The sequence below is a fragment of the Conger conger genome, chromosome 17, assembly GCF_963514075.1.
Source record: "Conger conger chromosome 17, fConCon1.1, whole genome shotgun sequence".
Classification (NCBI taxonomy): Eukaryota; Metazoa; Chordata; class Actinopteri; order Anguilliformes; family Congridae; genus Conger; species Conger conger.
In genome coordinates, this window is record NC_083776.1 from 11,291,715 (window position 1) to 11,434,203 (window position 142,489).

Sequence of the window (142,489 nt, forward strand, 5' to 3'; positions counted from 1 at the left end):
TGACCAACACTGCAGTGCAGCGGTCAACCTCTGGAGGCTATACCTATACACAAACATACACTAGGCTAATTATAAAATGACACAAAAAAAATCAGGATGAAGAGATCAGCATCATCATGATTTTTCATCTTCAAACCAATTGGAGCATCACTTTAATGCCACCGCATACCAAAGCATTGTTGTGGACCATGTACTGTACATATTGGCATGGCCAGTCTATCCTGGTTCAAATAGAGGTCGAGCAGCACATATACAAAGTCACAAAGCATGCATCAGTTCCAGCTGGTTCCACAACCACGATGCTGCCTTCAGCTTACTGTAATGGGCTGCACAGTCCCCAGATGTTACCCCTTGAGAAGAAGTTGAACAGGAGGCTTGCTGCATGAATGTGACTGAAAAAATCAGCAGGAACAGTGGGATGCTATGGAGTCCCTCAGGAATGTGTTGCATCCATGCCATGAAGAATTCAGAAAGGTCTAGAAGAGAAAGGGGGTACGACCTGGTACATGATAGGTGTACTTAATGAAGGGGGCATTGAGTATAAAAACATTTCGAAATTGTTTATTCAACCTTCATTCAAACTCTGCTCAGTAACATGCTATTTTGCCTTTATATATAAACGGCCATCAAAATATTGTTTTTCAAAAACTCCCATCAGTGGTAGAATTAATTACCTTTATCTTCCAGAACTATTCCTAAACACCATGCTGACGTCAACCAGAAACCTACCTGCAGACTTCAATACAGACTCCCAGAAAATGGCTTAATCCATGATCTCAAATATAATCAATCTTCAATTAAATTCTGACATATTTTGGGATCCATCAGTCAGTGGGAGATCCTTGCTGAACGCTGTTGTTTAGCATGTTTTACTGAGAACAGAAACAGTGTTGCATGTACCTTTTAAATACATGCACTAAACACAGTCTGCAAGTATGTGCGATATTACATGTATTCAGGGTAATTCCACACTCTAAATAAATAAGGTAAAAGATCAAATTGACAGCACATTCTGTTCAAATCATTCACAGAAAGAAACATTGGTGAAGAAAGGGCCAATAGGCGTTTTAAACCCATAATTACAGGAATAACACCATACCTGAGCGCAGTTACTGTGAGGGAAGAAAAATCCGTCCAGCTACTGAGAAAACGGTTTGCCCGATAGGTCTTCTCAAATGGCAGGATAATTAGGCCCATCTGTTAATGATCTACAGTCATTTCAATGGACATTTCAGCTTCACCTAATGAAACATAAAATGAAATGGATTTTGAGTCATTATTTGCCCGTTTAAATCTCCCCGAGTCTCAGCGTAAAGCCGGGAGCACGGTGCTTTTCATCACTTCTTTTAAAATATCACTTCAAATAAATCATCGTCAAATGCAATGATCTCCCGGGCCGAAAGGTCTGCGGGGTTAATGTAGCAAAGCCACAGCCTTATAGAAATTTGATATAGTGAAAATGCATCAATTGCGCGAAGAAATAAACTGCACAAAATTATTCAAAAGCCAAATCTTTTTATCTACTTGGTCTTCCATAAAGGTGTCATGTTTTGAGCTGAATCCTGAAGAACGCGGTTGACCAGCGCACGGGGCCTCATCTGCAGCTCTGCCTCTCGATGGGCTGGAAAGAAACCCTCGCTCCTCACAAAGCACTTCATTTGGTGTAAACATTTATTGGTTTCAAACTGAAATAAAAATGACTTGCACCAGCAAACATTGTACAGCTTTTTCAGAATCCACACATTTGGGAGAACAGTAAAAGAAAAAAGAAAAAAGAAAAAGAAAAAAAGTTGTTCAGTTGTATAAATGTGCAAACTGATTTTCCAGTGACCTAAGGACTTAAAAAAAAAAAAAAAGGAAAAAAAAAAAAAAGAATAGTTTTTAAATGACAGATCTGAAACGATTGGGCTTGCGTGAGGACGGGGAGAAGAGAGCAATAGAAGAGGGGAGAGCTGAGACACATGAAGCAGAAGATTGCTAAAATATGCCACCGGTGAGATATGCATGACTGTCTTTTCTTAAATTAAGTTAAAACCAGACCAGAACACTGAACCAGAGACAGTGCGTCATTAGTGCCTGTTACAGCATAACATTCGCTGTGAGGAAAACCGGATCGAATTATATATCTACTGTACTATATAAAGTATTTACAAAGATGTGGATCATTTTACAAGCAACACTGAGGTGCCTTCTAGAATTTTTCAAGGAATAAAACAGTAGAATCCAGGTAGAAGGCACAAAAGAAACCCATTGTGTAGCTGTAGATGTCCACGGTGGGCTAACCCGTCCGGAGCCCGGACAGGCGGTACCCGGGGCGCGTCTCCTCCGCTGAATTCTCTGCTTTAAAAGGGAGTAGAGCTCCAAGAGGCCGGGAGACCGAGTGACGGGGAGGGGGAGAAGAATGCGGCTGTACAACCACGCTTTGGGTCTGACACAAGATTTCACAAATATAAAACTAAAAAAAAAAAAAAAAAAAAAGAAAGAAAAAAAAAAGAAAAAAGTACATGCTGCCGTTTGAAATGTTCCTGCCAATTCTGAACCCACCCCCCTTCTCCCTCCCGAAAAAAAAAAAAAAAATTGGCGATTTTATTATTTATACCGGAATTGCTAGAACATTACAAAGGCAACATATTCCCAAAAGTCTCTACAACTCAAGTGAAAGCCCATTACATCAAGCCAACTTTAGTGAAAAACAGGAAGTGGGGAGGGGCGACGACAGGAAGTGACTGGTAGTGGTGGTGGCAGTGGAGGGGGGGGGAGCTGCAGGGATCCCACTCTTCAGCGCCCCCTACTGGGAGCTGGCCCGCTCCAGGTTGTGGAACTCGTAGTGTCTCTTGCTAGTTCTCAGTTTGAAGGGGGCGAGGGAGCCGCTGTGTTTGAGCAGGGCGCTCTGCGCGGCGTATTTGGTGGGGAACATGGCCAGGATGGTGTAGCCCGAGGCCGGGTCGTGGGAGGGGGGCAGGTGGGGGTCGGAGTTGGTGTCGCCGTCCCCGGCCCCGCGGCTCAGTCTGGGCGGCTGGTGGTCCGGCAGCCACCGGATGGCGGCCCCCGCTTTGCACAGCTCCCCGAGCAGCGAATCGGCTTCCACGCGGCCTATTCCCTCCGGCAAATCAGTCACTTCCAGGACCCTCCCGCTTACTGCGCGAGGGAGAGATGCGTCACACTTAGTGCGAGGAGACACCGCTAGCGTTAGCATTAATACAGACGGCATTCTGCTCCAGTCAATTAGCTTTCCCTCCCCAATACAGCCAGTGCCCTTAGCCATGAAATCCCGGCTGGGGTGTGAGGTCCAGCCTCACTGAAAGCTGTCAGTCATCCATTTTAAAAAGAAGATGACAGAATACACTTATAAAAGATCGCTTCAACTGCCTGGTGCTATGAATTTTTCTTTACTTCAGCATTCCTACAACCTAACTTACAGTTAGGGATTACTTTGTGACAGCATAACATTTTTGCTACTTAACTGCTCTACTCTGAAATGCACACACAGAAACAAACAAACACACACACTCTCTCTCATAAGGCCCTATGAGCCCACAATGAGAGTTTTCTAAAAACGCGTTCAGACGTAAAGCAGAGCATTGTTTCTGGTGGAGGGAAATGCCCTACCATTACCTGCTTCACCTACACTGAGATCTGTAGATAGTGCTTTCCTCGCCGGCTTCCTCCCTCGAACCTGCCGAATTCCCATAGGACCCTGAAAACCACACGGCAACCTTCAGCAGAGAGCTGGGCACTGCGTGTGCGTGTCTCTATGTTTGTATGTGTGGATCTGGGTGGGTATGTGTGTGTCTCTATATTCGTATGTGTGTGGATCAGGGTGTGTGTGCGTGCGCCTCTATGTTTGTATATATGGATCGTGGGGTGTGTGCGTGCGTGTGCGTGTGTTGGAGCACTGTGGGTCCTCACCTGGTGGTTGGGCACGACGTGAGGGCCGTGGATGAGGGAGGGGCGGATGGGAGGGGTGTAATGGAGGGGCTGTCCCAGCAGGGGGTACCGCGCTTCACCTGGGGAGAGGAACAGACTTAGCACACACACGCCAAAAAAAAGCTCATCAAGTAAATACACTCACTACACTGACAAGAGACTCAAAACATTAAGTATGTGGGTTATAGAAAATGTATGTAAAAAATGTACTACGTAACTCAAATTAGCCAGAAAAATTAAAATAAGTAAAATAAAAAAAAAAGTTCACAGTAGATGTCTCACAACCGGCTTGCCTCCAGCTGAAAAACCCTGCGGAGAGGAGCCGGTGCTGACCTTGTCCAGGAAGGAAGGGCCGGGAGAACTGGGGCATGATGGAGATGGGGGTCAGGCCGGGACGGACGTTCTTCATGTTGGCCAGGTGGGCCGGCGCGGGGGACTGGACTGGGGAGGAGCTGGGGCTGCCCAGCTGGGGACTGCTCTGCAGAGGGGGGGGGACAGGGGGAATTTTAGGCCTCTTTACGCTCCAATACCCGTACTGTACAAAATATGGAACTTCACATTTCCGCCACTTCACCAGCACGTACACTAAGAACCGCACACAAACAGGTCATTTGCTGTGACGGGTCAGGTCAAGCTTGTGGATATGATTCAGCTGATTTGATTTAGTTTCTGAATCGATTTTGAATCATGCGCTTGATTCAGTGTAACATGGAAGATGGGTGGCTGGCACTCTGTCAGGCCTGGTTCTGAACATTCCAAGGGTCTCTGATTCCACATCGATTCCTGGCAAACTACTCAATAAATTATTCATCTTCTATGAAAATAAGCTAGGTCTTGAGGGGGTGCAATCTAACACCCTTAAAAATGGACTTTATTATCACTGTGGATTCTAAAGAGGGAGATTTACATGGAGTTTTACAACTGAGGAAAATATCTAGATGTCCTATAGGGGCATGTTTGGCAAGACACCCCATTTTGTATTACAGGACAGGGTTACCACGGCACCACATGCGGTTGTAAAATGGCGGGGTTACCTGTGATGTGTCGAGATTGGGGAGGTCTGTGGACTTCTGGCCCCTCTGGTGGTCCAGGCTGTAGTATTTGTGGTGTTTCCACTGGGGCGGGGAGTGTGCCCGGGGCTGCTGGTTTGGGGGTAATGTCAGCTGCATCATGAGCATGCTGCTGCCATGAGGGGGGGGCACACCTGTACGGGAACACAATGCGTGACATCGCAGGCGTGACGTCATACACGGGAACACAACTCATGACATCACAACCCACTCCCTCAACTGCATGTACACAAGACCCCATAAAATCAGCACTGGAGCAAGTACAGCCACAGAGAGGCCAGTTAATAAGAAAAGTAATGTTCTTCCTCCATTAACATAGCATTTGTCATCCTCTATTAGACAAAAAAAGTACCTGTGTTCATCTTTCTCAATAATTCTGCAGATTTTAATTACACATTCTAACCTATAACTATATCTTAATATGCAATGTGTTACCAGTAATTAAATGTAACATTTGTACAGAGCAGTGATGTTGACTTATGCATTATTCAAAGGTGCTTGGACACCAAGTGTGAGCTCCAAGGATGAAGACATAAATACTTAATCATATTAAAATTTCCATCCGCAAAGCAGCCAATTAAATATGTTTGCTCTACGAAGAAGGTTGTTTTTTCTGGACCTTCTCTTCACCCCGCTGCTGCCAAACTCAAAAGGTCTTCCTCTTAATGATAATTATTTCAGCAGTAGTAAAACTAAATAAAGGCTTAATCCCTTCCTGTGGCAGAGGGACGTGAGGATTGTTTCAAGAGGAACGGAACACGGGCCAAAGGTTTAGACGTTTTCATTCGTGTGGCGGCCTCTAAAAATGAAGTCAACAGAAGACAGTTTCCTTATGATTCAATAACAGTGCAGGCAAATCGTTTGGCCTTCGAAAAGATAAGCGGCCCAGCTAAAATGAACTGAATCCAAGGACAGCATTAAGAACATCCTTTCATTCTGTGGGCATATAGTATCTACTCGACTTTTAATATCATCATTTACGGAAGGGAACATTAACCCCGGGACAATTTATTCTGCTGCTTTTACAAATCCAATCTCTACTTAATCCATGTAATATACTGTATACATATTTATTTCTGTCACGAATATGAGCAAAAAGTTTATTTCACAATCTAAAAAGGCACAGCTTTTTTAAGTTCTAAAAAGACGGAGAGATGGTTGAAAAATCACAGGTCTCGCCATTAGGAGACATTTGCGTCAACGGAAGACACATAAAACAGCAAATGAGATTTTGAAGGCTTGTGTAGGCCTTTTTAAGATGTGATAACAGGGATGCAGACGCGAGAGGAATGACTTTTTAATTACCACCCCGTATCTTCAATAATTAGATTGTAAAGAGAGGAAAGTAGTTTGAATGGGTCCACAGTGCCAGGGGTCTTAAGCCATTGAGATGGCTGCTCTTTATTGTTGTCTGGTAATGCGTCTCGGAGCTGGGAACGGCGTCTACCTAAAGCAATCCACTCCATTTGGATTTGTGCGAGGACTTAGGAAAGAAGTCATTTATTTAACGCCGCTTTCCTTTGTGTGGATTCCGGACAGACTTACTCATATTGTGAAGGCTGGAGAGGTGAGGATTTAGAGTGAAAGATAGAGGAAAATGACAAAGGATGGAGAGAGAGGGAGAGCCATCTCTGTAGACCGTGGCGCGGAAAGCCATGTTTAAATGTCAGGAACGCGAGGTGTGTGGTGTGTGGGAGAGTGGTGGTGTGGGGGAGAGAGGTGGGGTGGGGGAGAGTGGTGGTGTGTAGGAGTGGAGTAGGTGTGGGGGAGAGAGGTGGTGTGGGGGGGAGAGAGGTGGTGTGGGGGGGAGAGAGGTGGTGTGGGGGAGAGAGGTGGTGTGGGGGAGAGAGGTGGTGTGGGGGGGAGAGAGGTGGTGTGTAGGAGTGGAGGTGGTGTGGGGGAGAGAGGTGGTGTGGGGGGGGAGAGGTGGTGTGGGGGAGAGAGGTGGTGTGGGGGAGAGAGGTGGTGTGGGGGAGAGAGGTGGTGTGGGTGGTGTGGGGGAGAGAGGTGGTGTGGGGGAGAGAGGTGGTGTGGGGGAGAGAGGTGGTGTATAGGAGTGGAGGTGTAGGAGTGGAGGTGTGGGGGAGAGATGTGGTGTATAGGAGAGGAGGTGTAGGAGTGGAGGTGTGGGGGGGGGAGAGAGGTGGTGTATAGGAGTGGAGGTGTGGGGGAGAGATGTGGTGTATAGGAGTGGAGGTGTAGGAGTGGAGGCGTGGGGGAGAGTGGTGGTGTATAGGAGTGGAGGTGTAGGAGTGGAGGTGTGGGGGGGGAGAGAGGTGGTGTGGGGGGGAGAGCAGTGGTGTGCGGAAGGGCGGTGGAGTGGAGGAGCGGTGGTGTACCTGCACACTGCTGGCCAGGGAGCTGCTGGGAGCTGCAGGGGGAGGACGTCCGAGGGAACTGCACCTGCTCTGTGCCTGGAGGAGGCAGGAAACTCACAGAGGAGCTGCCAGACACACACACACACACACAAACACACAAACACACAAACACACACACACACACAAAGAAAGAAAGAAAGAAGGTCACGTCAGACCATCTCACACACCCAGGAACACACAGACAGCTAGCCAACTGGACTGAACTGGAAATATACTACATATATTGGGCGGTTCCAAACAATACAATTCTCTTTTTGAAAAACAACAGTAAATGCCATTGTTCATCAGGGGAATCAGAGTAAACATACGGGCAGATACTCTGATATGAGCTGATATAAGCAGTATGGACGTGCAGTATACAGCTGGGAGGAACATCTCCAAAGGGGCCGCTACAGTATATTAATACTGTCCAATTGCTGGCCTTATAAATCATCCTGAGAGCGACCTACTAAAGGAGCGGGAGGAAGAGCTTGAAAGCAACCTCTCCTCGTCGTCCGTGGACCCAGCTCTACCCCCACCTCCCTTCGAGCGAGGGGCCAGGAGAGTTAACGGCGTTGTTCGTTCTCGTTGTCTGGGGCGGTTAGACAGGGCCTGTCACGGAGAGGTTGCCGGGTAAGGGGGGAGGGGCTCACCTCATGGTGCTCTGCTGATTGGGTGGAATAACACTGTAGTACACCTGCACACTGGATGCAGGCATGGGGCCCTGGCTGGACTGGTTGGGGATTATCATTGGCTGCTGATACGTCTGCTGTGGCATGCCCTGGGACCCTTGAGGCATGGATACCTGATGACACAGAGGAGGAGGAGGCTTCACCATACCATCCACCAATTAAAACAGCACAGCTGGACAGGGGCGGAGACAGCGACAGGTCCAAGCACAATGTCGTAAAGAGTCTGAAGAGAATGACCTCATCAATATCGTTTAATCCATTTAACAGTATTATTATTATTATCATTGTTATTTTGTGTATTTATTTCAACTAAGCCAAGAGCTAAATCATTACCGCTCAAAAAGAAGACCAATTCAAAAGTGAGACATATTCATTTAAAGGTTTCAATATAAGAATATTGAGCACTGCTTCCCCAAATTCTTTTTTTTGAATTGCTGTGAATGAATACACTACAGACATACGCAAAAACACACACACAGCATAGAGTATGTACCTGATAAGATGGCACGGTAGGGTACTGGACCATCATGCCTTGCATCTGCCCGCCCATGTTGCTATGCTGGCTGCTGACCAGGCCCTGGTTCTGCGCTTGCTGCACTCCTACCATACCCTGGTAGCTCTGTGGTTGATTTGGCATCACAGTCTGATAACCTGAAAGAACACACACAGCACTGCCATGAGAAACCCAGAGCAAAAACCCACAGAGACACCATCAAATCAGGCTTAAAAGTCATCTATTAGGAATTGAATTTAACAAAACGGAATTCAGCTAAAACAAATGAAATAAATGTATGAAATAAAAGAAAAAATAATACAATGTATAACTCAAATGTTCATTAATGTAACTGCTTTTAGTATAAACAAAGCCGTGTAATTGCTATAAAGGGTAGGCTCACTCCCCTTAGCCACTGTAGCTTGTTAGTAAGTTTCTGAAGAAGACAGGGTCATTTAAGAGCTTATTTTCCTATGGATAGAACTGGAATTGTGCACAGAGCCTCAAAGGGATAGTTTGGGCAAATTATACCAATTTGGTTTTATAATTGTTAGTATTTTAAATGGATTCTAAGCGGAACCAGATGCATTCATTTTGAAATGAGACCTTGCAGCCAGATTCTATTTTGGGGTCAAAAGGCCATTTCTCAATGCAAGAATATTAAACAGTGTAAAATTAGGGTTGGAATGTAATGACTCTTCATACAATTTTATCATTCGTGAACATTTTTTCAAATGTATCCTTTAACCCCCCCTATTACGTTAAGAGTTCATGACTGCTTTTATATTTGGGGTCTACAGTAATTAAGCCCAAAAGTATACATAAACACACAATTATTGTAATAGAAACATTTTGGTTGTCGCCGCCTTATTGTTTCCAAAATGAAAGGCTTTTTATCCATGAATATGAAAAATCTGTGAGAAACATCTCATTTGAGGTACAGGAAGGGAAAGTGCCACCAGAATCATCCGCAAAGGAATCTGAGATAAAAAAAAAAAGAAAAGAATTTCTGACATTTTATACAGTTACAGAGGGTCAAAAGAACCCCACACAGCTAGCACTATGTTTACCATTTAATACCATCAAATTACAAATGAGAAAAATCACACAGTATATGAAGCAAGGTTAACAGATTTTTAAGAGAAGTCAAACACTAAGTCGGGTCAAATTGGCGCCAAACATGGCAGTTGCATTTTTATTCGTTTTTTATATTACAATATTTCAGTTTAGCAAAAAGGCAGTTTCTTTAAAAATATTTACGTACAGTCAGCCAAAAACAAAATAAACAGAGCAAGTATAAATTGGGCAAATGAAAAGGACAGTTGAGAGATGATGGTAAATGGTAAGTGCTTCCTTCAGAGTGTAACGGCAGTAAATATAAAAACACTAATGGAGCCGCGCTGTACAAACCTAAAGCGTCTGTCAGCTGCTCCTTCACAGTGCAGCTCCAAAGGCTTAAAAGACTGTTCATTACCGCTCCATACAGCACGGAGACCGAAAAAGGTCACCGTTTCCTTCTAAGCCATGAAATTTAAAAAATGCATCAGTACTCAATAAGTCAGTCAAGCTCTGCCATCCTCAGTCCCTCAGAGTACGGTATGAAAACAAACAAAAGGAAGAGGGGGGGAAGTGCATTGTGGGCATATAAAAACTCACCATAACGAGCGCTTATTTTACGGGAGTAGCGTCCCTTTCAGTGAAAGAGGCTCTTATCTGGGAGAGAGCATCGGTTTCAAGGTTACCGGGGAGACAGAATGGCCGATGACGGGGAGGTGCTGGGAGACCGCACTGCGGGGCTGGGGGAGGATTTTTCAATTTCTCCTGCTTCTCGCCGGCGCGACCGCAATCAATTCGGCTCAGATGAGAATGGAAGTGGGACAAAAGAAATGGATGACTCCGACAGCTTCCCGCAGGGAAGAGGCGAAGGCTATTTTAAGCCCAATTCTCTCACCTACACTTACACACCCAGCACGGAGTGAATATAATATTAAACACACTATATTCCCGCTGACTGAGCAGGGCGGAGAGGACACGGGCAGGGGAGAGGCTCGGCGAGGTAATGTGCCCGACACAGAATGTTTTCAAAGGCACTTCTAACTGCTCGCTACCCCCCCCCCCCCCCCTCAGCGAGAGGCTTAAAGTCAGCCGCTTTCAGGAGAACAAAAACGTCAACACCACCTTTCTTTCCTCTCCCGGTTAGCATTTGGATGCTGCAACATTTTAGACAGTTTTAAAACCCTTTCTACTCAACTCAGGTTTGCAGTGCATGAAAAAAAATCTTAATTTTGTTAAAGAATTTGAGTCCTCTTCATTAAACTTGAATCGCAGAAACGTTCAGCATTTTTCACGGAATGAGACCGACTCTCGTTCTGCTACGATGAGCATACAAAATGGCTGGCAAAAAGGTGGAAACACCTGTGTAAATAAGAGACACAAAGTAAGCAGCTACTTGCACATAATCCACACAGGTGTGGTTCCTGAATTAATAAGCCAACATCCAAAAACGCTGGGCCGGCCAGGATGCCCATAATAATGGCGAGCAGGACTGAAGATGTAGTTTTAAAAAAAGGTGAATGTTGGGGCGATTTTGCAGGAGCTTCTGTGATGAAGGCAGCTCAACTTTCTGATGTTTCAGAAGGAACTGAGGACCTGCTTTCTTTCCAGAAGGTGAACTGTCCCCTTCAGTTGGACTGAACCTGGCAGTAATGAGGCACACTCCATTTCATGTGCAATGTGCAAATATTTGCAGAACAGAGACTCCACTAATGTGACACATTTGACAGAGCGGATATTCTGTACAGTATCAACACTCTGGGTCAACACTGACAGAGATGACTCATTTCAGGTGATTTAAGGTCAAAACTAGACTGACGACACCTCAAACTGTAATGCGTTTCTGATACAATTTAAATAGGGCACTTAATTGTCATTAAGACAAAACTATTATTACAATTTAAGAAATCATGTTACTTTAATTACAATTTGTCATTTGAAAAAGTACAATATGGATTTAGAGATGTGCCCAGTAAATTCTCCAAGAAATACTGAAAAGGTCCATTTAATGGTCATTCAACTGATCTAATTTGTGGATCAACAGTTACTTTAATTCTTTTCTTTTATCTTTTCTCAGTAATTACGATTCATGCACCATTATGTGTGTACCAACCCCTTAGTTTGTGCATTTGTAAATGAGGTCGTTAGGCTGAGTCAAAGTGAACTATAAGCTGGCATGGTTGCATAGTAGGACTGTGCAATACATGGAACGACGGTTCTTTAAATGATAATAAGGATGACGTTGGAATGACGGACGGTCGTTTTAGAGACCCAACCGGCCCGTGGGTGGGTCGGCTCCCGCTCGGGGCCGAAGGGTGCCGGCTGCTGAAGAGCAGTAAGAAGCTGAAAAAGAGACCGGTTCACTGTGAGAATCATAATCCTCTCAGACAGCACCCCGGTCCCGAATTCTGCCACTCCGATTCGCTCCACGCCCCTCTCAGCCCCACTACAGAGACCACCAATGACACCAGATAACCCCCCCCACCACCAACCGAAATGAAACCGCATTCAGTGACTGAAGCTGAGGCAAGCATGAAACCAATTTCCCTCTAAGTGAGAGCGGGCACTTAAGATTGCAGATGTGCATCACGTTCCCATTTGATGTGACATTTTTAAAACGGCAGGGGTGACGGTGGTGGCGGAAGCTATGCTAATTGCGTCCTTGATTAGAAGCGGTTATTGTTTTCAGACGAAACGGTGGGGCGCAGTGGGTCCCTCTGAAGGAGAGGAGACCCCCGACACCTGCAAGGTCAGGGGAAGGAGGCTTCAAAGGCAGGCTCTCGCTGCTAATGAGCCCAGAGCACCTGGGACTGCAGGTACAAAGATGGGCCCCAGGTAACTACCAACGTTCCAGCGCTGGGGGACGTTCTGGTGAAGATTCCTGTTTGTTTGTTACAAAATGGTCACAAGAATGTCCCTCAACTGTTGTATTATGAACTATGGAAATACCAAATGGCCTATGAGCCCTGGGTTTGGGAGAGTCGAAGAGTCGAAGGGCTGTTCCAACCTTGAGGTTGCTCAAGGCAGCCCTCAAAATCACCACTTGATGAAGGAAATCCAATAGTACATTATACTAACCAGCCAGCTTTAGTGCCGTTTTTCCTTCTGATGAATGAGACGTTAACACGTGTGTCGCTGTTTGTACTGTTCATAAAAGGCTAGTCAGCTACTGTAGCTTTACTGCAGTATTTTTCCTTCTGTTAACCATGACATTAATGTGTGTGTTGCTCTTCATATCGGTGAGAACAGGCTAGCCAGCTAGCATGTGCGATGCTTCCTCTCCTGTTAGACGTGACGTGAATAAGCCTGTCGCCCCAGTGTGTCCCAGCATGCCCCAGGGCGCGGGTTTACCTGACGGCTGGGCGGGCTGGGGCAGCGGCTGGCTCTGAGGGCTGTTGTAGTGCACTGGGGTGACTGGCCGGTACTGCTGGCTGGAGTGTGGGTACTGGCCCGGGGCGCAGTAACACGCGGGCATCTGCAGGGGGAGACAGAGTCACCATCACGCGCTCGACTGTCCTCATTGTTGAATGTAGGCCATTACTACACCATCTATGACTATGTTCACATGCAGTAGATCACACGTACTGACTATCAATGGGGCAGGTAATCCTGTTCAAATGAAGCGGGAAAGTGCATCGGAAGCATACGCACCACATTTTATGCATAGTTTATGGACAAAGCTATTTCAATTTCGCATTAGATACAATTATCACCAAAACATTACTTTCAAGTATTGCTTTTGATCTTGGAAAGGCCAGCTGGACATCAGTTGGGCATGTAAAGCACAGGAGCAAAGTGCAGAAGGAGAAATGTCCAACCGGAGAACCCGGCCGGTGCTGTCCCCCCACAGAACGGGAGACAGGGAGCGGCGTCCTGAAGCGCACAGGAAGTGAGGCGCGGGCGTTACCTGCTGCATGGGCGGCTGCATGTAGCCCTGCTGCATGATGGGCTGGCTGACGGGCGGGGCGGAGGCGCTGTAGGCGGGCGCGGGGACCGGCTGGCCGGGCGGAGGGGCCACCATGTAGCCCCCCTGCTGGGGGGGCTGGAGCACCATGGAGGAGGAGTACATGGCGGCGTGGGAGTCGGGCCCCTCGGCCGAGGGCTGCCGCACCAGGTTCATGTGGCTGAACTGGGCCCCCAGGCTGTCCTGCTGCAGGGGCCACACAGGAAGACGGTCAGTCCCCTGCACAGAGCCCTCAACACGGACCCCAGTGCAACAGCCTCACCCCCTTTCACCACTATCCCAAGCCCGGAGGTCACTCTCGCCTAATCCGTCTTTCTGTCAATTACTTTGCTTTCCTGAGCTAGGGGGTCGGGAACCATTACATTCCTATTCATAGATTAATTTAATATTGGGTGCAAAATGAATCATTTAAAGCAGTCTTCCCGAGATATAATTAGTCATTAAGGGATTTTTCTGGGCAGAAGGAGGTCAGGAGCGAATTTTGAATTCGTCAACGGACAAAGGGAGCGAAAACATGCCGTGTTAAAGTAATGTAAGTAACCGTTGATTCAGTCAGCAGTCAGGAATTAAAGCCTCTCACGCTTCAAGAAGGGGTGTAAGCTGAACACAATGACCGGTCCAGCGTATTGCATATTCTGACTTTTTCACATGCAAAATAGCCATTTTCTGCAATGCGTTACAATATCATTAATTATACATGCATGCAGCCCAGTGCTTCAGACTAGGTTTTGCTTTTTTTAGTTTTCCTGTCAACAACCAACCTTCATCATACACCCCTATCCTAGATTTTGTGGGCTTCATTCCAATGTCAATTACCATTCAACGTTTCGTTGTATTGATTTCAACCAGCACTGTTACATCACTTTATTATCCTAACAAAGAAACTCGAAAACAGCTTGAGTGATATATTTTTTCTCAGTCCAAGTCGTTGACTGCATATATGTAAAGGGCATTGGTAGATAACCTATCCCACTGTACATCTGATCCATCTGCAGGGACAAACCCACATCCAGTAACCCTAGCCCAATGGACAGACCAGGGAAACACACAGAGGGGGAGAGCCCGGCAAACTGAGGGGTAGAGGGAGTGTTAGGGGATGAGTCACTGGGAAACAGAGACCAGACCCCCACACCCACACACACACACACACACACACACACACACACACACACACTGAACACAGACCACACCAGGGGTGCACAACATGCTGGTCCGCTTCAGGATTCTGGCTCTAAATCCTTTCATTAGCTCAATCTGTATCTTGATCTGGTATAGGCAGCAGCTACAGCCACAGACAATCCAGAGTGTATCCAGAAGATTTAACTGCAGAAGTAGAGGAGTGAACCAGCATAGTTTACAGCGCTGCCAGAAACTGTTTAGAATGCACTTCAGACCTCCACACGGCAAAAACAAGTCTCAAGTATTTTAGCCTCGTAAGTTTTTCCTTGCAGGTAGAAAATATGAACTTCTTAATACATCATCTTGAAATGTGGCCAAATTTTTGGTCTTATTTAACAATTAAGTAACAGAAATAAGACCATAAATCTAAATATAAGACGAAAATACTTGTTGAGATTGACTTATTTTTAGGCTGCTGCGGTGCAGGACAGGAGCTGCGGTGCAGGACAGGAGCTGTGCACCCCTGTGGAGGGGAAGGGGCGGAGAGAAGAGAAGATGGTGGTACCACAGTGTACTGCTGGTTAGGGGACACGGGCAGGAGCTGGGGCGGGTAAGAGACCGCTGAGTACTGCACAGGTTGCGTGGAGGGCTGGAGGGGGCGGATCGGCTGAAGAAGCAGGACAGAGACAGAGAGGGGTTAAAACATTCAGTGAGTCAAAATAACATGAAGGACTGGGGGAATAAACGGGACTGCTCATCCCTGCGCTAGGGGAGGGGAGGGGCGGGGGGGGGGAGCGGGAGAGGAGGTTAAATTTCATAGGGTGGAGAGGTAACATGGAAAAACTTGACTGCACTGTGTTAACATTCATTTGAAATATAGAGGCTATTGATTACAACACAAAATGAGGGTCTCCTATGGAGGTTATATGAGGGAGTAAATTGAGAAAATGAAAGGGGAAAGCGTCCTGGCTGCTTCTGCATGGAACTAGGGCTCGATTGGTCCATGCGAGCGAGAGCCAATCATCCACTGCGCAAAGGCAGCTTTGCCCCACCCATTTGTAGTTCTTTGTAGGTGGAGACTGTAGTTTTTCAGGGCTAATTGTGCTGCTCTGAGGAAGGGCTCCATTAAAGCGCAGCGTGCCCTGGGTTGGGAGGCGGACTGACCTGGGAGAGGACGTGGTTGGCTGGCTGGTGCGGGGGCGGAGGAGGAGGCAGAGGCTGCTGGGACCGGCCCTGCTGCTGGCCCACGGCGGGAGTGTACACCACGGCACTGCCGTCCGGGTTCACAAAGGGCTGGCCTGCCGACATACACACACCCCGTCAGAGACAGGTACCCCGCCAGACACACACAACCCCCCCCCAAATATACACAACCCTGTCAGACACACACAACCCCCCCCCAAACACACACAACCCTGTCAGACACACACAACCCTGTCAGACACACACAACCCCGTCAGACACACACACACTGTCAGACACGCACAACCCTGTCAGACACACACAACCCCGCCAGACACACACAACTCCCCCCCCAAACATACACAACCCTGTCAGACACACACAACCCTGTCAGACACACACAACCCCGTCAGACACACACACACTGTCAGACACGCACAACCCTGTCAGACACACACAACCCCGCCAGACACACACAACTCCCCCCCCAAACATACACAACCCTGTCACACTCCGTCAGACACTGGTACCCCGCCAGACACACAGACACACACACACACTGTCAGACACGCACAACCCCGCCAGACACACACAACTCCCCCCCCCCAAACATACACAACCCTGTCAGACACACACACACACTGTCAGACACGCACAACCCCGCCAGACACACACAACTCCCCCCCCAAACATACACAACCCTGTCAGACACACACAACCCTGTCAGACACACACAACCCTGTCAGACATACACTCCGTCAGACACTGGTACCCTGCCAGACACACACAACTCCCCCCCCAAACACACACAACCCTGTCAGACACACACAACCCTGTCAGACATACACTCCGTCAGACACTGGTACCCCACCAGACACACACACACTCTGTCAGACACACACAACCCCGTCAGAGACACACACACATACACACACTGTCAGACACACACAACCCCGTCAGACACACAACCCCGTCAGACACACACACACTGTCAGACACGCACAACCCCGTCAGACACTGGTACCCCGCCAGACACACAAAAAACCCGTCAGACACACAGGCACCCAGTCAGACACACACTCCGTCCGACACAGGTACCCCGCCAGACACACACAACCCTGTCAGACATACACTCCGTCAGACACTGGTACCCCGCCAGACAGACAGACAGACAGACACACACAGTCAGACACAGGTACCCCGCCAGACACACACACTCCATCAGACAAACAGGTACCGCATCACACACACACACACACACACACACACACACACACACACACACACACACACACACACACACACACACACACACACACACACACACACACACACACACACACACACACACACACACACACACACACACAGGAAAACGTGAGGCCTCCTTCTCTACCCACTTCCCGTCCAATACGGTTATCCGTCTTGGAAAAATACCTTCATTTCTTAAAGCATTAAGTATTAATTGAATATTGTGAAAATGGCTGTCTAAGTAGCCAATTAACCCTTTAAGGTGTAAGATCACAAACACAAATTCACAATTTCACAGCAGGACAGCGCTGATGTCAAACATGTAATACGATTGTGTTACTGAAGTATGCCCCTGCTTTTAACCTCTGCTCTGCTCTCTGCTACAGTCTCATTCCCCGTGTGTTCTTTATCGCAAGACGGTCTATGATCGTGTTGGGTAACCTTGTGTTTTAACCTTGTGCTTTATGTCTGGTCACCCTTGCAAAAGAGATTTCAATCTTAATGGGGTATAAAATAAATTGTGAGTCAAAATGGTAAAAAAAAAAAAAAAAAAAATTCCATTCCTGCCATTCAAGAAATAAAGAAATAGTTAATATCACATACTTCATTGAGAAAGAATGTTTACAGAGTTCTCAGCAGGTTGACTGGATTGTGTGAGCCTGTGTATAAATGCTACTGGCGTTCCTGAGGAATAGAATGGCGTGGTGGATGTCTGCTCGCTGGGGCACAGCTAGCGTGCCCGTTAGCTTCTGATCCACAAGCACAGAGCCGCAGTCTTTACCCAACGCATTAAGCACCGTCTCACTCCTGAAAACTGTGTGAGGAGCGGACCTTCTCTAAACAAATTCCTTCCCTAAATGTGCTCCACCATGACAGAAAAATATCTCATTTTCAAACTCCATGAAAAGGTCAATAAGCAATTACACACTCAGGCTGATCCTCAGAATGTATTAGTGCCAACCATACACCCCTCTTATCAGCCTCATGCATAATGTGGCAGAATGTACAAAGTCAAGTGGAATACATTAGAAATCACAGGCTGAACTCCCCCGTTTTTCCGGATTTTTTCCAGACTGCATGGCTTTATTATCAATTTCTCAACTCGACACACTGGAGCTTGTTTTGACTAGGCCCGGATCTACTGAGCCCAGCACAGCGATATTGTGTTTCGGCTGTGTTTCGCTTCTGTCGGGGAAGGAACTAATTCATATGCAGGCGGCATCATTAGACAGCAAATCCTGAAATCCTTCTGTACCAGAACGCACTCCGCCCGTTTGCTTCAGACAGAGCAATCAAAAACAAAACTACTTATAATTGGCAACAAAAATGAGTCAACCGCATTCACACTCGAACGTATTCATATCACAAGCACGGTATCCACACAACTGCGCGGTATCAATGTCCCGTGACGCCAGCCGAAATGATTTAAAAATAAACTTCCTGTAATACTGTTCACAAGAAGCTGAGAAAGTCTGTTTTTGAGTCGCGTTAGTTAAAAAACACGGCAAGCATCAAATGTCAGGGGAAAACACACAGAAACATTAAAAAAAACCCACAAAAGGCATACTGTACACACACTGTAGCACAGCGGGCTGACACATACTGCACGGTACACACACGACCTTAGTCAGTGAGCCTGGTGGAAAAAGGTACCAACCTGTATGCGGGTTGACCAGAACACTGCCCGGTGGTATCCCTGTCACTTCCAACGGAAGCAAATAGTAGCTAGCGTTAGCGGTGGACGCGGCCAGGCCGCCACGGGGCCCCTCGTAGGGGGCGGAGCTACTAGAGCTGATGACGGGATAGGCGGCGGGCGGGCCGAGGCCGGGCTGGGTTAGAGCTGGGATGGGGAGGGGCTGCTGGGAACGAGAGAGCGAACCCGTGGATGACCCTACACTACTAGACGACTCTGAACCTGGGGAGGGAGCAACGAGAAGGTCTTTACCTACAGACACAGACACCATGCTTATTATGCTAAAATGGAGGAGGAGGAGGAGGAGGAGGGGGGGGTAGGTAGGGGACACCCAGCATGCTCGGGGGTGGGGGGAGTTATGGAGTTCTGCCGTCAGGCAGCCAGGCAAAGCCACTTTCATTCTGCGGTGGATGGAGCCAGCGAGGCCTGAATTCATTGGCTACGAGTCGTTGACCGTTGCGGGCGTACCTGCCGCACTTTAGCCATTGGTGCAATCACGATTTCAAAAGTTAAGATGGAACATGGACTCGGTTTGGCTTTTCTGCAACCAAAGCTGTAGTGACCGCTGAATTCAGACGTGCATCGTTCAGAAGATAAATAAAAGGTTACTGCACAAGTTTCTGCTAGTGGTAAAAAAATGAAACCATGCAACACGAAGAGAAGAGGATGGACGGAAAATAATCAGAAACGACACTGGAAATAAACTGCATGGTAAGAGTGTTGTAAAACTGTCAAAAGATGGACGCTGTTTAAAGATATGCAGGGGAGGGGGGCGGTGGGCATAAGCAGGGACGTGACCGACGGAACTAAAGAGCGTCACGCCTCCGAGCACCATTTCACCATGTTGAGCCAAGCAACGGCCATCTTGTGCCATCACAATGGGGGGGAAAGCAAACCTCAAATAATAAAAAAATAAAAACAAGATATCCCCGGAGGGCGGGTGGCACTGGATACGGTTTAAATGAACACAAATACAAATGACAGTGCTCAAACGGAGCCTCTGAACGATGCAGGCAGAGGGAGTAGAGAAGGTTCTGGAAACTTCTCTTCTTCCTCTCAGCTGCGTGCATCTATTCAGGGACGCGGGGCACGTGAGCACACAGTGAAGCCCTGCCTTCTGACTGAGCGAACGCCAGCCGAGGAGCGCTCGGTGGTTGACAGGACGTTCATCGACTCGGGGTAAATTTGACAAGACTTGTGGCAGTTTAAAAAAAAAAAGGCGTCAAAGGGTGAGGTTGAGGTTTGCGGTGAAGTGAATATGATTATGATTTAAAGGCCCCCACTTATTTGTTTGCCATTAGGCTGGTAAAATATGAAATCTGTAAAACCGTGACACAAAATTACCAGACAAAATATGGCAGTTAAGATTTGACTCCAGATCTGATGTAGGTTCTGGATTTCACTCAAAACAGCCTCCCATTTTTATCTACTACTTGCATAAACACTCCCAGCATCATATTGTCATGTTTGGTGGACATTCTTGAACAACTGACACTTAACAGGAACTGATGCACGTTTGACTTAAGATAATCATGTTGATGGGACATTTTTAATCTTTTGAGCTAGTTATACGCTAGTCAATTATAAGAGCTTGGATATAAGCACTTTAGACAAGCTTTAGTTAAGCTAATTAACAGCTCTCTGGCCAAGTAGCCTGGGATGCTATAGGTAAACTACAGTTGGTATTTGGTTTCAACTTCAGGGTCTGAATCTGGCTGGTACATTTAGGGTTGCCCTTATAATACAGAATACAGAATTACCCCCATATTGAAGAATAAAATAGGACTTCCCTCTTCCCTATTGAAAACGGGACAGAATTTGTTCCCTATTTTCCTACACACAGTTTTTCAAAGTAGTGAGAATAGCATATGAAAGGTTCATATGAAATAGCTGAGATGCAGAATCAAGAGTTGTAGCAAGCAACCATGCCAGCACTGCTGTGCTGTGAGTGCGTGTTTGTCAGTTTGTGTTACAGATGCAACTGTTGTCCAACTGTTGCTGTCTATCCATTTACAGTGAGTGCAATGTGGTGTAATGCACACACTTGTTCTACTACAGTTCTGTGGTGTAATCTCTGCAGGCAGCGTTTGGAAGCCATGTTCACTTTTAGAACAGGAGTGGTGAATAAAAAAAAAGAACAGGAGTGGTGTGGGCAGGAGAAGGGAGGAGCATTCCCGGTCAGACAACCGATCAAGGCAGAGAATGTGGGGAAAAATATATATTTATTATGCATGTATATGACACACACAAAAGGGCGTGTTCAGCTCAAAAGTAGAAAGTCGGTAAGTATTTTTTAAAAACCTTATGAACATGTTTTTCCTTGTGGAAAAAATATGAAACTGCAGAAAATAGAATAATTGGGGACCTTTAAAATACAACCCACCACACGGGCTGGCACGGGTGCTGTGACGGCCTGTGAGATGGTGGCAGACCGGAGCACTAAAACAGGCACTTCACTGTGATGTTCGGGTGCGAGGGGTCCCACTTGCCTGTCTTGGACAGCCGGCCTGTGCTCTTGCTGCTGGCCGAGCTGTCTCCCCGGATCAGAACCGAGATCCCGCTGAAGCTGCTGGCCTTGGTCATGGCGGGCTTCAGGTTCCGGTTGGAGCTGTCCGAGTCCGTGCTGCTCCAGGGCCGCGGTTCTGAATACTTGGGTTCGTTCTCCGAGCTGCTCTGGCGGCTGTTTGTGGACCGGCCATCTTTTAACCTGCTGGTACGTTTCAGCACGTTAGCTCAAAATGCTGTTATCCACAACATTCACTGATTTGGGGAATGTGAAAACAGGACATATCCGATTCAAGGCCCTAGTCCGATTCAAGGCCCTAGTGTTGGTATTTCAGGCTGCTAAGGGGACTGCCCTACCTTACAAACAAACCTTGATCACTCCCTACTCCCCAGCTAGACCACTCCGGTCTGCCAGCTCTGGTCGCCTTATGGTTCCCTCTCTACGAGCACCTGGCGGTTGAGCTGCACGTTCACGCCTGTTTTTTCCGTTCTGGTTCCTCAGCGGTGGAATGACTTGCCTACCACTGTCAGGACAGCAGAATCCCTCCCCCTATTTCGACGCAGACTCAAAACACACCTATTCAAACTCTACCTTAGTCCTCCCTCCTGATTTCCCCCGCCCCCCTTTCTGATATCCCTATCCCTCTTATCTAACCCCCCCCCAAAAAAAATGATGACTACATGTTTAGAACAGCATTTCATGTGTATTTTCCTAGTTATGGATGTGATGCTTTGACTTGTGGAAGAACCTATGCACTTTGGATTAAAAGCGTCTGCGTCTTGACTAAAATGTAAATATCCAAAAATATTTAAAAAGTACTGTTAATGGCAAAAAAAAAATGTAGAAAATTACTTAAAAATCTGCCGTCGTTGCTGCGTGCTGTTTGAGGCCTCATCCTCCTGGATCCTTTTATCTAGTGGGTAAATGTCAGGACCCTGCGATAAAGACATGTACAAAATTGTAGGTTAGTTATCCCCTGAAATAAGAGTTAAGCTGCACATTCATTATTTTCAGATTTTTATCTTCATGCTTTTTCTGCTAGGCATCTGCATGGCTGATGCAGTAATAGCAAAGTCTCAGCTCTTCGTCTGAATAATCATTGGTACAGTAACTGCATTAAAGGGAGTCTCACATCTTGTGCGAAGATCCGGTCTCTGGCTCTCTGGTACTCCTCCTCTCTCTCCTCTATCGACTTGCTCCTCCGGTCGTCCTTCAAGCGCATGCGCATCTGAAAGAGCAGGGGCCGAATCGGTGAACACACAGGGGCGCGTTTAGCCCTTCCGTAAGCTTGCAGGGGCCCGTAAAAACACCAGGACCACCCGCTTACTTACTCCACCAACCCTTCTGGGGCGGCTTGTAGCGTAGTGGTTAAGGTACATGACTGGGAGCCACAACGTCAGTGGTTTGAATCCCGGTCGAGCCACAAAAAATGATCCGCACAGCCGTTGGGCCCTTGAGCAAGGCCCTTAACCCCGCATTGCTCCCCGGGCGCTGCACTGTGGCTGCCCACTGCTCCTAGGTAACTAGGATGGGTCAAATGCAGAGGACAAATTAACCCACAGGGTTCAATAAAGTATATCTTATCTTATCTCTTCTCCAACACTTCTCATGACCAATCACTGACTCTCTCTAATTAATCCATGTGACCCTGCAGTAGGCCCGAACACAGGAGTCTGTTTCCAACCGCCGATAAAGACGCACAAATTCGGCCCAGTATCACTGAATTATGACTAATGAGATATTGACTGGAGATAATCATTTATATAATAACTACATGTACATTTATATAAAAGAAACTACAAAAGTAATGTACATTTATAAGTCCTTGCTTTTGTCTGCTAACTGTCCGGTTGCAGTGGCAGGAGCCTACCATGTTGTCGTCTTTGTCCATGCTGGAGTTGTCCCTCTTCAGAATGTACCGCTTCTGGAAATCGTCCGTCTTGTCATCTTTAATGTGCTCTGAAAACTTCTGATCCGGTCTGCGGGTCAGAGAGCCACGTTTCACTCATTTCAACTTTTCCAGATGAAATATTCATAGCATTATAACACTGTGGATAATAAAGCAATTTGGCCCATTTTTTGCCTCAGAAAATGAGGCAACGTTAAATATTGCAATCCCGGGCTTTGAAGCTGGAGACGACTGGGGAGCTGAATTTTGGATGCGGCAGAAAGAGTAGAGGGACTCACATTCTTGTATTGCTAGTTTTGTTGATGATGACAGATTTCCCAGACTGATCAACGTTGTGATCCAACCCAAAGTAGGCAGCAACTCTGTGCAACAGCATCCTGTGGTAGGACGTCATGGGCGGGAACTTTCTTCTCTGGCTTCTGGGACAGTAATTAGCAGGACACACTCATTTAAATTCACCAATCTGCAGTACTTTCTTATAGAGGTCCCAGTTGGGGTCAATTCCATTTTCCATTCACTCAATTATCCTCCATTCAACTCATGAATAGAGAAACCCTCATACAATAAAACCGCCATTTTAAGCTCATTAATTGGATTTACATTTATTTAGTCAATTTATTGAATTTAAAATGGAGCTGACCCTGAGCCCTGAAAGACATGTATAGTAAATTGTAATGACAAGGGAATGAACTTATTTACTTACTCATTATTACTGATAAAATCAAGAATCTCCTGTTCCAGTTTCAGCAGCATCATTCTGTCCCTGAAATGATGAACAGAGCCATTAATGTACAGTCATTAATGTACAGTATCCCCGCAACCAGTCAGCCCGACCCATATTCCCCCTACTTCAGCTGTGATGAATCACTGCTGGTTAGTCCAGATAATATCTGCCAGGGAAGGTAAAGCCAAAAAAATGTTTCCAAAAAAAATAAGAGAAATCGTCTTAGTAATGAAATATATTGAATATAGTAATAAAATAAATGATTATTCACAGCTTCATATTATATAGTACACACCTGGGGTTGTTTTTCAAAGTGTTAACTAGGAACTCATGGAGATCGATGCCAGTAGAGTCTGTGTATTCCTGACTGGAATCTGTAATAAAAATAAATAAATAAATAAATAAAAAAAAACGCTAAAGAAACAGTCATTTCAAAAAATGTCAGTGTAGTAGGAGGTCTCCTAAACTGAGCACACTACATGCACTGGGGAAACAGTTCAGCAGGTTTCTCTGTAAAACAGCGGTGCTCTTCACTGATCTAAGGGTAAACCCCCCCAGTGCCCCTGGTCCTAAAGCCACGGGAGCAGGCCCACCTCTGGACAGCATCTTGCGTGGCGTTTTCTCCGTCTTCTCCAGCCTGTCAGCGCTCTTCTCCTTCTCCTCCTCATTCTTCACAGCCTGGTCTTCTTTGTGGAAGGACTGGGAGAGCTGGATCTGAATTTTGTCCTACAGAGAGGGGGAGGGGGGGAGAAAGAGAGAAAGTGATCATGCTGTATTGCGCATTCTGAAAGGACACGAGATATTTTACACAATGGATGAGACGCCAGTCCGATTTCCATCTATATTAGCCAGCAGTCTCCTTCACTTGGTTGAAAGTTAATTAAAAGATATTAGAGGGGTTTACATGCTATGCAAAACAGGCCTTACTCTGCCCTCATATCCAGCTGTACAATTTATTACCCAAAAGCCTTTCTGCTCTCAAACACAGCTCCAGCAGAACCCCACGCTGCCTATTAAAATGATAAGCCCGTGAGCACAAACACTTTGGCAATTAATCTTGAGGGATTATCACCCAGCCCAATAATCAAACAGGCTGCACAATGGTAAAAATGTATTCCTGAGAAGCGATGAACATGACAAAACACAAATAGCTTTTTTTAAAAGCATTGCTCACCACTGGTAAAAAAAAACAAATAAAACAATGAACAAAAAACCCTCACAATGAGGTGAAACTTTAAACTTATTCTAAACCCATCGAGACCTAAAGGCCACTGTACGGCTCAGGTCCTCACTAGCGTGTTCCCACGCCTCCCACGAAGGTCTAACCTCTGACCACCCCCCTCCCCGTTTATAAAGCGTTGATGACGACATCAGCCTTCAGAAATCGAACGACGCGCGATGGCAATGGAGAAACCGTCGCAGAGAGCTGCTGATAAATCCTGCTCTGGGGTGACGAGGGCTGGCACTGATGGACAAAGCCTGGGCAGGTCAAGGCTGGGCAGCAAATCCCTTTCAATGCTTTTCCTTTAGCACCCCACCATACCTGTTCAGTCTTTCTTTCACACGGTAGGAAATATCTAAACCAGTGTAAGTAATTCACTTTCACTGCAGAAAGCATTTCTGTAGAAAGCGTATTCTCTCTAACTTATATTTTCATGCACTCTATATCCATCGCAGGAAATATAGATTGCTTCACTGAGTCAAAGAAGACAAAAAATAAAAACAGAATTACAAAACGCAGTTCTACACAATAAGCATGTCAGATTCTGCAAAGGTTTGTGTTAGTCTACTTTGACAATCCTTTTCTGTCAAATCCAGGTCTGCCTCAACAAATAAAAAATAAATAAGCCAGCAAATATTCGCCTTTCAACGGAGAGGGCACTACCGTTTCAAAAGCTGCCGCATGCCCGGTCCAAAACATACGCAGAATGCAATTACACCTGTCCGCGGCTTTCTCGAGCCGACGTGTGGAAAAGGCACAATTTGGGTGTGATGGATGCGTTCAATCGCGGACAGCGGTAAAGACACCGTGCTGGGGGAGACGGGCGGCAGAGGGCTGAATGGGTGAATGGAAGCGCTCTGGCGGGTTATTGCGGGCTGAGTGAAATGGGAGGTGCTCTGGCGTTAGTGCGATGGGCCAGGGCAGTGACTCGAGGCCAGGCAGGCTAGAGGATTACCTGGTGTTCTCGTGGCGGGTCAGTAAAAGGGGGAGAGGAGGATTCTTCACAAACTGCCAGGCTCCGAACTAACTTTAACTTTGCGTTAGACTGGGGGAGAGTACTGATGGTTAAAGAGAGTCATGTTCAATTAAAAAAAAAAAAAAAAAAAAAAAAAAAAAAAAGAGCAGGCAGTTTCACGACAAGAGCCACGGACACAGTTCCGCAAAAAAATAAAACAGAACAAAAAACCAAATCACGACTCAAATCCCGTGCACTCAAAAGCAAAGCTGACGGACAATTTTCAGATATCAAGATGGATTCCCATTCCAAGTTTTACTACCATTCTGAGAAGGCCATTTGTCTTCATGAGGCTGCTTAGAGCACTGGTTATCAATCTTTAACCGATTTCATGTTTGATACTGTTCTTGAACATCTGAAAATCATGACTAAACCAAGGCAGAAAACAATAAAAATGTAACTACTGCACATGTACGCATTCCTTTCCCGTTCAAATGAAACACTTTTCAAAATATGAATGTAATTTGAAGTAAGGTGCATTCTATAACAACTCATAACAGACAATATTTTATATTAATAAAACAATGGTTACCATCGTTAAAAGTGAAAAGAATAACAAGGCACCATCAAGCAAAAATATGATTCTAAACATGCTGCTCTACTGTACCTTGGACCTCTTAGGCATTTGTCCGGATGTTTGCCGCTGCACAGTAGCAAGACAGAACAGACCATATGAGACAGGTCTGAGGTACTATAATGCCTGTCACCTTTCAGACAAATTCTAACACAATTCACTACATCACTGACCGTGGTGAAGAACACATACCTGTACACGCACACAGAAATGAAAGCCACACAAATATCGCCTGAAAAGGAGATAACCTAGCAAAAAACTTAACAATCATTTCAAATGTGCATTCGCCCACAAAACTCCAGTGCTTTAAACATATTTCAGAGTGAAAGTACATGTACAGACACCTAGTGCATCTAAACTGAGTGTGGGAGTGTGTAAGCTATAAGAACCTGCGTGATGCTCTGGGAGTTCACCGTATAGACTGAGTAAACTTGCACACGTCTCCACAATGCAGTGCTGAATGTTTCTGTATGACACAATCTACCCTGATGGAGGCTGTTCGCTGGGACGGCAGTGTAGTGCGTTAGACAGCATGGGCTTCAGGCTTCAGGCTCCATCTCTGGGGCTCCTGAAAGGATTCTTCAGAGTGGCCTTCAGGCATCTTCCAGCATTGGATTGAAATAAAGACCGTCTTCAGCAGGCCAGTTCCCAGCCAGGACAGGACATCATTAAAGGGCCAAGACAACGAGGAAAGAGGAAAGTAGGCCTTGAAGGCACCTGAGGGTGAAGACCTTAAATATAATGTGTAGACTGGTCCAGTCAGTCTGCACCATTGGGTTAGGACCCAAGAGTGAAGGTTCTGGATGAAAGCCGGATGGGGCAGCGGGTATGGGGTCTGGCAGGCGGGCCAGGCTCCCCCCCCTCAGCCAGCGTGATTCAGGTGGTTTGCAGATAAACTTTCTCCTCAAGAACGAGATCAGGCTGGGACCAGCTTTTATTACACTTCTGGTCATGACTCCCTTGGGGATGACCCAAAAAAGCAATTTTCAGCAAAAAAATCTCTGAGGATTTAGAGAAAAAGAAAATGGGCAAGCGTCGGTGATCTTTCCAAAGATGTTCTCCAAACGGTGCAGCTATCAAGAAGCCTGCTATTCAAATCCAAATCCCAAAAAAACAAAAACAACGTATGCTAACCATTGGAGAATTGAGACCTTCGCATTCTACAGTAAATCAGAGAAGAGTAACGCTTTCAAAAGGTTTCACGTTCAAGCTTGCCAAGACTTCCATAGCTCACACACACACACACACACACACACACACACACACACACACACACACACACACACACACACACACACACACACACACACACACACACACACACACACACACACACACACACACACACACCGCATTATGTTCTGCCCTTTCCCTAGCTGAAGGCGTCCACCCCACACCTCTATGACAGAAGGCTTTCTGCAGGACTCCAGCTGTGTTAATGGGTTACCCGGGCGACGGTGGCAGAGGGGAGGGCGGGGCAGCTGGTGCCGAACGGCTCGCCGTTTACCTGCGCTTCGCTCTTGCCGTCGCCCTCATCTTTCTCGGGTTCGATTTGTTCCTGGCTTTCTGACTTGGTCAGGCTGTCTCTTGGTGTCGAGTCAGTCTCCTCGGTCTCCAAACCTCTCATTGTCTCAGTCGTTTCCTTTACAGTGACAGTATCAGACATCCTCATTAGAGAAGGTTACTTGGAGCTTCTACCAAAAGCCTGGTACCTAGAAGGAGAGATTAACATGGTGTATTAAATAAAGATCGTGTTTCTCTTGAACAGCTTACAGCAGCAAGACTGAAATTACAAAACTGACCTTGTAGCAAATTTCTAGACTGTACGACTATAATCGGCTAATTGCTGACAGCAGATGTGTTTCATGCAATATACTAAATACAATTTAAAAATATTGTGTTAAACATTTCTGGAGAGTCTTATTTTAAACCTAAAACTCTGGCACTCTACAACACTGCTTCAGCTTAGCAGCCAGCCAGTGTGAATCCTGGAACCCTGGCAAGACGGCCATTTGCCAAACGGGACAAAATGTACAGAGACGTGCTAATTGGATGGCTGCACATGTGACGGGCCTGTTCGCGTGTTGACAGCGTGTTGGAGAAATGAGTGTGAACAGACTCAGGAGGCCACCAGGAGAGGCTGCACTCCGCTCACACACTCCGCTTTCCCCCAGTGCACCATCAACCTCCACAAGCTCCGCCCTTACCGCCACGCGACAGATTTAACCGCCGTATCCCACTCCTGCCCTGCAACACTGCTCTCTTTACCATCAGCACTATGCTAAAGCGTGTGTGATGAAAGGCACTGGATGGGGAGAAAGTACTTTGCATCGCTTGGTGAACTTGTCTCAGGGAAAAGCAGGTCTGAAGACAGGCCTTGGTGTGGAGGAGACATGTTCTGCCTGCATGGGTACTGTGCCCCCCGGGGCCTGAACTGCATTTCCCATTAAGCTCCTGGACTTTCCCAATGCCCCCTTCTCTCTGCTGTAGAGGCTAGCCACAAAGACACTTCCTCCTTCAAGTCCTACCTACGCGATCATGCTAGGACTCGGATCTGTACTTTCCTCTAGGGTCCTCATCGCACCTCATCGATTTGCACTTAATTGTATGTTGCTCTGGATAAGAGTGTCTGCTAAACGCCTGTAATTTAATGTAATGTACAGCAGTGTCTCTCAGAACTCATACAACCCTGTACACCACATGAGCTCACACGCATCCAACACGTAGAGGGAACAAGCTAGCTTGCATGTGGGCTAAAATCAGGAGCCTGTGAGAGGGTAGAGACTGTTATTACCCAAAGTGCTGTGCGGCGCTGGGCCTGTGGCGGCGTCCCGCTGGTGAGGAGGAGGAGCCTCGGGTCCCTTGGGGTGCTGTCGGCCGGGTCGCTGCTTGTGTTAAGCCTGCTGGACGCTCTGAGGAAGAGTCCCATGTCCCTGTCACCAGCACTGGCTCCAGGTCACAACAGCACTGCCCTCCGACAAGCCAATCATGCCCCTCAGTGACCTGCTGGAGGACAGAGGGGTTTGTTAGGACGCGGGAGGGTCCAGTCTGCTCTGAATACCTGAGCGATCGGGCCTGTGTGATGTCCAGTTTCATGGTCTGCAGACAGGTCGAGCACCATTGGTCATATCAAGTCATTCAAATCTTCAAGTCTGACTCCTTTTAAAACCGTTCTTGGAGGGGGGATTAAGTTATGCTACAGGACACTTGGGCAGCCTGTAGCGTAGTGGTTAAGGTAAATGACTGGGACCCACAAGGTCGGTTGTTCGACCCCCGGTGTAGCCACAATAAGATCAGCACAACCATTGGGCCCTTGAGCAAGACCCCTAACCCTGCATTGCTCCAGGGGAGGATTGTCTCCTGCTTAGTCTAATCAACTGTCCGTCGCTCTAGATAAGAGCGTCTGCCAAATGCCGTTAATGTAACGTAATGTAACGTAATGTAATGTTTCCCTGGATCATGTCTTGTGAGACATGACAGTAGGCCAAGTGTGACGGTCAACCAAAAGTCTGGGGTCAGAGTTCACTCCAGCTCAGGCTATGCAGCATGTATAATGAACAACGGGGTCATGAAAAATAAGTTGCCCTTGTCATTATAACATCACACTTTAAATGAAATATCTGTGCAATTGTGATGTATTATCTATTTTGGTGTATTTGCAGTTAACGTTAACGACCTGGACAAGCTAGCAGCAAGTTAGCTCATTAGATAATGAACGATGACTTAAATTTAACTAACCTACATACCTTAGGGTGTAAACTGGGTGTGGTAATTAGTTACCTGTGTAGACACTCCAATTTCAATTTCAATTTCAATCTGACTATATTTCATTAACGGTGTCTAAAAATCATAACAATAGTGGCGTTTAATTATCTAACAGCACAAAACATGCATCATTTGAAGTGCATGCTTGTATGCGGAATAAGAATGTTGGCATTAGAAAATGTTCAGTCAGAACACAACAAATTATGACATTGTACACAGCAAATTACAATGGCGCTCAATTTATTTTTCATGACAACGGCCGTCCTCCCAGGTGCTTCAGGGCCACGCTGCTTTTTTATGACTCTACATGTCTGGGGCGAGCATAATAATGCTGACAAGCAATAACTTTGGGAGATTACGCGTATAAAGCACATCCTCAAGGCATATAGATGTTTTCTACAATATGCAGTGACCAAGAGGCAGCTCCCTTCCACACCAGATCCGCACTGCCTGGCAATAAAACCTGACACCTACACTCCAGGTCCTGACTCCTTCCCCTGCCCCACAAGACATGCTGGCCACAGACCAGAGGATGCGAGCTCATTCATAATCTGAGCTGTGAGGTCTCTGCGGACCTTACAGCCTGGGACAGAGCGAGGCTTTACTCTTTACGCAAAACGCTAACAGAGGCCAGGGCAGATGCTTGGTGCAACAACAACATTCCACTTCTACACAACTTACAGGCAGCGGTCACAGGATTAACTCATACCAACACAGACACAACAGGCAAACACTGCTGGGTTATTAAAACAGGAAGAGCAGCCTTTCCAAAAGCCCTGCGTACAAACAAAGGCATTAAATCCATCCCAGTGATGTCACATCTGCCTAAATTAACACTCGTGCAGTTGTGTTCTGACTGTAGTGTATCCTAAATGAACACTTTTGTGGCAGTACAGACGGTACTGTATCCTAAATGAACACTTTTGTGGCAGTACAGACGGTAGTGTATCCTAAATGAACACATTTGTGGCAGTACAGACGGTACTGTATCCTAAATGAACACTTTTGTGGCAGTACAGACGGTACTGTATCCTAAATGAACACTTTTGTGGCAGTACAGACTGTAGCGTATCCTAAATGAACACTTGTGTAGCGGTGCTCTGACAGTGTAGCATATTTATCGCACGAATGGAGCTAAAGCAGCATGCATTATTAATGCTGCAGAGAGGCCTGGCTGGGATTCATCAGATCCCACATTACTGGCCTGGATGAGGAGAGGTGCGTGTCTGACGAACCCTGCACACACACAGGCAGACACACAGACACAAACAGGCTGGTGTGCACACACACACATGCACAGACACAGACACAGACACAGACACAGACACAGACACAGACACAGACACAGACACAGACACAGACACACAGACACATTCTTGTCTTGTGCCCCGTCTGTGGTGCAGTCTACAGAATCTAATGCCAAGCTAACAGGAACTGCTCATCTCCAGGAAAACCCAGCACAAGATATGTTCTACTAATAAACTTAGAGACAATAAGCGGCATTATATACACATTCCCTTTCATTGTTTCCATTGAAAATAACACAGCTTGGTTCCAAGGACGTTCCAAACCATCACAATCCTTCATTTTCAGATGGATATTGCACACCTGCGCACTGTGAACACAGCCCTGTGCCACAAATGAGGAAGCCAAACACAGGAGTGATCAAAATCACTGGAAAGCAAAGCCGGTGGCAATGGTAGACCAGTATTATGAATGTGTGAATGGAATGGACACTCAACCTTATCCTTGCGTTAAGAGGAAAGGACAGTCCCAGAGGTTTAGAGAAGTCATTAATCTCAGACTATACTATTTCTGTCATTTCTGCAACTCATTTTTCTAATCACACAGTTGCTAGCCACAGACCGCAGTATAATTTGAATCAGTAATATGGCAAATTATTATTTAATTAAAGAGCTAGCTAGTAATCTTCTGTAATTACTTATTGGCTAGGATTCGCTACGCTAGCGGTTTTATTGACACTGCATTGCCCTCTACTGGATGCTTCTGACAAAATATCTTGCAGGTAGAAATCTTATGAACCTTTCTTTTTGTCTGTTGCCCACAAACTCCTGGGAAAACCAGTCGAAATAAGGTATCCATATTTAGACATAAAATTGTCGACATTATAACAATGACTAATTACACGGTTCAGTTGAAGCAGTATGCCAATTTTCATCTATTACACCGTTCTCGAGTGCCTTTCCAATTTCATTCAAATGGAAATCCATACCCGTTCATAAGCGCCAGCCTTAATTAGCAGCACAGCGAGAACCTTCCCTCGCCCAGCAGAAAGCAGAAAAGACCGCTCGTTTGATTTGCCCGAGACAACAAAAAATCAGAGGACATTCGAAAAGCTGATTTCCAAAAAAGTTCAAACGCTTTTCCATCAGCAGCATTTTCTGTGGCACAGAAAATATCTGTGAGAATATGTTAGTTTTGATGTAATCTGCACTAGATCAGGCGGTCCTACAGGAAGCAGGAGAGCTGGAGGAGGGACACTCAGAGAACCCTTCACGTCCGTGCGGCTAACGGCGAAAACCCCCCGGCGGGGTCAGAGGGCTAGCCGCGCACCGCTAATCACACGCCGCTAAACGCAGCACTCACGCGTAATTACGCTCTTTTAAAAGGAGGAGAAAATGGCTCCTCTGGAATGCACAAGAGGCGCTTTTCACATCCAGTCTGGCGAGCGAGACCACCCACGCCAGGCGCCCGCTTCCAGAACCTGCCCTCTCCCGCCCACGCCTCCGCGCGCCGCCGAAAAGCGCGCCCGCCGCCGGGGGACCGGAAACCCGTCTCCTGCGTCGGGCGAGGACGCCGGGAAAGGTCGGTGTCGCCGTGGTGGGGATCGAGTGGAGAAGCGCCTGCTGTCCTGGCCGTCCAGGCCATCGCCGTGTCCGCTATACTGGTCATGATCCAGCACCACTCTGGATTTCACACAACCGACTTTCCTCAAACTGCTAATTCACTTTTTACATCCTTTTGATTCGTCTTCAGAAGAATGCCCCCGTATCCCCTACCGCCACCATTTTGTTACCTCTAGGAAACATCCTGGAAGGAGAACGGATGAGGTGATGACAGCTTTCTGGAGGAAGGATGGAGAGAGTGGCACTCTGCCCGTTACTCTAGGACATAAATCTGAGACCGACATGGTTTCAGAGCCGGAGAGGGAGAGAAAGAGAGAGATAGAGAGAGAGGGCAAGGGAGAGAGAGAGAGAGAGAGAGAGAGGGCAAGGGAGAGTGAGAGAGAGAGAGAGAGAGAGAGAGAGGGCAAGGGAGAGGGAGAGTGAGAGTGAGAGAGTGAGAGAGAGAGAGAGAGAGAGAGAGGGCAAGTGAGTGAGAGAGAGATGGAGATAGTGAGTGAGTGAGTGTGATAGAGAGATAGAGAGATGGAGATAGAGATAGAGATAGAGATAGAGAGATAGAGATCTGAAACCCCTCGCTCTCTCCCAGCCCTGTGACAGTGATGAGGGACCGGAGCGACGCAGCCAGCAGCTGTAGGCACGGCTGAGCGCCCCGGGATCCGTGTTTAGAGTTAATTAGCCGGCGCACGGCAGGGCTGCGGAGAGAAACATCTCGCGTTCCAGCGCCTCCAGTCCCCCTCTCTCTGAAGGAGCGCCGCTCCGTAGAGCCTTAACCGCAGCGTGAGCTGGATCGACCCCGCGCATCGATTACCCATACCCAGCCCAGGAGAAGTTATCGGCCCGCCCCGCCCGCCTTTAAGTGCTACAGTACCGCGGCCGCAAAGTAAATCTCACTGCCCCGCCGGCCGCCGATCCGTCAAGATACAAATAAGATATCTGCGGCCGTGTCCGCCCATGACAATCCACGCATCGCCGCCCGCTCGATCTCGTCAGGCCTAACAAATAATTGGTTTGCGCTCCCTGGCTTCTGCAAATGAAAAGTAAAGATTTATTACTCTACACGTCCATTCATTACGAGAGTTTAACGGGTGACAGAGAGGCACCTGTACGACTGTGACACCGTAATCATTTTCCAGTTTAGCTCGCACCTTGTTATTCTGGGACAATTAACCGAGCAAGCATACTGACAGGAACCATTTTCCCCCTCTCAGAGTATTAAAACAAGCTCACCGAAAGGATTTTACTCCGTGCATTGCGGTGTTATTCAGCCAACGTTCCCGCAACCTTCCTTAAAATATAACACACATTATTAAACCTATCCAAAGTTTAAGTGGGTTTTGCCCGGTAACACATTAGCCATTTTATTTGTTTGCGAAAATTGTCTTTTCTACATAAGGGAAAAAGATTAGTATTCCCGAAATAATTACGACCAAATCTTTCTAGAACAAATGGATATGCGCCATTAGCAGAATTAAAAACATGGCAGAGGAAACATACAACGATGTGGCAAGAGGATACTACTTTAATTAAATTATGATCATAATTCATCTGACGATTTCCCCCAGTGAAGACACGGCATGTCCTGCATTAATTATCTCTGATCTGCGGAGCAGATACAGTGATAAAGAAGCTTAGTCCCCACCAGTGTGGAGCCGGCTGTTATTATTTTTACAGCCAATTATAATTATGAATGACTGGCAGATGGCAGCCGTCAGAACAGAGCAGTGCTTCTAATGCGTTCCGCCCGGTCTTGGTGAGTACACAAAGTGCCGTCAGAGTTCACTTCCAAAGCCATGCTGACGTTCTGAAAAAGACTGCCTGGGGTGTCTGGAGCACAGTCCCCACAGCCCCACACCTAGACAGAGCTGGGGGGGGGAGGGGGGAACGCACACAACCGCGCGCCGGACCGAAAGCGTTTCGAACGCGTCCGCGTCGCGACGCAAGCCGAAACGTGACCGGGAAGGGATCGAATGCTTCGGGCGAGCGCAGCGTCGGGGTTAAACGAAAACGAAAGGAGGGAACCGGAGGGGGGAGGGGAGGGGGGAGGAGGGAGTAAAGGTTGAGGTCAGGATGAAGAATACATTCATGAGCCGCGCCGGTCCCTGCAGGCTGCCCGGGGAGGAGAGCTTCCTGTCGGGGTCATTACCTCCGCTCAGACGCTCCCCGCTGCAGAATGGGAGCCTAATTGCCTTCGCGGGACCGTGCTCCCTGCCTCTCCTCCCATCCGAGCGCCATTAGTCCTGCTCCGCGCCGGCACGGCGGGGCTGATCGTTAGGGATCAGTGCGATGCGCATTACCACGCGGCGCCGAGCGGTCCAGATCCATCACTTCAGCCCGACGGCTCCGTCTGCGTAGCGTTTCGCTTCAGGGCGAACGGTTTAAGAACGGTGTTTTACGGTGCGCTGGAAACGAGCGCGCGAGACCGCGCGCGCACTGTGGGAACAGACAGCAGCTCGTGAGCCCGTTTTTTTATTGGGCGAGAGAGCCGGGTAAAGACCTGCTTTAACCTTGTCCTACTTTCCAGGGCTTGATTGCCCCATTTGCAAAAATCTAATTAATGATTCCGGGAAACAATATTGCCCGAACACGACCAGCAATGCACAACAAATTACTCTACGCTGCGTCCTTAGCGCGGAGATTATTTGCTAATGGTCCCCCAAGGTATATTTCCAGAACAGGAGCCGATGCAATTACGGACAAATTATTATCAAATATATGAAGATGCAGCAGAGCAGGAGTGATCTACGGTCCCATACAGACCATCAGCGAGGACCCATTACAGTTACATTTGCTGAGACACCTGTAAAAGAGGAATAAAACTGCTGACCGGAACAGCAACAGCCAAACACAATTCCAGCTCCTAAATGGATTATTAGCGCTAATTAGCCCATAAACAAGCGAATGAGCTAATGATGCTGTGGCGGGGCGGAGCGGCGAGGCTCGTTGGGCTCGTTTGGCCGCGGAGCCGTGTCCAAACGAACAGGCAAGAGTTCAGCCCTGTGAGCAGGCTGGCCACGGAAGAGCTGGAATGTGTCTCCATAGGGGCTTCACAGGACAGAGGACAGGTTCAAAATGAACATTTCTGCTGCAGTTTACATGACCTCTTTACCAGGGTGCAGGTCCAGCGCCGTTCGATGGAAACATACTTGCATAAAAATTACTGAAATGTATATTAAAAAAATGAATAGATATAAATAAGAATTTGTGCATTTGTTTTTGGGTTTTTTTTTTTTTTTATGTGTGGATAGCTCTGAACCTTTGTACACCATACACATTACATACAAAACACACAAAATAAATAACTGCACAACACTTAGCAGGACGCATTCCTTCCCCACAGACACCCACATGGAGACATCACACGAACCACAGCGTCGGGTACAGCCGCCCCCCTCTGCTTCGGGAGCGGGTGAATTCGGCGAGGTACGGAGTGACTGCGGAGTTATTCCGAGCACATCGCAGAATTTCAGCCTCTCCGCAGGGAGGATGGAGCCCAGCGCGTTCCCCTCTTCTCCTCCTCACCGCCGTCACGAGGGCCTCTTAACCCCGCCACACACAACACACCCGCGAGAAGCAACGGCCTGCAGCCCGGGCGGACGCGCTAAACCGCGCAAATCCCCTCTTAACACGAACGCACAACCGGCCGCGCCCGCGCACACCAGCCTCTACCCTGCCGGCTCCTCGACCCGCGATCCCCGGAAAACAAACGACTTCACCCCCCCCCGAAAGCTCCCCGAACCGCCGCGCTCCCTATAAGCCCCCGTTCAGCCCCGTCGCCCAGCGCGCGTGACGGACAGCGGCGGGAGAGACCGGGGCGGAGAAGGGGGGGGCCCCACGTACCTGGCGCACGGCAGCCTCCGTTACGTCCAGCGGGCGGCGGGTTAGTTTCCATAGCGCCGGAGGCGGCGTGGGCTGGGGAGGCGTCCGGGCGGACGGCAGCCTCGCGGAGGGGCATGCTCGTCTCAGCCGAGCTGCCGGGGCTCCGGCAGGCACTCGCTCCAGCCTCGGAGACAGCGCCAAATCAACAGCTGTGCCGCGTGATGTCAGCGCCGGCTCAGCCACTCACAGCGCGCCGGCTGCCTGCGCCGCATCCACGGCTAAATTGAGCTCTTCATTAGCGATTCAGCAGCCCCGCCGCGCGGAGAGAGGGAGCGAGAGGAGGGCGGGAGGGGGGGGGGGGGGCGTGTTACAGCACACCCTCCCCCCACCCCTCTCTCCTCCCCTCCCACGCAGGAGGGCGGACAGCCGGCACGACCCCCGCGCTCGGGGTAGCGCGGCCCGTGGAAAAGGCAGGGTCGATGGGGGCACGGTCCATGATGTACCGGTGCAGGGGGGGGTCCAAACGCAAGGGCCGAGTACGCAGCCCAGAACTTGTGAGGATTCACAGCACTAAACGCACACTATGCCAGAACACAAATCTGCTGGAAATTATTCGCCACTGCTACCAGTTAACCCTGTTAGCATCTGTTCCACACAGGAATCAGCCTTCAGCTTCATAAGGTGGAAATAATATTCAAAATTAAATGTGACATGACAATGCCGTGCATTCTTTGACATGCAAAGGATTTGAGGGAACACGAAAACAAAAAGTAACGCAGCAGCAATTTACTCTGTCTCTAACAAAGAATACAATTGTTAAATTCACATTAACCTCATATGACCTCTGTAGACTTGAACTCCATTATCTTTTAAACCGATATGAAGATCTGTGGAAGTGACAGATGAGAATGAGAATTTCTACGGCTGACTGCGATTTGTTTCGTGTGGTTAACGGTGGTGAGATTCTCTGCAACACTTCTCTACAAATTAAAAGGAACGGACTAAACAAGCCGTACGGAATGGAGGTTTTAATGTTGCGTGAACTCGTTGTGGAGACTGAATAGGGGAGGGGGTGTGTCTATTGATCTATAAAAAAAAAAAATACTACAGATATTCTTTTAACGACGTTTTAAAGATGAGCCTTAGTGAAGTCATCCTCAAAGCATAATTCTATCAACAGTGAACGATTTGCCACAGAATTGGCTTTTTTACGAGATTAATCTTTTGGAAATATCACATTCGAGAGAAAAACCTGAAAGATGTAATTTGAGCCAAATGGTATATGACTTTGGATTAAAGCGTCTGCCAAATGACTAAAATGTAAAATGTAAATGTAAAAATAAACCAGTCTGCAAGCCATCAGACAGAAAAGGTAAGTTGCTATTTACTCTTTTGTGCTTTTTTGCTTCGCCATTTTAACAGGTCTTCCTGACCGCCCAGCCAAAATCACAGCCAAGTGCTGGAGGACTGGGGGTGGATCTAATGAGCCCGGTGGCCCAGAACACAGGCGGTCCTGTCATTAGACGACAGACCAGTTTCAGCAGCCTGAGGGAGGGACACGTACAGGTTTACACGCTTGTGTCGGGTGTGAAGGTGACAGGAGCCGAGAGAATGTCTTTAACCTGGTGGGGAAAGATCTCCTGTCTCTGTGTGAACACCTGCACCATCATACCTACAGTCCGACGTCCTGATGCTAGGTCGTTACTGAACACACGCCATGGAGACCGCACACCAAACCTATCCATTTATCACATTACTTTTAAAATAAAGATAAAAGAAATCAGACTGAAATCCCAACTGGGGAAAACCATTGGGTTCTGTATGCAGATTAGCCAGGATGTTACGAACTTAGAAAATGGTAATGTATATAAGGGGCAAAGCAGGAAACTAGAAATGACACTCTGCGATAAAAAATACTCGACTCAAGCACAGTTCGGCCATGAAAAAAATATTAGCTGCATTAGAACTAAGTACCACCCCCCAACTATTCCACATCCTCCTCTAATGAAACTCAGTCCCTTTGTCATTCAATTAGCTAAAGAGTGTGTGTCACTGGCAATTCTGCATTCGCAAATTACAACTATAAACTGACCATAAATCAGGTGCAGTGTCAGAGCGCTGCTAATTACAGGCCTTCCGTTCAGAGACGCACCACGTCGTGGAAGCGTATGTCAGGAACATTAATGAAAAGACACAGCTCTGCCGAAACTCTGTTTAATCACGGGTCTGTGTGGGCTGGGGGGGTGAGGCAGGCCTCGATAACGGGAGCCATTTTAAATCTGCGAGCGCGCGTCTGTCTGCGGGCTAATGGCTAATAAAACTGCACTGCACCGTTACGGGCCTATAACCCAGCTACACGAGGGTCTGACAGCCGGGCGCTGTTATTTTAAAGCTGTCCGAACACGTGTCGAGCCGGTGACGGGCCGTGGTTTTTGTGGCGTCTCACAATGTGCGAAAGCCTGCCTTTGTGGAATGGCTGAAATGATGAGGCCGCATTGTATTCCTCCAGTATCCCTCCGCTGAGATTGGACGAGGTGCAGGGGGCAGCGGTCCAGCGGCCCGGCTCGCTGACCTGCCACAAAGGCATTTAGCCATTAATCGCTCACTAGCACCCCGCCTCTCCACAGCAGACTTCCAGGGGCTGCCAGCTCAGAGACTCTGTGCCTGGGACAGAGTGAGCAGCAGCACAGCTCAGAGACTCTGGGACAGACTGAGCAGCAGCACAGCTCAGAGACTCTGGGACAGACTGAACAGCAGCACAGCTCAGAGACTCTGGGACAGACTGAACAGCAGCACAGCTCAGAGACTCTGGGACAGACTGAACAGCAGCACAGCTCAGAGACTCTGGGACAGACTGAACAGCAGCACAGCTCAGAGACTCTGGGACAGACTGAACAGCAGCACAGCTCAGAGACTCTGGGACAGACTGAACAGCAGCACAGCTCAGAGACTCTGTGCCTGGGACAGACTGAGCAGCAGCACAGCTCAGAGACTCTGGGACAGACTGAACAGCAGCACAGCTCAGAGACTCTGGGACAGACTGAACAGCAGCACAGCTCAGAGACTCTGGGACAGACTGAACAGCAGCACAGCTCAGAGACTCTGGGACAGACTGAACAGCAGCACAGCTCAGAGACTCTGGGACAGACTGAGCAGCAGCACAGCTCAGAGACTCTGGGACAGACTGAACAGCAGCACAGCTCAGAGACTCTGGGACAGACTGAACAGCAGCACAGCTCAGAGACTCTGGGACAGACTGAGCAGCAGCACAGCTGAGAGACTCTGGGACAGACTGAACAGCAGCACAGCTCAGAGACTCTGGGACAGACTGAACAGCAGCACAGCTCAGAGACTCTGGGACAGACTGAACAGCAGCACAGCTCAGAGACTCTGGGACAGACTGAACAGCAGCACAGCTCAGAGACTCTGGGACAGACTGAACAGCAGCACAGCTCAGAGACTCTGGGACAGACTGAACAGCAGCACAGCTCAGAGACTCTGGGACAGACTGAACAGCAGCACAGCTCAGAGACTCTGGGACAGACTGAACAGCAGCACAGCTCAGAGACTCTGGGACAGACTGAACAGCAGCACAGCTCAGAGACTCTGGGACAGACTGAACAGCAGCACAGCTCAGAGACTCTGGGACAGACTGAAGACTGGGGGATGAGCAGCAGTAGTGAGAGTGATGCCACCCTCCCCACCACCTCTGAAATAAAAGCTGAACGACAGGGCGGAGAAACGCTTATCTGAAAAACCTGAAAGGGCTTTCAGCTCCGCCTTCTTTCAGCCACACCATCATCCCTTCACCTCAGTCCGCCATTACCGCGCGTTACCAACACCTGCTACACACACACCTCCGATTCATCTGAACCATAAACACACACACACCTCCGATTCATCTGCACCACAGATACACACACACAAACACACCTCCGATTCATCTGCACCATAAAGACACACACCTCCGATTCATCTGCACCATAAACACACACACACACACACACACACACACACCTCCGATTCATCTGCACCATAAACACACACACACCTCCGATTCATCTGAACCATAAACACACACACACCTCCGATTCATCTGCACCATAAAGACACACACCTCCGATTCATCTGCATCATAAACACACACACACACACCTCCGATTCATCTGCACCATAAACACACACACACCTCCGATTCATCTGCACCATAAAGACACACACCTCCGATTCATCTGCACCATAAAGACACACACACACACACACACACACACACACACACACACACACACACACACCTCCTATTCATCTGCACCATAGACACACACACACGCACACACACACACACCTCCGATTCATCTGCACCATAAACACACACACACACACACACACACACACACACACACACACACACCACTGATTCATCTGCACCATGAAGACACACACACACCTCCGATTTATCTGCACCATAAACACACACACACACACACACACACACACACACACACACACACACACACACACACACACACACACACATACACACACCTCCGATTCAACTGCACCATAAACACACACACCCCCCCGATTCATCTGCACCATACAGACACACACACCAGCACATAAAGCAGGCGTACAGCCGGCACTTCATAATTAAGGCCCGCTATGCAATTTGCTCCGTGGAAAGTGACAAATACGATTATTTACACTTTCTCCCCCAAGGACACTGCGGTCCTGCATGATCTCCACCCTGAAAAACGGAGAGGGAAATCCTAATGAGGTCCCTGGGGCTGTGGGAGAAGGAGCCTCTGTCTCTCCACGGCGTCGGGCCTGACAGAGCCCTCACCGCGCGGGCCGGCTCTGTCCTCATTACCGCTGCGGGCCGCCGCGGGGCCCCGAGCCGCGCGCGCTGTCCGTGCGCCCGGCCCCTCGCTGGGCCGGGGGCCCGCATTCCTCTTCAACACGCGCGCCGGCTATTAAAGGCTAATGGCCCGGGTCCAGGGCTAGCGTGTTCCCGCACGGACGCTAGCAGGTCTGCGAGCGTCAACCGCGGCTAGCCCGCTACGAAACAACCTCCCAGCTCTGCCGCTGCAGATATACGAACTGATAACAAGTCGTATGCTGTTGAATATGATAATACAGGCTATGTTGGCAGCCTAGGAACGCTGGTACCTGCAGTGAACCAACACAAAGTCAGCGACCACTTAAATATCAATTTAAGCCAATCCAATCAGACCGTTACGTTCTACAGAAAGCTTTCTTGTTACGCAGCACATTCCAAAACGATTCCATAATGATCCGAGGCAACTTTCTGGCAGAACTTTGGAGAGGAGGTTGTCTGCGCCCAAGCACAATAGTAAACTGACAGCGATTGCCTTGCTCCAGATCCCCAGAATATGTAACGCAGACAGCACCTTGGCATAACTAACACAGTGTTTTCACATATAGGGGGACAGGGCTCTCTGTCAAATCCCAAGACACACAGGACTGTGCGGCGAGTGAACTTCCTTGAAGCGCTGAGGGCAATAAAAATGTGCGAAGTCTTTACTCGGTGTGTGGTGAAAGGGCAATTTTATTTAACAATATCAAAGCCTGTGAGGATTAAGGACTTCATTTTGCCTGGCTGCCATACAATGACCCACGTTTCTCAGAAGCAGAAGAAGCAAAAATATATCTTGCCAACTACAACGTTGCGGGGAACAATTTGCACTTGGCAATAAACCGCGGCGATAATTACAGAATATATTTTTGAATCACTTCATGATACGAATGAATACTCGTAAAATAAATGAAAGAGCACATTCTCAAAGGAAGGTTTATCCGATCGTTCGCATGTGTACAGGCTCTCCTTTAAGAGAGAACTCTTCTTTAAGAGAAAACGCATCGCAAAGTTCCTTTCAGCTGCGGAAGAAGAATGAATAAGCTGCTGTGCCACATGGCACTGATGACTGTTATTGCGCTAAAAGATATTGTGTAATTACCGCTGTGGTTTCCAGCCAGCCCTCAGCGAGATCCACAGCTATTAGTGAAGCGCACCTGCAGCAGACAATGCACACAGCGTTAAATACACACAGCCTCTGCAGGGACTGTACACGGACTGCACACGGAGTGCACACGGACTGCACACGGAGTGCACACGGAGTGCACACGGACTGCACACGGACTGCACACGGACTGCACACGGACTGCACACGGACTGCACACGGACTGCACACGGACCGTCCGCTCACCGAACATTTAGTACTACCGATTGGCCAGACAGTCTTCACACCAGGTAAAAAGAGGGTGGGGAAAAAACTTTTCCAACAAAAATGTTTGGCCCTTGAGGACTGTGATTGGATGAGCTGATCTATGCATTATGAATCTATGCTTTATGACGATGCCTGTTCAGTGATTTTGTCCATTAATTAATCACAAACATTGATACACAGCCTACACTCCGGGCTAATAAAGAATTAAGCATAGGACTGACAAACTGACCACGTCTTTTAATATTGTAGTGAAGCAGTGTAGTTTGTATACTGTATGCACTATGAAATCTGTTCAAGTATGTGGCAGAACCTGACCAAGTAGCAGGTGCAGCAGCAGGACCATATAAGGTAAAAATAATTCATATCTTTTTAATTAAAAAGGGAGGCTTGTGAGTTTTACAGTACTGGGTTTGGGTTTCGGTGTGAAATCTGTGAGGAGAATGCGGAAGGAACCAAACCAGCTTTTTGTTACATCGAGCGCATTGTCTCCCCCGAAACACACCCGCCTGTCGCAGCGCCCATTACCCACGACCAGCCAGAACCAGTTTTATCCAGCCAGAACCCATTTAATCCAGCCAGAACCCGTTTCAGCCCACCAGGAAAACCGTTTCAGCCGGCCAGAACCCGTCTCAGCCGGCCAGAACCCGTCTCAGCTGGCCAGAACCCGTCTCAGCCGGCCAGAACGAACCTGTTTCAGTCGGCCAGAACCCGTCTCATCCGGTCAGAACCTGTTTCTGTGCCTATCACTCTGTGCCTCGCGACCACAGGCTGGGCGACCCTAAATTCTGCTCTATAAACACGAGCACATTACACAAAACAAAGAGCGGCCTGGGGTTTGGAGCGAGCGGCAGTTAACCATGAAAAGCCCTCGCTCTTCTAAGCAAACAACAATAGCCACTGTCTTTAAGTCACAATGAGCCCCTTTTGTTGACTGCTTGGCATGCGTTTGTATTTACATGTCGCTGTCAGATAAGAATTTCTTGCCGTATTGCTTGTAAAGCACTGAAGTGAAACATACCGCTTTCAGTATCATTATTAATGCAGGCCAACTGCATTCAAACGATTGCCAGTATACTTTCAGCACGCACCATTAACTCACAAGAGGGCCCGGGATGCAGAAAATGTTTTTTCAGAGTTAAGACAATCGTTTGTCATTTTATTAAATTCTCTATATTAAATGCTGGTACCTCGCATGGCCACTAGCTATATAATTCCCTGTCACTCAGGAAATTGCTACGTGCCACTTGAGCAAAGCATTTTATAGCTCAAATAAAACATCCTAAAACGCCCACCACAAACAAAGAGCTCAGACTCTTTCACAGACAAAACTGGTTAAAAAATGCTAATATGAACCAAGTGGCAGTATGCTGCCATGCAGCAGAAATAGTTTACTTTAAATAGAAACTATGACGCACAGAAATAAAGAGAAATAGGTTGCAGTAAATTAATGAGAATGTAAAGGTTATGAATACTGCGTTTGCTTCAGTACTTGTTTAGCTGTTACCGAATGAAACTTAAGAGAGTTGTATCATTTTAAAACTTTACCAGTGTAACCTTATGACCATGACAGACTAATGGGATTTGGTAGACTATCAAATAGCAGCACAGTGTCACCAGATTGGTGCCTTTCTTACCGCTTCCAAACACCCATAAAAAAGCACCCAAATTAAACACTGAATAGCACTGCCATTGTACAGAAATGGCAGACCATTCCAAATTAAAACATTACACAAGCTACTCTGAGCCAAGCTGAATGTTATCACATAGGAATGGCATGACTCTGCTCCAGTTAAAAGCAGTACGAGTTATGCGCAGAAACCAAGGTGGAAAGAAGATGCATTTGCAGCAATTGTAGCAATGTTGTGAATACATCTTGGAAATCATAACACTTGCTGGGCCTGCCCACAGAGAGCCCCCTGCTTCTCCACACACCTATTCCATGAAAGCGCATTGATTTCTCGCAATGACTCCTCGGGAGGAGAAGAGGAATAAAATCTCATGACAGAAACTTCCCTAACAATCTTATTGTTATTATTCAATTTATTAGCCTATGAGTAGTACCATATAGAGCCAAAGCTGCCACACCACTGCCCAAGTTTTCCCATTGACTTTTCTCCTGAGGACAGATATAACAAACCATCTTCTCATCCCCAGAACATTATTACCCAACACCCAAACTATGTAATTTGTGTAAGAAACTCAAAATGCATAATAATTTAAGCAAAGGCAAATTATTTTAATTGACCAAGGAGCAACAAACTGTCGCATTTGCAGAGACGATGTCTGATCAGACCGTGCTTAGCATGCGGGAGAAGTCAATTAGAGGCATATGCAATATCGTCGAACGACACGGCCAGTTCTTTTTTTAGCGTAACAGTTAGCGAATATTACATTCCATTTCAATCAATCTGTTTTCAGCCGTTTGCAGGCTACACTCAAGACCTGCGCTGGTTCTGCAAATCGATTTAGACGCATCTCAAATCAAAACTGAAGTGAATGTTACAATGTTGTTCTGCACTATTCTTCTGTGTGGGGAAAAAAAATAATGAAATTCTTGTATTTATGAGTCCTCTGATGGCAATGTTCGAGGATGGTCACAGTAATGAATAAATAATAGCGTCATAATCGAGGTAATAAATACCTCTAATGTGGGAAACCATTTCAGAATTTTGGAAAATGTGTATTCAATGCTGATAAGTTCTACAAGGAAGGCAAAGCTGTTCTCAAATGTTTGGGCAAAAAAAAAAAAACAGCTTTGGCCACTGCCTTACAAAATAGGCTAGATCATTAAAACAAACTGCTTCTGGGAGGGTGGCATGAATTCCAATAGCAAATTCATGATTCAGAAAACATGTCACTGCCATCTTGACAGATTTCAGTTTTACAATCCCAAACGCTTAGCATAAAGTGCCGAACCGGGATTAGATTTCAAAGCGATGCGGGAACGCGAAGGTGTTAAAATGTGCTTCTTTTCGGCGCAGCGATGTGTGCCCCTCTCTCTCCACTGCAGTGCTGCTCCTGCATCGTCACCTGTCATTACAGGAGGTACAGAAACGAGAGGGGGACAAATCACAGGCGGCAGAACGCTTCACGTGCGGGGGAAACGGAAGAGCATCTGTGTGCGCCATGTGAAAGGTGGTGACAGCCAACTGCGAACACGTTTTTTCAATTCGGCATCCCGCGCTAACATTTCCATAGCAAAGAGAGAACGGGGAGAGACGGAAGGGACGGAGAGGGGGGGGGAGAAAGAGAGAAAGCGAGGGAAAGAGAGTGAGAGAGCGAGAGAGAGAGAGACACAGCGAGAGGGAGAGCTCCTTCCAAAAGCGATCGTGGGAGTCTTTCAGGTGATATCCGAGATCACAAACTGGAAGAATGAGCACGACAAAGCGAAAATATCGAAAGACCCAATTTCAGCCAGCTCCGACAGTGATAAAAACATGCGTGTACTTTGGGACTGCTGTGCATTTAGAATGTGCATTCACAAATACAGTGTCGACAATGGGAGTTTTGCCTGCTCAGACTGTGCGGCTGACAAACTTCAGGCAACAAAATGTCATACTGATAAAATCAAGGCCCTCAGAAAGATTTGCCAAAGACTTAGTTTTTATATAATGCATTCCTTGTGAAGAACAGCCTTCAGATGGCACAATATTGTCTTAGAATAATTGACCGATCAATTTTTGCCAGACACAGTAATAGTCTGCGAAGTACGTGAAGAAATGTTTTCCAGCTCAATGGCACCAACAAACGGGAACAAAACTGGCCCCACTCCACCATACCTAAACAAACACTTCCTAAAATAATGGTGCTGGATACTCACCCAAAATGACTGCTCGTGGAAACGACCACCCACTATGGCACTAAAGAACCCTGGATTAATACCATCACCGTTTAATAAAGAAAAGAGCTGATCCAGAGGTGAAGTCCAGCTGGACTACAAAATAAAAAGATTTGGCAAATGCTAGCACTAACCGTAAAACGTTGGCTATTTAGATCCAATGTCAGCTATTTAGGCACAGCAGCTGTATTGAGATGATCAGTGAAAGCTACTTGGATGAGAGACACACTGAACTTGGGAGACTGGTTCTTCACCCCTTAAATAGCGTAAGACATGCATTTGTTAAATGTGTGTACAATGGTTCTCATTTTGTTAATTTTTTTTTCCCAAGAAATAAAAGGGCAGCGGTGATGTCATTTGTCACTTTGAGTAATTAACATATTGTTGTCAACAGAACTGTCTGTTGCATCTATGTAAATAAATATGTACAAAGGTTAAGTTGATGTCATTGTCGCGGTACAGCCTAATGCTCCACAATTATTTTTCCTTCATCTTCACAAAGCAATGGAAACTACAAAATAATTAATCATCAAATGCCAAGCAAGAACAGGTATTGTATACATCTATTCATACATAATCTTTTAATGCAAGAATGTTAAGCCGAAGAAGGAGAGCCTCGCCTAACAATTCATAAGTAGAATTCCTTGATTAATATAGGACTTTTCTCATCCGCAAAGAGCTTTATAGTGACAAGGTGGAAACACACCGCAAATACCAACAATGTGTAGCACCCAATGCATGAAGCACAGCAGCCATTTTGTGCCAGAACACTCACCACACATCAGCCAAGGTGTGGGAGGAGAGCATTCTTTAGCCAATTAAACCGGGGGATGATTGGGTGGCAGGTTGAGAGAGCAAGCCACCTAATCATTTTCAGCCAGGATACCCTATCTTTGCGTGAGTGACATGGGACCTTTAATGACCACAGTGAGTTACAACCTCGGTTTTCTCATCCGAAAGACAGTGGCCGTGTCTCAAATTGCGGACTAGTAACTCAAGTGCGGAAGTCAACGGTCATGTGATCAAGTGCGACCCAAACTCAAGTACACATGAACGTCACCTCAGGTTTGCTGCCGGTTGCTGCCAGGATCAGATTCAAAGTTCTGACTTTGGCCTATGCCGCATCCAACAAGACGGCCCCTGCCTACCTCCCTCCTGACATAATTCAGCCCGACCACTCCGCTCTGCTGCCACAGGCCGACTTGCTCATCCAGCCAGCTGTGAGAATGGCTCTCACTGGTCCCCACTGCGGAGAATCTATATCCCACGTTGCTCCCCAGTGGCGGAATTACCTCCCCATCCCCATAAGAACTGCACACTCCCTGCCCACTTTCCATCGCAGTTTGAAGACTCATCACACTGTACCTTAACTCCTATGCAGGAGTCCCCTAATCTACTGTCACTTGTTTTTCACCTGTCTCTTTACCCCCTTGCATTTTTTACCTTAACCTAGGACTTTTGAATGTGTATTTGTCTCGGCACTGTAGTTCCTGAAGTTGTAGATGTCTTGGTATAGTAGTCCGTCACCGCAGACGTCAGTCACTGCTACTAGTTGGACGCACGTCTTATTTCGGAAGAGTCATCATGACGTCATAGTACAAGTGCATCTCCAATTAACACATTTTATGTTCTTGCATTTTAAGCTTGTTGGTGCGCTTAAAGGTTTTGTTGATAAGAACACAAGTACACTAGTGTGCAATTTGAGACGCAGTCAGTGTGTCGAATGGCAGTGTCCCCCCAATCACTGGTATTTGGGTTTATTTGATCAGAGGGACCATTACACCCTACTGGCCCACCAACACCTCTCCCAGGAGATGTCCCATCCAAGTACTAACCAAGAACCCACTTTCTTAGCTTCAACTGTTCAGCAGAAGCACGGCAAATGGTGGTATGGCTACTGCCGAATGACAAACAACGCAAATTCCCAAGTTTTAGAGGATTTAGTGAACTTGGGAGAGGAAAACAGATTACATTTTCCCCCTGTAAATCTTCTCATTGCACATTATGAAAGCAAAATGCTGCAGAGCTTCTTGTCAGGAGTATGTATTATAAAGCGTTCATTGGGTATTTAATGTATGGATGATAAAAAAAGTTATATCTGTTGTTGAAGGGCTTAGTAAAACAGATTGAACATGTGCATCTAGCATGAAAATATTTCTTACGGGCTAGTTCTGTTTATATTTGAAGCAAAGTATAACAAACTGTTCATTAAAAGATATTTGATCATTCCTTTTACTTCATAGATGTCTGCAGATCTAGGCCTACTGTTGTTGGTTCAATGCAATGATCACTGACTATGAATGACGTGGAGAATGTTAGACTGTCCAAGCTATAGCCCACTTTGTTATTTTGTTAACTTTTCTTAAAACATTTTCCCCCCACTCGTGATACATAACCATCAGGAATAAAAAAATTAACCCTATCAGTTAATATTATGTAAGGGTACTGGACATGCTGCATTTGTAACATCAGTTAGATGTTACAAAGATTCTCCAGGAAGGAAAGCGTAAATAAAACATCCGGATGCAGAAATGCAACACGTAAGCGTGAATTCTTCACAATTCACTTTGAAAGGAAAAAATAAATGAAATAAATAATAATCACAAGTTGCAAAGCAATGAACGTGTTCCAAATCAGAGGCAATACTCCACACCACTTACCGGTCAGCTTTCAGCCACATTTTCTTTCATTACTCCCGTTCTGAAGCCGAGTGGATCAGCAATGAGTGAATCATAAGAAATGGACTGAAGTCATGCTTTTTATATGTTGTGCCCTCCAATATTATTCACACCCAAAGCCAAGAAACGGGCCACAAATATTCATACCGATTATCAGTAAATATCAGGTGAGACTTTTTAACATTGCTTCACTTTATTTTATATAAAACCTGCAGGAGAATGTCATCCACAAGTCTTTTATCAAGTGAAAAGCTTTCCCGTCTGGGCCTGTGCCCTTTCTTAAACCATCACTCTTGCTCTGCAGCTGAAAGGACTTGGAAAAAATATATATTTTTTAAAATAAATAAATAAAACATTTCCACAAAAAGAACAACATGTATACAAGAAGCTATCAGACAAACCCTTGAGAATATGATCTCATTTACTTGAAAAATACTCATTGTCATCATCATGTTTCCTAAATAACAAAAAGCATGTGAATAAACACAGAAACTCTTGCGAAATTAAGGCTCACAAACTCACACTTAAGATTTGGGCGATAAATCACTAATTAATATTTCTTGAGCGCAACAACAATTGCCGCCAACATATGGCGCATCAGCAACCACAGTGTCTTTTTAAAGAATGCTACTTGATGTGCTAATGCGCTAATTAACCGCCAAATTCAGAGGCCACGTGAGTCACTTCAGGGAGAAACCAGCCCGAGTCACCACTCCTGTACGACGGCCAATCAGCAGCAAGGCCAGGCTGCTTCCGTGCGATCATGCGTTTTAGTTCACATGGAAACTCCAAGGCCGTGCATCAGGTACGATTACAAACTAAATATGTAAAGAAAGCTGACAAAGATTCTACTCGTACTCAAACATACTCAACCTGTCATTGTGGCTTATTTTAGGAGACTATCAATACTGCATCTGGCAACACCTGCAAACTCTTTTCCAAATAAGGAGCATTCATTTCCCTGAACATTATCCGTACTCTGAGCTATCCGCGATCCATAAAACAAGTTGCGTTTTCAAACAAAGGGCTTTACGCGGACTGATAAATTGGGAGAAAAGACGGTGCGTACGTCCCGATGAGGGTAAATGTGAGAGGTCGTGTAAGGAGACCGGCAGCGGAGCAGCGGCGATTGGTCGGCCGTTCGGCGGTAAACAGCTGACGGATGCGGGTTTGGGTTTGCGAGGCGCGCGGTTGTCGAGGGAACCGGAGAGAGAGAGGAAGAGAGAGAGAGAGAGAGAGAGAGAGAGAGAGAGGGAGAGAGATAGAAAGGGGGGGGGAGTGCTGAGCAGGCGAACGCTGGGCTCAGGCCGTATTCTCAGGTGAGAACTCCCCTGAGTGATGAACAGGCCCTGCGCGTGTTCCGACTGCGCCCCCAACTCATGCATCATCCCCCCCCTCCCGTGCGGCTGCGTGCGCTATTAATATTCCCCCCTGACAGATACGGGGCACCGAAAAGAGATGATTGCCAAACAATACTGTGGTAAGATTAGCTGTAATACGATTAGACCGGCTGAAAAACCTGCTCTGGCGACCGTTACGGACTGTATCTGGAGGGAGAACAGCGTGTTTCCACCCCCCTCCTGCTTTTTTTTGTCTCTCTCTGCGATAGGGATGTTTTCTCTGATAAGGCATCGTCAGACAGCGAGCGCTTGCTTCCTCCGCCTTCACTGCCACTGTGTGTGGGGCAAAGGAGGGGGGGGTATTACCTGTTCAACACCTCGGGCACTTTCTGCTGTGCAGGATAAACCAGCCAACACCATCTGTGTAACACATTTCAATCACAATAACAATTTTGCTGTGATTCACAAAAGACGTGTCCCAAATCTCGCAGAAACTGAGGAAAGGTGAGCCAGGTAATAAAAAAGAAAAAAAGAAAAATGTTTTTCTAAAAAAACACTTCTCGAAAGTTTCCATCTGCAATGTTCTTTGCCATGGCTTGCATCAGTGCATAATGGATTGGTGTGTTCAGAGTGCTTGTTATCATCCATATTTCAAATGATACAGGTAGAACTTGTTCCAGAATGATCTCCCATTTCATTTTAATATTAAATCTCTTATCAATCGTCAGTGTAATGTAATGCAAAATATCCAAAGCTGAGCTGTACACATTTACTTAAATTCTTACTTAAAAGCTCAGTTTAATTAAAGAAATGTGCTTTCGCCACCAGTGACAAAATGCACAAATTGGTCAGACAATTGACCGAAAGGCTAGTCCCAGCAAGCCGTCTTTGGCTATTTCAGGGGGTTAAGAATGCAAACACCACAGGGAACTGAATGCCGCAGTATCATTGTTATCAAATAATTTAGATGGGTTTTTAATCTGTAGCTGTTAGTTCACTTATGGTGTATTATATGGCATTTCTTGAGGTTCACAGAAGACCTTATTTCCTGACACGCAAATTCAAACTACCGGCAAACCGAATGTAGCTTTCCACTATATAAATATTATAAAATGCATATAAAAATAAACATATCACTGGACAAATGTTGCCCAAAAGTAAACAAGTCGGAAAAATAAAGGCTATAATTACGTGTAACCACTGTTATTAAGTTTATTAAATCCAACAATGTATTAATTAATCAGCCTAATAGTGCACTGTCCCAAGTGTTCTACATATCTAATGTTGGCCAGAGCAAGCTTACCTACATCTTTGTGTAGTTTAATCATTTCTAAAACCAAGTAGAATTGTTGGCATAAAAAAAAAATACTTAGACCAGTAGCCTATCATATCCATTGGATCCAGAAACCAAAGTTTTGTTACATAAAAATATAAGCCAAATTGTATAGAAATCATTGGCATCAAAGTAAACTTTGATCAGTTGACTATGGCATCTGTACAAAAGCCCTTTTTTATATTTACGCCGTTTCCCTGCCTAAAAGACCAGATTTATTGTGTCACCAACACGACACTGCTTTATCATGTTAGAAAAGTATCGGACATTAACGTGACCACGGAATTCTGAGTGCACAACCCTGTCTATAACAAAGCTATCAATAGCAACAGATTGGGAATATTTCATGCCAATCAATCCTGTCAGGCAAAACCCATAGGGAAGAGGGATGAAAAGACAAAGAATTATCATTTTAACAGATGCATTTCAAAAAATTACACGGGATCGACCAGCATGCCTGGACATAGCTTACAAGGATTAACAATGTCAATGTAAATGTACATCCTTAATTTCGCAGTTTGGCCATTAACTGACTTACAATGTTGACATTTAAATGAAACAATTTTAAGATGGTCCAAAATAAATATAGAAAATGCAATTAAATTTTGGTTGGTACTCCAATTTTTTGAAACTGATGCTTTCTCACATCCCTAATTTGAACCTCAATCAGGTTTTCAGGAAATCTTTCATAAGCAAACCTTGAAAATCTGAAAATATTGGTTGCCAAGACCACAATATCGACGGCTTCATCTGTGATAACTTATTTGTTGACACAACTGCAAGGTCAAAAGCATTTAAAATATTGCAGCCTTGGAGGAAGAAAATTGAATATGCGGCCAGCACTTCTGCCACTGTAAAAAAAAAGTGGTCTGAGTGCAGACGAGGCTTTGCTTAAAGGTACACAATAGGTATGATTTTTGTGTTAAAACATTGTAACAAGATTCAATGTTCATTGAAAAAGGTTCACTGACATGTTGACTCACCCTCTGGCTGTGTTTATAATCCTTAAATACAGGTTTCAAAATATGCAACTGATGGGCCTGCACTCTGTACCAAAACATCATATAGCAAAAATCATATAGCAGTACAATAATTCAAGCTCATTGATTGAAAATTGGATCTAATTGCCACAGCCAATGGCGTTTCAATATCAGTGCGTTCACAGAGAAGGGGTGGGATAAACAGTGTTGTTGTTTGAACGCGTTTGTTGCTGCATTTCCTCTCTTGGCCGTTAGAAGTCCGAAATTGCCTATTGTACCTTTAAGGACAACAATCCCATAATAAATAAACACAATCATTTCCTTTGAAAGGTTAGTAATATGCACCTAAGTATACAACAAAAATTATTGACTTTCTGGAACAACCTTTTATCCCCACGTTCATTAATTCCCTTATTTGGAATGGCCAATAGCCATGCATAAGCCTGCCTCATAGGTGCAACAATAGGACTAGCCGACAACAGCATTCCTCAATTGGGGAATGCACACAAGCATGCATCCTGACACGTGCAGCCAGCCAGTTCCCATCCTGCAGCCCTCACACGGAGCCGGAGAGCTATCCCTGTATGGGAGCGCATTTCACGTGCATCAGGCATTGGCAGGCTTCAGTCCCACAGGCCAGAGTCACTGCTGCAGAATGAGGTGGGGAAAAAACTCAACAGCACAAAGCCTTCCTCAATAAGCATACGCTCATGGGTCATCCACACAGAAAGGGTAAACGCAGCTGTGATTTGCCCTTCGTTGTTTTAATTGAAGGAAAATGAACACGGGCACAGAAGCTGTATGTGCAATACAGCACCAAAGAGAAGGGCCACAGGTGAAGTTATAATTATCATAATTTCTTTATAATCATAATTGTTTTCCCCCCAGTTTCATATATATATTTGCTTTATTCTGACAGAAGAGAGAGGAAAAACAGGTAGAGAAGGGCAAGAGATAGTGAAGGGGCGCATCTTGGAACGTGCCGTGGCAGGGATCAAATCCCCGCCCACACAGTGACCCTCTCATAAGACTCAAGGGATGGGTGCCCTGTGCACAGCCATGGTCAAATTACTGTAAACTTTAATTGCGCTTGTTGACAGGGGTGTGAACGAGCAATTAAGTTTAAAACTGAGACGCAATAAATAATATGGCCGCCATTCCAGAAGTAGACATTATGAAGGTTAAATGCGTACTCCTGTTATAATATCTAGCTACTTTTAGGTTTTGTGAAAAAGATGCAATGCACTCAAAAACTATTCACAGACTTGATAATGATTAGCAAAGATAAAAGTACACAGTAATAAGCTACACTATATGCGGAAACTTTTATTTGTTTACACAAATACAATTGCTCTGAGAAACTGTCATAATTAATCACACCCTTCTTTACAATACTACAATACCTGTAAGGGATAACTCAATTAACTTGTCTTATATAGTGTTTTATGAGACAAGCGAACATACTGGGGTCATTGACTATTCCTCCATACAGAATTTTTCAAGATCCCTCAGTCTGTGCTTGCAGATTGCCTTCTTCCATTAAAATCCAGAATTGGCAATTTTGTGATTAGTTCACCTTTTCTTGGCCGATTTAGATATATGCTTGTAATTGCGATCATGATTAAAGACCCATTAGCTGTCAAGTCTATGTTTCCTGGCAGGAATCAGGAATTTCATTTGGATATTTTTGTAAGAAAGAAATACTTATCGAAGCTATATCAAGTAATTACAGGGAACTTAAAGGCCCCATATTGTACACCTTTCCAGTGGTTTACTTTAGGTCATGATATCCATCCAAGAAGATTTGTATGGTTTTAAGAACCAAAAACAATCTCTAACCAGTTTTACATGACCATTCTCCAGCACCTCCCATGAGCTTGACCAAGAACAGGCTGCTTTAGTGACTGTGTCTTTAAGACTCATTGATATCATATGACGTTCTGATTGGCTGGCTAGCTCCAACAAGCTGAAAGCAGTCTGTGCCAATTGCTTGGAATTGTTCCAGCTACAAGGTGGGCTATTCTGAAGCAAATTAGCTTATCTTTCTGATGTCTTCACAGAAGTCCAAACTGCTTGTTTAATTGCAAATTTTCTTCGTACGGACTGTGTGGATAAATTTGGAGACTGTGCATTTTGCTACTTTAACAGCATTTTTATAACACCTTCACCTCCTTTATAATCCACATAGGAAGGGCAATGTCATTTTCCAAAATATGGGACCTTTATGTCTGTTCTATTACAGTTTTAGACACAAGAAACATGCATGACATTTCCTCTGACACAAAGATTCAAATGAGATGAATAACACCAAGCACTAGATTCAAAGCATCTTTCCCCATAGGTTGAGGACACACCATGAAGTGACCAACCATCATAAGTATCTCATAGATTGTATGAAAGTCTGGCTTTTCAATAATATTGATAATGCAAAAGAGATCGGCAATTAAAATGGGAAAATCCAATTAAACCAAAATATATGCATCAAAAAGTGTGTCAAGAAGTCTGAGTGTGGAGTTCAAGTTCATATCCCCAAAGGGAAATTCAGGTAGCACAAACTTGAAAATGACAAAATAACTTCACAGTATACACCTTAAGTAGCACATCTCAGACCCCAAAAAATCCCTATCCCACCCCCTCTCTACCACAGACTTTCACTAATATAAAGTGCCAGGAGGTGCACAAATCTCAGTCGATGGAAAGATTCAACCAATATGAAATGTCTTCTGATGGCAAAAGAAAAGCCATTCATTCAGATTCATTACAGATTACATTACATTAATGGCATTTGGTAGACGCCCTTATCCAGAGCGACGTACAGTTGATTAGAGACAATCCTCCCCTGGAGCAACGCAGGGTTAAGGGCCTTGCTCAAGGGCCCAACAGCCGTGCAGATCTTATTGTGGCTACACCGGGGATTGGACCTAGTCATGTACCTTAACCACTACGCTACAGGCCGCCCCACAGATCAGATCAGATCAGATGCTGGGGCAGCCATCCAGGCCCTCTCCTACTACTATCTACAAAGGCTTCCATGAAGGCTAGGGTCCTCCATCATTTATTGTGCATCAGCTTGAAAAAGTGACTAGAGCTCAGATTTGTATGTGATGGTAATTTCAGTTTATCTTTTCACGCATTGATCCAAAGGTGCACACAAAACTAATGGCAAGTAATGGAAAGTCAACATTAAAATTATTTCATTTTCTAGGAAAAAACCGCAGAAGCAAGAAAGAGGACAGCAACATTTAAATAATTCTTCAATATGAAATATTGAAAAACTGTTCACACTCTCCAACTTGTCATGGTAAAAGGAAAACAGAAATCTGAATTTCTTCTTGCAGACAATAAATGTATAAACATTTCACAACACAAACATATTTTGCAGGGCATGGATTACAATACGTCCCTAAACAAAGTGATTTTTTAGGTGAATCCAAAGGTTTCAATTTCGCTGACGGAGGGGTTTAATAAAGCCATATGACCAGAAGATGCTAGCTAGCTATCAAACATGGAGACAAAATGATCTCAGCCTGACAGTCCATGACATCCCAGTGTCAGAGGCGATATTCAAATTGTGGTTTTTATTTTCACAATAAGGGTAACATCAACTAAAACAAATTTCGATCTGCCCATTGCCAAATCTTCAAAAGTTTACGCAGACTTTCGCAAGTTAACCGTTAGTCTAGGATATTCATGATAAGGCATGTCATGATACAGTTGATGTGAATGTCATTAGCTGAAACTAATTGTAAGGTTTGAAAACTTACAAACCACTTGCTTTGTGCTATATTTGTATGTCGCTAACAGTAACAACTGGATAGCCTAGGAAGTCTGATACCTAACGCTACGCAGCTAGCTACGCAGGATTAGCCTAATAAAACTAGCTAAAGTTAAATAGCTAATTTAAGGTTACCACCTCCACTTTATCGGTGTAACTTAATTAAACTTTACTAGCCCTGCTAGCTACTCCCCGTTACAGTAACTTAGTTCATCGGTCTAGCCAGTACGAACTTAGCATTACGAGACAAACCCAATTGAAAATGCAATAACGTATTTCTACTATATTAACATACAGCTATATATTGACCATCGAGCCATAGATAGCCTAGACTAGCCAAATGGTATAGGTACTGAACAATCAGTTGGCTAGCTAAATTAGCTCGGCCCAGACACAGCTAGCCAAATTTCAGCAGCTAACGGTTGCTAGCTAGCGCTTACAATGTTCTTCGGTTAACGCTGGTTATTCATATGACGTAGACTATACATACACACCGTAAATATAACCAAAATAAACATTAGACTACGCCGGTTACATTCGTCAGAACTGGCATTTTCTTAAGAAAATGCATGGTGGTTAGCTAGCTCGTTAGTCAGCTAGAAGGCTAACTAAAATCTAGCAAGCCTGAGAACGAACACACCAAGCCCACACAATGCCAAATGAGATTATGGCAGGCCTTCACATGTTCAGACATTAGCCATCAAGCTTGCTTGATAGCATTTTCATGTAAAACATTGCCTTAAAATGAACACAACGGAATAGTCACAGTGAGGTAAACGAGTATACTACGGATAAAATGGCAGACCACCGTAGCTTCAAAAGACTGCAATTCAGGAAAATCGCACATGTATTTACAGTATAGTTAGCATCTAGCTAAGCTAGCTATAATTAATGTTAGGCCTTGGTCAACATTGCATTTGGATCTGCTTGTCTTACAGTAGCTAGCTGGCTAGCCTAGCTAGCCAGCTAGCTAGTGTACGCAAATAATTAGATCTTTTCCAACACATCGCAAGAATAACAGCAATATAACGAAAAAAATATCCTTACCGGTGCGTAAGGGTGTCAGTATTCTGTAATTTAAAATAGAAATGATGCTTTATATATTTATTTTGTTATATAGAGCCTATCAGTAACACTGAGCTTCACGATGAGAGGCAGTGAGTCCGGAGGACTTGATCGAGAGGGGAGGAAGGGCATCTGGAAACTTAACTGACAGACTCTGCGACCAATCAAAGCGGACAATCGCAGATAAAGACCCATTCCGAGCTGGCTGTAGGTGTAATTGACGACTGAATACACTGAAAGGGGTGGGATTTAAGCGGCAAGTTTTAGTAGAGTTTATATAGCACTCTGCACGGCAGTCAGAAAAAGACGCATTTACATATACTGTAGCTGTGTTCCATCTCCGTCGTTATGTGGCTTTATCCACTATAACCGTTTCAGTTAATGTGTATGTTTGTATTTAAGCTGCTGGTTTGGACAATTAAATCATATATTTTAAACAGCCAAATGCTTTCTACTCTCATAAACGGAACACAAACGTAGCTAATGAAATCGCTGGCGATGTCTGCAGAACCATGCGGGATTGAGCTGCAACAGTCGACCATGTACATTTGGGAGGGCCTGAAGTATTAATGTTTTCTGAGAAGGTAACCGCTTCATGCAGACTTCGCTAAGCAATGCAAATACCAGAAAATAAAGATGGAGATTTTGGTAGAAACATTCTTAAAGCAAGTTATGCGACGTGTGAAATGTTTAAGCAAATAAACAAATAAATAAATAAATATATATATTTATATTCGTTGGTTATTTATATATATATATAAAGTTCTGGTTATTGTAAAGGAAACACAAAAACATACAAAACAACGTTAAAATAAAACAACATTTTCTCAAGAAACCATTCAGTGGGGAAAGTGAATTATCAAATAATGAATTACTAGACACTAAAAAGGATGATTGCTGAAAGCTGTGTGGCAGCACTGTAACTGAACTTTTAGGCATTTAGTCTCGTTATAATTCTGACAAGCGGACCATTACGGTTTACAAAACATGCGAACCTCATGAGAATCACAATCTAATCTAATCAAAATATCACTTTCTGTCTGTTTGGTCAGCTGACATACGCATTTTGCTGACGTAAAGGCGCAAAGTCCAGTGACGTGGCCGCGGGAAATACGCATGCTTGTTTAGTTACAGAAGCAAAAGTGATTGTCCTGGGCATGGTGGTAAGTGTATCAGTGCTAGACAGCTAGTTTACATTTTCAGTTCTATGTGTGTCAGTATTTTAATGTAGGCATTGCCAGCGAGCTAAAGCCTTTTTTCCACCGTTACATCTGGAATTACAGCAGTTCCCTTCACATTATAACAGAACGTGTTATTTTATATAACTGCAATGTTAGCCACTCAACGAGCGAGCTAATTTTTTGGATGAATTGAAAATATGAAATACAAAAAAAACAGCGTTAGCTTGTTGGCTGTGTTAACTCGCTCACTAATACTGTAGCATGAAGAAGCATCATTTTGAGGGTACAGTGGAATTAAAATGAATAAAGGACAACTCGCTTGTGATCTAGATACAGAAATATCACAAGGAACTTGATTACAACACGCGATGTCAGTTGGTTAGTATTACATTAATGTGTTAGCTAGTAAGCTAGCTCTTGTGTGAATATTAATGCGTACAACCTGTAAGGTAGTGTATGAGGTAATATGAATAGGCCCCACACAATTGGTTGCTAACGAGGTGCAGTAAGTTATTGTTATTGTTAGCTGTTGTTCTTGTATTTCAAAGTTACGCCGTTCTATCCATGGGTACACATGGTCCACATCCCACTAGCAAAAGTCCTAGAGGGTCGTTGGTTAGGTTTTGAGAACCACAGTATGTGCCTTAGAGCGGCGCTTCACCTACAGTTAAGTTACTGTGTATACGTTACCGTGTATGTCTTATTTCTTAGCTAGCAACCGCAACTTTTCCACACAATTACATCTGGTCGTCATAAAGTTAAATTCAACCTTCGTTGTCTATCTCTAACATACACGCACCCATCCAGTAAGGATAACACTTCAAATAAGTCATGGCTCATGAAACCTTCCATTTCAATAAATTGGCAAGAAAAGTCAAATGCATCTTTGTTTTGCCCCGAAGCCCTCCTACAGGAAAGTGCAAGCGTATGCAGCACATGCCAGTACCTTCAGACTGAACGCGGTGATAATTTTGTGCTTCCGTGACTGGCTAGTCAGCTTGTGCCTGGCTTTATTAGCTAAGTGTCATTGTTAGGTGACAAGGGAAGAAGTGAAGCTGCTGGGTGCTGCCAGCGGAGACCAAGGTAGCAACTTTAGTCAGGCAGAGCTGGCTGCTTGCATCGTGCTGGAGCGGTGGCTTGTCACATGTCAGAGTGCAGTTTTTTACCCTTTTTCTTTTTTGTGTTTTTTATTTATTTTTCATTATTTATTTATTCTTTTCTTTTTTTTTGCCGTTCTTGAATCGATTGTATCTGCAGATGCACCCGTCTCTGCGTAGCGTGAGTGAAGGCAAAGCAATGGATTCCAGTTCGGATCTGGGCGATCAAGAGGCCTGCCCAGAACGTGAGCAGGAAAGTCAGCTGCTCGGCCTCCCGCTAAAGCTGCGCCAGCGGCTGATGCCTTTCCAGAGGGAGGGAGTCAAATTTGCACTGGCCAGAGATGGACGGTAGGTCGTCATTTCTGAACTGGAATGGGAAACTGGCGTATAGACAATTTGTCAGGAGTGTGGGATCACATCATGAAGTTTCACTCGCATACCATATTTAAACACCTGCTCATTTCCTCCCCTGAATGTCATAAAACTGCTGACAGGTTTGATTCTTTCACCAGTCCCCCTCCCCTCATCTCCCTGCCTTGTGCCTGGGCTGTCTAAATCCCACAGCCCTTTGGCAGTTGAATGGTGCAGGCATGCTAGACTACAGTAGTTAATGAACCCCACCTATTGGGGTGAAGGCCTTTCGGAGCAGTGAGGTGAGGGGAAGTCTTCGGGAGGATTCTGGGGTGAGGAAGCCAATCAATCCTGGGGGACGCGGGAACTGCTGCCCTGTTTGGACGACGGGGTCAGCCAGACAATTAGTGGGAGAAATTGGCGTGACGGCAGACACCATGGCTGGATTTCCGACAGGCCTGTCCCTGGAGGCCGCTTAGGCACGCTGTTAGCAGACACTGTGCTGTGGGAATCCATCATCGGAGTCTGACGTCATCCGTGCGTTCGGCGTGCTCTTGCCATTGTAAATTTAAGGTGCACAGCCAAAACTCTTGAGAATATATATATATATATATATATATATATATATATATATATATATATATATATATATATATTCCCCACATAGATTACCACAGTTCTGTAAATCTCTAAAGACACTATACAGAAAATGAATATGCTGAGTGAGGATCAGGCAGCATTCGTTGTCTTTCTGAGGCTGCTTGTGGGTAATCTCTCTCTGACGGGCCAATGGAGACGGCCTGTTCCAGAAGGAATCGGCACAAGAATGTCCTAGATCGGTTGAAGCAGTCATTTGATACCTGCAGCGAGAACACCGACCCAGGTCTCTGCGCGTTCGTCAGTAGCAGTGACTGACACCGTTCGTGGGGTAGCGGTCACTGACGTATGCTCTGGTGCGGCGAGAGGGCCAATGTGCCGCACTGCTATTTTTATGTAGCTACTGTGTAGGCCGTCTGCCGCAGTCATGGGTGGTCCAGACAGTTCCTGTGCGACAGACTTTCCCGGCGGCTGAACTGTGTGGGCAGCCGTGCTCTAAAACAAAAACTCTCAATCTAGCAACAATGGAATCACGCAAAGTGATTAAAGAATCTGCAAATGGAAATGGAAATGGACAGGGTCTTTAGTTTTAGTTAAGTACTTTAGTTAAGTACAAACCAGTCCTTTAATTTGCAGATTTATTATGTTTAATTCCAACAATGAATCCCAATTTAGTTCTTGCGTCAAGCAATGTTCTTGAATTAATGTGCCTTATTTTAGTCCATATTGCAGTGATTCTCTAAAGTTCTGTAATGATACATAATTGTACATTGCATGTTCATACTTTAGAGTGGCATGAATAAGGCAAGAGGAGATAGAAAAGAACAAAAACAAAATGGCTGTGCTGAAAAAAATACACAAACAGTAAATGCATAGGGCAGAGGGAGGCTCATCGAAGTCGCCGATTTTTACAGCAGAGCTAGGGACTGACAACGCAACAATTTTCCATGATCTCCTAATGGCAGAAAACATCTGGAGCCACCTGTGCTGAGGTTGTTGTTTCTCCGTGGCACACATCAGAAGCGACTGATTTCTGAGCCGTCTGACCTTAAATATGCCCAGATCTGCGCGTGTGTAAACACAGGCTTTTAAAAGGTTTTTTTTTTTCTGACGCGCTTCCAGTGTGGGCCGCAGAGCTCTCGGCTGCACTCTGCGCCTGTTATTTATTTGCAAATTGATCGGTAACCCTCCTGGGATGGTGTCTGCCTTCACACATCTCCTGGGGAAATTGGGGAGCCGCGTAAGGCCGCTCTTATTTGAAGTGGCTTCAGCCGGCCTAATGGAGCAATCTGTTCCCCATTGAGCGCGCTCTGAAGCTCGACGCCTCTCCTCTGCTTTTCGCTGCATTATTCATTTTTAAAATTTTTGGTGTTATTGGTCCCGAGAAACTATATAATACAGGGCAACACCTCTGGTAATTTTTTTTCTTGGCTCTTCTATCGCCTTCAGGGCAATCTACACCGTCTTTATGGTGCGTATGTGGGAGGGCCTGCGTTCTCAGTGAATCTGCTTCAGTGTGCTTTAAGAGTTAAGGCAGGATAATCAGTTAAGTGCAAGTGTTTTCTCTTTTCTTCGCGAGCGGCGTTCATCTGAATGCCGGCATTATATATTTATTTATTTTCTTTGATGGTGTTAAGTGGCACCCCCCTCCCCTCCCTGCCTCCTCCACATTTGAGAAGTCAGAATCATTATCAGACCTGCCGATGTGATGGAACCTTTCATTTCCCAACGCATTGATGTCGGAGCATGTAAGTGGATTTGTTTTTTTTATTTATAAAAAAACACCCCAGCCCATCGCTGGGGCCTTGCTTGGCCCCCTTGCCAGTCTGGAATTGAATGGCTGCATGCGTCACAAGCTCATAGAGAAGAGAGGAGAAGATGAGCGGCAGAAATAAAAGGGCTTTTGTGCTGCTGGCCCCCGGGCCTGCAGGCAGAGCTGGGGAAGGCGCTTATCTAGCAGTCAGGTGGCTCTGGTGTTGGTGAGTAGGAGTGAACTAGCGCAACGTGCCCCTGCACGCATTCAGCCCCTCACTGACTCACTCTGTTGGTCCAGGGCCCAAAGAACACGGGAACGCCCACGCTCCTCCGCCCACTCTTGCCCCGGCTCTCCGTTATACCACGGGGGGAGGACAAAAACCTTGTTCTCCTGGTGCTGCGTGTGTTATTTAGCCTAAATGCCACGCCCTATTTATGGTCCCCATCCGTCAGCGCCGTCTCCCGCCTGGGAGCAGGGTGGAGCATCGGTGACGAAGGCAGCAAACCGTGATTACTGGCAGCCATTTTGTGGAGACTGCCATTTGAAGTCGATGGGGGTGGGGAGGCCCAGGGAGATGGAGGAGCTCTTTTGCCATCTGACAATGGGGAAACGTCACATGGCTGGTCCATGTAGGACTTGAGACAAAGGACAAAATCAGGGTGTATAATTCGGTATTTTCGGGAACAATAGGAAGTCAGGTTTGATGCTCGTTGATGTTGGCCAGTCTGTGGTGCGTCATTTTTTTAACATAAAAAATCTGTGTCACCGATGCAGTACTCCTTTACTGGAGTAAACGGTCCCACCCCTAGTGACAGCCTGGCAGTTGGCTTCTTATCGCCTGTGAGACTGCACGAGGGATCCCCACGAGGCATCGCCCGTACGGCTGCCATCTCACCATTATTCTACAGTATTCACCGCTGATTGGGCTGGGAGAGGGACAGGAATGGGATATGACATTTGAGGCTGTGCCCTCCCCACCATCCCCACAGAAAACCTTTTGAGGAGCACAACTGCCCCTTACCTTTTCACGCCATTGATTCTACTCAGACATGCTATAATTCCCCCCCTTGAGACCATCTGTAAAGGCCATTACAGAAGGAAGCCTTGTATCCTTTTGTACCGTACCTGTGTATGTGCAATGGGCTTTTCCCCAAATATAAGCAAGCTACCAGTTCTTAACACAGACTACTCATTTCCAATGCATTATTCCACCCCATCTGATTAAATGGTATAAACCCTATTCAGAGTTTATGACCGTAATAAACAGTCCGTGTATGTTCCCTGTTCCCGAGAATCTTTTGATTGGTTCAAACCATTCAGTGATTGACAGTTCATTATAGCTTCATCCATTACAGGGTTAACGAGGCTCAGTCCCCCCCCCCCCCCCCTCCTCCCCCCCTCTCTGGTGCGGGTACATTTTTAAAGGAGCAGGTGGGGAATCTGTGGCAGTATTCGGTGCTAATGCGTTCGTACAGACGGCCCGTGCGGAAGGAGGGGGGGCGCAGCAATTACGGAGAAGCGCCCAAACTCATCCATCATGCAGCCCGGCTACGAAACTCCATATGAATGTAAATCGGTTCGCTGCATGTTGACATAATTACCCGGGTTAATGGAAGATGTCCTAACACCTGATTGGAGTGGTGAGTCTCGCACCTGGGGTCAGTGACAATAAGGGGCAATAATTAGCACAGTGTTACGTGAGGACGTTTTACTGTGGCCTTGTTGGCTGTCTCAATTACACGGTTATTTAACCATTAAGGTTCTCAAAAGTGTGAAGGCATCAAACCAGGTTTATACCTCGCAGATGGATCCGTAATGGGGCTTAGTGTAGGCCGGGCCTTATCATACAGACGTGGCAGGGTTCAGCCTGAGCTCTGGCTCTGGCTGAACGTGACAGGGAGGTGCCTGATGGGGAAGCATGATTCCTGCAAATTGGAAAACAACTCAAACTTGGCTAAACTAAGCAAAACTATACTCTAACTGAAACTGAGCTGTCTGTTTCTCACTGTCTATATTCTGTATGTATTGCTTGGTAATTTCCTGCCGGTAAGTGTAGTCATCATGATATCTAATGACTTGAATGAAAGCCTAGCTTTTCCCTAATAATAATAGTAATAAAAGTAATAATCATAATAATCAAACCGAGATTAAACCATTATTGACTAGCAGCTAACTGCACCAGCTGCTCTTGATAGTTGCAATTAAGCATCATTATCTTGCATCTTCTAATGAAACGGTCATCAACCCGACCCTACTGCAGACCTAATTTTATATGGGTTTGGCTGCTCCAATATTACCCCTTCAGGCCTCTCATGTACAATACAATTATACCTGAAATTTGGCAAGGACAGAAGCAGACATGAATTGATTACTAGTACTGTGTAATAATAATCACCACGAACGTCCTGAGAAGCATTACGTTTGCCAACCTCTAGCCTCCAGGGAGTCAGAAGAAAACATGTTGAAAAAGTTTTCTGCGCCGTTGTTAAGCAACGGCGGAAGAGCATCCGCTGGGAAGCGAGCCGTCTGCCGCGAGTCAGGCCGTATGAAAACGAGTGATTAATGCGCGGAGAAACGGCCAGCACCTGACTGAGCCTCGCCCAGCGTGCTTCTGTAGGACGACAGGAGAACGGATGCCAACGCAATTAAAAAACATCAGTGGCAAGGAGGACATTAATCACATCCATCAAGCTGAGAGAAAAGAAGCACACAGACACACACACGCATACACACACACAGGCCATCAAACCAGCCCAACCTCTGTGCTCAGGACAACTTTAAAGGTGGGGTGAGTGAAGCACTTTTGAGTAAAATGGAACGGGCCAAGGTTGCAACCCAGGCAAAGGGAGCTAATAAAACTGTCAAGTTTGATTTGCCGATCCCTGCGAAGCCAAAAAAGGAGAAAAAGACTAATGTTAATGAAGATCTTCGACAATGTCATTTGTCGGCTGAAGGATTTTGTGAATGACTGAGGCTCGGGTGTTGATTTTAATTGAAAATGAACAACCTGCTGATGATATGCCGAGATCTTCAGGGGAGAGTTTTCACTTAAGGGTCAGGTCAGGTGTTGCAATGCATGCTTGAGTGTTTGTCAGCCTGTAACAACCACCAGCTTTATCGGCCCTTTATCTCAACAGCGCAGTAATTGTACAAATTTGCATCATGGGTCCTCTAGAGAGATGAGTTTCTGTCCAAATTAAAACTACAAAAGAAATTAATGCTTCGAGGATTAGAAGTCATCAAACCTCTAATTTCTAGAACCGAGAATGAGACAATCCACTTGTATAGTTTCTCATCCACTCTAATCTTATCACTGACTATGAATAGATAATAATTACAGTCAACTTTAAATTAATGTAAGGGGAGCAAAAAAGTACTAGGTCTCAAATGATTTTAAAAAGTTTTTACATATTAGTGCATTTTCTATTTAAATGTTCTGTTCTCTCGTGTCTATCACTCAGGACAATACGGTCCGAGACACGTTCCTTAGGTACAGTAGTGTTCACGTCAGATGAAATGGATAGCGGACAGAATGGCCCAGAACATGCCTTAGAGAGAGCAGAGGTTCTATGGCTGCATTAATTGGAGGAGAAGTATGGGTTGAGAGAGAGAGAGAGAGAGAGAGAGAGAGAGCGAGCGAACGAGAGAGAACAAGAGAGAGAGAGTGAGAGAACGAGAGAAGGAGATCTGGCAGGCAGCTGTCATTGGCCTGCGGTCCCATATCTGCCCAGTCTTCCTGCAGTCATTTGAATGTGATTAATTGAGGAGGTGTCAGTCCCCTCACAGGAAAATGCACACGTCTCCGTATTCCCAAATGTGTCATTTTTCCGACTATGGGTAACATGCCATGAAAGAAAGGCTGCCACAGTCAAAATGGCCACATTTCTGATCAACAGGGTTTTATATTTGAGTAATTACCAATATCATCCATTTATACCGTATTACCTACTCTCCCGGTCCCACGAGTGTGTGTCATAAAGGGATTCTTGTCTGTTAATGCACTGTACTCTTTCCTATTAATTATTGGAAATGATAAATTGTTAATGATCAGCGCAGACTGTAAATAAATGTAACAGGAATAACTGGCTTTTCCTTTTCTCACATAATCATGTATTTTTCAAAGGAATATGTTAAAATGTTCTCTCATGTCCTCGGGACTCTTCCTGAAACCAGTGAATATTGTTCAGTTTTGTGCCATGTGTGCCTCTCCCCGAGTGGTTTAAAAGTTTTCTGCTTTCATTTCACCCACTCTCTGTGAGACGCCATCCAACACGCTGCTGACAGGTTCTTCTTCCGGAGGTGTCCTGGGCTTACTTGCCGTGCACATGGAGTGATTTTATTCAGGGGCAAACACAATTCTGTAAATCTTGCTTTATTAAAAATGCCTGCAATAAAGCAGACTTGGAACTGACAAACCTGATGGTTGTTTCAAATAGATTTTTCTCATTAGTATCTGAAATTAAGTTTTATGGGAGAAAAAAAAGCAAATGCACACTCAAATATGAGAACAAGGTGACATTTACCATTCTGTTCTGATTGGATTCAGAAGTTCAGAAAGGAAATCTCACTCAAGATTGCTTTCTTTCTCTGTCATTTAATTAACCTTAACATGGATTACAGTTATTTGGTGTTAGCCTAACTTAACGGGAAGAGGTGAATACGTTATTTCCTTTGTTAAGGTGTTTGTTGGGAAATATTTGACACATTGGGGACAATACTTATTAATATTTAAAGTCACTGTGAATGTTAAGTGAACAGTTTGCCTTTTAATTTGAGCCACAACTTACAACTTTACAGCCTCAAAACAAACTTCCATTACCATTGTCTGGTATTACACTCTGCTCTTTCCCTTTATGGTCTATTAATTATTCCAGGGTTCTAGAATTAATTGATGTGCCATTGGAAAATAATAATATGTCACAATTGACTGTATGAAGGTCATTAAACAAGGCTTAACTGCTATTGTACTACATGTACCTTTGCTTTTAAATAGGCAATTGTACATTTAATTTACAGTATGTACAATATATGCTTAAAATTGTATATACTGTATGCATGGACATGTTTCTATGAGATCATTGCTGTGCAATTGTTGGTATAGCTAGCTAGCTGGCGAGTTGATCGCAGTCTTCGCTCAATGTAGATCTTGATGAGTGTGATGAAAACAGTTATGTTGTTTTTGCTCCAGCGCATTCAATTTGAAATAAAACAATGAATATACATATGGTTAAATTGCTGACGGGTAGCTTTAATTGAGGGTATTTGCATCCATATTATTTAGTTGCAGCCATTTTTATACATAGTCCCCCTTTTAGCAGAAGTAATTGGACAATTAGCTGCTTTGGTGTTTCTTGGCCAGCTGTGTGTCATTGCCTCATTAGTTCATGCAGAAGAAAGCTAGAGAGGTGATTTTAGGTGAGATATTTGCATTTGGAGTCTGTTGCTGTCTCTCCACATGAGGACCAAAGTGTCAATGCAAATAAAGCAGGCCATCGTGAAGCTGACACATAAACATTAGTCCATCAGAGATGTAGCAAAAACATTGGGTGTGTTGAAATAAGCTGGTACATTGTTAAGAAGGAAGAATACACTGGTTAGCTCAGCAATGGCAAATAACCAAGTAGACCACTGACGACCACTGTAGTGGACGACTAAAATAATTATTTTAATTGTGTAGAAGGATGTACTGTAGGTGTAGATGTGTTGGAGAGGACTACCCAAGAATTACTTCAGGGTGCTTCGCCACTGGTAAGCCTCAAGGACAGAATGACTTGGTCGCAATACAAAAAGTACAAAAAACCTATTGAGGTCAGGAATTATGGCGTTATGGATATATGTGATGAGATATTAACCTGTACCAAAATGATTGAAAGTGTGAGTGATGCCCTGGGCAAAGACAGAAAGCACTTGAAACAAACAGGAATTGCTGCGTAAGACTGGCAGAGCATCGCCAGGGGATGATACACGGCTTCTAGTGATATCTATCTGCAGGCTTCAGGCAGTTGTTGAATGCAAAATATTTGCATCCAAGTACTAAATATGATAGCTTTATTTAAATTTATGAAAATTTGTCCAGTTACTTCTGGTCCCTAATCCCCTGCTCTCTGATCACCGTCTGGGTAATTAAGGCTGCAAGCGTTCGGTTTGCTTCTGTCCAAATATGGAGGGACACTAACCCCGAAAGGGGAATTTACATTTTGGTCATAAGTGAGGTGCATATAAAATGGTGCAGTGTCTGGACCTTTGTGTTTCGGTGTAGTGTGACTAGTTTACATTGTCAGCTGTAAGTAAAGGATCATCATAGCTATTGTTACTAACCTAGCTCAGTGAAAATACGGGCAAGCTTCCAACAATCCACCTGACTGCTAAAGTGCCAGCACTTAACATTGATCAAATTACTCCTGAATAATCTAATGATTAGTTCAGCTAATGGAAAAAAATTAACCACCTAATGTATTAATCAGTATTAATGTATTAATCAGTTCACTGATTCAGATCTATGTGGTGGGTTCTGGGTACTGGTAATACTGTGCATGTTTTGACAGAATTTAGATATTTGCTTCAGCTGTTTTTTTAATTGCATTGCATTTAATTGGATTGTCAAAATGATAGTTTTAGATGGAAGTATATTCTTTATTAATGTGTGCTTTATATGCATCAAACATTTATTTTTGTTTTTCTCAGGTGTATGATTGCGGATGAGGTAAGAACAAACAAAAATTTTATGCATGATTTCTGTGCTTATAATTTAAGTCGTCCAATGTAAAATCAATAATTTATTAGCATTCATCGGCAACATTCTGTCAACACGACTTCTCTTGAACAACACGCTCTGAAACAAAATGCTGGCTTTATGGTTAACAAATTCTTCAAAGGAGAATCTTTATAAATGTGTCAAAGAAATGTCATAAATTCCCCTTGGGGATCTTTGATTTAAAACTTACTGTGCATTGTTTGGTGGACCATTCACTTTTTCAGTTCTAGTGGAACAAGAGAACCTTATGAAAAAAAGATTATAAAAACTGGTAATTTCTTTTATGATTTGATTGTTTTTTTTGATTGATTGATTGATTGACTGACTGACTGACTGATGGTTTCACAGATGGGGCTTGGAAAGACGGTCCAGGCTATCTCAGTGGCCTACTTGTACAGGAAGGAGTGGCCCCTGCTCATTGTAGTCCCTTCCTCTCTCAAGTACCCCTGGATTGAGGAGATGGAAAAGTGGATCCCTGAGCTGAACCCAGGTGACATTAACCTAGTGGAGAACAAGATGGACGTCTCGTAAGTGTCCCCATTTAAACAGTCCAATTTCGCCACTTAACGGGTTAAACATATTCTTGGGAAAACAATTCAACTATTATTTTAATTATATGATTATTATTCGTTTCATTTGTTATACTTCCTTATTCCTAGATGGTTAAATGCTTACTTGAATGCATTTCAATTAGTATTGCCAGACTATTCCCATGCAAATGCAAATGCAAATCCAGCTATTTCCCAGTATGCCACCAGCCTTCTTAACTTGTAAATGTATTGCTGTATATGCCGTAATAGATTTATTGTGTGTTGTGTAAGCATGTTAACAAGCACTCAAAATAAATAGCCCTGGAATCCGACGCGGTATGGGAGGAATGGTACGCAGAGCGGTGGGGGTAACACGTAGCGCTTACATTGCCAGAGCGTTGGTGCCGGGCTGAATTAGCATCTCAATGCAGCGCGTGTTATTGTCACCGTCGTCTGACTGGTGAGGATGTGGAGACGGTAATGCCCTGGTCCTAAACAATGCGGAATGTGTGCGCTCACGTAAAAGGAGCGGAAAGGGTGAATTAAGTGTCGCGGATCTCTCTCTCCTGTTCTCATTCACTTCCCTGTCCTGAAAAGTTACCGCGCAGCCACGATCTCCTGTTGTCACAAAATAGGTGCGACATTAGCATCGAAACCACTGCCACCGCTGGCTCATGAGAAATTTATACCAACCCCATTTTTTCACGACGATTTCTTTAAAGGAAAGAATGGGCCTGGTCTCTTGTCATGGGCTGGTAAATATTTTATGACTCTGATGCACACAGGCCTGTGTTGCCATGTTTGGCTACATGAGGAAATTGTTTTGTGGGGTCCGGTGGGAAACCGTGTGCCTGAGACAAATCCTCAGACAGCAGAAAACCCCCAGAAAACATCTGACACTCTCCTCCTGCCATTGGCTGAGCAATATGAAGGCTTGTCTCAGAGTGTTGAATCCACAGCCCCAGCAAGAGATGTATAACAACTTAAGAGGGTTTAATGATATATACTCCCTATCCTATCCTTTTGGTATAATTTCGAGGATGATTTCATGTAGTATTACTGAAACCGCCTGAAAAGTGCCTTTTCGAGTATGATGCGAATTTCAGGGTTTACATGTATAAATCGTGCTTACAGCACTGGCAAATGCGGTTTCTGATTGAACTGCCTGTTAAAAGAAAATACATTGGTAGGAAATCTCAGGTAGCTGCTTGTCTTTGATTGGTCCAGGTAATTACAGTGTCTAAAACATGAAAATTGGTTCTAAAGACGGAATTGCACATATTGGAGGAGTGTTGTTGTTGCCATAGAAATCTTCCTCTAGCTGACCTGCCTATCGCTGTCATGGTAACATTTAATATGAATTTTAGTTGCATGCTGGAATGGAAAGCGCAGTAATTCCAACAGTTCCCTACTTTATGCTGAGAACTGCATCGCCTTCATTCTCCCAACAGCGAGCGAATCCTGCCAAATGCTCAAATTTACATATTGACATAACATAATGACGAGAACAAGCCATTCAGCCCAAAAATGCTTGGCATTTTCCTACCACTAAAGGGTAACGAGTGCTCACCAATTCCGTACAGTAAAAATACTGCTTACCGTGCGGCTGTAAATGTACTCAGGCACTAATTCAGCTCCGCCGTCTCACAGGGGCATCGGCAGCAGTAAGGTCACTATTCTGGGGTATGGGCTGCTCACCACAGACGCCCAGGTGCTGGTGGGGGCCCTCGCCAGGCAGGACTTCAGGGTGGTGGTGGTGGACGAGTCCCATTACCTGAAGTCCAGGAACGCGGCCCGCAGCAAGCTCCTGGTGCCCCTGATCCAGAAGGCTCGCAGGGCCCTGCTGCTGACAGGCACCCCGGCGCTGGGGCGGCCTGAAGAGGTGATGTTTACATCCGCGCGCCTGCTGTCGGAGAGGGGCTAGCCATCCCGGCTCACTGTGGAATTATTTACATTCTCAAACAGTGCAACTATGTATGTATGGGTGGGGGAATTAGGATGTGATGTTCATGTGATCACCGTGGTGATGAATGAATTACCAGGGTAATAAGGTGATTTTTCTTTTTCGTCATAGTGATTGAAGTAACTAATGGTATAATTCAGACAAAAAAATATGTTAAATCTAAATACGGTATTATTAAATTCTATTGTAATGCATTGTATGTTAGACTATTTATAAATAAGATGCATGTATACATTTTACTTAAAACACTTAAACCTTGTTTGCAATTGTGTTACCTAAAAGTTCATGTTTAAATATTTGTACATTGTATTTGCATAGGATGGCATGCTCTGAGAACTTTGCAGTAGCTGAAGATCACTATGGGGATGTGATTGCGATGTGATTGAATTGCGTCACTCTTCACCTTTCCTTTTGAGACCCGGTGAACGCGTCCGTGCGTGTGCGGTCTCGGTGACGTAGCCCGTAGCGTACCGTCCACTCGGTCATCCTGCATTGTCATCCACGCGGTCAGATTATTTTAGTTATTTGGACCCATTACTATTACACGTCTCAGGCCCGCTGAAGTTGACATCAGCAGCTCAACACGAGCTGAGCAGGTAAACCTTTCGGTGAGACCAGAAGGGTTTTTTTGCCTGTTATAACATCTCGCGGATGAAAGTAGCCAGTTCCCCAGCCCTGCCTTATCAGAGTCCCTAGAGCTGTAGGGTGAGCGTTTTGGTGCACTGACTCTTGGGATGTAAATGAATATCTGAATATTAAGATACTTGTTTGAAATGTAAAACTCGGATAACAGAAACGAATAGTAATAAGTATTTGATAAATTTCCATAAAATTCTTATTCCCATGGAATTTTACAGCTTTTTAAAATCTGTTGTGTGAGGCACTAAAAATGGGGGTTTAGATCATATGAATTTAAGAGGGTGACAAATAGACTGATCTTTTAAGTTTTTAAATCATTTATAATACATGCAAAGTCTTTATATATTACAGTGAACAGTTCGGTTGGCAGTCTTGTGTTGCTTCTGAGATTTTTCTTTAATGAAATCAACCCTGGGATCTGGCGCGTTGTGATATACCCAGTTTATTCAAATTCCATATTTAGTCTGAATTGACGTAGTCTTTTTTTCATAATTAACACTGCATATGCTTTTGCTATAATTACAGAAGTGCAATTTGCAAGTATCCTGCAACATTATAAAGTGTAATAAAATTTGAATTCCATGAGCAGTCACATGACAGTTGGCAAAAGCTGTCTTACCCATTGATTTTCTTTTTTTGCAAACTGTTTTAAATTGCATCTTGCAGGAAGGGGGGGGGGGTAGAATTGGCAGGGTTTTTTTTGGGAATGAGCCATGTGTGTTTTTGATCTGCTGCCCTTCATATTTCATAGGCATTTATTTATTTAACCTCCCTGAACCTCAATTCTGAAGTGCAGGGATCTTCAATTTAAAGTTTTTATGCTACGATAAAAGGCATTTATTACCATTTATTTATTTATTTCAATTTCCAATAACGTGTTCATTGGTAATGTGTGTTATTAAGTGCATCTCTCTCCCGATCTACATGGGAGTTAACCATCCACAGGAGTGCTTTCCTTCATGTACGTATTTGCGGGTTGAAATAGTCCACCTCTCTTAGCAAAATAAGGATGAGGCTGCCAACGTGGCTACAAATGACAAAAAATGTATTTCTGGTTATTGTCCAGACATTACCAACATCTAATGAAGTGGTATTATGGTCACCGGCAATGAATCGGTCTTCTAAGATATGAAAAGCTCTTATTTCTTGCAGCTCATTCAGTAAGGGGCAAATACATTGAAAGAGCCAGTTTGAGAATCAGCCGTGTTGCATTTAGTGGCTCTGACTGTCATCTGCAGCAGCAGGAATAATTTACTGGCTGGCATTCTGACAGAGTGTAAGAGTGTGAGTGTGTATGTGTTTGAGTGTGCGTGTTTGAGTCCGAGTCCGAGTCCGAGTGTGATTGTGAGTGTTTGAATGAGTGTTTTCAGTGTGAGTGTGTATGTGGTTGAGTCTGAGTGTGAGTGCATTTGTGTTTGAGTGTGAGTGTGAGTGTTTGAGTGTGAGTATGTATGTTTTTGAGTCTGAGTGTTTTAAATGTGATTGTGAGTGTTTGAGTGTGTATGTGTATGAGTGTAATAGTGAGCGTGTATGGGTTTGAGTGTGTGTGAGTGAGATGCATGTCTTCACGCCCTTAAAAAAGAAAAATAGAAATGAAGAGTACATTTGATATTTCAGACTGCTCGAAGCTGACTCAATATCTGATTATCTTTTCCAGTGAAAACTTTTCTCTCTCCATTTCAGAGATAATTCAGTGGCGTTGCAATAGCTGAAGAATCTCTGTGTGTCAGTTTTTCCTAATCTGCTGTTTTTCCACTGTCTTTTCTCTATAGCTTTTCATGCAGATTGATGCTCTGTATCCCAGAAGATTCGGAACATGGTCAGACTATGCCAAGCAATATTGTAATGCCCATTACAGGTACATTTACCCGGTGTTACTTTTCAATGGATTGCATTCCATTATATCCAGGTGTTCAGTCTTTCTCAGCTGTTTTTAATAACTTGCATCTTTTTCCCAGATGGAGAATAGATATATTATAAAAATTAGGTTTGCTCACAGTGAGTCTTTCCATTTGACAAATTACATGATATCATAACAGGCCAGGTAATTGCTTGATTACACTGTTAAATTGATTGACATTTCCAGTATGTTTTGTAACTCCAAGCAAGTATTAATGAATGTGATCCATCAAGAGATCTGTGATTTAATCTAGAATAAATACATAATTCATCAATCAGTTCTTGATTCAACTTGGAAACTCTGAGGGATTTAAAAGCAGTTGAAACTATTTAAGTGTGAGCTGGAAGTTTTGGTAATGAAATAGACCTGGGTATTTCATTTAATCTTCCATATTTACAAAGCTGATCATTTAATTCACATCACAACACCTGAATATGCACTCAGTGAGCACTTTATTAGGTATTTATTAAACTTCTAACTGCTGCTCACAAGATGGTTTTTGAAACTGCAGTCCCTGACAATCCCAGGAGATCAGCCGTTTCTGAGATACTCAAACCACCCTGTCTGGCTCCAACTTAGATGACATTTCTTACACATTCTGACATTTGGTCTGAAAAACAGCTGAACCTCTTGACCATGTCTGCATGCTTTTATTCATTTAGTAGCTGCCACATGATTGGCTGATTAAATATTTGCATTAACAAGCTGGTGTACAGGTGTACCTAATGAACTAAAAATGTATTTTATTTGTTTGTATTTTTATTGTTATTGTAGTCAACATATGAGCTTTGGAAGTAGGTATGCATGTTTTTAAAAAAATCTTGTTTTGCTCTATGGAATATTTCAGATGTCCTTGAACAGTATAAATAGAATATAACATGTGAACACATAAGTGTGTAGAAAGGTATATTTTATGATTTATTTATTTTGACCTGCAAATAAGTTACCCTTTTATTTAACTAACCTTTTAATTAATTAGTAATATGAACTCAGAATCGTTGTTTGCATACTCATTAAGACAGCAAGTTTGATTATCTGTATGTATGTAGTTCATACATGCAAGGATGCTTATGCACAGTACATACTGCATATGCATATTTAGATATGCACTGTATCTAAAATCTGGAGTATTTGAGATGAAACTACACTTATCTTTCTTTATTTAACAATATCTTACATCTAACAATATAGGGGCAGATGCACACTCTTAAGATTGCACTGAATTACATTATAAACATTTTCTTAATGATCAACAACAGATTCTTATTCAGTAATATCTTTACTCATCAGAAGCATATAAGAACAATGGACTATTCGCTTAAAAAATCAAACGTATATTTTGTTGTAAAAAAATGCAAGCAGTGAAATTTGAAGTCTGTGTTCTTTCCCATTGTCTTGGTACGTCACATCTAAGGGACTAGCTCTGCCATGATGTTATAAGCCTGTCGGAACGATTCATTAAACAACATGCTTGTTTGTGTAGTCGGATGTTTCACGCACCGGAAAGCGTTTAAATAAATCATATTATAGTTAAAATTACAGAGCGCGTAACGCTGCTAGAAATCGTGGCGGAATCAGATTGCACCGACGCTGAACTCTCTCAGTGGCAGAGGAAGCCGAGTTATCTTCAGATGGAAGAAACAGCTGTGGTCCCTCCTGGGCTGAATTCAGGGGTGAAGACTAGCCGCTTATTAGCGGGAGTGACTGCTGCGCCCTGCGTTTCTCACCCCTCGCCAATCACCTAAATCACATTACGTACTTTAGCCGTGATCAGCATGGTCTTCATAAAACGGCTACACCTGCAAAACTGGTGTAAATTATTTTAATTGATGAATGTCATTAATTGAATTATATGTAAGTTTGTGGCACGCGTGCACCTGTGTTTTGTCGGTGGATTGTAGAAAGCACAAAGTGCATGTCATGTTGTCTTCAGGGGATCCCAATGTCATATTTTTTTGTGGCTGTGTAAACCATACTTTGATGAGTTTTGATTAATGGTTCAATTAGTCAGTTTCGATTGATATGAATCATAAATTGTGAGCTGCTCATAAGCATTTTGTTTAGATTATACCTCTTGAACAGATAAAGAATTGAATTGTAAAAATTCTAGGTCAAGCACTGAGCAGTTACTGTAGGAGGGGACATATGCGTACATGTTTGATTCATTTGATGTAATTTAATATACATGACAGAATGGCCAACCAATAGCTTTTCTTTTTCTTTCTTTTTTTATGATGCTTGTAAGTTTGGACCTTCCTTTTTAAAATGAATTGCTCCCGCAACAAAGCTCCAAGGTTAAGGCAGAACCTACGTTGCCCAGTCCTAAAACATGCACTTATTTACACACGAGTATGGAGTGTGGACTGAGGATAAGAAAATGAGAAATGCTGATTATAGCATTTAATCATAATTGATTGTTTGTGAAGTCGTTAACACGGGAGCGAATGAGAGAACGGGTCCCGTTCGGGTGCGACACGAGCCGGACGGTGGACGTCGCGTTTCGCGGTTAAAGTCATGTTGTCCTCACCCCCCCCCCCCGCAGGTTTTTTGGGAACCGTCGGCAGTGGGACTGTCGAGGCGCGTCCCACCTGGAGGAGCTGCACCAGCGGCTCAATGAGATCATGATCCGCCGGCTCAAAGCGCAGGTCCTCACCCAGCTCCCCCCCAAAATCCGCCAGCGCATCCCGTTCGACCTTCCCAAAGAGGGAGCCAAGGTACGCCCCCCCCCCCCCCGAGTGCAGACACAGAGCCGCTAAATATAGATTCCCATTACCTCATTATTACTGCCCTCTGTCTGTTGCTAGGCAATGGTATCAGATTAACACTAATTATCATTTTATCACACTTTCTTTGCTCCTGACATTTTCTCGCTTTCCCTTTTCAAAGCCCCGAAAACGTCAGTTTCATCGTTTGCGTTGAATAGCTGTTCACGGGCTCCCAGCACGTGCATTAAAATATACAAGAAATGCGCCGCTTTTCACATTTGGATATAATTACTTGACAGACAGGTAGATTTTCTGAGATTTCAGTCATGTGAAAAATGCGACATATGTATTCATGTAAAAAAATAAAAATAATAAAAAACCTTTGTCGAACACAAAGGAGAACGTGTGATAGAATAGAAAAGCTGGATTTTGAATGCTCTTTAAAACAAATGAAATCAGACCCCCCTCATCAGCAGGATTCCAGGTTTGTCTTAAGCACACATTAAGCAGCAGAGGTACATGGCAGACTGGGTCATGTGTGTTGTATGTGAATAGTTAGTGTGCGTGTGTGATTTATGCCAGGGCACACAGCATTGTCTCAGGCTGCCCATTGTTCTGTGTGCTCCTCCACACAGCCCCGTCAGCACACGCTCTCCTCAAACACTGCTCACCTGCCTCCCCCTGCCATAAATCACAGCCTGTCACTGCGCACACACACACACAGAGCTGAACTTGCACACATACACACATTCACACACACACTCACACACACACTCACACACACACACACACACACAGAGTCACACGCAAACACACACACAAATACAGTGTAGGCATGCCGAAATGCACATACACAAACGCGTCCTCCTTTCTAACGAAGAGAAACGTAACTGCATTGTGATAATGGACCCATCTGCAATTACACATGAAAGTAATAACTTTGACTTCTTCTCCCTGTTTTGAAAGCTAATGATGGGACACGTTTTTTCTTTAAATATTTAAATATGAAAAAATTTAGCAATGCACATTAAGCAGATAGACATAAATGTAATATTGGTGTAATAATAGGTTCAGTATACAGCACATAGCTTTTTTGGCTTCATTTCCACAGTGTGGATTTTTGTATAGTCTCGGTATTCCATGCCCTAATTCCTCCACTGTAATTCCTGACTTTCTAACTTCCCTAAATACTCCTTGGGTTTCACCTTGAGAGCGAACTATCTGTCTTTGATTTATGATGTTGGTGCGGAGAGTTTCCATCTTCGCCCCCAGGTTGTCACAAGCGTTCTATAATTGGGAGAGCCATGTGACCGACCTAGCCAGCTTAGACATTCTGCGGAACGAGAGGACGAGCGTCTTTGGGAATTTTCTTCCTTTTCTCCTCCCTTCTTTCTCGAGCGGAGGGGAAAGTAGGCCACCATTCACAGTTCCATTAATTGTCCTGCCCTTTATAGCTCAAACAAAAAAAAAGAGGAAAAAAAAACGTAAAGCGAAAAGGGGGGAGGAAACAGACTTCCTCCGTTTCTTCCCTCTTAGGAAGCGCACGCCAGCTTCGAGGAATGGGAGAAGCTGATGCGGAAGCTGGGCTCTGGGAGTGACGACAACCCCTTCGTGGAAGTGATGGGGCTCATCACACGCATGTACAAACAGACGGCCATCGCCAAGGTACACCGGCCAGCCAATCGGGCGCCACTTCAGCTGTCACCTCCAGCCTATCCCTGCGGGTTATCTTGCCTGGTCCTCTGGGGCTTGTCACTCTGTCTTCAGAGGCACCACTCTCTGCTGAAGAAAACGAGATGAGATTTGCCTGATTTTACTCTCAGATGACAGATTGGCATTCATGTTATGTAAGAAAATATTTATATAAATATTAATTAGTAATATACACAATACAGAATGAAGAACTTTCCAATTGGAAACGATAAAAGTAAAAACGAGTTTTCTGGCTTTTATATGGCAAAGTATCTGGACTGTGTATTTGTTTCTTCATTAATAATTAACGGGTTGGGGGAACGCATAGGGACATTAAAAGATAACAGATTATTTTTGTTTATTTGGAAAGCAAATTTTAATCAAGCCGTGGTGGGTGCTGTTAGGTTAAGGCCTGCTGCTAACCTGTATATTTTTTCTCCCGGTGAAGCAGTTGTGACTTTTTGTTCCTTACTATGGTGCCGCGGTATTCGAGGAGCCTGAAGGGGAAATTCACCATGGCAACGGGCCTCCTGTTTCACATTTGCCCAACGCTAGACTGTCACCATGGGTACAGCCTCCAGGGGTGCATGCGAATGTACACCACAGAGGTGTCAACAGGCACAACCGCAGCCCGGCTCGTTTTCTCAGCTCCGCTCAAACTTCCTCTGCGCTCTCCGCCGCGGTGGAACTTTTTCTCCCTGAGACGGTTTCCATGGTAACCCGCCAGAACTCAACTTTAATACCACTTTCAGAAAACAGCGCGCTGGAAACTGGGAAAATGTGAAGCGTTTTTAACACCTCTGACATCAGGCTCAAACAGGCAAATAACCTGGGTGCTCGCAATTTTCATCCCTTTTCATTTCAGCTCGCTGCTATTTGTATGGAGCTTTCTACAGAGATACTGTCACAAAAGGCTTTGCAGCAAAATGGTTCTGAGTTTGAGTTTGTTAAGTGAGATTAAAAACAGAAATCATGGTATGAACCAGATGAAGAGATGGAGCCCATCCTCCATTGACTGGACTGGTGTCAATATTTAAAGTGAGTCTAAATGGTAAGGTAAAGGGGAGTCTATTGGAACAAATAGTCATAGTGGTTGAACAGATTAGCTCAGGGTAATAAACTAGCTGGTTAAATAGACAGTCCTAGCATGTGTGTGTTTAACATGCAGGTCTGCAGCGTGAGATGATTCATCTAGGCCTCCAGGTTGCATCATAGCTCAGACTTGAACCAGGAGCGGTTCTGGGGCTGGATCGCTCGGTGAACTCCGACGGCACGATCCGAACACGACGGCGAGATTTCATTCCCCGTTTCCTCCGGTCCCCTTAGCTCCCACACTGACATCTCCACACTCCCCGTCTCGCTGACAGCACCCCTACTCTCACGGAAGCGCAAAGCCAGTGAGTGCCTGCAGTGACAGGGCGACAGCGCCATCAGCCTCTCTCCCACTCCATCCCTCCCTCCCGCACAACTTCACCTGCAGTTACACAACTTTCCAGTGACAAGCAGCGTCGTGTAGACGGACCAACTGGGGCGAAGAGTAAAGCATACGAAACCCGCTAAAATATTCCGTATCATTTAAAGTTAGGACCTTGCAGTTAATTATAAATATAGCTGGCAATCAAAGGAGTCATGCGAGCACCAGTCTCATTTTCATGTTTTTGTAAGTGTGCTGGCAGTTGCCGTCCGTACCGGTTGGAGACCGTTCAAGGACAAGTTTGTTTAACCAGACGCTGAAGCATTACCGCAGTCCAGCTGAGAGGTGTAGCAGGTGCACCAGTTTGAATAATTCTGAGCTGTTTATTGAGGTCACGAAGGACAGTATCCTCCTCAATGTAGATATATTCCTCAAGCGGAAAAAGGCATCTCTGAAATATTTCCTGTTGTTAATAATCTGTGGAATTAGACGGTGTGAGATGAGTGCAGAGGGAGGCCAGCTGTGCTGGTTTGTGTACTCTAGAAGGTTAAGGAGGATGTCACTGCTCTGTCCGTGCCCTATTCATTATTTCACGTCTGCGATTTTCACCTCTGTGATTTTTCTCAACTTGCGCTCGGCTGGGAGGCCAGGCTGGGAGGCCAGGAAAGAAAGAGTTTGCGCACACCGTCAAGTTTCTGGCCCCCGTCATGTGTCACTTCTGAAGTGGGAATGGCGAGCAACCGAATCGAAACGGGCGTGTATTTTTACCATACTCAACATCTGTCTCTAATTACCCATGGGCTGTGTGTGTGTGTGTGTCTCTGTGCGTGTATGTGGGCGTGTGTGTGTGTGTGTGTCTCTGTGTCTCTATGTATGTGCGTGTGTGTGTCTCTGTGTCTCTATGTATGTATGTATGTATGTGTGTGTGTGTGTGCAAGCGAGCGACTGACCGACCGCGCACAAAAAAGTAGAATTATTTAAGAGGAGAGAACAGATTGCCCGCTTTGGGCAGCAGTTGCACTCTTTACCTCTGGCTGTACTGAAAGAATGAGTTGCGCTCCTTCAGAAACAGAGGTAGGTCGTGCCTTTGACCGTGCGGCGCTGCTGGGTAATTAGAAGCAGCGGACCGTCGCTGAACCGCACCTGCGAGCGGCGCGCGGTGTGGACGCCGTGTCGACGGGCGGTCGGGCGGTCGGGTGGGCGGGCGGGACAGCGCGCGGAAACGTCCCCGTCGCCGGGGGTGACAGGCAGCCGCTCGGCAGCTGTGGGGATGTTGGTGTTCAGTGGCGCGTTGAGGAGAATCGCTGATGGTGGGAAAAGCAAAGAACGCTGAAGTCTGGATAATGTCATTATTTCCCCCCGTCCGTTTCTGAGGTTGCGGTTGTGCGGAGAGCGATTCTGTTTCGCTTATACGCTCTTCAGCGCTGTGCGTGCATGCGTGCGTGAGTGTGTTTGGGTGTGCGTGCGTATGTGTGTTTGCGTGTGTGTGTGTGTTTGCATGTGCGTGTGTGTGTGCGTGCATGCGTGAGAGTGTGTGTGTGTGAGTAAGTGAGAGTATTTCTGCATATAGTTCTTCCTATATGTATTTTGGAACTTGACCTGACCTGCACATAATGGGGATGGTACACATTAATGGTCAAAGCCTTATCCAATCACAGGATATTGAGCACTAATGAGGTCTGTTCTTCACGATCCCATGGACTGGACTTTCCTGTGGGAAATAGTTTTCCCCTCAAACTACCAGCTCAGAAAGTCTACCTGGTCTGTCCCTCCGCATGTGCACCTCATCAAGGTTCACAAAAGAGTTTACCACTCAGATACGGTAGATAAGCTACCACTCTGAACAGTGCACTACTGAGAAATACATACATATTGTAACTCAGAAAGGGTATATATTGTAACTATTGTATTGTAGCTCTCAGAATTGAACTGGGGATTGTAATGGAGAGAAATAAAGCAAAACAGAAATGCAGAAGGCATGTAGTAAATGGTAAAACATAACATTAATTAACGTGATGCACACAGGTGCAGAATATGTAATTAAGCACTTGCAGTTGGAGCACATTTAGCATGATAAATGTGTACAACAACACAGGGCTTTGGAGATTAAAAGCACAGTCCATGGCTGGGATTCAGTAGACATTTGTCCTTAATTGTGACTAACAACCAAAGGAAACAATGTTTTTTTTTTTTCTTCATAAAGAGTTTGATGAATTCAGCAAACACTGAAAACTCAGTGAGGAAAAAGAAAAGGTGAGGAAAGTTTTCAATTACTTATAAGTCAAAGTTTAGGATAGGTTTTCATGGAATACAAGCCCATGTATTTTGAGATGCAGTGTGAGAGTAACCAGTGGCAATGCCGGAGAGCACACTGGTGTCTGCTGCCCGGTGAAGAAGCCCGGTTATCCACCGCATCAGGTGGCCTAGAAATGATGATGCACGGCAGACGTGACCAAAAGCTTAGCTGAGATCTGCAGTGTCCAGAGAGCAAATACAAAGACTCGAGTTTGATAAAAACCCAGAGCCAGGACCAGCACTCGGCATAACTGCCTCAGTTGAATTTCTATGTGTGTTTGAGATGAGATCTTATGGAAGATTATTGTATATTGAAGATTATGTATATGCTAATGCCTTTTCCTGCCTTACCCAGAAAAGACGTTTGGGGGAAGTTAACTAATCTGGGGTTTGAAATTGGATTTGCTGGGTTTGAAATGGCGGCCTGCTGTGTTGTCATGTCCAGGCCATGGTTGCTATGCAGACTAAAGGCCATAAAATAAAGGCCAGCACTCGCAGAGTAACAGGCTGTTCTAATTTTTGAATGGCAGCAGTCACAATGAACGTGTTTCGGCTTGCACCTTCTTCAGCTTAATGCAATTGCCATTCATTACAATTACAGCTATTTTTAATTGATAGCCATTCCCACAGGATTATACATGCCTATATTTTAACACCTACTCTGGGTATACAGCAACCGTTACTACACATTGCCATGCACAACATGTAACAAAGACGACATATGACATCAATAGAGCTAAAAAGCAGTTACTCAATTGAGAGGTGATCTGGGCATTTTTTATTGGGCAAAGTAATGTTGGCTGATAATGGCCTTGAAGTTAAAATGTCACCAAGCTGCAATAGCCCTGAAATGTTTTCAATTTCAAAACTGCAGGAGGTAATTTTGGTGATTCTGGACTTATGATGTGTACTTAATTTCTGATGTGTAGACACCCTTGAAGAAGTAGGGTCTCTTATTGTACAATACATCCCCAGAATTCCTATTCATGGCAGTGATTCCGTCACCCCGCAACCCAGCCCAAGGGAGCTAATACACTGTCGATGTGTGCTTAGTGAATAAATGGGCAAATAAAGTTTCCACCACATCAGTCAGTAAGTGAGCAGATTTCCCAGCAGTGCTTGGTTCAGCACAGAGAGACCAGGTCCAGAACCCCTGCACGTTCTGAAGCAGGATGCTACTGGGGTTAATGAAATGGGAGTAAGGTGGGGAAAAAAAGCCATATTTCTTTACCCTGCTTTATTTACCCTGGGTGGTATAGGGGCACGCAGGGGCTTTCATGGAAGGCTGCTTCTGACTTGGCTCCTCCATATTTTTCTTTCTTATGTTTGGAAAAAGCGTGGTATAGAATGCGAATTAAACAGAAGTCTGTTGGAACACTGTTGCTATTGTGTTGGTATTGCAGTGCGCTGCACAGGTGTCAAAATGCTGGTCTCCTCTGAGACACTCCAGCTGTAAGTGTAAACTGTCCTATATACTGTTTGTGTTTGTGTCTTTTAAAAATAAAAAAAAGCCCAAAATAACTGCAGCTGTAGCCCATAGTTTATGCAACTTTCTTTCTAAAGTGGGACAGAGAGCAATGAAGGTAAGAGTTTTGGAACGTCGAAGCAATGTTAGCCTATTTGTGTTTACACTGTCCATTTTTCTACATTAAGTACTGCAGAATATAGTACCTTTAGTTTCCCTGAAGGTTTGTTAGTTAAAAGAACAAAATGGGCACAAACTTGCTGAAGCATGTAGCCGTAGCATCGTGTGACAGGTACAGGATTGGCTGTGTGATTTGAGGCAGCAGTAGGTACCCCCCTCACCAGATCCCTAAACCGCTCAGGTGTAAGCGGGGCGTGTGCCGTGCCACGCCCGTTTGAGCGGGTCAGGTGATCAGCGGGCGCTTTGCTGGCGTGTTTCCGCAGGCGGGGGCCGTGAAGGACTACATCAAAATGATGCTGGATAACGAGAGGCTGAAGTTCCTGGTGTTCGCGCACCACCTCACCATGCTGCAGGCGTGCACCGAGGCCGTCATCGAGGCCAAGGTAATTACCGCCGCTTCTCCCGCCAACGCCCCGGCGCCGCGCTGTCCACTCCTCTTTACCCGATCCCGCCCCTGACCCAACGCCTGCCTGCGCTCTTGCGTTCCTCATCGGCCGTGAAAAAAAGGCCCCGCGATGAATTTCTGCAGGCCCCCGCGTTACAAAGGACACGCTGAGCCTCACTCGGTCGTAAACGAGCCGCACTTTTCTGCCATGGCGGATCCTCTTAATGCGGGTCGATCCTCCGTTTTGGGCCTCTGGAGCTTCCAGAACCAGGATCCTGCCCCTCCAAACCAGGCCCAGAAACGTGCTCCGGGAGGGTAATGTGGGGGCATTTCTTAGGGATTGGGTACGTGGAAAGACGTGATTCCGCTTCCAGCGTGATTGACAGGCCAGGTCAGCGGGCTTCACACTGCAGACAGGCATGAAAACACACCCTGCGCTGGCGCTAGTAAGCACGCTAACGTGTCACACCACCCCAGTGTCACACAACCTGTTTGTTTGCATTCACAATATTTTGTCTTGTATATGAAAACAAGACCATTGTTTTGTTGTGAAACAACTTTCGGAGTGTTCGGGTATATTTCGCTCATCGTGAATAATAAAGGAATGCACATCCAGCAGCTCCGCGTACACCTCCAGCACAAAATGTACTCGCATTGAAACTTACTGACATGGTTCCAAGATTAGTTCTCAGATAGTTCCTCCACTCGGGTAATGAATCGTTGCAGTGCCACGTTAGAAGTATGCCAGGGATGTGAAGGGGTGGGGGGGGGTGGGGGTGGTGTCTGGCAAATTGCACACAATCACACCTCGTCATGTGAACGCTACATTGTCACACTCTGGGATTCATCCTCTCCAATTAACACAAACGAGACTAAAAACAGAAGTCCCGAACATTCTCAATGGTAATGCAATGATTTGTCTTTGAGCTGCACACGAAAGAGGTGAGACTAACAAACGCCCTTTGAAAGGTCATAAAGTCTAATCCTGGATTTGCTGAAGGGCTTCTCATCAGTGATATTCATTTAGATTTATAGACATGCTGTTAATATGTGAAGTTGTGGGCTATAGCGGTAATATTGTTCAATTGACAGCAGTTTTTTAAAATATAATATATCTAACAAGTCAGCCTGTTCCACAAAGTGTGATTACTGAGTTAGCCAGATAACTGCACAGAGTAAAACCAGGACCCCACTCAAATCTAAAAATAGCTGTTCCGGGTTTTACTTTGTGCTGTTATCTGGCTAACTTTAATCCTGCTTTGTGGAACAGGTCTCCGGTCAGAGGATTAGTCATGGTTTGATGATTACAGTGAGAACAGTATAGTAGATAGTGGCATTCACGATTGAAGTGTCAAAATGGCCTGGATTCAACCACACTTAATAAATGAGTGTTGTGTTTTTCTGTTTTCAAACTCATTTTGATTGCCTAATGTTTTCAGGCGCGGTACATCCGAATCGATGGGAGCGTCCCGTCATCCGAGAGAATCCACCTGGTTCACCAATTCCAGAATGATCCGGAAACGCGGGTGGCCGTCCTCAGTATTCAGGCTGCGGGACAGGTATGCGCCGGGATCATCATAATAACCGTCATTTATGCTGTCTTTTTAAACAAGGGATTCAATGTGCTTAAATAAAATATTTAATTAAATTAAATGGAGTCAAAATACGAAATTGTGGGAATGCATGAATAAATAAAATGAAGGCGCAAAAGGGAATTTAGAGGCGGTATTTGAGTAGTGTCTCGAGAATAAAAGAGGTGAAAGATTTCTACGAAGCGAGCATACAGGATACGTAGAGCTGCCACGTATGCAGATGAGTGAATAATTAGTGGACGCGGTTTGCACAAACTCTAAGTTTAAAAACGACTCGGGCAGAACTATTCAGCCGCACCGGAGTAAAAGACTCAGCTCTACCCGGTGACACAACTCAGTCCTGCCTTCGTCAGGTCTCCTCAGTCATTACCCAGAGAAGAGCTGCTCCGTGCGTGTATCCAGCTCCAACATCGCTTTAGGCAGTCCTGGTCCTTCATGACCACTTAGTGCACACGGTCAATCAAGAACTTGTTGGCACTTTCGAATGCAAGTTCTTTTTTTTTTTTTTAAACACACAGTGACTAAGAAATGAGCTAAAAGCCCAGAGTCCCAGAACAGGCTGCCCTGCGCTGGTTTCTCAACGCCCCTGAAGCTGAAAAGCGCCTCGCTAACGCATCACTCAGCAGGAAGACCGGGCTCTATTTGCACAGCATTGGCAGTAATGACAGTGAGACTTCCCATGAAATGAGTGCTTGATTTTAATGGGAAAAGTATAGGTTTTGAAGGAAATGTGCACTGCAGAATGGCAGAAGTGCCGCAGAGTGTTTTTTTTTTTCTTTTTTTTTTCTGGGAAAATATAAATGTATGGGAAATGCTTGGTTGGATATTTCAACCTTTTTGTCAGTCAAGCTTTCAAGGGCTATGTTCTTAGTTCATGCTTTTTGTGCCTAAGTGTACTTTTCCCTGTGTAATCTATTTTTTTATGAATTTGTTTTTACAGAAAGACATCTTATTTTATATTATACTGCATATGCACGCACATAAAATTGACCGGCTTGCAAAAGTATTTTACGCCCCTGTGATGTCTTCATCTTGTTTGCCGACTCAAACTTACAATAATGAACACCTTCACTCAGAGTCTTATGTTTGGTATCTTCACAATCTGAAGCTAAGAAAGTACTTATACATTTTAAATGAGCGTGATTGTGAAATAAGCTTGTTTTTCAGTTCTGTGAGGATTTGACGTTACTTCAGCGCGAGGACCGTAAATGTTAAATGGACATTTATATAACGCTTTTATCCAAAGTGCTATATTAATGCCTCTTATTCACCCATTCACACACACACACACTCACACACCAGCGGCCATTGGCTGCCATGCAAGGCACCGACCAGCTTATTGGGAGTTGAGGCTTAGGCGTTTTGCTGGGGGACACTTCGGCACACCCAGGGTGGGGCATCGAACCGGCAACCCTCCGACTGAGAATAACGGCAGCGCTCCTCCCTCTGCCACACACGCAGGGCCTGACGTTCACCGCTGCCACGCACGTGGTGTTCGCAGAGCTCTACTGGAACCCCGGCCACATGAAGCAGGCGGAGGACCGCGCCCACAGAATCGGCCAGACCAGCTCCGTGCACATCCACTACCTCATCGCCAAGGGGACCTTCGACACCATCATGTGGGGCATGCTGAACAGGAAGGTGGGGAGGGGCCAGAGGATCGCGTGACTTCACCGCTCCTGACCGCGCGCCGCACCGCTTAACACGACCACATATGGAAAATATCTCAGTCTACATTCAGTGTGAGATTCTTTGGACTGGATTCAATAAACATTTTTCCTTCACTTCACTAATGATTGTGTTTCTGAAGAAAAAAAGAATCTGAATCGTAGTCAAGGCGAGGATGGATGTTAATTGAAACCAGACATATGTCTCCTTATTGGCATTGAGCGCTGTGAGAATTTGACATGGCGTAGCGGGTGCTTTTTAGGGGTCTGTTGTGGTGTACAGTGTGAATACTGCAGATGGCTCTTCCAAATGCCCTGTTTTTGGCTTAGCAATTACAAGATGGTGTTTCAGAGTCTGATTTCCGGACCTTTTGCACCTCCATGTCCACTTTAACGTAAATTATATCAGTCACAGCCTGCCGTTGCTAAAGACAGTATTCACATTTTTTGACCCATTATTTCATGGGTTTTATGTGTAGTTAAGCCTCCGTGTTAACATAACATTTCAAGTGTGAATAAATGAATTGGAAGAAATGTGCTCAACTCAAGAAGTGGGAAAAGGCGTGGGTGCTGGTCATTTCAGATATGAAACCTAGCAACCGTCTTTGTTCATAACAACCCAGGTGGAAATATCACTGAAAAATATGTTTCCTGCTTTATTAAGAATACATCCTCTCATACATCTATAATTTGAAGCGCATTCACTGAAAGACAGCTCAGTTGAAGATGATTGCTTCAGTTTTAAATGTGCTACTTGATTCATTATTTTGGCTGGGTCTTTTTCTCCATGTTCCCGTCTCAATAGCCACAATTCTGGGGATAAGAAATCATGTTGTGGAGGGTCTGTGTAGTGATTTGTCTTCTGGTAAAGTGTCTGAAGAAAAGCAGGATAATGTATCTCAAGTGTCCAAATCCCGTGTGCAGTTCTTACCCTGACTGACCTTTAGAAATAGGGAGTCAAAGCATCGTAATAACCAAGATGCTATTCAGCCGAATGTTCGCACACCGTTGTTGGGTAAAATGTATGCGCTGTGTGAATTGTGTTGGGTTGCTATTGTGCATTGCATGGGAAAGCCTTGAAACAAGCAAGCGTCCATACGGCGGGCTGGGCCTTGCACCAGAGACGTGGGCTGAGCGAGGGGCACAAATGGCAGACTAGTCTGACCTGGAAATGGCGAGGACCTACACGAAAATGTGAAAGCGCTGCTGCTCCTCCTTGAGTGTCACACCCCCCCCCGCCCCCCCTCCCAGGGGCTTTCCTCCCACTTGGGTGCACAGTGAGTCACAAAATTACCAAACCGCTCAGGCACGTCAAAATCCTGGTCGAAAATTCCACTATGCCAGTGTGACGGCTCCCAACACACCATGTGCCGGTTGGAAAATAGAGCCCAGCCAGCTTTCCTTCACATGAAACCACGGATGAAGTCAATGCAGGAGTTTGGAGTGAATTAATTGGGAATGACCAAATATTCGGTGTTTAAGTGTAGTTTGAACTACTCCATACTTGCTTTGTAGCCCTCCATTTTAGCCAACCCCGCTGTTCGCCGTTTCATTTTTTTTTTTTTTGAGGACATCAAATTGAGTTTAAATATGTGCTATTTTGTGCTGTCTTAAGGTATTGGAAACGATTGTTGCAGGAGACAGTAACCGGCAGTACCTTAAACGGGAGGAAGGAGTACCTGAAGGCCGATCTCGGGGACAAGGAGAAGTGGGACTTCCTGAACTTCGCCGACGCATGGACGCCCAGCGAGGCTGTGGTACAGGAAGTCAAAGACAACGACGGCGTGTTTTTCTCCCACGTGAGTTTGGCTGCGCTCAGCCGCAATGAATCCAGCACACGCTGTACCGCCACCTTTGAAACCCATAAAAATGGGATTCTGGAAACCTAGCAACAGCATGAATTAAAGCATATGTAGGTATGAAAATTTTCATTTTGTCAGGTCTATAAATAAGTCGGAGGCATAAATTATAATTTGCAACATATCCTTGTAATATTGTTTCACACCGTTCTCCCAGCTGGAATCTGTATTATAATCATAACACAATCATATTAGTGAATGAACTTTACCATGGTATAATGAGGGCTTTGCGCAAGATACACAAAGCCTTTATCTGACAAATCCTGAAGAAATGGTACCTTTTGCCAAAGACAGGCAGAACTGGATCTAATTCTGGCCGTTTGTCTGTAAGAAACCTTTCCATTTGCTGGGAAAACGTTGAGCTGAGCATGTAAGTAGTGGGCCCGTTTAAACAACAGTCTTCTCAATTTTCCAATCCAGTTTCCAAGTAGGGAATAACATAATATTAATTTACAATTTTTTCAAAAAGCTGTCATTACAAAGTAGTCCCTTACAGTTTGTATTTATGTGGAATACCTTGCCTGTATACCCACAATGCAGTTCATTTTTAATAACCTTCTTGTGTGAATGTTTTTTCCAAGACAAATGTGCTGAACATATCAATAAATTATTTTAAAATGTAGATGGAGAAATCAATTCAATAGGAAGCAATTTGTCAGATTTTATCTTGATTTCCCATTTGCAAAAGCATGCTGACTGTAATGTTATAAAATTGTAGACTCTGATGCCCTGTATTCTCAAACAGTCGAACTTTGTAAGCAGACTTTAATAACCTGCCATCATAATGAAAGGATCTTCATTTCAGCATGAATTATCTCATCAAAATGGCTGTTGATCAAAGCCAAATTGCATCTTTTAGGTTTTTCTTTTTGTGTCTTGTTTTGCATTTCCTTGAAAATATGTTATTGTTCGTTTCAAGTGCAGAACTAAACTAAGTCATTTTGGATGACAAGTTTTCCATTGCCTAATGCTAATTTCCCAGCAAATACAAGGAAAACATTATGTTAATTAATTTATCTTAATCGTGCATTTTCAAACACAATCTGGGAGAACCACTGCATAGTCCTTTTCATTCATACCTAATTGTAACTAATAATGAGCTGTTAATTGTTCTTAATTAGATGCTAAAAGGGTGATTTAGGTCAGATTATGTCAGAAATAGCTATGCTGCCGGTCAAAGGTTTTTGTACTACACCCACGGTTTTCAAGCAATTAAAGAAAAAAAAATAAACAATCACTTTTAGTTTTACAGAAATGTATATCTTAGATTAATCAAAATAGCCATGTATTGCAGTTTTAACTGCTGAGCATATTCCATTAAAAAATGTTCTACAAGAGCAGCCGTATGGTTCGAAAAGTCCGCCCCCAACATTAGAAGTTGTACAGACTGTACTGACCTTTCTGTCCAATTCATCTCAAACTAGCTTTAGACTTTACTTCTCTTGGAAATAACTTTTTTATTCTGTTTATTTGACCAAATATGCTTTTTCATTAACTAATTTAATTTGTGCACTCACCTGTGAAGTAAAATATTTATTTTCAGTTCTGACTTCTGATTTACTTCTTACCTTCTGCCATTTTTGGCTATATACAGAAGTTAAGCTGCTTAAATTGAACTAAAAACAGCACAGGAACATGAGTAAAGTGTACTAATGCTTTCAACCGGTGGTGTATTTATGCCATGAAGAATAAATAGTTTGTATTTACATGCCAGGACTATTAGTCATTCAGATAAACTAATACTTACATTTTCTGTAATATGCTACCTAACAAATGATTACTTAGAAACAGTTTACATTTTTATTTGATTTGATTATAGACTGACAATGCAGAAAGTATGGTCTCTGAAGCAAAACTATCTGTGAAAATTTCACTGTTAGAGCAAAATTACAATGAGCCAGGTCTCCATTGTTCTGCAATAAATGAAAGTATGATAGAACTTAAATACATTTTCAACAACTTAAATTCCAGATTCCAGAAAGTCTTTAGACTCATAATTGGATATTGGAACTCAGATTTGTTTAGAAAAATGGGTCTTTCCTGTTGGTAGTATATACACCCATTGCACACGTACTTATTTGTGTGATTATCTAATCAGCCAATCAGTGCAATACATAATATCATGCAGATACGGGTCAGGAGCTTCAGTTAATGTTCAGAAAAATGTGATCTCAGTCATTTCGACCGTGGCGTGATTGTTGGTGCCAGATGGGCTGGTTTGATGATTTCTGTAACTGCTGATCTCACTGCTGAGCAGAGATTGGTGCGAAAAACAAAAAACTAGCAGTTCTGTGGACAAAAAACGCCTTTTTAATGAGAGAGGTCAGTGGAGAAGGGCCAGACCGGTAAAAGCTGACAGGAATAGTATGAGTGGTATGCAGGAGAGCATCTCTGAGCACACAACGCATCACACCTCTTAAGTGGATAGGCTACAGCAGCAGAAGACCAATAAGTTGAAAAAATACCAATAGATTGAAAATACCAAATAGATTGTTCACTGAGTGTACATATTTAAACTTTGCTATTTTCAGTTACAAAGAGTGAATCAATTTATCACCATTTGGGCTGGAAGATCACTTAAAACCACAGAGTGTTCTTACCTCACCTTAAAGGCCTGTCTGTACCAGGAAAGGTAGTCTGTATTGTGCCTCATCTATTCAGTGGTAAACTGTAAAGGATGAAGTTGCATGCTCGTGGGAGTTATGTTAATTCAGATTAGTTAAAGCCGGATGCAGTAAAAGGTTCTTCGACCTCCCTGACTTCTTTAAATGAATCTGCTGTTCAGGGCCATCACTGGCAATGTTGAGTGTTGTAATGTTTCTCAAGGAGCTACAATAGCAGTATTTTAATGAAGGCTCTTTGTAACCTATAGAAACGGCTGCATTAGAGAGGGAAAAAAAAGCATTTATAATGGCCATAATAATACACTCGCGGTGCTAATGTGTCCTCTGTCAAAACCTTTTTGAATGGCTGCCATTGTTCCTGCCTTTGCTTTTTACCGTGCAGTTTGAGAAGGACAGGCAGCACGACATTCGCAAGTTTTTCTCGCCGAGCTCATCCAAGGAGAAGAAGAGGAGGAGAACCGAGGAGGAGGGCTCGCCCCTCCCATCGTCTGAGATGGGGGAAGAGCGAGGGGATCTTGCGGTCCGAAAATCAGAGGGACAGAGTCTGGAGGGGGACGTTGACGCTCGTCTGGAGGGGCCAGAAGATGATGAGGACTTTGCCCCCCTGAACAAAAAGATTCGGTTTGCGAGCCCCCAGCAGCCCGCGGGGAGGAAGAGGAGGTCCCTGACGGGGAAGGCCTCCCCGCTGCCCACGCTGGCTTCGCTGGCCCCCCGTCGGTTGTCGGAGGGAGGCCGACCACCTCCAGCGAACGTGGTGAAGGAGTGGAGCTGTGGAGCCTGCACCTACGCAAACAGCGCCCTCCTGTCCTACTGCGAGATGTGTGCCACGCCATGCCCTGATGGAGGTGAGTTTCCATCCCCACACTCCATGTAGGAGTAATGAAAAAACAATAGCAGCTGCAAGCAGTAATTACAGGGGTCAAGCACTCATAGCTACAAACTACCAGTGCTGCTATTGTAGATAGGTAGATAGATAGATAGATACTTTATTCATCCCGAGGGAAATATTAGGCATCCAGTAGCTTAGTATTGTGTTTAAGTGTAAGATTGCATTATGTTCCCTTCGAGGCGTAACATAATGTCACAATACACTATTTTGAAGGAATGAATTGCAAGTAGGTTTAAAGATGAAATTGTTTTATTCTGCTTTAAGGTGTGAAACATGTCACAACTGAAATATTCACATATGCACAGTAAATAATCAGATTATATGGACTTTTCAAGCTAAACACAGAAAGTTGGAAACAATTGATATCATTTGGATACAAAACCCCACCAAATGAAAATATCCACGTACTCCTCCGAATGAACGACATGAGTTCATTTAAATGGAGCGTTATATCATGGAAGCCAGTCAGCGTGTAATGAGCTGAGTTAATTGGCCAGAATCACAGGCTCTCTGTGAACCTACAGAATTAATGGAACATCTGCTATATCCTGTAAATCAGTGGTTCCCAAACCGTTTCAGTCAGACCTCCCTTTGGTAATCGAACATTTTTTTTTAAATGTTCCAGATGTTTCCACGAAGCTAGTCAAGTGGCCAGAGCCTCTTCGGGGGGCTTTCTCCTGGGCAACCAGAGAGCTTGCACTCCACCTCACGGACGAGCTTGGTGCTTTGGCTGCTTGTTTGAGGCACCATTGCTTGAAGTGATGTTGAAATAGATTAAATAAATTGAAACAATGATCAATGGCTCTCATAGCGCCGAGTGTGAAAAGTGAACTGTTAGCAGAGTAGCATAGCCCATCCAGCAGGCTGCCAGGCTGCGGCTGTTACCCAGATAGAAAAGCACAGTCCATAACCTTACCTTACCAGCTCACTTTACATAACTCTTTCTCTTCATGTCAAAATGTCACTCCTTGGCAGAAAATGTCCATTTTCCCATAATAGAAAATTGGGTAAAATAATTGCATCCTATAAATGGCTTGGGTACAGTTCAGATGGGGAGTATAATATCTTGACATGTTTCATATTTATATTTTAAATATATTTGAAATGTAGGGATAAACTGCAGTTCTTCACTTTATTTGCCTGGGGATTAGAACCGCTAGGTGGGTAATATATTTATATGTGCTTTTAATGAATTGTATGTTATTTTCATACTTCTTTGTCTCCTGAAGTAAATAATGTATTTATTTAATAACAGTGTATATAGTTACTGTTTTTCATTTTAATACAATTTAAGAAGATTATTATGAATAAAATTAAGACTTTGAGAATAAATTCTTAAAACTTGGAAGAAAAAAAAAATGTTTTTGGACTAGTCTCTCATAGTGAAGTGACTTCCAGAAGGCACAGAAAGGCAGCCCAAACTTGGGGTACAGATCTATGAGACCACAGCTGTTGCAAAGTTTGGAGCCATACCAGCGCTCCCTTTGAAAAGTGGAATGACGGGGTCCAAGTTTTCAGGGCGCACAGTGTGTCTCACAGTTATGGAGGAACGGGGCTTCGGCATGCCTTATCACGAGCGCTGCAGTGTAATTTCGGCATACTCCGGTCCCTGGGTTTACGGAGCTGACGAACACCCTCATCTAAAGTTGCGTGACTTTCTGTCAGACTGTCAGCCCTTGTGATATCGTCGAATAAGACGCAGGGAAAACATCTTTTTTCCTTTCCCTCCCTGGCCGACTGATAGCGGCCTCCGCTTGCCGTGACGGCGCGGGCGGATCTTTGTGGGATTACCTGTCCCTTCATCCGTCCGCGGCCGTGACTGGTGGAATTCGCGATGGCATCTCTGCCGCCCCGTCTCGCGGTCTCCGCTGCTCACGCAGATCTCTTCCCGCTTCCAGTCAGCTTACCGGCGCATCTCCCCGGCGGCCGCGTTCTTATAGCCGCGCCTCGACACATGACCGGTGTGTTTCTTCTGATTGGACCAGACGTTTCCATTTCATTCCCTGCTCAAGACCTTCTCAAGGCTACTAAATCTTCCGAAAGGGACCATGCCAATGCCACCTGAGCCTTGTGGAGTTTTAAAGCCAGGCAAGGACACCGTTTGAGGCGCTGTACCTGTAGAAGGGGCGAGTCCTAAAGTGGGAAAGCCACACAGTGCTCGGTTCCTTGGGGGAGTGACGTTTGGCCATTTCTGAGTCCGGCTGGAGGAAATGGGGGTCTCCACAGTGTTTGGGCCTTCACTGTGATGGCTGTTTTTATTGCAGATGGATGACTGATACAGACCTTCCAGCACAGCTTGTGTTTATCGCTTGGAAAGACCGATAATTCACCCTCTTCATTGCCCTTATATTGCCTCCTATTCTCTCTTTGTGTGATAGTGGAGCCACGCATTCCAATACGACTGTGCTGAGATTAATGGGAAAAAATGAAGCTCATGAATAAATGGCAAAGGTGTATAAATACCAGCATTTTAATTAAAAAGCGAACTTCTTAATACCAGTGCCAGAAGAAAGCAGTGCCCCTTGTTAGAATTAAGTTTTATTTTAATGGCTATGTGGTTGTACACTGTGAGGTATGTAAGACAGCAGCTCCCTCTCTCTCTCCCTCCCCCTCCTTCCCTCCCTCCATCTCGATCTCTCTACATCTACATTGTACATTTGCATATCAGCACACAAGATGTGGAATTTAACACATTTCCAATGACAGAGAAAGCAGAAGCGATCTGTGGGTGAGACGTATCTCACAGGAGCTGAGTTGGCACGGTATGAATGAAAGGGATGGATGCGGCGTTTACTGCAACATGTGAGGCTGGATGGATGGCACAGTCAGCAGAAGGGCTGTGGATAGGGCATTGATGAAGGATTGGTAGGCCAGGGTTGGGACGTTCTTCACTTCCCTTCGCGTCCCTATGGTGAATCGCATGTCCCCGTATGAAAGGATGGGGACACTGCTGTGTGCTGACGTGCGTCTCCAGAGTACGTTCCAGTGTGTTCATTTGCCCACCTGAAATATGATTGCCATCTTTGATTACATTACATTATTGGCATTTGGCAAACGCTCTTATCCAGAGTACAGTTGATTAGACTAAGCAGGAGACAATCCTCCCCTGGAGCAATGCAGGGTTAAGGGCCTTGCTCAAGGGCCCAACGGCTGTGCGGATCTTATTGTGGCTACACTGGGATTAAAACCACCGACCTTGTGGGTCCTTGTCATTTACCTTAACCACTACGCTACAGGCCACCCCTGCATGATGAATATGATGAATATGATTATAAAAAACCCTGTTTAAAATACACAATGCAGGTAATTAACTATATTTGAAGCAAAAAGAGTATGATAAGCTATATTCTACTGAAAGAATTGCTCAGAATTGCCACCCACAATTTTACCGTGCACCCTCCACTCATAGAGATAACATCTTCCGTAGTGTGTTATGAGATTGGGGAACATATTGGGTATGTTCCCCATATGGTTCCCCATACGAGGGAACGGTTCTTTGACCGTTCCCTCACACAGCATCTCCCTTCCTCTCCCTTCTCTAAGAGCGGAGAGGGGGGTCAAATTGAGACACCGTGCAAGAAAATCCATAAGAGACTGACGTTTGAGAGATGGTCTTCCGAGCAGAGTGTTTTTGAGGTAACACAGAGACCGCGTTTCTGAGGTAGCAGCGCGACCGTGTTTTTGAGGTAACAGAGAGACCGCGTTTCTGAGGTAGAGAGACTGCGTTTCTGAGGTGGGGTGAAAAGCAGGGCATCTTTCTCCTTTCAGCCATATCAGTGACCCATTGTGCCATGTGTTACTGAAATCAAATACGCTGTGCTGGATCAAAGCCAAATAAATTATGCATGATCTACTATCAAATGACATCAAGGCATTTTTCTGAGCTATATTTATGTGTGTCCCCCTAGGCTAAAACGTGCTATTGCCTGAACACTTTATTAATATTATTTATTATTATGATATGATGTATAATGTTTTTTTTTTTATCTTGGTTGTGTGTGGATTTATTTTGCACAACTGTACATGCAGTAAAATATGACACAAACTTTTGGTTATCTCTAGCTTTTATTTTAAAGCTGATGGAATAGCAGAAATTAACCAGAAATCTATCACTGTAAATAGTTTATGTTCTAATTCTGTTATGTTGAATGCGCCACAGCGCACATGTAGATATTAACGTAACGTATACAAGCCATTAAATCCTGTGTGGCTGCCATGGCAAGGTCCTCAGTACAATAGACGTAATAGTGCTGTAATTAATTGATATCTCATTGATGCACTTTTCTAGTTTCCCTCTTCAGTGGAAGGCCCTCTCCAGTAATACTTCAGGTACATTTAGGCTCTTTCATTATGGCACAGTGAGCAGAGGAGCGTTCAGGTCCTGTAATTATGACACAGTGAACAGAGGAGCGTTCAGGTCCTGTAATTACAGCACGGTGACCAGAGGAGCGTTCAGGTCCTGTAATTACAGCACTGTGAGCAGAGGAGTGTTCAGGTTCTGTAATTACAGCACAGTGAGCAGAGGAGCGTTCAGGTTCTGTAATTACAGCACTGTGAGCAGAGGAGCGTTCAGGTTCTGTAATTACAGCACTGTGAGCAGAGGAGTGTTCAGGTCCTGTAATTATGACAGTGAGCAGAGGAGCGTTCAGGTCCTGTAAACACAGCACAGTGAGCAGAGGAGCGTTCAGGTCCTATAATTACAGCACAGTGAGCAGAGGAGTGTTCAGGTCCTGTAATCACAGAGCTGAGAGGCTCAAGTGGAGATGTTGCTCTTCCATCGTCTCCTACCAGCCGCCAGCAGTGGCTCCAGCAGCACTTCAGGGGCCGGCTGGCCCACAGCCCCAGCACGCCCGTGTGTGGTGATCTCCAGCTCTGACGGCGAGCCGGACCCCAGCCCCAGCCCCGGCCCCTGCCCCTGCCCCAGCCCCTGCCCCAGCCCCGGCCTCCCGTCCCGGGCACCAGGGCAGGAGGAATCAGAAGCGGAGAGAGGAGGAAAGTCGGAGGAAGACGGGCGTGAGAGGATGGACTCGCCAGGAGAGAGCTCAGCATCCCACAGCATTGCCGATGGTAATCCTCCCTTAATCTCGCCTGTCCTCTATGTGTAAATCCAGTGATATTTCTGTGCTTCTGTCTTATCCCCAGCCCTTTGTCTGCGGACTGTTTGTGCATACTTGCACCCATGCGTTCATGTTGTTGTTGTTGTCGTTGCATTGCAGCTCCCTGCCCAGGCCGAGTGGTTTCCCTGAGGCATAACGCTGTCACTCCGAATAAACGCATCAATATTCTGTCTAGGTGGGGTTATGGATCGTTATCGTCCAGAGGATATTGCCAGTTTCCTCACTTCCCCCCCTGCAGACTCCGATATTCAAAATTTCCCAAAAATATATTTCTGCTTCTGCAGCCTGTCGTAATTCCATCTTTTTTTAATTTAGTCGGATTATATCCCTCTGGATTTGGAGGACAGAGCAATAAAAAAATGCATTTTACACGTCTATTTCAAATATATAAACCGTGAAAGATCTATATCGCTAGTATATGCTGCATACCAAAACAGCTCATCCTTTATTTTACTATTCAACCTTGGAGGAATTCCTCATGACTTATAATTTCTTTGAGAATGCATTACCCTTTCGTATTAACTCTCATTTCTCTTTTACCCGGAATCCATAAATCAGAGGTGTTTATGGGGTCTGCCAATATAAGCTATAGATTTTAATGGTTGTTAATGGAAGATTAGCTTGCGAACCGCTAGCTGTTCTGCGCCGCATCAAAGGAGTGTGTACCGTCTTTACCGCAGAGGCACCGTCAATGGGCCAATGTTAGAGACTCACTTTCTTCCAGAATCGGCAGCAGGAAGGCACTGGTAACACATTCCAATTAACACCCCAGCCCTTCTGAAAGCACCAACCCCCCCCACCCCAACACAGAGCGAGCGAGTCAAGGCTTTCAAACAGCCGCGCTACGAAAGCCATCTGCTGCCAGCGCGAGGAGGGGGGGGGGGGGGGGCTGAGATCTGAGAAACGTAAGCTTTTCATTCTTCCCTCCTCTTCATCTTCCTCCTCCTCCTCCTCCACTTCTCCTTGGGCGACGGCGCGGCGTTGGCGCACTCTCACAGAGAGACGCTCTTAGCGTCGTGCGGTTTTTCCGACACGGCGCCCCGCGGGCTATTTTCAGACGCCGCTTTCTTTATCCTCTGGGGGGGGCGTCTGTTAATGCGAAACACCGCAGCCGACCAATAAGATTGACCCACGGAGCATCGGAGGCGCCGCGCTGATTGCTTCCACTTCAGCCCCGTTGTTCGGCGGAAAGCGCTAGCAACTCGTCGTCCATTTTTAGCTCCGGGCTGCGCGCTGAGACGTTTCCTTACGGCAGAAATTACAGTGCCGGTCACTTCCTCTCCCACGTTTCACTCCCGGTCTTACATTGCTATTATAAATAATGTATTGGCCGGTTCGCGCGCCTCCATTAGCCAGTGCTTACAGTCCGCAGACAATTTCCCGGGTCGAGACATTTTCTCGGTACATTTGTGTTTGGTTATTGATTGACCCCCCCCCCCCCCCCCCGATCTACTCGATTAAATTTAGCACACCAAGCCATTTGTTATTACGGTCCTTCTTGTATACACCAGAGTGGTTTGTCCGAAGAACATATTTCTCTAGTGTTTACTCGTATAGCTCACGTAATTACCTGTAGTTTCAAAAGCAAAGTCTCATATTGCCTGGGGATGGTGGATGGACAAATGTTTATGCAGCTGGCTGTATGGGTGAGTATGTGACCTGTAGGGAAATAAAAGTAACTGTGCATCAAAACACACATTAGAATGTGACCCTTGCATCTTGTAGCCTACCATCCATTCATATTGGAACACCAATAATAGATGTACTGTAGCTGCAGGTAGCACATCCAGTGTCCAGGTAGTCCGTGCAAAATTCTACAAAAAGCCTCACCACTGAACTGCCCAACACCACTAATAAACCACAAAGAGCCAATGCAAAAGCTAAGATGCTTATCTTAGTTTTAGTAACCAAAATGTATGGAGAAGCCAAAGAATCAACACATAGCAACGCATAGCACAAGTCAAAATCATAAGACAGAAGTTACCCCTAGTCTCTACTGGCCACCAAATTTGAATAAACAAATAAGCATTATAATTTCAATAGGATTTCAACAACTAGGAACTTGGTGTTATCCAACATTTTATAAATGGAATGGAAAGGAGTGAGAGCAGTCCACATAATTGGTAAGCCTATTGTTTGGCCCATGTCTCTCACAGTTTTTTCTTATGTCTCATAATGGCTTCCTTGCCTGCCGTTGACAAATGCCAATTTGGCCTTTCATGTGGTGCAGATTGAAGCCAAAAGATATTAAATAGTGCGGTGCTATGAAGTGCTCCATCATACAGTTAGATGTTCAGTTACAGCAGCATTGATGGTTTTAGGCTACTCTGCTTTGCAAATCTTTTGCATTTATCTCATCTGATGGTGAATCTGAAATTTCAGAACATCTAATGTATTTTCTGAAGTTTATCGGAAGAGAGGAGTTGGTAATGAGCAGCAGTGCGGAATGCGTTTTCTTTCCAAGTGGCTGAGTTGAAATCTTGGGCAGAACTCTAATGCCAGTCAGTAATGGGAAAACGTGTATTTACTTCCTCAAACCTAGAAGAGCATTAGTCTGATTGTTATCCCACTAGCGGCTCCTTTGAACTTCATTGAAGGCCGTTGCAAGTTACTGAATGTTCTCTCTTCCCCAAACCTAGACGAGAGCGTCTGCGATCCTGCCCATAGCAGCCTCCCCCTGTACGAAAGCCTGCAGTTCTGTGCCAGCTGCAACTCAGACCGGATCTACCTCTACACCAAGGTACGGAAAATCTGCCGTCTCGCCCTGCTGTCCCTCACCGCCCACAGTCCAGTAGGGCCGTACAGGTCTGGGTTTTACCAGCCATCCACAGCGGAAATGTGTTAACACCTCCACTCCACCCGCCCCCACCGTGCTCCAGCTTGGCTTTCACTCTTTTGCTCGAGTTAAGGAAAGCGGCACTCACAGGAACGGTAATGAAACGGCATGAGGGGGAGGGACTTGAGACGAAGAATGCGGCTCAGACTGGATTCGATATAAAGAAAGGCTTTTTTTAAAAGGCTCTTATTGCATGCCACGCATTACCTGTGGTCAATTTGGAAATAATTATTGTTAGGGCATGTCACACAAATTCTGTGAAATCAGGAAAGCGTAAGATAAAACATGACTTCTGACAACGCGGCAGGCGGTGGGAGGTATAAAGGATGAGAAAAAAGAATGAGGGAACAAGGGAAGAAAGGAAAGAGCTCAGCGAGACAGCCATGGAAAGTGTCTGGGGTAGATTTAAAGTGGAGCACAATGACAGTCTGGATAATAATCTGATGAGCAACAGAAGATGAGACTTCACCGTCTCAAAAAGATTGCACTCAAAGCACTTGCTTAAAACATGCGGTACAAAGGATCACTGATTTGAACTAAACTGGGTGTCAGATTATCTTAATACCAGAGGTTTTCTTCCAGGCCTCCTATAGGTTTAAATCTTTAAAAGAAGGATTTTTTAATTAGATTATGGGTGTTGAGTACTGCTGAGCCTAATTAAGAATTGTAAACAGCGATGGTGGCCGTTTGTCAGCTGCCCTTGACCATTGATCGTGTCCACTTTAATCACATTGGCTGTGTTTCCCACTCCTAATCTCTTCGATTGGCTCTGGGCTGGAAGAGGCAGGGTGTAGAAAATGGTGGAAGGTGTATGGACTAGGTGTGTGAGGGTATGTGAAAGGGGAGGAAGGGGGAGATTCATGGACCCTCAGTTTCTCCTCTTCTTCTTCTATTAGGAGGGCAGTCCACTGAACTGCAACTTCATCCCCATGGACATCAAACTGGACAGCTGGGAGGACCTGTCAGAGGCTTTCCAACGGCGGGAAAACAGGCGGCAGGTCAGTGCGCACAGAAAAAGAACACATCGCCCCCTTCCCGCGTGTGAGTGCGGGGAGACTCCCAAAAGGTGAGGCGTAGAGAGGGGGAGAGCAACAGAGAGAGGTGTGTGAGTGAGAATGAGAGAACATAGGAGAGAGAGTGAGAATGAGAGGGAATGTGAGAGCGAGAGAGAGAGTGAGAATGAAAAAGTGTGGGGCGGAGTGAAAATGAGAAGGCGAGCGAAAGGGAGGTTTTTAAAAAAAATAATTCTTAAGAAATGAATCACACAATCATCTCGCGGATATATACAGAGAGACAGAGAGTGTGTGTTTGTTTTCGGAGCAGTTAGAGTTCAAACATCACGCAATGTTCAAAATTAATGGGATCCCTTAAAGACATGATGCCGGTACTCCTGCTAAGATCGGCAGCTGCAAGAACAACAACAGAATTGCACGAGACAATCAAGCAGCAGAGACAAGTCTGATCGAAGCATGCAATACAAAATTCTGCTGTTCACAAAACTTGAAATGAATGATGGATTTTCTGTTTACTCGTTGTGTTCATTACCAATTCATTAAGAAGAATAGCACAGAAACAGAGTATATGAAGTGCTGCTGTTGAAAAAGAAAGGAACCACTGGTGGACTGAATTAGGGCTGTACGAGATATCCTATATCTACATGCAAGATAAGATATGAACATGCGAGATAAACACACATCGCAAAAGACTGCTTGAACTGCTATGAATAGTATTTATTTAAATAGATTTTCTGATTTTTTTTATTCAGTAGGCATAGGCTATTCATTTGCTATTCATTGTCTGGGGTCAGCAGAAAGACATTAGAGCTGTGCGCATTTGTTTATTTCTCGGAAGTCACATCGTCATTGCGATATTCGACAGCGTTATGGCATGTTGTCGTGGTATTGCGCGGCCCTGTGCTGAACACTGTCGTGGCGTCTCAGGTGCTGCAGTTCGTGCGCGAGTGGAGCACCCTGACGTCTATGAAACAGAGGGTGGTGCGTCGGAGCAGACGCCTGTTCCACAGCCCCATCCTGGCCCTGAGTGACATCACCAGTGGCCAGCGCAGGCAGAGCATCACCAAGAGGCAAGCCACCCACCCAGACACCGCACGCCTTCGGTCATTAAACCCAAGCCCTGACTCACTTTCCCATACTGAATCCTTCTGCTCACGCAACTACCGCACCAAGCCCTGACTCACTTTCCCATTCTGAATCCTTCTGCGCACCAAACTACCGCACCAAGCCCTGACTCACTTTCCCTTACTGAATCCTTCTGCGCACCAAACTACCGCACCAAGCCCTGACTCACTTTCCCATTCTGAATCCTTCTGCGCACCAAACTACCGCACCAAGCCCTGACTCACTTTCCCATTCTGAATCCTTCTGCGCATCAAACTACCGCACCAAGCCCTGACTCACTTTCTCATTCTGAATCCTTCTGCACACCAAACTACCGCACCAAGCCCTGACTCACTTTCCCTTACTGAATCCTTCTGCGCACCAAACTACCACACCAAGCCCTGACTCACTTTCCCATTCTGAATCCTTCTGCGCACCAAACTACCACACCAAGCCCTGACGCACTTTCCCATTCTGAATCCTTCTGCGCACCAAACTACCACACCAAGCCCTGACTCACTTTCCCTTACTGAATCCTTCCGCTCACCCAGCTACCGCACCAAGCCCTGACTCACTTTCCCATTCTGAATCCTTCTGCGCACCAAACTACCGCACCAAGCCCTGACTCACTTTCCCATACTGAATCCTTCTGCTCACCAAACTACCGCACCAAGCCCTGACTCACTTTCCCATTCTGAATCCTTCTGCTCACCAAACTACCGCACCAAGCCCTGACTCACTTTCCCATACTGAATCCTTCTGCTCACCAAACTACCGCACCAAGCCCTGACTCACTTTCCCATTCTGAATCCTTCTGCTCACCAAACTACCGCACCAAGCCCTGACTCACTTTCCCATACTGAATCCTTCTGCTCACCAAACTACCGCACCAAGCCCTGACTCACTTTCCCATTCTGAATCCTTCTGCGCACCAAACTACCGCACCAAGCCCTGACTCACTTTCCCATACTGAATCCTTCTGCGCACCAAACTACCGCACCAAGCCCTGACTCACTTTGCCTTACTGACTTTTCAGAAAAGTAAACATGTTAACCCCAGTATTCTGGAAAAACTACCACCAAAACTGGTTAATATAGTTAACTTGCTAAGACTGCTAAAGAGCTGAAGTCGTACGATTATTCATTTATTTTTAGCAAGCAAACCTGAGTATGTTGAGAATAGGCTCAGTATCGATACTGATATGTAATGTTATGTGGTTGTCAGAGTAGCTTTGTTTTGTTCACTGAGATTCATTCGCCCCTCAGCCTGCAGAGTAGAGGCCGTTTCCAATCTCATCCGGTGCCTCACTGCCTCTCTCGTTCCTATCTGCACTCTATTGTCTGAATAAAGCCAAACGCCTACCCGCTCTCCTTAAAAAATAAGCACCTCATCAGTCAAAAAGTGATTACTGGGCACGTTTAGTTGTGCAGCGCTTCCACGGAGAGGTAGCCAGCCCTCCCGACACTTAGAGCCAGCAGCTCCTCTCCCCATTCGCTGCTCGTAGCCACGGAGACAAGTGCCAATTAATTAGGTGAGAATTTTGTGTCCTTTTTTTTATTTTTTATTTTTATTTATTTTTTCTCGACTCTCCTGCTCCTTGAGGATCGTTCTGGGGGAACGCTTCAGATTCGATTTGAACCGTGCAAGCCCCACCCCCTTCTCCACCCCTTCCCCTCTAACTGCCTGACACCCCCACCCCCTCCCGCTGCAACCTGTACGTCAGCGGGACATGTCTTTCATGTGGTCCTTTTCATCCTCCGCACCCTGTGTGGTACTCTTTCATGAGCCCTTCTCTTTCATGTAGATGTGCAGAAGCAGCATTCCCTCCTTCATACATTTTCACGGCACGTCCCTTTACCCCCGGAACCCCGTTTAGGTACCTCACCAAAGAGGACGTGGCCGAGGCGTCCCTGAGCCGGGCCCAGAAGGACGGGGGCACCGTCCGAACCGTCGCCAAGGAGGCCTTCTTCACCAAGAGGACACCCGCCAAGATGGCCGACTCCGTACCGGTCAAGTGAGTTGCCTTCTTCTGTTTAACCGTGAAGACGACTGATAATGGCACCCCAGACCTGTCTGAAGCACAGGGTCTTTCTGAGTCATTACTGTGAATATCAAAGCCGGAGCCTTACATCCGTAACGTTTGGCTGTTGGTCACTGCGAGGTGGTAGATTCCTTTTTCAAAATGGAGGGAAAGGGCGCTCCACATGCTGGCTCTCCTCGGCATCGTTGCCACTGATCATGTTGGGGGTGTGGGGTGATGACGCAGATCCTGTCATCTATAGTGGGGTTCCATCCAAATGTTTTTATGTGAATTTGTGCCTAAGAAAAGTCAGAAGTCCTTAAATGAGAGAAAAAAAAAAGTGAACGTAAACAGGAGAAGATGGAGAAGCTATGGTAAAAGGTGATGGAAACAGTTATTTCAAATGAATGATGACGCAACGGGCATCTGCCATTCTTTTGTTTACGTGATCTTGCGTCTACTTGCGTCTATTTGATCAAATATTTGAATAAGAGCAGTTAATACACACTCATTTGCATTGTCTTTTGCTGAATTTCCCCCTGAAAATTAGCTTGACATTTGCAAAACTTTTGGATGGAAGCTTAACTAGTCGGGTGACACCAAGCCAGAAGGACCAGTGTTATGGCCGCTGTGTCACACAGTATTGTACACAAGCGGAGTGACCGTTAAATCCCCTCCCTGCAGTACAGTGCCAAGCATGTGGCCCCGGCCCCTGACTCCCTCCTGACTGACGTGGAGCTGTATTGGCCCCCATCTCCTGCTGCTGCCTGTGCTGTCTGCACTGTAGCCGGTATATTGTCCCCTCTTTCAGTCAGAAATCTTGGTTATTGGGCACTTAGATTTGTTGTCACCTTGTCTGGATAATATAAAGGGCATCTGCATTCACCTTAATCAGGCTTGGTTAGTTTCAATACATACCGGCACCCTTTTACAAAAATGCCTGCTAACTCCACTTTGATTGATGTTATTCTTATGAATGCCCCACACAATTTTATTTGGCACTGTACAGCAGCACATTGGATTCGAAATTAAACAATGGATGAGCGGGTATAGTGCAGACTGTCAGCTTTAACTTCAGGGTATTTAAATCTGTATAGGGTGATCCGTGTCCTGTCCCCGAGCCTAAACCTCCCCTGCGATACTTTGCCTCAGTTTATCTCTGATAAAGATGCACCCTTTAGAGAATTTTGAGTCAAGGCTCAGGATAATCTCGGGTGCTGAAAAGAACACAACCTGTGCGTTACCCAGACGTGCCGATTACCCTGCTAACTGGCGTGATTTCAGGCAGCGGAGAAAAGATGCGCTGCGGTAAATGGGAGAAGAGGTTTATATCCTGAACAGCGGGAGGTGTGCAGGCATTATGGAGAACTGTTAAATCACTGTAGACCAGTGACCCCTCCCTTTCCTTCCCTGCCCCAGCAAATCATGTTTGTTGCGGGCTCTGCCACAGATAAAAAGATTATGATAGATCTTCTTAACAGCCATTTTATCTCAGCAGGCTGCTTGTTTGAGATGGCCGGTGTTAATGGATACGGGCAGGATGAGAGAAGAGTTATCCCTGCACGGAATCAATCACTGATGCATGATGCCATCTTGGGTGAAGGCTTGTTTTTCTTTTCACCAGGTTGTTGCAAAACATGTTGCAGCTCTACCAGCTAAATTAATGAATAAATAAATCAATAAATCAGTTTAAAAAGTCAACTGGGGCTGATTGACAAGATTCAGACCCAGCACCATTGTACCTGAACCTCTGGCCCACATTTTAACATGACAGTTGGATCCCTGACTCTAAGCTTTACACCCTGTCTGTCTCAAAGCTTTTCACCCTGTCTGTATCTAACATTTACACCCTGTCTGTATCTAACATTTACACCCTGTCTGTATCTAACATTAACACCCTGTCTGTATCTAACATTTACATCCTGTCTGTCTCTAACATTTACACCCTGTCTGTATCTAACATTGACACCCTGTCTGTCTCTAACATTAACACCCTGTCTGTGTCTAACATTAACACCCTGTCTGTATCTAACATTTACGCCCTGTCTGTCTCTAACATTTACATCCTGTCTGTATCTAACATTTACGCCCTGTCTGTATCTAACATTTACGCCCTGTCTGTCTCTAACATTTACATCCTGTCTGTATCTAACATTTACACCCTGTCTGTGTCTAACATTTACACCCTGTCTGTATCTAACATTTACACCCTGTCTGTATCTAAGATTTACACCCTGTCTCTAATCCGGCTGAACATGCCTTTGGCTGCAATGCTCATTTTTAATGACTAAATAACTGCCTTACATAGGAAACTAAATTGTACTATGCTATTCATTGATCTTTCTAAAGCATATTATACTCATATAGATCATTCATTATAGCTGTATATCCTATCTTTATAGCACTCATCAGCTCTTGGGTTATGTCAAGCAGCAACAGTTTTAATAATTATCTGATTGATACAGCCGTGTATTAATGTTGATGTACAATCCAGTTCTTTCGGTCAAGGTTAATTTCAGACCAGTTGCTCTTTTGGCATTTATGTTGGAGATTTTGGCTCTTCTGTGAACAGCTGTAAAATACATTTTAACACTGTGATTTATTCATGTGCCCCTCTGAAAGCCAGGCTATTAATGACCTACTGGCCACTTTTAATGCCACCGAGAACTCACATTTTCACCTAAAATCCCTTTATCTGTAGTATATGTCTGGGTCCCTGGATTGATTTAGGCATTCAGGACATAATATTCAGGATCTTACTGGTACATAATATACTGTACATGCATGCAGATTTCACAGTGCTAAAACCCCTGTATTTTAGTTCACTGTGTTTTAGTACTCGTGACAAGCTCCAAAGGTCCCGTTGCATTTTGTGTCAACATGTAGGCTGGTATACTTTTGGTGTACTCCTGCCATTGCCCTTGACCAAAACACTGGCCTCAGAACTGGAGTTGGTCCCTGGGTGTCGCACTGTGGCTGCACACTGCTCCTAAGTAGCTAGGGTTCTATGCAGAGGACAAATTACCCCACGGGGTTTGATAAAGTATATCTTGTTATTATCTGTGTGTAAGGTTCTTCATCAGGAAGTCCTTACCTATCTTGCAATATCCTTTTATTTTTTTAAAAGCTGTATTTTTCCTGACATTCAGTGTTCAGTGTGATTCGTCAGACAGAGAACAGCTTCTGTGTTCTTTGCACCACTTTCTTGGAATGGCCTCCAGTTGTTTATTTCATGATGACATTGCAGGATAAAGAGAAATGCATGTTCTCCATTGTTTCTCCTCAGTGAATTATTCTGTACATCTTGACTTACTTTGTGCTGTACTGTATATACAGCGTGTTTGTAATCGGGCCTCCCTTGTAAAGGAGACCTAGGTTCCAGAGGGACTAATAAAATGAATTATTAAAGGTACGATAGGTCATTTCGGACTTCAAACGGTCAAGAGAGGAATAGCAGCAACAAACATGCTCAATCACTGTCTATCCCACTCCTTCTCTGTGACGTTGAAACACCATTGGCTGAGGCAATTAGAACTAATTTTCAACCAATGAGCTTGAATTATTGTACAGCTATACGATATTTTGGTACGGAGTGCCAGCCCATCAACTGCATATTTTGAAGCGTGAATTTAAGGACTATAAACTCAGGCAGAGGGTGAGTCAACATGTCAGTGAGCCTTTTCAATGATAGGAAGGGATTTACAGTGGTGTCGTAACAATGTTTTAACACAAAAATGTGACCTATTGTACCTTTAAATAATATGTACTGCTGTGTGCTGTATGGGCACTTACTGGCAGCGCATTTCTGTGGCGAGTCTGGCCTTATGGAGCAGGCCTACGATGGTTTGAAACTGAGAAGGTATGAAAAGATTTGCAGATCTGGCTAAAAAATAAGCACAGCACTGAAGAACGGAACCATGTGTGTGCATGTGCATACAGTATGTTTTTTTTATTTTTTATGTATTGTTTGGTTAAGCATTCATTTCACTTGGTTTCAGAGGTTTCTGCCGGTCAGTTAAATATAAAACCGAACGATTCTAAGGAGTATAGATATCTCATCAGACTATTTGCTTTTTTAAGTCCGCAGTGTCTAAAGAAAGGGGGCTTTGGAACCTGTGCATATTTATCTCTGAGGATGAAGTCTTAATCCATACACTGAAGGCAAGCGAAGCCTCATTGGCTGATGCACGTTGCCATGGAAACCGAGGTAGGCAATGCCGGTCCAGAAGGTCCAGCTGAATAACAGCAGGGACTTCTGGGAGGGCAGGAGCCCACTGCAGCGAAGCAGGTCATCATCCTCCCACCGGCATGCTATGGCAGACAGACCGGTTTAATCATGTTCTATACTATGACACACAGACCTGCTCTGTGTCAATGCTTGAGTCTTTAAAACTAATTTTTCTTGACTTTCCAAAATTTTCTTTCTTTTTTTTATTCAGTCTTTTGTTTAAGGGTTTAAAGCAGGGTTTTCATTTCAATTTATTTGCCACACCTGATTCTAATAATTAGCTGCTTAACAAGATCTCTAGCTGTTGCGTGAGGTGCAGGTGAACATTGTTACGGTTGGATTAAACGGATGGTCGATCTCTAGGAACAGAACTGGGCAGCCCTGGTCTGACGTAGTGTGCTAAATGAGAGGGACAAGAAAGATGCGTTGTCTGACTGAAGGTACATTCACTAACTCCAGAGTAACACTGGGTAGAGTTTCATATTCTCCTTTTTTCCTTTATCAAGGCTTCAAACAGGTCTCTCTCTCCCTCCCTCCCCTCTCTTTCTCTCCCTTTCTCCCTTCTCTCTCTCCCTCTTATATTTTTGCTGTCTCTTACTCTCTTCCCTCCCCGCTTTTTCTCTCTGCATTGCTCTTTTCCCTCTTTCTCTCTCCATCTCTCACTTCTCCCTCCATCTCTCATGTCTACCTCTCTCTCACTCCCTCTCTCATCTCCTTTCCCTCTCCCTTCTTCTCTCATCCCCTCTCTCTCTCTCACCCTTTCTCACTCCCTCTCTCTCCCTGTCTCTCCCTCCCTCCCTCCCTCCTTCCCTCTCTCTCCCTCCCTCCCTTTCTCTCTTTCCTTCCCTCCCTCCCTCCCTCCCTCCCTCTCTCTCTCTCTCTCTCAGCAGAGAGGAACAGAGCTCTGGCCCCGCTCCGGAGGCCGGGTACCTGCAGGCTGTGGACAGCGAGGGCTCCCCCCTGTGCCTGCAGTGCCAGCGGCCCTGCGGGGAGGGCAGTTCCTGGGACGGGCGTTTCTGCGGCCGGGCGTGTCAGGAGGAGTTCCAGGTGCGCTCCAGCCAGGCGTACATGCGCATGCGCGTGCTGGAGACGGAGCACGGCGTGTGCCAGACCTGCGGCCTCCAGGCCCACCAGCTCTTCCAGTCTGTACGCGACGCCCCGCCCGACTGCAGGAAGGAGATGCTGGAGAACACCTGGCTGTCCCAGCTTCCTCTCAGACAGGTAACGGGAGGGCAACGACACTCTGTTGAGCAGCTAACCCTGCCATTTTATTCCACTGGCTTTGGGTTGGATTCAGTCCAACACCCTGCGACGGTTTAACGCTTTCAGTCCCCAGAGTGCCATATGGCACTCTCTGTCTTATACCTTTTCAACCAATCAAAGTGACTGCCATACTATTGTTTTGAGCCCCTATTAAAAGCATATAGATTTTCTCAATTTTCTCAACCGAAGCCAAAACCCCTTGGGATTTGAGTGGAGCCACCTCCTGTTGGGCTTGGGACTGAAGGGGTTAAGGGCATATGCAATTTTGGCACAGTAGCTTGGCAAGGTCTACTTTACTGTCTTTATTCAGCTACAGCGAACAGAAGTCAGAAGTTTTTGCCAATAAAAATCATCAAATGATTGACAGTCCTTGATACATTGTCCTTGGTTTTGGCTGTCGCAAAGTAAGATATCAAACTGTGGGAAAACAGACTGTTGCTACTTCAAGATGACTTTCTACCATCCTGGTAGAATTTATTTTCTTTAATTAAGGAGTTGATTTGTTTGTTTTTGCTTAATTGGTTTCATTTGATTACAATTAAAATCACCAGGAGAAGGTCAAATCGGCTTGTGGTCATTACAAATACACTCTCATGCTTATAGCGTGCTTAAAGAGTTGCTTGTTTTGTTGCTTTTATAGTTCTATAAATAGTAGAAGGAATTTGCTTCCAGGGATATATTTTGTTCTTGACAGCTCTGTATTATATATGACCGAAAGCATACATCATTCAATTATATGTTTTTCCTGTTGGCATGTAATTTTAAACTGTTTTTACTCTTCGTGTAGCTGATTTTACACACTGAGGTTTCTGTTTCTTTCCTATAATGTTGTCTCGGTTGGGAAAATAACTGCATCTTGAGGGTGTGCTATGGTTACAGTATTATTGAAAGTATGGTTAAATAAAATATGAGTATTCCAGTCCTTGCCGATCCAAGGTCAATGATTTATGGATTTCTTTGCTAATGTGGTATGGAAATGAGTTGAGCAACTTGTAAGGAAAGTTTATTAGAGTCCTATGTGACACAACAAGGCATGAAATCACACTTGTAGCACCAGAAGCAACAAAACTATAAAAAAGAACAAGCCAACTGTTTCACCTGGCACAAGCTACTTTAGAAAAATGTCTGTTCTTTACAGTAAAGGCACCAGTATACTCAAAAAAACAACTGAACTTCTCAAACGAAACAATGCATTTTGAACAAGAGATATGCAGAAAAATACAGTATGCCGTGTTTTGAGTTTGTACAATGTAGTGTGTGCAGGCTCCCTTTGCGAACTGTTCGCTAATGGTTCACAGGTTTGCAGACCTCCCCCTGTCCGCAATTGGTCGATTGGTCGACATGGTTGGTTGCAGCTTACTTTTCCTGTTCATTTTGCCACGGATGCTGTCCTGTGGTAGCATTGTTGTGGTCGTGACTGGAATATTTTGAACTTGGGTTGCTGAACTTGGGGTGCAATGATATCGTCATCTTTATGATCGATCACACAGAGATTTTAAAGACAACGAAATGTGCTCAAAAATGTATTGATAATGGAGTTTGGCAATGTTCACCGGTGGTTCTTTTTTTGAAAAGTTTGTATGTAATTTTGAGTATACTGCCTACGTAAGAATAGTACAAGTACGCAATTTTTGACCACTGAAATCAAACACTAAAATGCATTTATTTACATTTTTATGATATACAGCCTGCTACCTTATGTTAACATGTTTTTAAACATCCTTCTTTGACTATATTTGAGTAATTGTATTAAAAGAGGATTGTGTGAATACTCTTGGCTCCAGTTCAGGCACCATAATTGTCAGCCCACATATCCTCCTGGTTTTTTGGAATTTTTTTGGACTTAAAGGCCAATGTGTTGTGTTTGATTGAATACAAAACAACTCCAGTCCGGTTTCATTGAATTGCATATGCCCTTAAACTGGTGAAGTGTGCCTGATTGAATCTATCCCTTTGCATCACACCATAAAGAGTGAAATCAAGCAATACTTTATTATTGCGTTTAGGGAAATTCATGTGGTTTGTTTTACGAAACACAATCGCTATACCCAGTACAAAATATGAAATCCACATGAACACAGCGATGCTAATTCCCCTGTATGAAACTGTATGGCTGAGTTCCAGTGCCTCCCTGTGTGGTGTTTGCATTGTAGCTCCCCTCCTTTCCACCACCACTCCTCCACTGGACTTTATTACACACTGTAGTGTTGCATGTAGTGGGGGAGGGCCATGGTAACATTGCCAAAGAGCGGATCTTATTGCACATTGCATTTTAGGAGCGCTCACGACCACTGTAACTTGGCTTGTGCCACTTATCTTCCTCAGAATCTTTCTCATTTTCTCGCCTTGTTTTCACATATGACACACATGTGGCAAGAGGTCATGATGCCTTGCAGTGTACTTTCAGAAAAGGACTCCTTTAAAATCTAATTACATTCAGGGAACGGTTGCCTTCAAAAGTAAATGCAATGCATTTTCTTGAATTTTGTCATTGTGCGGTTTCCAATATTTCTGTTCTATTATTTTCTTTCTTGTACATATGAGAATTCAGATGTAGGCCATAATGACACAATAATGTCACAGACAAATGTTCATCTTACTTTGACAAACTCGACTGGACTTACAAAAAGTTAGACCCAGAGCACAGCCGAAGGTCGTTGCATGAACCAAAATGCAAAAGGAAAATGTACTTCAACAAAGGGATTAATACACATTTCACACTTAGCACAAAAGGTGCAGTTGGCTTTTCCAAATCATTCACAATTTCCTTCATGCATCTTGATGGAGGATGTATTTCAACCCTTCAGTTCCAGAGTATAATTTCTCCCTGCATAGTTCCCTCAAACCCAAGAGAAGGAGGCGTCTGTGTTGCTGACAAATAACGAGGGGGGGGGAGGTGGAGAAGAGGGGGGGGGGGGGGCAGAGAAATGGCAACACCTACTCCCTTCCTGGAGATCTGCAGCTTTGTGCGAGCGCAAGATAAACGATTTGAAGCTGCGTGGGACGCTCTTCCCCTGGAAGCTGCCAACAATGCAGAGACGCTGGCTCCTCTGGGTGGCCAGGAGAGGGGGCGGGCGGCGGGAGGGAGGGAGGGGGGCAGAGAGAGATACCTCGGTCCTCCAGACGCTCAGAGGAAACAGAAACCAGGGCCCCGAGGATCCGCATCGATTTTAATGTTGCCCGGGCCCCGGCGGGCCGCCCATTTGATATTGTTAGCCACTCTTCTGCAGAGACCTCCGATGCAACCTCTCGCAAATCAATGGCTGTACGGGGAGTGACAGGGCCTTCCCTGGGAAACGGCCGGCACACGGCACAATAAATACCACAATAAGGCGCGGAGCCCTGGGTGAGTTCAGCCCACCGTACGCCCGGCCGTCTCCAACGGGCAGCCGGGCAGGTTTCTGGAAATATCGACGTGGAGGGCGGATCAGTCCGGAAGGAAAAGCGCTGTACCGCCCGCCCCCCGCTCTCTCAGTGGCACAGGGCTAATTAAGGCGGGGGGGCTATGCGCCCGCAGTGGCCATTGATTTCTGTTGCCGAACCCCCCCCCCCGAGGTGTCTCGTGCTAAAAAGGCCAGAAAGCCCAAACTGCTCAAAGGGAAATGGTGGTGTTTTGGTCCTTTTGAGCGGCTCTGGGCCTATCCTACCCCGGCCCATTTCCCCGTGCGCTGTTATTCTCTCAGACGGACGAAGGCGATCTGAGCTCGCGCCGGACGAGGGGCCGCAAAGCGGAGCGTGTCGGTTTCCCCACTTCACACCGACTACGCTAGCGCTCTGTGAATGCTAATGGCAGCCGCGGCTCCTGCCTTCCGCTGCTGTCGACGGCGGGCAGAAGCACGTCGTCACGCTGAACCGGGTCAGCTGAGGAAACCCTCCGGTGAAACGAGACGGTTATGGACCGAGACGTGGAGTATGCACCGTATTCTGTTCTCCATGTGTGTGGCTGCACACATTAACAGATGGCAAAAACCCCAAAGAAAGTCTCCATTCTTTTATTTATTCTGAAGGTCCTTTTTGTCCCTGTGAAACTTAAAGTACATTAAAGCCTGAATCACTATAATGTCGCATAAATGCTATGCAGATTGTACATGGCACGGTTAGCTAGAAATTATGTATTAAATATGCAGATATTAATGATGATAAGGCCCTTCAGCCCACATTGATCCTGGGGGGATTGTCTCCTGCTTAGTCTAATCAACTGCAAGTCGATTATTAATAATCGTTTATTATTATTATTATCATGTTGCAAACATAGTCATCGAAATAAAGCACTTGTTTTGTTATTAGCAGGAATGGACAAATTAGCATGCTAACATAATGTAAAACTCTGGTGTCCTGGTCTAACCACTGCACTACAGATGAAATCACTGTTTTATATGGTATTTTTAGTACTATATTAAAAAAGTAGTTTTAATATCGCACAAAGAATATCATTGGCTATGTGTCTGTCAGGCAATTTAAGCAACATGCAGTGATGAAAGCCTATGTTCCAGCATAAAACTATGTTTTATAACTTAAGAAAATATCTTGCATGGAGAATATAAGTATTGTTTACGAAGTGTTTATGAATGTTTAATAATGTTTTGCAGATTTTAACAACCAACAATTGCTGTTAAACAACAACCAACAAAAGCCCTTACAAGCAGAGCGTCCCCGGCTGTACACGCAAAGATAAAAATCAAAGCTGTTTCCATTAGCCGTGTCTTCCACAGAAACCAGCAAATTATTTATAATGTCTGCACTGACCAGACCTAGAAGTTATGTGAATTAGTTAATCAATTACAAATGGCTGAGACTATAATTGTGAACAAAGTGCAGTTATTTTTGTTATTTTTCCTGCCTGCCATTGATTAAATAGCACTATGAATTGAAAGAGCCTGTTGTTTTCTGTGTCCCAGCTCAATGAGATGATTCGTAGCCCTGCGGAGGGCCAGTTTTGGCAGGTAGACCACATCCGGCCGGTCTACAGTGGGGGAGGCCAGTGTTCCCTGGAAAACCTGCAGACTCTGTGCACAGTCTGTCATCGAGAGGTGGGGAACCCGTATCTACACACAACTACACTCCTTGTGTGGCCTTAGCTTTACTCTGTTCTGCCCATCACAACACCACCATTTGTGTCACAGAAAGACTGCTTCGAGTTCTTTAGACAGTTAGACTGCTGTAACACTTTCTTCTTGGGTCTTAAAAAAACAAAATGGCTGAACGGCTTAATAAATCATCTATGAATGATTTATAAAGCGATGTCTCAGAATTAGGACAATGACACTGAAAAGCAGGTCACTTTGCAGGATGCATGACACTGCACAGTACAGCAATACGGCAATATGTGGCTAAAAAGAGTAGTTTCATGAAGAAAAGTACAGCATAAGTTATCTCTCCGGTATCAGGGTGGGCAGTCAGACGGTTTGTTTTTATACCGAAGCATAAGTGGTGGAGACTCAGGGATGTGCTCTCAGACTCTCAGAGCCTTGAAGGGCTGAATGTCCAGGTTGTCCTGTGAGGCAGGAATAGGTGAAAGTATTTAAAGAGGATTTTCAACACTAATTAGCTATTGTGACACTGCTGCATGCCACACTTTTAATACACAATATATTCACTGCCATTGTAACAGGGGTTAAGGCGACTAGCTTCATATTGTGTTCATGAAGAAATTATATATGGTAAATAAAGCATTCATGGGAAACATGTTAAAGTGTGACCAAAAAATATTTTACTTGTTTTAACACCCCAAATAGATCAACCTGAATACCATTTCTTTTAATATCTTTTCATTTGTAATCAGTCGACCAGAACTTTTGCTGAAGCAAAGCTATTTTATGCTCCAAAGATGAATTACTTATGAAATGAAAAGTCCTTTTTTGTGTATGCAGCAAACTATTGTAAAGAACAGTTTAACACAGAAAATTATTATTATTATTATTACAATTATTATTATTACTATTATCATCATCTAATGATTCCATGAAGGGGAGTCTCAAGCCTTCAAAGACCTGAAATAACCTTTAGTTTGGAACTGAAATATTCTTAAAATTCAAAAATCCAAAACGAGATGGCATTGAGTGCGTGAGCAGACCATGCGTGGGCTGTAGCCTCTTTTGAAGGAGATGTACGATGGTTTAAGAACATGTGACATTTCATCATCGCAAATTGATTATCTTGAGGGAGTGCAGTGGGAGTCACAGAACTCTTAAGCAGTAAGAGCATCCACCTACACTCTCTCAGTCTTAGAAATACAATAATTCAATACATCTCAATACACTAAATACTACATACACCATCACAGTCCACAAATAGTTTAAACCAACTCTATCTACAAAATGCTGTAATGCAATATACAATATCATAATCCACAAAATACTGTAATGCAATATACACTATCATAATACACAAAATAGAATATATACTTTATCAATCCACAAAATGCAAATATATATTATGCACCATTACAATCCACAAAAGGCACTAATGTAATGTACACTCATCACAATCCATGAGGAATACAATAATATAAAACATCTCAATTCTAAAAATACAATAATACAATATAACAATACAATCCAAAATACAGTATAAACCATATTAATCCACAAAATACAGTAATGCAATATATACTCTGCATCTGTAGTCATGGAATTAAATATATATAATATGCACCATCACAATACACAAGATGCAGTACAGTATAAACTATTTTAATTCACAAAATACAATAACACAGCCCAGTATCTCAGCCCAGATATTACAGCAGGACAACAGCACTCTTGTCTGCTTTACAGAGGACCACCCAACAAGCCAAGGAGAGGAGCCAAATGAAGAAAGGACTGGCTGCCTTCAAGGTGGCGTCGGACATCACCCGGTTCTTTATCAAGAAGTGAGGATTCCCAGCAATGGGGCGCCCCCGCACCCTGCGATTCCCCCGAATCTGTCACTGTCACGCCTCCATTCTCCGCTCGCCAACATGACAACGTCTCCACGCTCCCCTCCACCACCGCCTCCAACACACCACCACCAGGGCTCTCGCGTCTCATTTACGCTCACGGTCCAGGAGCGGAGGAGCTTTGGCAGGGGCCTGCCTCTCCTTTCCAAGGTCACCGTACAGTAAACTAGAGGCAGCAGTGCTGGATGGAGCAGCATAAAGCCCCTAATCCACAGCCATCCTCCGCACAATCACATCTTCCGCTTCGAAGTGATTTACGACCGAGCGGAGGGGTCTAGGAGGGACAGTGAAAAATGGGAGATCCTTTTCACGTCTTTAGGAAATGCAAACAAGAGGTCTTTTAACTGATGACTGGGACACGACGGAGGCGAACGCGCGCCACGCTTGACACGGAGGCGCCGACTGCCTGCCGACGGCACCGCTTACACCTTCAAACGCAAACACTTCTCATTAGCCAATGCGCAATCTATCAGTTTCCAGCTACCGCCACCTTTCAGCGGAGGAAATGTTTGTGTGTTGGAGGATTAAAGGCTCGTAAGATGGCACCCTCTCCACCACCGGGTTTTCTGTCGCGACTTTCAAGCTCGCACACCGATCTCAACACATCCATCTACGCTTGACGTGTGTTTCTCGCAAGTAAACTCGAGATGGGGGGGAGAAGAGCCGAAAGTTACTATGGAAACGGACTGTGCTGAGTGATAAGCTGTGCTGAGAATATTAAATTGTTTCGCAGCTCACTTTCTGTTTATAGAAATGCTACAGGACAGGCTGGCTAACAGCACCCAGTCAAACTGTGAACAGCTCTCCTGCAGTGTGCTTCACTGCGCTCGCCCATGTTCCAAATTGTTTTTCTTTTAAAATGTCTGGAGCTGAACAGAATTATATTAATAAACATTTGAAGTTTAAAAAAAAAAAAAAAAAAAAACATGTTTTCCCTACTTCTGATTCCAATTAACTGGCGCTTAATTAGAACAGTGATAGGTGTGAAAATTGGGATTTGATTAAAACATTGCACTTGCCGTGTTTGCGGATTGCTGTGTAATCCTGTGTGCATCCAAGTCATTTCAAGGACTCTTTGTCCAAGTAAGTAACCTGCATTGGCTCAGACCACCTCTCTTGAAGCATCTCCAATGCGGAGAGACTCTAGGCGAATTTCCCAGAAACTTTGAAGAGCTTCATTATTTTTGCTGAGACAACAAACAACCAAATAGGCCTTGGACAGACTCAAGCAGAATACCCTGTCCCCATGGTTCAAAAGGAAACAACAAACACTTTGTGTTGAAACCTGCCTGCCTTGTTTGCCGGGAAATCACATTCTGCAGAGAATAAAGGGAATAATTGTTCTTTGCTTTTATTTTTTTTGCCGTTGAGTGTTTGCCTGGCAGTTCTCGGTTCAGATGTTCAGATAAAAAGTGTATAAATTATATTGATTATAGATTTAAATAATAGTGGATGACGCTCTAACCTTGCATTAGCGGCACATTCTCACTTGCTGTTTAATTCCTCCTGCCTTTCTCTTTCATGCTTTCTGTGTCTCCTTGTTTATTCTGTACTGTCTTATGCCTTCATCTTTTTCTATAATTGACAGTACCATTGCAGCTCAACTATGGTACTGCATCTCCGTTGAATAACATTATATACTTTTTATGATTGTAGATTTTTGTACTTGTTCAGTTAATGGGATGTTGTCACATATGGTCCTTGCAGCCGGCTAATGTTTGAATAAAAACCTTAGCCACTTACACCTTCAAAATCAAATCCATTTTATTTGTATAGCGCTTTTTAATGAGAACTTCCTGAAAGGCACTTAAGGAACTGAAGGAAAATTGGGCACATTCAAAATGGAAACCATTTTTAAGATTGTTGCCACAAGATATCTCGTGTGACTTATGAATAGTAGCATATACTGCAAAAGCTTTCAGACCCTTGATCAATTTTCACATTATACATTTTTGTTGTAATGAATTACATGTACCAAATTTTAATTTTATTATTTGTGTTATTTTATTGAAATTCACTGAAACTCAATTATTTTAAGGTGACAGCTATACCATACTTATCCATACTTTACCATTGGAATCTAACTGAACCATTAAAGTAACTCACATTTTCTGGATGTAAACCCCAATTTGTTTACATATACATTTTCAGGCCAGCAATCATGTTGAAGGACCTACAGAACTCGGTGACTGAAAGTGGGTTTCAAGTGCAAAATAAGGGCTCTGTATGAACCTGCTCTGTGTGGGAGTGTGGCAAGAGAGAAGCCATGTCTCCCAAAGAACCATCGGAAAGCACGAGAGTGACCCCGCTAAGATGTGGGAAGAGGTTTTTTGTGGTCAGATTTGACCATGATGGAGTGCTATGTGTAGGGCAAGCCTAACACTACCCATGCCTGAATAATTGTAGGGATGGTTACAGCATTATTAAAATCTGTATTTTATTTTATTAATACCTCTTTTGCAAATAACAAATAATATTAGAAAATGATTTGATTTTGGCCAGTCTTTTAACTGTTAATAGTTATGCTTCTAGTTTTGTTCTGGCTGTAATATGTGGAAAAATTATTTTTTTAACGCAGTCTGTAAGAGTCCTCCCCAGTATTTTGTTCCAATCACGCACCTGAACTTGTTCATTAGAACAGTTTGAGGTCGAAATAATTTGTAAAATCAGCTGGTTTAGGCAATGAGTAGAAGAAGCACATGGCAGGACTTTTACTTTCTGACCCATGGACTTTACACCTCTGGTTGTAACTATTGGTATTATTAATAATAATGATAATAATGTTTTTCTCCTGACATATGTTTCATTATAATTTGACAATGAATAACACTGGAGAACCATAAGTTAAACAAAGAAATGGGATTATAATAAGATAATTTGCGTCTTTGGTGTGCCTCATGCTGTTTTCAGCCTCACAGCATGAAGATAGATGTTTTTTAGGCCTTACTGTTTGGCTGAGAAGCGTACCTCTGTTCCTCTAGGACTCCGGCTTTTCATAATTCAGCTAATGATTAAGTCATTATTGCCTCAATATAAAGCTGTACTTTTACAAACATTCAGTGGAATACAATATCCTCGCAGTTTATTTTTCATTAGACTAGAAGGTTCTAAATATATAGCAGTGATGTATTTAATAATGAGACCAGAGACCTGTGCTTGTTAAGGAAGGAAACGCTGTGTACACTGTAGTCCTCCAGAGGAACTGCTATAGTGTAATAATGTCAGATCTTCTATCTATCCTGTCTGCCCAGTGCAGAGTTTAGCCCTTGGAAGGAGGAAGCAATAATATTAATAAAGAGAGTTTTTTATATGGCACCTTTTTAGTATATGGAGACATCTTAAGGTGCTTTGGAGACAACACAAAATGAAGAATGAAGATGCCATTGAGGTGGGTAGGCAGTTGGTCCTGGTCCTCTTTGATTGCAGGCTTATGACATGAGTGCAGTGAGTTTTAAGGGACAGCTAGACTACATATATTTTTTTTTATCCTTTTTTGACTCATCCACGCTTTATCCAAGCTTTAACTCCATGATTAGAATGATTTAGGTCAAAACTTGCATTAATGTTGCTTCAGTCAACATGTTTATGTCATTTGTGTCAAAACTAATACAGCATGTCTTACCAGTGCAGTGATCATTAACAATCATTTGTTTTGGTTTCGAACACTATGAAAATTTGAATAGCCATGTAGAGGAGACAGCAGATAATCAAATAAAAAAAAATAGTCTTGCTCGTCACTACCATGAAAGAGATATAGTTTTTATGATATCTAGTTTCCCCAGTTCCTCTGAGTAACATGCCAGGTGCCCACGGGCTTCTATTTGGCAGCTGTTCTCTAGCCAGCACAAGCTCTTTCCTGTAGCACAACTGGCCAAACTAGGGTAAGCGAGAGAAAACTACAGTGTATGGGCTTCGACTGCATTTCTCTTGGTGTGAGGGTGACGTAGCAGTAACATGAGACACGATTCCTAATCCCAAATGAGGCAGAAAGAATTGGCCGCAGTAGGATTACCCAGCAGAACGACCGCAGCAGTTAAAACTTCATGGGAGCTGGTTACATTTGAACAGCCTTTCAGGCCTGGTTTAAAAGATGCTGTGCTGTAGCCTACTGCAGATTACCTTTTTCAGAGGGGAAGATGCGTACGGTATCTCCTGTCAATATGATTTTGGTCATAGTGCATGCACCACTGTTAACATATTGTAGTGTTTCAATGAGGTTTTGGTTTAGATTTTAAGGCCAGTCCAGTTACAGTATAAAGTCTGGAGGAGTTAAAATCATGAAAGTTTCCCCGCATCACACAATCTTGGGAGTCTTTTTTTTTTTCTTCCCCAAAAGTAAAATGAAACTCTTAATACGTGTCAAAGGACAGTGATAATTCAAATCAAATGCCTGAATTCTTTGCCCAGTAGCTTCAATATACAAGCCTTTTAATGTGTTGCTCTAATAGTACCAATGAGCATTGCCTCAGTCTTACTACAGTCATATCAAAGTGCCATTAATCCAGGCCCTTAGTGCCTCCAAACTGTTCTTCACCTGGAGATGGGGCAGGGGGGAAGATTTAGAGCAGACCTGGGTGTCCTCTGCATCACAGTGAAAATGAGTTTAATGCCACTTTAATATCCAACCAAGGGGGAAACATGTAAATCAGAAACATGATGTACCCTAAAAATGACCTCTGTGGGACACCGGAGGAAACGCGGTCTGTAGCTCTAGGACGGCTGTTAACTGCCTTAACTAGGGCAGCTTCTGTGCTGTGCAAGGCCCAGAAAGCAAACTGAAATACCTCATAAAGCTGATTGGAATTCACGCGGGACTGGAACTGCAAGGCAAGCACTTTGTAGATGGAAGGGATGGTTGGAGATGAAGAGAACTTTGGTTATGTTTTTGAAAAAAGAGTACCGCTTGCCAAACTGGTGAAATAAAAGTGATATTTTCAATATATTAATGACACAAAGGACAATTGGGTCATGATTTCAAAGGAGTATGACATGATTTCAAAGGCTGTGTAGGAACAGTGTTGGGAAGTCCTGGAGGATTTCAGGCATGCTGCAGGCCCTGGTGTCTGGGGAGAAGGCCCTCACCAGTCAGGGGGCTTCTGTCATCAGGCCACAGGAAAGCCCCAGAGGCAAGGCTTTGTGACATCACACAGTGTCAGCCCAACCGTAACCATGGACACTTTAAACCACTGCTGTCAGAGCCAGGGAATTGAGATCACATGCACTTTTTGGACAGAGCAGGGGAATTTAGATCACATGACACTTTTTGGACAGAGCAGGAGAATTGTGATCACGTGACACTTTTTGGACAGAGCAGGAGAATTGTGATCACGTGACACTTTTTGGACAGAGCTGGGGAATTGAGATCATGTGCACTTTTTGGACAGCAGGGGAATGTAGATCACGTGCACTTTTTGTATTGGAACGCTGCAGTAAATCCAGGCTATATTCTTATTGGGGACCGATAAATTGGGAGATGATTCCAAATGAATAGAAAACCATTTTGATTTGTGTGTAGTGTTTAGAAGTTTAGTGCCATATGTATACATGGAAATCTTTATATATCCATATAATGTTCTCCAAGAAATAACTTGGGAAAGACTATGGACTAATGTTAATGTAAATAAAAAGACATTTAACATCCACTTCAAAGCCCAGAAGAAATGGAAACATAACCCACAAACTCACAACAGGACATGGAAAGATGTGAAAGGGTGTTGAGGGATTAAAGTCTCCCGTTCCCTTCTGGCCTTAGCTTCTGAAATCAGGCACGCCAGCCATTTCTAGAGTACAAATGACTTTCTGCTGTAAATGAATCATTTGTAACCTTGCCCCAGGTACATACAACATATTGGAGGATGAGGGTGAATGGGTTGGGGCGGGTTGGTGGTGGTGGGGGGGGGGATGTCTGCCAGTATGAAAGGGGCGGGATGCAAGCAGCTAATGGTGAATAGAAGATAAATGGAACAAAACAGAAACACAGTTAAGATATAGGACACTGAGGGAGAAGGTCAAAGCCACTACAAAAATACTTGCAAAAACATGTATTTACCCCATGGGTAATCATATGATTTAACAGATCATAACCATTCATTTTGGCTCTCGATATTATGGATGTAAATACATTTAAACCACACCACTAGTGGAACAAATGTTCATAATTGAGCAGATGTTTTAAAATTCAGTTTTCTCTTTTTCTTGCTTACAATTTTGTCAGTGGATTTTATTCACAGATTCTACTCAATTTACATATGGATGCTGTAATTGCTGCCATTCTATTTAGAGCTTGGCAGCACACAGGCTGTGTTTCTGTTTCAGAAACATCTGCAATACAAAATTAGGTTGAAGAAGAGTTTGTGCAAGCACACCTAGTTGACTACTAATGAAAACACTCCCGGGACCTAGTTCGGAAACAGAAACATTTGTGTCTTTTTTGTAATGGGACCATCAGAACCTTTTTAGAGCAAACTAATGCCTAATTTCTCAGAGAGGCATCTTTTTTTCACGGCAGATATTACTGCTTAAGAGAGTGGATAGGCCAGCGTGTGACTTAAAATTAGTCACTGTTAATGTTTACGATGTGCATCTAGAAAGCTGCTCTGTATACACTACACAACTTTCAGAATCATCAGTGGAGCATCTCACATTTAATGACTCATAAGAAATCGCTGGTATTCCCATCCTGGGAATGCTCACACTACACGTCTAGTCACAGGCTGCTGTGGTCAGTGGGAGTCGCACACTACACAAGCCATGCCTAAAGCCCTGTCATAAAATTAAATCAGTTTGATATTTTCGTAAGAGTCGCAAACTAGCATGACAGTGGACCAGGAGATCTGCGATTGCGCCTCAGAACAAAGAACCATCAGAGGCAGGTGTGTACAGCAATCAGGGAAAGGCTGGAGATTTTCTTAAGTTCTTGAAAACTATAAAATTGTAACTAAAACACGTAGCTAGCTATTGAGAGCTATCGAATTATTGATCGCTGAGCTTCCTAAAATTACAAAGCTTTAAAGGTATTTGGACTACATTAACAGGTGGTATAAGGCCAATACTGGTCTCAGAGTCTCAGTGTTTCAGGAAGTTTGGTTTTCTGAGCAATGTAAAATTAACTAAGGAAGCCAGGTCGAGTAAACTGACTCATGCTCATGGACAAACTTAAGCAGCATGTAAATATGTTGTTGATTCTTTTATAACCCACACAACATTGCCAAGAGGAGGGGAGACATTGACGCCTTTTTACTAAGGAGGAAATTATTTTATATTCATACTCTGAAAGGTCTGAATTGACTTTGATCCCTATGGGATTGAAACATTGTCTCTTTAGGTCAGCTATCCTGATATTTTGTCAACATTTTTTGTTGGGCTGAACTCAGAGTGTTCAGTTGCAGAACAACTTCTGTGTCCTGCAACTTCGGAATCGATGTGTTTACCCTTATATGGAGCCGGTGGAACCATGCCCACCTCCAGTAACCAACACCCCATCTGGAACTCCTCCATCTGCACGATGCCAAATCTGAGAAGTAGCAGTTTAAGAGAGCTTTATCAAATGCCACATCTGTGATGCTGGTTCAGGCAACCTTGGAAACTGACATGGCGAAATGTGTTTTGGGTGATAGTGTTATAAGCCTGTTATAAGACATAGTGAGTTTTTAGTTCAGTTTGACTGTGACAAGTCAAACTATGGATTCAGAACCTTCATGAAACCAGAGGTTTAATTCTTCAGAATTGTCTCATCTGAATGCTGACCTTTAAAAAACATCCTCCTGTTTTGTTTTTGACCCGAAATCTCATCTTCTTTTCAATAAATGCTCCTCACAAGTGTTGTCAACCTTCACCATGTTGAGCGCCATTCAAACTTTAAGAGCTGTAGTTGCATCAAGGGACTGACAATTAGATACAAATTGCTTCAATTTGGCTCAAACCCACGGACTCCCCGCCGAACCGAGAGAGAGAGAGGGAGAAGGAAAGATTTGGAGGAAAATAGTTCAAAAGACTCCTCCCCTCCAGCTGGCCCAGGTCTCCTTTTAATAAGGCGGCTGTAGCGCTCCTGTCTGAACTAAGTGCCCCAGTGAGTAATGAACATCTTGCAGGCAACTTTCTGACATGCCCTCTCTGTACCCGTCAGCAAGTACCAGCCACACCGCACCTGCAACTGTGGCCCCCTCGTTCTCTCCCAGGGGCCATCTGCAATCTGTTATTACAGCAACCCCCCCCACCCCCCCCACCCCAGAAGAAGAAACTTTAATAATGTGGGGGAAACAGAGCGATATTGATTGGACAGAGGTGACAGAGACACTTCAGAAGACCCTGTGGGAGGTGAATAAAGACCAGGATTGGATTCAGATTTCTCTTCTCTCCCCACCCCAACCCCCGTCCGTTTGATGAACATTTTTGAAGCTGGCAAAGAAGAAAAAAAAGGAAGCTGTGTTTGTTAATAAAAGGGAAGGCGAAGGAGCAAACAGGAGAGGACACAGAGGGATGTGGGTCTGGGATATGAAACTCCTGTCTGTCATTTGACTAATTCAGAGTGAGCCCATTCCGGCACTGCCCGTGTCTCTCTCAAACTAATGGAACTAATGCTCTATACTGTGGATAAGCACCAGCTTGTAGACGCGGACCTATTTAAATTGTGCATAATTACTCAAATCTTTCTGATACATCCTCATAGGTGGGGCACTATGGGTCTTATATTGGCTTCGTTTTTTGCTAAGTTTCCATACAAATGTTGAGCGAATTTCTGAAAAGTCGGCAAAGGAAAATGTGAATCAGTGTGTGTTTTGCTACAGTCAACTACTGTTTTGTTTATGTTCTGAAGAGTGAAAAGACTGCCAGCCAGGGCCTGCCAAAGATCCGGGGGAGGGTCAGGTGCTCATTTTTGGATTTTCTGTAGTGGAAGCATGCAACTTAGTTCCCCATCAGGTCATTGGTTATTTTAAAAATATGTTTCAGTCCATTTCCATCGACCTTTCTGTCAATACACAAACTTTTCCACCTTGGCCAGAAATTACAGACAGTTTTCATATGTTTTTTTCTTCTGTTTTCTTAAAATCAACATCACAACGGTTGGATGGAAACCCCACTACCGATGTCTTATTCAAACCTGAATGGCTTAATGGAAACGGATAGCACACTGTGGCCTGTCGCATTGTTCTCAGCAACAAAATCAAGTTCTGCCAAGTTAACACCACGGGGGGTTGTCATATTCTTAAGTCATATAAAATGCATTCATTTTCAATTGCATCATCCACAAGCAATTTGTCATCTTGTTTAACTGTATGGACTTTTTAACTTAAACACTGTTTTAAAGGAGTGTATATTTTTTTCACCATAATTGTTTCAGCGGTTGCTGTTTATTGTTGTGCAGCCCTGTTTGTAATTTGGTCATATTGCTGCATCAGCTCGCAGAGCGTTTTGCATTACTCTGCATGTTTTCTGGCTGTTTCAGCGTCCTCACTGACTGTGCTGCTCAGTGCCTTGAGCGTGTGGGACAAAGCACTTCACAAATAAAGCATTCATTTAGCGAAAGACTCCTTACCCAGACAACGCTGAGCTCTGTGCGCTCCAATGTTCCTTATTTCAGGCTAGCTCCTAGTAAATCATCTGGGTTAGGAGTCTTTCACTTTCAGTATTGTCCTGGCTGTTGAGCACCTATTTTGTCCTCTTTTAGCTGGCTTGTAGCATGTAGGGCATCTTTCTTTTTGTAAAGAATTTACTTCCCTCTTACTTTCCCTCTTCCCCAACATGATCTGGTTGATGCCCTCAACTGCTCAATGCTAGAATTGTTATCCTTTCCTACCACTTGAGTCAGTACCCAGTCCTGTTCTCTTACACACCTCCTTCACTCCTTCACTCCCCTCAGACCTGCTGTGGTCAGGGCTGGGTGGAGGTTTACTGGTGTGGGGGGTCTGATGTGCTGGATGACCTCACCCACTATCGGACTGTCCTTCATGGCTTTGGTTGGAGGGAGGTGGTGGGGGGGCTGTGCTAAACCACAAAAATAGGTTTTGATCAATTCATGGATACATATAATAATATTTTTTAAAGGCAAAATGGTATTCATGCTACCGTATATTTGCGTTTGCAGCGTGGTATATTTTCAGTTATTTCTACATGTACCGTTTATATACTCTACATTACACAAGGACACTACATGTCCTTTGTGTATTTCGCAACAAGAAGCCAGCAAGGTATAACATATGTTACCCAGATTCCCAGGTGTGAGAATGAGGTTATGTTGACATGAGTGATTAGTGTACTAATGCTGGCCGTACCCTCAGGGGGGAAACGCACCGCTGTGCCCTGGGGCAGTGCCCACTTTTCTCCTTCACAGCCAGCACGGCGGTGCCCGGAGGGAGGGGTCATCCGGCCTCCACGTGGCCAAGTAGCACAGGTCTTCTGGGACGGACTACATGTAATGAGCAGTTTGTATTTACAAACAAACCCCCTCTCTGCCCTTTATTGGGTCGTGAAACCAACCTACAAAAACGCTGCTACTCATTCACTGGCCTTAGGAGCCCAGTGTTTTTGTTTTAATATCAAGAGCACCTGAACCCTCGTGTAGGCTGTCTTTGACTTAGCATCGAAAAATAAGAAACAGGCTTTGTGTCTGCCAAAAGAGAGGTGCATACAAAGTAGCTTCAGATGAATGTGTGTGTAATGAAGGCTAAAGAAAACTAGCACTGCCAGATAATTAAAGCCAACCTCAAATATAACAAAACAAATAGCTGCAAATATTATTTCCTCTTGATGCCATTCTGTTTCGGAAGCTCGTGTGACACAGCCATTGAAATCGCTCTTTCAGCGAAATGACCTACTTCCGGCTGTGACCTTGAATACAATTAAAGGACTGGAAAAAATGTATGCACTTCTGTCACCTCATAGGCTGACTTACTGGAGCAAGAAAAAAAAAGAAAGAAAAAAAAAATCTGCAAATTAATTTGTGCATAATCCTGCACCTGGAGCTTCCCCTAAAGAGGCCGTCACACTGATGAAGGACACAAGACAACATGACCTTCCAGCTACGCGAGATTTCCCTGAGCTTGGATCAAACTCAAGCAGAACCAACTTGCGGGGACACACCTTGACACGCCTGCTGTTCTGACCTACTTTCCTTCCTGTTCGCAAGCGAGCAATTCCTGCAAGCAGACCCTGCTGAATCCCAGCCCATTGTAGCAGGCAGAGCGAAAAAAGGCACATGCAGCAGATTTCCATGGTCCGGCCCTACGCCCCGAGTCATGCTGTACGCTCTGCTGCTACCAGACGACTAGCTCTACCCTCCCTGACCTGGCCATTTCTCCTCCCAGCCTCGACTCCTCATTGGCTCCCCTGTGGTGGAATGACCTGCCCACCTACCTCAGTCAGGGTCGCAGGGTCCCTCCCTACCTTCTGCTGTAACTTGAAGACCAATCTGTTCAGGAAATACCTCTCTCCCTTTTCCACCCTGATTCCCATTTCCCTCTTTATCATCTTCTGCTATCCTATATTTCCCTATCCCAATAAAAAATATTCCACATTCCATATTCCACATTCCCTTCCCCATGTTAATTCTCCTGACAAAGGATTAGCTATCGCTGGTGTGTTATGAGCCAACCGTAGCGCTCTCATTAATATCTACTTGAAATGTTTGTGGGTTATGAATCTAGGCTGTGATTGTAAGCCTGTATCTGAGTAAATGGCTAAAATCTAATTGTAAAATGCTGATTTATGCTGTATGAAAACCACATAAATTAATGGTAATAGACACAAAATGGCCGCCCTGTTCAGTATGTACTGTAAATTTAGCTTGTTACCAACCGTGGTGACTATCAAAAGATGACCTTGCTGGCATGCCCATGCTATCTCCACCAGCTCAACCTGCCACCACACAAAGTCCTCACACTTAGAGCAACTTGCATTGGACCATCTGGTAGCACATTCTCTACCCTAGAAATATGGAAAACAACTTCCCTGAGCCAGTTCATAATTAATTGAATTTACAAGATCACAGGCATGTTGCACGCATGTCACACCTTCCCCCTCTTCGCATCACAGATTTAATCTCAGGGCACTCTGAGGCAACATTTCATTGCCAGATAACTGCCAATAATACAAGAGGTCAGTCCAGCCGTAGCACTTTAATTATTAAATTGTGTAGCGATGACAGGAGATAAATCAGGCAGACTATAAGGAGCGGGGCCTGGATGTGCCAGACGCTTCCTCTGCTAATGAACCAAGTGACGAATTCTCTAAATCTCAATTACATTCAAAGAATGACATTTTACCAGTCTCCCAACATCTTTGGTAACTTCACAGAAGATAATTAGCACGGTGAAGAAAGAGAGATAATGATCTTTGGGAGGGAAAAAAAAAACCCAAAGAAGAAACCCAGAAAAAGAAAAAGTGAGAACAACGTTTTATTTCTTGCGCAGTAGCATGACAGGTTAGATACACGCCGGAGATGGAAAGGGGGTTAGGGGGTATGAGCTAAAGCATTACGGCATGGTCACGCTGCCATTTTCAGCCAGTACACTGCAGTGACTTCACTAGTGGTGGAGGGGGCGGCTGTCATATTCTTAAATCATATAATTCATCATATCCACACTCTGGTCTCTACCCAGAGGGGGCTGGTAATTAGAATCAAAATGCCAGATTATGCTTCTCTAAGCACAATTAAAAGATGGGATTTGGGCTAGAATTAGAGGCCATCTTCAGCTGAAGGTAGTATTTACCGAGTACGTGCATATGCACAATTTTCCAGAATGTGCATACGCTTTTTTTCAACACTCCTCGGGTTTTCTGCTGAGATGATGAAAGCAAAAGGAAGAGGGAAAAAAAGTGTTTGGAAGGAGAGCAACCTCACACCAACGGACCAGATGTGCCGGGGTTCCTGAATTCAGACATTAAAGCCACTCAGTGCGGTGCTGACTGGTCTCGTTTATACCTGATGCCTACTCATTATCTGACACTGGGCGCATAATGGTCCATAATGCAAGCAATTCCAGCAGTTACCGAAATGGGGGAAAAACAGGATAAGGTACTTAAGATAATTCATAAATCCAATCTCTGACAGATTAATGTATATCACTAACAATTTTGTCTACCCATTTATAGGTGCAATTTATTCATGTGGCTCTATTACTACTTCAATCGATTCAGACTGAGGCTGACATATTTTATTTATTTATTTTTCCTGACAGCACAAAGCGCGTCTGCTAGAACACTCTCTACACAGGAGGGAAGGGGAAACATCTTCCTTCAGCCAGATCGCGATTAATTGAACTAATGAGTGATTGATGTCGCGAAGCTAAACAAACCCTTCAGTGAAGCCATAAAGGACATCAGCCGTCAACGTAAATAGCATCTGTCCTCTTTGCGTTTTAACTGCCAACGCGATCGTTTTTTATGGCGCACGTTGTGCAAAAGCAGTAAAAATGTCTTCGCCAATCTCATACAAATCAGATGAGTCTCCATGCGATGTCATCATGCATCCATCTCTCATGCCAGAAAACGCATGGGAGATGTAGAAACTTTGTTATTTAAAAATCCACAACGAACATTGCGAAGTATGCAGTTAAGCATTGCCTTTATGGGGATAGAGTGCCACTGTCAGAGTGGAATTATGGGTAGGAATACACAGCTGCCACATAGGATGCAGTGTATTAATATAAGAGAGGGAGTGGTATCAGTGTATTCACCTGGAGTGCCTCCTCGTCAGGGCTGTAGCTTCTGTCCTCTCCCAACCTCTGTAGCCTGTGTGTGCGTGCTTCTGTGTGTGTGAATAAGGCTCTCTCTCTTGCATGCACACCCACTTTTAATTTTGGGCCACAAGTTCGTCGTGAGCAGATTGCAAATAGAGATTCTGCCTTTGATTGAGCAGCTTGGCTTTTTTCTATCTCAGAAAATGCTTAAAAGTCTGTCGATATGGTGAAGATAGACAGACTTGTCCCCTTTGAAAGATTCTAGCTTCTCATTTCAGTAGTGTACATCATTTGTGGAATAAAGTCTTAATCTAGACACTGTAGCTACAGCAAACACGGTTGTCACTTGCCATTGGACTGCTTATTACTGTTATATTCAAACAGTTTGGATATGTAGGGTCTCAAATGTATTATACAAGCAAACTCATGACCTGAAAAATTCTGGTATTGACAACCAAATTTAAGTGCAGATGTGGTTAGTATGTGTACTAGAACCGAAGCTGACAAGTAGTTGTTAAGTGATGCTGACCCTACTTACACTCACTCCTACACTGCTTCCTGCTCCCTTTATATTCATTTGAGAAAATTGAGGAGGGTCCAGGAATGTTATGGCTCGATTGAGAGACTTTATTGCTTATAAATATTTGGGCAGATGCGGATACAAAATAAACTACAATGTACAAAAAAAATATATTCTGCTGAACTGCATAAGTTAGCTTGCAAATAGCCTACAGCTAACAAGCTAGCTAGATAATGTTAGCAAGCAATAATAATAAGGTTTGTTATCTAGTGTTATCTTGTGCAACATAATAAAATGGTTTCAAGTGCACTGACGTGTAATATTTTGAGGACAGAATTTGCATCTTAAGTGTTGACTAGACGAGGAAAATTATCACATTGATATTACTTATGGGGTATAATTATAAAATGGATTCAAATGCATTGATGTGTGTTATATTCTGAAGACAGACTTCACATCACAAGTTAAGTATTATGTTAGACAATGTAGCTTACAATGCTGAAAAGTATTGCATTGGTATTACTGATGGTTTAGCTTGACATCACAAGTAAGCTGAGTTCTGGTTAGTGGAGCTGTCATATTAACTCAAAATAGCGTCCAAACTGGGTATTGTCACAACCATCTTTGGTCTGAGGTAAACATTACTATTATGATTACAATAAGTGTTACTACAGACCGTATTCACAACCTTAGCGGAGTTGGAGGTTCCTGTGCGTATGCTGTCATTGTGGCTCTGCTACATTGTGCGCCTTATACACTGGTAGTCACCAGCATTGTGTACGTTGCCTGCGTGTCTGAATCCCTCAGGGTAATTGTGTCTCATTGTGGACACAAATAGAGAACTGTAGCGGTACAGAATATCAGAGGCCAACAGTGGTAAAGGCCCTGCCAGTCTCCGGCCCTCTCTAATAAACACGGTGCGGGGGGGTGGGGCACCTCACGGCGTTTGGGCTGACTGGCAGGCGTCTGAACGCCCCCTGCACCCCGTCAGCAGTGCTAATGAACACGGTCGCTCTGAGGTGCACGCCGGCCCACAGAGCCCATTACCCTTAATGAACAGAGAGAAGGCCGGCACAACACCACACACAGCCCCTCCGCCATTATCTATCGGAGATCACAGGCAGCAGTCTGGGTGTCTCACGGCAAAATAATAAATAAACAAACCCAAAACATAGTGTTTTATGGGGCTCCACTATAAATAAGCATCTTTATATGTGCCCCGTGTTCTGATATAGGGTTGTATAAAATGCACTCTAAATAATAAATACCTCATAAGAAAGTTATAATGAAGAAAAAAAAAAAAAAACACCACCAGTGCCCGAAGAGCCATTATCTACACACTTGAGAGAGTATAAATAGGACCGACAAGCTCGGCGAACAACACTTTAGCACCAGACTAATTAAAGCAAGAGAAGGTGAGACTGTAGTGCTATCTGCCTCATTATAAATGAAGTGAAAGTGGCAAGAATTTAAAACAATGCCCCCCCCCCCACACACACACTCCTCCTGGCCAAACACACACACACACACACACACACTGGGGGCTGTGGAGAGTCTGCAGAAGACGTGACGTGACGGGTAGACGCGCGTTCGGGACTCTGCGGAGGAGCAGGTTGATGGCAGGAACAGACAGATGGTATGTGGTGGCCGGTAAGCGCAGGAACGCTGGCGTTCATTATTTCGGAGCTGAAAACTGGATAAATCATCTCCCGATGCTCTGTTCTGCTCCCCTGACAAAAATATCTGTCGTGTGTTGAACATCTGCAGCAACCTGTTTTTTTGGGGTTTTTTTGTGTTTTCTTTTTCACCCAAAAAAGCCCTTCATTTATGTTGGTTGTTTGCCCCAATTAGTGTAAATCCTGGGTTTTCAACAGGGGGTCCATGATTGCACTCTCAAGCACCCCTCCCGAAGTCTGTGATCACAATATCCCCACCGCCAGTCTGCGATCGCGTTCTCCTGTGCCGGTCTGTGAGTGCAATATCCCCCCCAGTTTGCAATCTCGACTCATTAGCTTTAACCAGCAGTAAGTCACCTTAGCCTTCGCATGGATATGCTCAGAATTATAAACTCCGTAAATGTAACGTGAGGCGTCAGCTGTAGTCAGAATTTAAATATCTTAAGCAGTGCGACAAGAACTTACTTTTATTTAGTATCACTTAATTAGAATTCACTTTTCAGCTGACCCAGTTCCGCGCGTAGACCAACCGAATGCTGCCACAAATTTAAAACGGCTGCACGTGGATGCGATGCATCCTCTGCGTAAAGCTGCCACGAGCGTTTGCTTTTACACTAAGGGAGATTTCTACCAAAATAGACTTGTTATTATTGTCGCTCAGTTGTGTGGCAACGTTGTCAGTTGACCGTATCACGTCAATCTTCTTCAGTGACACAGCATCTGTGAGAACGGTCGCTGGTGGTGTCACCTGGCGCATGAGGTGCGCAGGCGAGGAAGAGGAGTGCATCGTCCTCGGTTACCTCCTCACACCAGCTGCACCCCTGTCCCGAATGTTTTGAGTTTGAACGTGATCGACGGAGAAGACGCCTGACTGATCTTTGAGCCAGGAAACCGTGACAGTTATTGGCAATTTTCCTAGCAGAAATGAGCGCTGGAAAGAAAGGGACATTTTAAGAGCGTGTTCTCGGGGAGCTTAAAGACATGACACCAGCCTCGGCACAATACGAGCTCCCCCACTTAAATCCTAAACGCGCTGCAATAACTGGATTATTACAAGGCTATCAGCAAAAACCCTCGACTCCCTCTCGCCTTCGTGTATGATAATTCAGGAATGAGACAGGCCCGTAGTCCAGTCAGATCTGGTATTACTACACTTGTAGCGGTTCGTGCAGCCGGGCTCTGGATCCTGTTCTCGCACTCGCTCCGGAGAGAGCGGAGACCGGCCGGCCGCAGTTTATGAACTTCCAGCTGTCGACGGCGGCGGTGAGACGCTCCTTCTTAATAAAGCCGTAGCAGGCAAAGAGGCTGTCCGCCTTTCCTTCCGGAAGATATTGCTTTCCTCGGCGTCTTTATTGCCACTGTGTCTCCGGCGAGGCGCAGGGCGGATGAGTAAATACAGGACCCTGAGTGGTGCCGGGAGCAGAGGCTGACTCAGTGCTCCCCCTCCAGGGACACGGCCACACCGGTAATCCCTGTGGGATACGCGCTCCGCCCGGGAGACTGACCACTCACCCGGAGCCTCGGGTTCATCAGGCATCAGGCCATGTAAAATACAGAACTCTAGAGACTAGTATGCGTGAAAATCCCAGGAGATCAGCCGTTTCTGAGATACTCAACCACCCTGTCTGCCACCAACAATCATTCCATGGTCAAAGTCACTTAGATCACATTTTTTACCCATTCTGATGGTTGATGTGAACATTAACTGAAGATCCTGCCTCCTATCTACATGATTGTATCCATTGCACTGCTGCCACACAATTGGCTGATTAGATAATCGCATGAATAAGTAGGTGTGATAAAGTAATAAACTTTAAACTTTGTTCCTAATAAAGTGCTTGATGAGTGTATATTAGCAAGGCAGTACAATACTTTACAATATATCAGCACATTGACAATTTCCCACATATTTATAATCTACTGCTGTGTATTCCATTTAGGCAGCAGCCATACCGATAACTGCCATAAAGCAATCGTCTTGGAATTCAATCATTCACAATCACATTTGGAACAGATACAGTCAGCAGGTGGAACTAGATGCCCGTCAGTGTGCTAGAAAGGACACAGGCCTGGACACAGGCACGGGTGTGTAGTACAGTCACGGTTTAACAGACGCAGCGCTTACAGTTACACCAGCCTGGGTAACTCAATAACACAGAGCCTGTAAAACGCCCGACAGCGGGTTTCAATCATTCTCCATCATCTCTACTGTATCTCGCTCTCCCTTAGTGAGGGAATGGGGACAGGGGAGAGCGAGCCATAATTAAATCTAAATAGTTTCTTAAAACAAACTTGCTTTGCTTCGCTGATTCTGTGTCTGCATTGCAGTCAAACTATTTTTGGAGTGGATTTGCTCCTCCACTTTTGGATTCTGTTCTATGTGTTTAAAATGTTCTTCATTCCAAAGTCCTGTCTTTCATTTCGTCAATTAGTTAGTTTCATTTAGTAAATGCTTAACAAAGTGGTAATAACAACATTTTGTGCCATTATACCATGTTTATTATTATTTAATACAGAAGTGCATACAGGGTTGTCAGATTTACAGAGTTCTTAACAATTTTCATTTTCAGATCATGTTGTGCTCAATTTGATTGTCTATTTACAAAATGAAACAAAATTCTATTGAAAAATACCTATAGTATTCTTTCATCTTTCAATTCATAAACTAAATTTAAATTAATTCTGTGTATTGACTGAAGAAGGCTGATATTTTCAGAAGCTGCTTCACTGTTGTCTTAGCTAGGGAAGAGATGTTGTACAGAAATCCCACTTACCCATCCATATTTCTCCTCAAGCCATTGGTATTCATCACATGCAGTGTATTCACAGATGTCATGCTTTGAAAGACCGTGAATACATCAGCCTGGTCCATTTGAAAGAATTGGACCTGGTTTCTTCTCCAGGAGACGATCCAAAGCGGCTGAGTTATTCGGCGGATAACACCGGGCTAGTGCTCGATGCATAAAACATGGCCGCTTGCGGTGGCCACTGTGGAACCTGCATGTCAGCTCTCCCGTGCCTGGGCAGCGTTTTCACGCTATGACTGTAGCATGACCCATCCCATTATCCCCGTCTCATTCATTTCCACTGCGGTCAGCAGTCTAAAGCGTGTTCCGTCCACAGCCAAAACCCTCAACAGTTGTCAAGGGATAGCTTCCTGGGCTTTCAAACTGCGGTTCCTGTGTTATTTTTTTCTCTGCCTGCTAAATTTATGGAAAACCAGGTTTCTATTCATTTTTTACAATCTTTTGTCATTATTTAATCATTATTATTTATGTGCAGAACATAAGTTTTAAGTTACAGTATATTATGGTTGTAAGGCAGTTACAGAATAAATACAATAAAATCACATGGCTACTCTATTTCTATGCACTGATTTACATACATTTTTCTCCCAATTTGGAATTTGTCTTCATCATCGCTGTCAATTCCAGAGAAAGAAAAGGATGTGCTTTCTTCAGTTTAATAGGCAGGCTGTGTGCACCTGATCGACTGACAGATTGTTAGTGTGCAATGTGACTGAAACTCCCACTCCTGTGGGCAATATTGGCCTTCAAAGCAGCCAGCCAGAGTTGGCACTGGCACTACAGACATTCAGTACTAGACCATTCACACACTGGAACAGTCCCTTTACAGGATGAGCCACTCAGCAGCCCATTGTAGCCATTTGAGTTAAGTGAGCACCAAAACACACAGGCACAGATTAACTCATTTTTTAATGCATTCAAGGAGTCGCAGTGTTTCCATTAACCTTAATGTGCATTTGCACCAGCTGTTTTACATTTACAATATCTGCTTCCATTAGGCAAATCACACAAATGTATGCATCATCCGTGTACAGACACAGTAATATAACGGCCCCAGAAATGCTAAAGAAAAACCATTACCTCAATAATCATACAGGAAATCCTAAGCCAATTCACATTGTGTATGGTTGTCACGTTTTTCTTTATGAAAGAATACCTTTATTGATCCCCATTTGGGAAATTCCATTGTACAACCAGCGGCAGACATGAAAAACAATTCAAACATATAATATAGTAATAAAAAAATAACACAAATATCACAAAATACACAAAAACAAACTTTCTTTTTTAACCAACACTTGTAGGATATGGGCGTAATGTAGTCGTGGTAAGCAAAAATGGGCCAATGTAGCTCGGATGCACAGAGGACCTCCCACCAGCAGATGGCGCTCAACACTTCATTGCTTTAAGGGGAGTCCTCCCTGTGCTGTTGTTGATGGTTCCACTTGCAGATGTGGAGCGCGCTAGATAAATCCCTAGATGGCCACCCTAGAAAATGGAGGAAGTCCCACCGTGTTAACAATGTCATGTTAGTCCTACCATGTCAAACACTGAAGGAACACCATGGCCAGTAGGAGTCATATGCCCGTGGTGTTTAGCTCTTTCTACGGTGGGCTTCTAGTGAGAACCAACACGGAGATCCTGAGCATAGCCTCCATTCCGGGCTGTCAGTTCGGATAACACATTGCCTTGGGCCAAACGCTTTCCCTGTGCTACTGGACCCTAATTATTTATCGCTACCGCACCGCTAGCTCTCGTCTCGCTTTTGTCCCCCTTGTTTTACCAGGCCTATCATGACGGCACAGTTTGAAGAATTCATACGGACTCTCCATTCACACCCAGAACAATCTGTCGTGATTTTCCATTCAGTAGAATCCTTTCACTCTCTCACTGCACTTCTGGACCAATCGCTTTGGCCTAAATACTCAGCATTGAACATCTGGTGAATAAAACTGTCACTTCCAAAATGACACATTTGGGCGTATATGACAGCTGCCCATTCATTGAACTGGTACGCCTGGTAGACATTTAGAAAACCCTGTAAATACATTTTGAGAAAATGCTGTAAACATGCTTTTTTGAGGAAATGAGTAAAAGTAACCCACATTCATTCATCCCCTTCATTAAACTTCCACAGAAATGTTTTATGAATGCAATTAAAATAATGCAAAAACAACAATTGCGATGAATAAACAGATTGCTTTCTGTCAGCTAAATGCAAATTTAGGAAGACAGAAACTTAAATTGATGCAATGGCTCACTGAACTCCAATTTCCTGACAAACCCACCCCTACAATCATTTGGCATAAATGAAATTCAGTTTTAACTCCAGTCAAACATGTTCCTGAGGCATTAATACCGTGTTCCATTTGGTGTCAGAATTTATTAGGAGAATGTCATTCATGCTATTCCAGAAAATGATGGTACCTTGATCTTGCATAGAGTTTTTTCTCGCAAAGACCTTGTGGTCACCTTGATCTTTCTGAGTGAATTGCATATTCATCACATATTCACCTGGCTCTGAGCTACAGGAGCTTTGAGGACAGGTGCTATATGAGAGTGAGAAAATCAGGCCCACATAGTGAGAAAGGTCAGCCCAACAACAACTCTCATGGCAAGAACACAATTTCTGTACACTGGACATCAACATGACTGGTAAAACCAACCGTTTTGGTAACCGTAGCAATGCCCAGTCATATCTGAAAGGCTTCTCACATTCTCCTGAAATGTTTTTCAGAACTTGCATAATAGTATTTCCTTTTGATATGCATTGCGAACACAGGGCAATTACGGAGCAGAAGGTAAGCTCGGTGAAATTGCATTATCGTCTGACTAATAGCATTATCTAAAGAGAAAATTGTTCAATTAAAACAGTAAAATTCAACATTGACAGCCTGCAATCTCCTTTAAAGAAAACGAAGACCAAAGAGTGGAGGGAAGTTCTCTTTTAAGACAGACAGTAATGACTTCAAGATAGCAGAAAAGGTATCCGTGGCAACAGAGACAGGCTTTAAAGCATGTACTCATTTCCGCTAATTTCCGCCCTCATTAAAAAGGCAGCTTCAAAAAAAAGAAATGCGGAGAAATTTCAATCTGCCAGACACACATCATTCCTTACAATGGAGGCTGAGTGTTACGAAACGCCTTCAACTTAACCCAGCCTCGGCACTTGAGCTGTCTGAAGCTCTGCAACCTTCTGGCCCCTGTTCTCTCGGTCTACTTTGTCTTAACAATCTCTTCAGAATGCAGAAAGATAACCTGCGTGGGGAGCACTTGCCTTGTATTTTTGAAGGAAAGTCTACAGTTATAGAGATTGCATAAAAGGGGGGTGAGAGAATTGAATATGTACAGACCGATTCCGTTGTATGACAAAAATAATAAATCTCTTAACGTGACATCAGTTCCTTTTCAAATCTGAACCCCGGCACTGGAATGTTGCGGTGCCAATGAAAGATGGAGCAGATTTGGCGATTAGTCTATCGTATTCGTGCAAGTAGGAAAGCAATTGGTGGGCAACGTCAAACTCCGTGTGCTGCTGTATTTGTCAGCTGCCATTTCCATGGGATAAACGAGAACGGTGATATGCTGGTCCTGGAGAGATGAGGTTTTACACTTTTAGCTCCAGTTCACCACTACGACAGTCCCCATTAATCCCCCACCAGAAGATTTCAGACACTCCTGCTACACCCCAATGCGCCCTAAGCCAGTCCATTCACTGCAGGCATCAATGAAACACTGGCTTCACCTGGTGGTGAGAAATGCAATAATGAATCCCGTGCAGTTGTACATATGAATCCCAGTATTGTATTCTTGTATTCAGTACTACACTGAGCGTATGCACTGAATGTGGTGTGACCTTGTTACTCTCAGGTCAGTTTTATGGTTTCTGTGTGTGTGTGTGTGTGTGTGTGTGTGTGACCCCCACAGTACCCTAACAACAGTGCAGGCACCACACAGCAGGCTCTGCACAGGGGATCAGTCAGGAGGTCAACCTGCTCCAGCACCTGCTGGGAGGCTTGATGCTGTCCCACACTTTGCTGAAGCTTCCGGTGGTTTCTTTAAACAGAATTTCCCCGGGCCGAAGTGCTGTAAGTGAGTAAAGTTCTGAAAACTTAGGCTGTGAGCAAACAGGATGGCGTGGAGGCGGCTGAGGTCAGGGATGCCACTGGTTCTCCGCGGGGAGTTGGCAGCCCTGATGGAGCAGAGCGCGCTCGCTGTGTGCTCCCTGAGGAGGGAGGTCTGATGAGCTCCAGACAAGCTGCAGCCAGGGCTGATGAGAGTTAATCACGGCCGCTGATTGAATTAGCGGCAGGGAGCGGTCCATTGTGCTCTCCCCTGGGCTGCAGTTGCTGTCCTCTGTGAGGGGAGAGGAGAGGAGAGGGAGAGAGAGAGAGGGAGAGAGGGAGAGAGAGAGAGAGAGAGAGAGAGAGAGAGAGAGAGAGAGAGAGAGAGAGAGAGAGAGAGAGAGAGAGAGAGAGAGAGAGAGAGCAAAAGCAAAAGGGCTGTGCAAACTGACCATTATTTTGTCAGGTCTGAACCCCCTCCCTCTCTCCCTACACTCATAAGTGCGCTATATCAAATCAGAAATGAGCAAATCTGATGTCTTTCATCCTCACTCCCCAGAGCCCAGCAGTGCGCTCTCCTCTGAACATCACAGGTAGACAAAGAACACATACTTCAGCTCCCACTGCTGTTCGGTGACCCTAGAGCCCCAGGTCGCTGGACTGACTAATCAACCGAGCTGTTATCAACCCCAGGGGTAGCCTGTATCTCTTATGAAGCCAATTATTCTTCACTCATACTAAAATGGTAAGATTTAACACAAATATACACATAAGCAAATGTTTTAATTTCGTGCTGTGTACCAAATAATTCCTTTAGAGGTCACTTGCTTGGACTGATTCAGTCACATAGAGGTGAAACTGTGGTGGTCCTAATTGCTGACCACGTAGACACCAGGGTCACGTTCAGCCCTGACACATAGCAAAATGTTTATTTAAATGCAAACGGGGGCGCTTTGAACAAAATGTTTAAAACCGTGGGTGGACTGACCTTGGTATGGTTTGCTACAATGGCATCTGAGAAATCCATTCAGGCATTAATACATAGGCCTACATTATGGTTTTGGGCTACAACTCACACCGCCTGAACAAGTTCACCCTTTGAAAAGTAGGTTCGGGTTCATTTTTTTATTTCTTAGTCTTCTAGAACTGAATTACCTTAAATGACCAGTAGTGATCATTACAACCACAACACTTTAATCTCGCATCTGTGCTCTTGCACCTTAAAGGGATAATATGT

General features: G+C 44.6%; 2 protein-coding genes across 10 annotated transcripts; one reads left to right on the top strand and one right to left on the bottom strand.

Annotated features, from left to right (window-relative positions):
* Window positions 1–1,653: 1,653 nt before the first annotated feature.
* LOC133116471 (R3H domain-containing protein 1) lies at window positions 1,654–58,568 on the bottom strand. 9 transcript variants are annotated; one of them, XM_061226066.1, is made up of 26 exons: window positions 58,439–58,568; window positions 29,546–29,757; window positions 28,259–28,463; window positions 26,785–26,820; window positions 26,118–26,207; window positions 24,534–24,666; window positions 24,236–24,314; window positions 23,920–23,979; window positions 23,495–23,635; window positions 23,178–23,286; window positions 22,440–22,535; window positions 22,160–22,242; window positions 21,291–21,508; window positions 18,766–19,023; window positions 15,840–15,973; window positions 15,241–15,342; window positions 13,500–13,742; window positions 12,944–13,067; window positions 8,540–8,697; window positions 8,008–8,159; window positions 7,337–7,440; window positions 4,962–5,131; window positions 4,261–4,405; window positions 3,910–4,007; window positions 3,616–3,697; window positions 1,654–3,138 (listed from the first exon to the last, which is right to left on the bottom strand). In XM_061226066.1, the coding sequence occupies exons 3-26, from the start codon at window positions 28,421–28,423 to the stop codon at window positions 2,789–2,791; spliced, it is 3,330 nt and encodes a 1,109-aa protein (XP_061082050.1). In that variant the 5' UTR covers window positions 28,424–28,463; window positions 29,546–29,757; window positions 58,439–58,568; the 3' UTR covers window positions 1,654–2,788. The 9 variants fall into 9 exon arrangements, with proteins under 9 accessions (XP_061082050.1, XP_061082048.1, XP_061082049.1 ...); XM_061226064.1 differs by having other exon boundaries at window positions 4,210–4,405; XM_061226065.1 differs by having other exon boundaries at window positions 21,291–21,511.
* A 189-nt stretch (window positions 58,569–58,757) lies between these two features.
* On the top strand, window positions 58,758–120,475 carry zranb3 (zinc finger, RAN-binding domain containing 3). The gene is made up of 21 exons (XM_061226460.1): window positions 58,758–59,040; window positions 60,895–61,082; window positions 70,123–70,141; window positions 70,541–70,719; window positions 72,373–72,604; window positions 75,097–75,182; window positions 77,767–77,938; window positions 79,466–79,594; window positions 85,239–85,358; window positions 86,800–86,919; window positions 88,414–88,593; window positions 90,257–90,418; window positions 93,485–93,947; window positions 98,783–99,058; window positions 101,748–101,848; window positions 102,841–102,942; window positions 103,885–104,027; window positions 105,938–106,075; window positions 111,197–111,530; window positions 116,471–116,602; window positions 118,349–120,475. Exons 1-21 carry the CDS (start codon window positions 59,026–59,028, stop codon window positions 118,445–118,447), a joined length of 3,390 nt encoding a protein of 1,129 aa, XP_061082444.1. The 5' UTR covers window positions 58,758–59,025; the 3' UTR covers window positions 118,448–120,475.
* The last annotated feature ends 22,014 nt before the right edge of the window (window positions 120,476–142,489 follow it).

Excerpts from the sequence above, each read along its gene's own strand:
- zranb3 (XM_061226460.1), top strand. Across the intron at positions 88,594-90,256 it reads GGGGCATGCTGAACAGGAAG|GAGACAGTAACCGGCAGTAC; the intron begins GTGGGGAGGGGC and ends CGATTGTTGCAG. Across the intron at positions 90,419-93,484 it reads ACGGCGTGTTTTTCTCCCAC|TTTGAGAAGGACAGGCAGCA; the intron begins GTGAGTTTGGCT and ends TTTACCGTGCAG.
- LOC133116471 (XM_061226063.1), bottom strand. The coding sequence starts at position 28,423 with ATGAGGATGTCTGATACTGTCACTGTAAAGGAAACGACTGAGACAATG. Across the intron at positions 24,667-26,117 it reads ACCCGCCACGAGAACACCAG|GACAAAATTCAGATCCAGCT; the intron begins GTAATCCTCTAG and ends CCCTCTCTGTAG. Across the intron at positions 23,980-24,235 it reads ACTTTGAAAAACAACCCCAG|GGACAGAATGATGCTGCTGA; the intron begins GTGTGTACTATA and ends TCATCATTTCAG.